Source organism: Dasypus novemcinctus, chromosome 3 (assembly GCF_030445035.2).
Source record: "Dasypus novemcinctus isolate mDasNov1 chromosome 3, mDasNov1.1.hap2, whole genome shotgun sequence".
Lineage (NCBI taxonomy): Eukaryota > Metazoa > Chordata > Mammalia > Cingulata > Dasypodidae > Dasypus > Dasypus novemcinctus.
In genome coordinates this window covers 7,253,936-7,395,344 of record NC_080675.1, presented here as the reverse complement: position 1 = coordinate 7,395,344, position 141,409 = coordinate 7,253,936, and the positions used below count along the sequence as shown (strand labels likewise).

At 55.2% G+C, this 141,409-nt stretch overlaps 1 protein-coding gene across 2 annotated transcripts; it reads right to left on the bottom strand.

Moving 5' to 3' along the window:
- Positions 1 to 49,103: 49,103 nt before the first annotated feature.
- Positions 49,104 to 138,717, bottom strand: BCL11B (BCL11 transcription factor B). 2 transcript variants are annotated; one of them, XM_004447691.4, is made up of 3 exons: positions 137,597 to 138,717; positions 124,538 to 124,909; positions 49,104 to 56,036 (listed from the first exon to the last, which is right to left on the bottom strand). In XM_004447691.4, the coding sequence occupies exons 1-3, from the start codon at positions 137,652 to 137,654 to the stop codon at positions 54,025 to 54,027; spliced, it is 2,442 nt and encodes an 813-aa protein (XP_004447748.1). In that variant the 5' UTR covers positions 137,655 to 138,717; the 3' UTR covers positions 49,104 to 54,024. The 2 variants fall into 2 exon arrangements, with proteins under 2 accessions (XP_004447748.1, XP_004447749.1); XM_004447692.4 differs by having other exon boundaries at positions 124,538 to 124,906.
- Between the last annotated feature and the right edge of the window lie 2,692 nt (positions 138,718 to 141,409).

The following is a 141,409-nucleotide window of genomic DNA, read 5'->3' as shown; positions in this document are numbered from 1 at the left end:
TCTATTCTCTGGGTCTATTCGCTGTGTGTTCTTCTTTGTCTGCTTCTGTTGTTGTCAGCGGCACGGGAATCTGTGTTTCTTTTTGTTGCGTCATCTTGCTGTGTCAGCTCTCCGTGTGGGTGGCACCATTCCTGGGCAGGCTGCACTTTCTTTCGCACTGGGCAGCTCTCCTTACAGGGCGCACTCGTGTGTGGGGCTCCCCTACGCGGGACACCCCTGCGTGGCAGGGCACTCCCTGCGCGCATCAGCACTGCACATGGGCCAGCTCCACACGGGTCAAGGAGGCCTGGGGTTTGAACCGCGGACCTCCTATGTGGTAGACGGACACCCTAACCACTGGGCCAAGTCCGCTTCCCTAAACCCAGCCTTTTGATACTCTCAATGTGAGTGGAGAGTTTTATAAACCTGGATCAGTTTCCCTTGGAAAATTTGCATCTTGTTCTGGGACTTCATTTTGGACTTCACTGTTAGACTTTGATGCTTCAGCTGAAACTTCCAATTTAGCAAACTGTCACCATTTTCTCTTGGTTGAAGAGTTTCTTTGGGAAAAAAAAAAAACTAGCTGATGAGAATGTTTTGACACTAACTGGGCAGACAGTTCTGCAAATTTTCCCAAGTTAAATAAAATATTACACTTTGGAGATGTGGACTGAACCGGAGCATCGAAAAAGCCCTTTGGTCTCCACCCTAGAAATACAGCCATCATTGAGTGGGTATCCAGAGTTGTGATGAGGTCCCCTTCTGTCCCCCTCATCCTGCCCACCTCCAAAATGGCTAAAATCGCCTTTCCAAGTCCCACAGCTCTTAAATTAGAGGAGCTGGGATTTGAACCCACAGTCGTGGGCTCCTAGTCCCTGGGCCAGGCCGTGGGGAGGCCAAGAAGGACAAATCATGGTCCTGGCTTGAAGAAGCCACGTTCTAGTAGCCATGACAGGCAAGGTCAGTGGCCACGAGATGGTGCAGTGCTGTCCCCAGGCCAGCCAGGATCCCCACGGCCACAGGCAGGAGACAAAGCCAGAGCCTGCCAGGCCCTTTCAGGGCCTTCCATCAGGGTGGGGGGGAGTACTTCCTAAGCTTGTCCGCCAGAGTCCCCTTAATGGCAGAGGGTGAAACTGGAGATCCAGGGGACATCGCCCAAAGTGGACCTTGACCCCTGGACAGTGCAGTCACCTCCCTCCAGTACAGGTGCTTGTTTTGCCTTGAAAAGCATGCTCTGGATCACCTACCCAGGAGCAAAACAACAGGGCCTCCGCGTGTCAGCTGCTCTCCGTCCAGATCTGCTTCTCTAGGCAAAGAACACAGGAGGAGCCCGTGAGGGGGGCTAAGCAGAGGAGTGACATAGTCACTGCTGTGCTTCAGAAAAGGCCGTTTTGGCCACTGCCTGTCCAGGGAGAGACTGAGGCCAGGATGATCAGTGAGGAAGCTATTGTCAGAGAAAATCGTTGTGAGAGCTGGAGGCTGGGCATGGCCAGGCAGAGTGGGGTGGGGGGGAGCCAACGAGCTGGAAGGCCTGGGAAATCCCTGGCACCAGTACGCTGCCCTGCTGCTTCCTTGCTGCTTGTCCACCAAATCCCAGCTCAGCCTCCACTTCCAGAGGCACCTTCAGGACTTCCATGACCAGAGCAGAGCCCCCAGGTGAAGACACTCGTGGTGCCATGTTCCTCTCTCTCTCAGCACTTACCAGAAAGGTATTCCACATTACTTTGTGGGATTCCTTGATGAAAGTCTCTTGCTCCCACTAGATGGTATGCTCCACTGACCGGTGGGTTGAAAGGTTGGCTGGTAGGTTGGTAGGTAGATTGGTTGATTGGTTGCTTTGTTGGTTGACAGGGGTTTGTGTGTACATTGATTGATAGGTAGAGTCATTGGTTGGTTGGTTGGCTGGTTGGTGAGTTGATTGATGGCCGTTGGTGGGTACATTAATTAATTGGTAGGTAGTTTGGTCGGTTGGTAGTCTGTTGTTAAGTTGGTTGGTTTGCTTTGAATCACCAACATTTAACAGTACCAGGTATAGAGCAAACCTGTAGTAAATATCTGTTGAGTGGTCCTCTCACATCCATATTATCTCATTGGATTCTTATACAACTCAGTGTACCAGGCAGTTTGACCACACAGCCTGTGGATGCAGCCAGACCAACCTGGGTTCAAGTCCAGCAGGTCAGGGGCAGAGCCAGGCCTGGAACCCAGGAGTCACTGGCACCCTGCTCCACCTCCCGGGCCACCCCAAGGCTGCTGGTACAGACCCAGACATCTGACCATCAGAGGTCTCCTACTTCTAAAGGATGAGAGGAAATCCTTGATGGCCAGGTCAAGAAAAATAAAATGAAAGAAAATAGCACGTAGCTCTTTATTCCCAACTGTCCGTTCTTGGGTTTCCTTAGTCTGTACTTTTGGTCCGCTGGTTTGGCGTAAGCGCATTACCCTCGTACCACTCTGCAAATTCAGTTAGCCGGCCTCCTCCCCATCTCACCACACACTGCTGCTCTGCCCAGCATGAGTCGCACGAGAAGACTATACAATTCAAGGGAGTGTGGCTCTATCCTTCACTTACCTCCTGCCACAAGGAGCTCCCTGCCATCCCCAGGAATGGGGGGCCCTGCCCCTCACCCACAGGGGACCATCCTGCTTGCAGTGAGCTCTATCCCTGCTCCTCCACCAACCAGCTGTATGGCCTGTGCACAAGACCTTCAGGGGATGACCCCAGAGTGGCCCACAGCCACTGGGGGGAGGATTTCTGGAAAATGTCCAGCCCAGAACTAGGCATGTGGCAATCCAAGAGCTGCACTGGCTTTACTCATGCTCCTCAAGGCCACAGCCATGCAGAGCTTGTGGACACAACCTGACTTGGAACTAGGGTCTTTGTAGATGTGATCATGTTAAGGGGAGGTGATACCAATCTGACGACTGGTGTCCTTATAAGAGGAGGGGTGTTTAGACACAGACACAGAGGCAGAGAGATTGGGTTGGCGCATCTGGAAGCAGATGAATGTCAAGGACTGCCGGCAATTGCCAGAAGCTGAGACCGAGGCATGGAGGGGTTCCCCCTCAGTCTGCAAAGGGAACCGACCCTGCCAGCACCTCAATACTGGACTTCCAGCCCCAGAACCACCAGAGAAAAAACCACCTTTGCTTTAAGCCGCCCGGTTTGTGGCATTTGTTAGGGCAGCGCTGGAAACGAGGACAATAGCAAGGACTTGTCAGGATCGACCTCACACCAGAGGTTCCTCCAAGCACTTCGCCTTCATTATCTTCTATAATCCTCGCAACCACCTGACGTGCTCGGCTCTAATGCCATATCCCTCCTTAGCAGATGGGAAAATAGAGACCCGAGGAATCGAGTTATTTGCCCAGGATCTGGCAGCCGGTGCAGGTAGGTGCAGGGCCTGGAACCGAGGCCCCTTCTGCCAGCCACCGCACTGGAAGCCCAGAAGAGAGGTCCCAGGCACGGGCTGTCATTATTGCCAGTGAGTCTGGTGGTCGTGGACTTGGTAGCCTCAGCCATGATTTGGTAGTCGAGTCTGAGCTTGAGGGTGGAGGTCAGGCTGCCTTCCCCCGGGCAGATGCGAGCTTCTCTCTTTGGTGCACTGCCCTGGAAGCCCGATGGACAAGTAAGAGGAAGAGAAACCTGAGCTCGCAAAACCCACCTTAAGAACACGGCTTCCCAGAGTGGAAACGATCAACAGAGACCTCCCAGGGGTGCACGAACGTCTGCGGCTGGCCCTGCCAAACCCCGCCACCCAGCAAGAGCCGAACGCACACACGCGGGCTGTTGTGACTTGCCCGCCCGTTTCCCTCCCCGCTGCCCCCATCGCAGGATAGGAAATTAATCCTTCACCCCTTCCTTCCCAGCACGCGGGCTGGAAAGGCCGTGGCTGCCCCAAGGAGGGGGGAATTTGCTCGTTCCAGCAGGTTCCAAGATAAACAGAAAGCTCCTGCCCGCCGCCTCCCAGGGCCTGTGAAAACCAGACATGCTTTCTCTTTTGCACTGTGTGTGGTTGCATATGGGTGTGTGTTAGTGTGTGTATGTTTGTGAGGATGTAAAGGTATATACGAGTGTGTGTGCATCTATGTGAGTGTGTGAGGGTGCACGTGGGTGTGTGTTAGTGTATGTGAGTGTGTGTGCACGTGTGTATGAGTGTAAAGGTATGTGTGACTGTGTGCATGCATGTGTGTGTGAGGGTGCCTCTGGCTGTGTCAGTGTAAAGGTATGCGTGTGTGCGAGGGTGTGAGGGTGGATGTGCATTAGTGCATGCGTGTAAAGGTGTGTGTGTGAGTGTGCATGCATGTGTGAATGTGAGGGTGCATGTGGCTGTGTCAGTGCGTGTTTGTGAGTGTGAAGGTATGCGTGAGCGTGGGACTGGGTGCACGCGTGTGAACGTGTGACGGTGCATGCAGGTGTGTGTTAGTGTGCGCATATCCGTGAGCGTGTGAAGGCGTGTGTGAGGTGTGAGTGTGGGGTCCCTGCTGTGCCGGGAGCCACCGGGACCAGCACCCCCTCCCGAGAACCGAGAACGGGGGGGGGGGGGGGGGGGGGGGGCCGCGCTGGGAAGAACTGCCCCTTGGAGAGCGAGCCGGGAAATTCCCTGTCCTCCCACCCCTTTCCACCCATTCCCAACCCCCCGGGGCAGGGAAGCCGGGGCCCCCCGCCCAGCAGTTTGGGGCTGAAGCTGGAATGTGAGGGGGAGACAGGAGGGCTCAGTTCTGCGCAGGGGGGGGTTCGGGGCGTGTGGCTGAAGGGGCCCCGGATAGCAGCCGGGAGGGCCGCGGCGCCGAGCGCCTCCACGGCTTGTCCCTGAGCCCCTGCCGCTCCTTTAGACAGGCGGCCCCGCTGCCCGAGGAGGGCCCGAGGGCCCGGGGCCGCCGCCTGCGCAGGGAGGGGACAGGAGGGGGGCAGGAGGGGCAGCAGGGGGGCAGCAGGGGGGCAGCAGGGAGGCAGCAGGGGGGCACCTCCGGCTTCCCCTCCCACGTGGGCGCGGTGCGCAGGGCGAGGGAGGCGGGGTTTGGGGTGAGAGCTGTCACCGGGGAGAGCTGGCTGAGCTCGGGGGCGGCCTCTGAAGGGCGTGCTCAGTGTCCCTCTGTCCTCCGAGCCGCCCTGGGGCTGGCTCCGCGGGCCCGTGCGCCCGACCCGAGGCCTGCCGGGGCCTGCAGCCTCCCGGAGGGGGCCCGGGCCAGGCCTGCTTCCTGGGGCCCGGCTCAGCTCTGGGGGTGCTCCTCTCCGCTCCTCCCCGGGAGGCTGCGAGCACCGCGCTGGGGCGCCCGAAGGGACCGCGCGGGCGAGCAGGGGTGGGCTCGGCCTTCCCTGGGGTCGGCCCTGCCCGTCGCCCCTGCTGCTGGGGTGGCTCCTCGCCTCCAGCCGACCCCGTTGCTTTTCGCCCCGCATCTCTCTCTCTCCCCCTCCCTCTGCCTCCCTCTCTCTCCCTCTCTTCATCTCTGTCTCTATCTCTCTCCCTCTCTCTCCCTTTTTCTCTTCCTCCCTCCCTCTCCCTCTCTCCCTCCCTCCCTCTCCCTCTTCTTCCTCCCTCCCTCTGTCTCCCTCCCTCTCCCTCTCTCCCTTTTTTCTCTCTCCCTCCCCCGTCCCCCTCCCCCTCCTCCCCGTCCCCGTCCCCCTCCCCCATCCCGGCCCCCCTCCCTCTTCCCCCTCCCCCTCCCCCTCTTGCCTGTCCCTCCCTCCCTCTCCTCAAGGCCTCTCTGTTCTGCTGGCCGTCTTCCCTCTCTCCCCGGTTGCTCTCAGTTTCCCTCTCTTGTTTTCCATTTGACTCTGTTTCTCCCTCAGCCTCTTCTCTACGTGATGTTTCACTTGCCCCAGCTCTTTGACGTAAGGTCTGTCATTGTGCCTCCCAGAGCCTCGGTCTCCTCCTCTGTGGTACGGAGGTGATGGAGGTGATGATTTCCGCCCCACAGCGCTCTCAGGAGGGTCCCAGGCCGTAGCTGGAGGGAAGTACTGAAGAAGCAGGGGGCGAGTAGGGGAGAGAGGGTGGCAGGCAGGGGGGAACAGGCCTGCTCTGGTGGCAGCCCCCTCTGCCCGCGCGACCCCTGGGCTCCGCCTCTCCAACAGCAAGGGCTCCCCTCGCTCCCCGCCCGTGGGGACCCCCCTAGGAAAGGACAACGCTGGGACCACCCCGCCCTCCAGCTGCCAGGAGAGAGCGCTCTAAAGAACTCCTTTGCCAGTGGGAGGAGACGCCCCTTTCTGATGACAAAATTGACAAAATTAAAGGAGAGTTCGTCAGCCCTCAGCGCGGGGGGGGGGGGGTGCAGGCTTCTGTGTTGCTGGGGGGAGGTGGGAGAAGGAACGAGCTTTCCACACGCTACCCCGCCCTCCAGCCGGGCGAGGCATAAAACACTAAGTCATTATGATGACCCTATTTTAATACATGAGTATCAGTAGTTCTTAAAATGAACCATACAAAGATGTTTTCTATTTTTTATTTTTTAAATCTTAATGTTGAACTTATTGTGTCAAGCTGGCCTACACGCAGAAAGACTGAGTAATTTGCCTAAGGACACACAGCTAATAAGAGAGTGGGATTCAAGCATATAAAATCATGAAACTGTGTAAAAAGCATATATGTAAGTATAAATTATATATATATATCATATTAATATATGCCAAGTATGGGTTTATGTATGTTATATATTAATAATGTATATTTGTATAAATTATATTAACTATATTGTATATTGTCATATATATAAATATATGATATTTAAAATATATAATAGCTGTATGTTTTATATATATGTATATGCATTTACTATATGATATAATACATTGATTTATTATATAAATAAGTTAATGTTGTTTTCTATATTCATATAGATATAAATATATGATGTATATGATTATTTAAATTCATGTATATACACATATAAATTTATATGTAAATATATAAAATATTAAAAGTACATCAGATTTGCATTTGAGACGTTATAGCCACATAAACTTCCTGTGTTGGGAAGTTGTGAGAAGTGTGCAGAGGCTGAAGGCTGCCTATCAGCCCGCTTAAAAGGGGAGCCTTGTCCAGGGAGGGAGGCCCAGTGACCTCTTTTTTTTTTTTAAAGATTTATTTTATTTATTTCTCTCCCCTTCTCCCCCATTGTCTACTCTCTGTGTCCATTCGCTGTGTATTCTGCTGTGTCCACTTGCATTATCAGGCAGTACCAGGAAACTGCATTTCTTTTTTCGGTGCATCATCTTGCTGCATCAGCTCTGTGTGTGAGGTGCCACTCCGGGGTGGGCTGCACTTTTTTCATGTGGGGCGGCTCTCCTTGTGGGGCACACTCCTTGTGCATAGGGCACCCTTACATGGGGGCACCCCTGAGTGGCAGGGCACTCCTTGCGCGTGGCAGCACTGTGCATGGGCCAGCTCACCACACAGGTCAGGAGACCCTGGGTATCGAACCCTGGACCCTCCATTTGGTAGGTGGATGCTCTATCAGTTGAGCCATGTCCACTCCCCCTCAGTGACCTCTTGACTCTCAGTCTTGATCACCAAGTGGCCAGAGAGGATCCAGGCTTGAGAGCCGCCTCCAATGGTGGGTGAGTCCATGCCCAGGGAGGGAGGAGAAGAGCAGCAGAGATGCCTGTGGGCAGCCAGGCGGACCTTCCACTTGCAGGGTCGGGGTGCCAGCACTGGGAACCCCAGCCAGTGTGGGTCTGGGCAGCCCCCTGGAGGAGGAACTTCAGGTGGGTGCCAGGACCAGGCCCTGTCTGTCACCATCACCTGCCTTACCGAACTCCTTGCTCAACACGACCAGAGCAAGGAATGAGTTCATTTTACCAAATCAGCTGGGAATGGGAGTTCCGTATATATAAACAGCACTGGCCTATGGTAGGCTCTGCTTGAGCACAGGACATGTGGGGAAAGAGGCTAAGAACTGCTGGTTCCTCATTTCCTGCCGTCTGACTTCCCAGGGGGAGTCGGGGTCAGAAAGATGAGGTTCAGATCCCAACCCTGCACTTCTGGCTGGCAAAGTTGGAATAAGTCAATGGTGCTGAGACTTACTTTCCCCCTCTGTAAAATGGGACTATAGTAGACCCACCTCATAGAAAGAGTTCAATGAAATGCCATGTATAAAGTGACTAGCACAGAGCCAGACTCCCTGCAGGTGTTCTGTGGGCATGAGCTGCAGGAATGTGTGAGAGGAGTGGGTGTATGTGGTCTGAAAATGGATTCGAAATCTGGGGATATGGGTCTAATCCTTGGCCCACCTATATCTGCCTGCCAGGGTCACATCAGCCAAGTCCTTCCACTTCTCTGGGCCTCACTTCTCCCAGAGATAGGAAGGCCTTGGACCTCAACATTTTCCACACACCACCTGCCTCAGAACAAGCTGGGACATCTTAGGATGAAAGAGGAATTTCTAGCTCTGGAGTCAGCATCTGGCAAAGACCAGTGAAGAAGGATGGTCCAATGATGGGCCCTAGATACTGATGACTATGCTTATGAGCTTGTGTGCTTGAAATTTCAACTAGGCCTAGAGCTGCAGGATGCCCAAGAGTTATCTCCTGAGAGCCTCCATGTTGCTCAAATGTGGCACTCTTTAAGCGAAACAAAGCATGTAAATGCATTACCCTTCCCTCCCCCACCCGCCAGCATGGGACATGAATCCTGGGGATGAGCCTCCCTGGTGCTGAGGGATTACTACCAAGCACCAGCTGGTAGTTTTCAATTCAAAGGCATTGAATAAAATGGGGAAACGGTAAAGACAAATGAGTTTATATGGCTAAGTGACTTCAAAGTGAGTCAGGAAGTCATCAGAGGGGTCACGCTTAATACATATTGCAGCAGAATCTCAGAGACAGCCAAAGTAGATACAACTCCAAGTAATGGTGCTCCTGAGGGCTACGGAGATACCCAGGTCTTACAGTCATGGCAGATGGCTCTGGAGTTCAGTGCCTTGCCAATGGGCCCTACTTTGGAATTTGCGCTCCTGGGTGTGATGTAGTTGGACTCAGATATTACCTTTCTACACATGCCTCTTCTGTCACTTTTACTGAACCTGTGGTTGGTGCTGGGATTGGTTTATGCCCAGGAGACTTGACTCTCTGGACTAACTGTGAGCCAGCTGGGCCCTGAGCCTCAGCAGAGTTACAACACCCACTTTCTGGTTCATTGGCCTTACCCACATAAGCTAATAGGGAGGTGGGGATGGTCAACACCAGGGAACCAAGAAAGTCTACAACTGCAAGCAGGAGAATTCCATCCATCAGCCATGTGGGCTCTAAGCCCCCTCTACTATAGAATTACTATGATTCTAGCAATGGAAGAAACTGTCTCACTAATATGGAGACAGTGGCCATGGGAGTTGCTGAGGGTAAGGAGAGGGAAGAAGAGGTGTGAAATTGGGGTATTTTCAGGATTTGGAGTTGTCCTGAATGATATTGCAGGGACAGATGCAGAACATTATATTTCCTGCCATAATTCACTGAATGGACTGAGAGAGAGTGTAAACTACAATGTAAATGATAATCCGTGCTGTGTAGCAGTGCTCCAAAATGTATTCATCAAATGCAATGAATGTGCCACACTGAGGAAAGAGTTTGATGATGTAGGAGGAGTGGGGCGGGGGGGAGTGGGATCCTCTTATATTTTTTAATGTAACGTTTTGTATGATCTATGTATCTTTAAAATAAATAAATAAAATCTATTAAAATTTTTTAAAATTGGTTAGTGCTAATAAAACAATAAGAAAAAAAAAGCAGCACAGAAGATTCTGGGAATCCCTGTTTGAAACTCATGGCACAAGTGCTGCCACATACAGAGATCAATTCTTTTATCCTTTTAACAACACAGAAAGGCAAGGGGCCTGGGGTTCATTCCCAATAAAGACAGGGAAACAGAGGCCCAGGGAGGCTATGTCACCCCAGGTGGTAGGGAACCCCATCCTCTTGTCTCCCAGCTAAGTATATGCCCTCCCCTCCTCTCACATCTCCTCAGAAAAGAGTTGATCAATAGCAGTAAGGCCACAACTCACACGCCTCTCTCTTCTCCAGCCACAGAGCCCAACTCCCAACTCCTTTCAGGTGGGTCAGCTCTTTACCCCACTCAGAACTTCCACGGCCATGGCCCTCACGCCACTCTTGGTGTTTCTGAGAGTGACAGAGGAAGATAGAGCCCCTGGACTGTGGGGGGTCTCCCTTCCTTTCCCAAAATCCTTACTCATTTTTGCAAGAAAGAGGCAGGCAGGGAGTCACAGTTGGGTGGGAGGTGGGGGAGGGCAAATTTGTTTTTGTTAACTTTTGTTTTTGTTTTTGTTTTTTTTTCCAGGGATGGCATGAAAGATGTGTGTGCCATGAAGTAACCCTCTGTCTTTTGTCCTCTCTCTGTCTCCTTCAAAAGCACTTCCTAATTTACAGGGCACTTGAATATGATCACGGCTCCATTTGCATGAGGAGTTCTTGGGAGGGAGAAAGGACTTGTCACATTTCTCCCCTCAAGAGTGTGTTCACACCAAGAACGAAGGAGATGCCAACAGTGGCCTTTGCCGTCACCAGAAATGGCAGCTGAGTTGGAGAATTTCTTCCAGTAGGCACATTTTTCCCTGTCTCCCTATGAACTGACTTCTCTCAAGGGAAAGTGGATCTCCCTGTCACCAGCGCAGACTCCCGCCCGCCCTCGATGCTCGGCACTGCAGCTTAAAACATGTCCTGTCTCTGCTACAGGTTTATGAGGCCCCGTTTCAAGGATGACAGTCTCCTCGCTGGTGAGAACAGGGGAGCCGAGACCGAGTGTTACAAAACAGACTACTTGGACGCAAGTCGGCCGGGGTGGGGACGGAGACCCACAGCCAAACTAGGATAGCATTTCCCAGGAGGAGCCACGTGATTTCAATCAGGAAAGGACACCCGGCTGCTAGCCACTCTGCCTCCCAACCACAGCCAGATGCATCCAGATGTCTACACAACATCCTGTCTCTCCCAGTGGCCATGACTCTCCCACAGTTAGCCTTTCCTTGCCCTGCAGGACACACCTGAAATATGCTCAGCCCTCACTGCTCTCCAAGGCCAGCCGTAATTGTTCAAACCAATCACACATGGGTGTAGTTTACAGAGCATTTTATTGCTCTCACATGAAGTGATTAAATGGCAGGGGCCTGAGCTACTCATGGCTGCTATTCCTGGGAGGACATACCAGGGTGTTACACAGGAAGTGGCATGGCCCTGTTTGTGCTCAGTGAGGGATGTGTTTCCAGATGGCACTTCCAGCAGGAAATCACATAAACGCCTCTTCCGGTCAACAGGAGCATATTCTAGTTAAGCAGGAAATCACTAACTGTCTCTTCATCTGACAAGTTTTTGGGTAGCAGGGCCCTTGGGTGCAAGAGGCAGGGAGCTGCAGCAGCCCTCGGTGCGTGCAGCCTTGGTCCTAAATGGCTGTTGTAGTCAAGGGCAAAGCAGAGATGACTCAGAAAGGAGGGTCTGGGAGGGTGAAGCTGAGGGTCAAGGGCAGATCCAGGCCACAGCTCAAGACCAAAGCCATAGGAGCTGAGCCAGATGGAGCCAGAGCTGTTCTTCCACCTGTCCTCGGACAGCCTTGCTTAATCCCCAGGTGATAGTGTCATCCACATACCTGGGCCCAGTGGCTCCTACCTGCTTCTAGAGTCACAAGTCGCACCTAACTGGACAAAGCCAGATGGGCAGATGCCCTCAGACAATTCCTGCTGAGTGACTCCACAGCTCACGTTGGTGTCCACTATTCCATTTTGCTTTCATGACTCCCGAAGGCAGTAGATTGGGGCAGGTGAAAGCTGGGGCATTGACCCCATTTCACCGATGAAAATGAGGCCCAGGGAGACGAAATAACTTGCCTTCTGTTATTTTACATCGATACATGTTTCAGAGTTTACCAGCTAATTAGCAAACACGGATTTGTTTATTCTAACAGCCCTGTGAAATAACAGCAGGTGTTATTTCCAATTGAGGAAACTTGGGCTTGTGGAGCTTAAGGAACTTGTCCATGGTCACACAACTGGTTGCTGACAGCGCTGCAGTTGGAAGGAAGAGGCCAACCCCTGAACCTGTGCACTTTACAACTGCGAGCCCCTCCCAGGAGCTGTTCTGCGTTTGCTTGGCCCTGTGCTTTGTCACGTGGGATCAGGTTTTGCCTCCCAGCTGTCCTTGGTGGTTCTGCGTGCCTCTTCTCCCCTATTAGGTGAAAGCACCTTGAGAACAGCAATGGCTGATGCTTCCCTCGTAGAATTGATGCTAGTGTGCCCTAAGTGTGCAGGAATACGTAATCCTCCCAGGGAGTCTCACTTTGTCACCTGGGGTGCCCATCTCTCTGCTCAGGTGGCACAGGTTGGGCTTCTAGGAAGCAGACTGTGACGGAGTTTGCTGGGCAGGTGCTTATTAAGGTGCTCCCTTAGTGTGGACACCTGGGGAAGGGAGGGGGAGAGAGCAGGGCTGCATGGACGTGCAAGTCAAGCTGCCAAGAGCCAGGTGAGAGCCCCGGCCAACCCCATGCTGCCACGTGGATCTAGAAGGGCCCTTCGGAGTTGTTCTGAGCTGGACCAAGGTGGCTGGGCCATTATCTCTCCTTGGTGATCAGTGCTCGGACGTGGGCTGCCCAGGCAGGAGGTGTGAGTAGGCAGGAAGCTCTGCAGTGAAGCCACCCCCAAAGGGGCTGAGAGTAGAAGCCGTCTGCTGACATCACACCCTCAGCAGAGTCACAAAGCCCTTCACCCAAGAGGGTCCGGGTGGTGGCACGTCATGCCATCCTCGCCCTGAGCGTCCAAGGCAGGGACCATGTCTCCAGAGGCCACAGCCCTCAGAAGCTCAACAGACACGGCTAAAGGCGACACAGGGCAAAGGTCGAATGGGTCTGGGTTGGAGTCCTGGCCTGGTTGCTGGTGGCCCTTGGGCAAGTCACTTACTGCCCTGAGCCTGCCTTTTCCCCTCCAGGAAGCAGAACTTAGAGTCCCCACCTCCTGATGTGGTTACGAGGGTCACCACAAAGGCCACTGGAAACCGCAGGTGCTTTAAAAACAGAGAAGGGCAGCCGGCAGGCGCTGGCTCGTACCCTAGGATACTTGCAGGGCTCGAAGGGCATCCGGTCGCCCCAGCTGCTTTCTCATCTGCTGACTCTTACCCAAAATGTCACCCCCAATTAGCTCCCAGCATAGGGCTTTGCGTCCTGCTAAACTAGGAATTCTGGCATCTCCATCTAGGCTGCCAGTCATTTCCTCCTGGTTTGAAAGCAGGGAGGTGGGCACCCCTGGGTGGCAGAGGCTGGAGGTGGTCACTGTGGAGGCAAACCCCGCCCTTCCCCCCATGGGACTTGGGGCCAGTCACCCCAGCTCTTGGGCCTCTCTTGTGGCCGACCTTGCCCGCCTCCCCAGGGTTTTGTGACCCCAGAGGAGATGACGAATGGGACCCTGCTTTGCGAGCACCGAGCTGTTGTGGGACTACAGAGGGGGATGCTGATGGTTCCTCTGAGGATCGCCTGCTGCCTTCCGCTTCGCCCAGACACAACCGGTCCCGGCTGGATGCGCTCCGAGCCGGGGTGCTTAGCTGTGAAACGGGACAGGCCGATGCTCGGCAGCCCCTGCAGCAAGTTCCCGGCTCCCTGCTTCTCGGCGCTCTCGGCCCTGGGCTGTTGGGGGATATTACAAGGGACAGAGTGGAGTGGGACAGAGCAGGGGCTTTGGAGTTCTTCAAACCTGGGTTCAAATCCAGAGCCCATCACTTACCAGATCAGCCTTGGACCTCCCCTCCCTTTTCCGTCCTAAGCCTTGGTTTCCTCATCTGTAAATAGGAATCATGTTGCCAAACGATGGCGAAGTCGTGAGGATTGGACATATTTTATTTATATAGGTGTATAAAAATAGGTCTATAATAGAGATTGCATAGTAGATATTATTATAGAAATATAGAAATACATATGCATATCTACATCTAGCACCGTGCGCCTGGCACAAGGCCAGTGCTTAGTAAAACAATGACAGGGGTGATTATGGAGACCACAGATGCCCCACATATGCACCAAGTCGTCACTGCAGGGGCGCTGCAGCCTTCCATCCAGGAGACAGTATTATTTTCCACTCTTCCAGCTGTGCAGAGGGCACTGGAAAGCGGACTCTCAGACGCCATGTTAAGAATTTTATGTTCACAAGCTAACCACTTCCCAGTCCTGCCTCGACTCCGTCCCTGCTGCTCAGGAAACGGTGTTTCGCCCACGGCATCCCCAGGCGCCACGCCGCGGCCTTGGCACCCACGGCAGGCAGGGGCAAGGAGCCGTGAGAGGGGCTCTCTCGCCGCTGCTCGCAGCGCGGCCCCCCGCCGGGCCGGGCGTGGGAACACAGCTGTGTCCTTTCTCCGCCTCGCCATCCCGGTTGCAGAACCCCCTGTCCACAGCTGGTCAGGAGCGGCTCGGCCCAGTGATGTCAGAGGCTCCTTCCTGCTCCAAAAGCGCCGAGTGCCCGCTGTGCCGGCCCAGCTCCCCAGGGGTCAGCTTCTAAACTGCAGTGGGCAGCCCAGGAAAAGGCGAGTTCCCGCAGCGTGGAGCCAGCCCTGTCCCCCCAGCAGAGGCACGGCCGGCTCTCCCACGCAGGCCTGTCGCTCCCCGCCCCAGCGTCTGGCTTCCGCCGCGGACCAAGCCTCATCTCCGTGCTCCTCGCTCCCCGCCTCTGTCTGCAGCTCCGTCCACCTGCCCGGGAGGGCCCCTGGGCTGGGTCAAGGGGCACGTGGCATGGGCCGGTGGAGCCGGGCCCCCAACCTGCGGGCAGCGGATGGCTTCAGAAGGGACGAGGTTCCCTACGTGCAACTGCGCCGCGGGCACTGTCCCGGGGGGCTTTAGTTGACTTCTCAAAGTGACCCCAAGTGTTCTGAGATAAGGCGCAAAACCAAAGCAGGAGAAGGGCACGGGGACAGAGCTGGAGGTTGGGGGCGTCCGCCAGTCCTTCCCCCGCTCAGTGCGATCTGTGGGGGCACGTGCTGGGCGCAGAGCTGAGCAGAATCTGTTCTTGTGACGCTTACGGCCTCTGAAGGGGGGCGAGTATCCATCAAAGGCATCCCAATAGCGACAAAATGGCGACCCGGCCGGAGAAGGCTTCCGGGGCAGTCCCAGAAGTGGGGAGCCTGCCGCGATGGCATTGAGGTGCCGGAGCTTGAAGACGGGGCAATGACGGGCTGCGGCCAAATCCAAAAGAGCCCGGGGCCGTCAACTTGGAGCCCAGCCTCGGAGAGTTTGGGGTGAGGAGAGGTCATCAAGAAGGCAGGGCAAGGCACCCTGTGGGGTCGGGTGAGGGGCTCCATTTGACAGATGAGAACACTGAGCCTGGAGAGCTTGAGCGCCTGGAGGTCACCCCAGTCCTGCCGCTGCCCATCACGGTCCAAAAAAGGACCCGTCACGCGCCCTGGAAATCTGCTCCTCCAGCCGAGTGTTGGGTCTCCTGGGAGGCAGGCTTGGTCCAGCAGGGTGCCAGGGCGGCTGCCCCGACAAAGGAAATCAGTGATGGGAGACGGGGGAGGAAGCGGGGGCCCCACCAGTGGCACCGCAGGACCCCCCTGGGGCTGGAGGGTGTCAGGAGCCACGGGAGCAGATTCCGTATCTCCAACCAGACCCTGCCCCCAAACAGCGGGACGGAAGAGCGAGGCCAAGGGAGAGCCAGCGGGCGGGGCTGGGGGCCGCGGCCAGGCCTCCGCGCTTTTTCCAGTGGACAGAGCCTGAAGCGCCACTTTTCTCATTCAGAAAATGGGGCCATGTCCGTCACCAAAGCATAGTCATTACCCGTTGGAGCGACAAGGTGCCCGCGCGCCACTCTCCCCACTGGAACGAGCAGTCCTTTATGATGTGGAGGGAGTAGATTGCTTTAAGTGTGACATATGTAAACAGCTGTGCTCTGCCAGGGTGCCCTTCAGAACCCATTTGAAATAAGCACCTATAGGGGAGGAGAACGGGCTCCCCAGAAAGGCCCCCGCGAGGGATTGAAGCCCAGGGGCCTGGAGGGGTGGGGTCTCCTCTCTCCTGACTCCTTCCTCGTTCTTATCACCCCTCCCCAATGCGCAAACCCTTAAGAGTCCATCCGCCCTCCTTCCTCTCTCCCCCTCCGTCCCTTCTTCCCATCTTGCCCTCCCTCACCTGGGCCATTGCCGGACTGACTGCTCCAACCCCACAGCCCTCCCAGCTCAACGCCCACCAGTGCCTGCCACCTGCCTTCAAGATCAAGGGCACTCGTGGCCCCACGGCTGCCGTCGGTACTGGTCGGTTCAGCACCCACCCACCTGCTTCCAAATCTCTAGCTCCGGCCTTCCCTGGCATCTCCACCAGACGGTCCACGGGTGTCTCAAGTTCAACAGGACAAGACCGAAATTGTCGCCTGAGCCCCACTCGTCTCAAACTGCCCCCTTCTCTCAGCCGTCCCGGTTCAATAAAGGGCCACCTCCCGCCAGCCCAGAACCACGTGTCAGGGCCAGCCAGGTCCTGCCCGATCCATGTCCTGAACTCCACGCCACACTTACACCCACCCCATCAGCCCTCAGCCAGGCTGGTGCCATCTCCCACCCTGACACCCTCCCACGCCGTCTTCCAGCCCCAAATTTACCCGCTCCTCCCCCAGGGCAATGCCAGCTACTGTTACAAACAAAAATCACAACCAAACTTCATTTCTCACTGAACTAACAGCTGCAAGTGCTCCTGGTTGTTGGCAGGAGCTTGCCCAGCAGGCGGGGACTTAGAAGCCCAAGAGCTCCTCCCGTCCTGTGCGGGGCCCACCCCGAGGTTTCGCAACCCTCCGCTTCAAGGCAGAGAGGAGAGGGAGAGCAAGGAAACTTCACTTCCTCAGAGCTCCAATTCTGTCCTCAGGGATGGAGGAATAAAATATGGCTTAGAATGGACTTACTGGTATTCTACTACAGACTTATTGTGACCCTAGCAATGGAAGAAATTGCATCATTGATGTGGAGACAGTGGCCATGGGAGTTGCTGAGGGCAGGGAGAGGGAGGAAGAGGTGTGATGGGGGGCATTTTCAGGACTTGGAGTTGTCCAGAACTTTGTTGCAGGGACAGATGCAGGACACTATATATCCTGCCATTACCCACTGAATGGACTGGGGGAGAGTGTAAACTACATAGTAAACTCTAATCCATGCTGTGCAGCAGTGCTCCAAAATGTACTCATCAAGTGCAATGAATGTGCCACATTAATGAAAGACGTTGTTGATGTGGGAAGGGTGTGAGGTGTGGGGAGTGGGGTATATGGGAACCTCTCATGTTTTTTATTGTAACATTTTGTGTGATTTTATGTATCTTTAAAAAATAATAATTAAAAAAAAGAAAAAAAAAGCCCCAATTTTACCCCCACCTCCCATTGGTGAGAGGTGGTCACATGGCTAGCCCCTGGGTGCAAGGGATTCTGGGAAATGTAGTCCTTCGATGTGCAGCCTCTTCCCAGTGCAAGGCCATCAGCGGGAGGGGGACCCCACCACCCTGCCACCTTCCTCTCCATCCAGCACACTGAGCCGGGAGCACTTTCTACTACACAGAACCTAAAGCATGGAATTCCCTGCGGGCAGTTCCCATCTGATTCAACACACACGGCCCCCCTAAAATGGGAGGCCAGGGGCGCCCCTGCCAGCCTGGTCCCCACTGAACTGCCCCACGTTTGACCTGTGCCTGTGTCCAGCAGAATGTGCCCGGTCTCCTCCTTCCCACACCTGTGCACCAGTCCGGGGCCAAGGTCCAGCCGGGCTCCGGTGCCCACCCCGTTGGAGCAGAGTGGCCAGGACCCCCGAGGTCAGGGTTCAGCCCGGCTCCGGTGCCCACCACTTTGGGGCAGAGCAGTCAGGGCCCTGGGGTCAGGATCCAGCCAGGCTCCGGTGCCCACCACATTGGGGCAGAGCGGCCAGGGTCCCGGGCGCCCAGTGAGAAGGGCCGGGATGGTCAGAATCTCGGAAATAACCACAAGAGAGTCCGAGGACCCCAGAAGGAACGGCAAAGCCCCCCAAAGATCACGGAAAATCCCCTTGGTCCCAATGAGACGAGGAGGCCGCGTGCAGGGATGAAGTGGCTGGGGGTGCAGGGGGGGCACCCCTGAACTCTCGGGCAGGGAGGGGCTGAAGGCGAAGCCCGCGGTGGGGAAGGGGTCGGCCCAGCGCTTGGCCCACCCGCTCCCCGGCTGCTGGGAATGGGAGTGTTACCTGGCAGTGACGCCCCAGGAGCAGGCCTTAGGCGGGGGCCCTGGACCCCGGCCGCAGCCCGCTCGCTCTGCGGAGACGCCGCGGTGGCCGGCTGAGGGCTGGCGTCTCCCCTGCCTCCCGCTGCTCCCGCCAGCCTGGAGGGGCAGCGGCAGCCCCTGCCCTCTGCAGATGGGGAACCACGTGCAGCAGGGGGCGGCGGCCAGGACGCCGGGTCTCTGAAGGGCCCCAAGCCCAGCACAGAGCTGGGGGTCCCGGGCCCCGGGCCCCAAGGCCGCCCTTCTGCCCTGTGCCGCGGGGCTTCTGGGCCTCCAAGGTCCATTCGCACCCGACCAGCCTCCACGCGCCCCCAAGGAGGGCACTGGAGCCGTGACCCCTCCAGCTCCTGCAATCCCAGACCTGTGTCAAGTCCTGGGGCCCCGAGAGGAGTGCCCACACTCCTGGGGCTTACTGGAGGAAGAGGCAGGGGCAGGGGGGACCTTTACTCAAAAGCCTAAAGGCCGGGCTCGAATGGAGTCAGACAGGACAGGCGTTCTAGCTGGAAGGGCCAGAAGGAGGGAGAAGCCCGGGGCGCCGGCCTGCAGGAGGCAGCATGCTGGGCATGGGGCAGGAAAGGGCTGGTGGTCGCAGGGGCTGAAGCAGGGGCGGGAGGCAGAGTCTGGGGGAGCAGAGGGCATCAGCGGGCCCCAGTTGGTGTCAAGCCTCCAGGGCAGGCAGGGAAGCCAGCTGCCTTCTCCCACGGACGGTGGCGCTTCGGCCAGGACAGTGACATGGTCACAACTAAGTCTGCGAAAGCTCCGTGACAGCCAGGGCTGCCGCTGGCCCCCGCGCTCCCAGCCCGCCTGGCGCCGAGCAGCCGCCAAGCCCCACCCCCTCAGGAAGCCGGCCCGGCTTGCTTGGAACAATCCCAAATCAATAATACATCTTAATCAAAGAGTAGCAAATCTTTAATTGAAACCAATCACAGAATTGCATTCTCCCCCCCTCCAAAGCACCACGGAGCTGTGCTTTTGATTAGGCAGACAGAAAACGGCATAATTTCCCACCCAGGCGCTCAACTCGGGGTCCCACCCAGGCCCCCTCCTTCTCTGCGCCACGGGATGCAGGAGATAAGCCTGGGGAGGTGGGGAGTACTGGGCTCACAGATGGGCCCAGGGCCCAGGGCTGGCTGTCGGTGTGGCTTGCCCTGTGTGGGCCCCAGGGCAGCCCCGGAGATGCTCCTGGTGGGTAGAATCTGTTCAAGGCACCTCCTTAGATGGTGGAGAGGCCTGGGCTGAAGGGCCACTTGGAGGAGGGGCTGTGTCACCTTAAGAGCCAAGGCTGGGTGCTACTTGTTTCTATTACCCAGTACCTGCCCAGTAGCTGGATGGATGGAGGGATGGAGGGATGGACAGATGGACAGATGATACCTGCAGAGGCTGGAGAGAACTGGGTGGAGGGATGGAGGGATGGAGAGAGGGTTGGTGGGAGGGATGGAGGGAGGGAGAGAGGGATAGATGGATGGGTAGATGGATGGATGGGTGGGTGGGTGGATGGATGATTGGATGGATGGATGGATGGATGGATGGATGGATGGATGGATGGATGAAGAGAGGGAGGGAGGGAGGGACAAATGAATGCCTGCAGAGATTGGAGGGGCCAGGATGGATGGAGAGAGGGATGGATGGAGGAATGGAGGGAGGGACGGACAAATACCTACAGAAGCTGGAGGGGCCAGGAAGGCTCTCCCTGAGGGATCCTGGGAGGTGCCTGGCGGCAGAGAGCTGGGAATCTGGCGGAGAGCCCACGATTCTAGGCCCTGTCTCTGGATCTCGGGGACCAGTCTCCTGCCTGCCCTTCCCCCTGTGCATCCGAGCCACCCACATTCCAGCTTTAAGCACCCTCCGTGCCATGGGACACCACTCCTTCCACTAGAGGTGAGTGGGTTGAGCCTGGCCATGCACTCTTTACTGGGGACCTCTGGGGGATCGCCGGAGGGACCCGCGCCCCGCCCAGGGCGGGCCACCACTCCTCCGCCCAGCGGGGAGCCCCTGGAGCCGGGCACCGGGTGCAGGAGGCCACGGTGTGCCACGTCCTGGGCCCCGCCTCTGGCTCTCCCGGGTGCCCCCACCCCAGGTCTCCTGCGCCTTGCCTCCGACGGCCCCCTCGCCCCGCCCTCTGCCTTGGGGTGTGCTGGAGGACTCCCCGAATCCACGAGCGCTGGCAGCACCAGCAGTCCTGGGTCTTGTCCCCCATCCGTAACAGGGGCCAGGCTGCCGGTCAAAGCGCCTGACCCCCGGCCCAGTGCTTGGCTCAGGGATGGGGACGTGAGGCAGGCACAGCCACGGAGGCTCGGCCACGAGGGCCGCGCGGAGGACGTGGCGTGGGGCGCCGGCAGCCTCGTGCCTGCTCTTACTCCTCCACGCCATCAACTTTTCCAGCCAGGCTGAAACACCTCCGATTCCTCTCCAGGGTGCCTCTCCTTTTACCTCTCTTCTCTTACTTAGCACACCCTGGGACCATGCAGGAAACTCCTCTTCGCCCCTGGATAAGCAGCCGCTTCTCCACAGGAACCGCCTCGCACCGCTCGCCATCCAGGCTCACGGTTCTGTCCCCGGGGCTTCCTCCTTCCAGGAGTGGCGCCCGCCCTGTCCACTGGCCTTGGGCCTCCCTTGCTGAACCCCTAGGCTGAGAGCCCCCTGCTCCAGGGGCTTCGTGAAAAGCGAGGCCCAGGAGGACAGGGAGGGCCCTTGCCCCACTGTCCCCGCTTCCCAAACCCAGAACCTGCCTGTGGCAGGAACTCAGCCTGTTACGCTGGGGAGATCCCGGATACGACAACGAGCTGCAGCTATTGCAACTAGAAGACAGCGGAAGCCAATCCCTTATCACAAAGATAAGGACTTGGAAGCTCCAGGTGACAAGGAGATTTGCCAAAGGCCACCCAGCGAGGAGTCAAACGCCAGTCTGAGGCCAAAGAGCCCAGTCCTTTCCCGTCACCCCAGCTGTCCCTTGGAATGGTGTTTGCAAAATGGCATTTTAGCCTCCGGCTTCAGAGAAACTCTTGATTTTATTTTTTTATTTTTTAGGGAACTAGGCAAATGTAAGAAAAGCATTGAGGATTGCATGTAAACAGACAGTCACCATTATATCTAAAAAAATTGTGACAGTCAATCTTTTATCATGAAAGTTAAGTGCATCTTGAAGAAATACTCATTTAAAAACACCTCATATTTAAGTATAAATATTTCAATGATGAAGGAAGAGAAAAGTGAAAAGGTGCACAATTGTAAAATTATGGCACGGACCTGGTTTAATCTTTACATATAACCATAAAAGGAATTGCTATAAGTAACACATACGGTGTATACAGAAACAACATGTACAATGCAAGATACATAAATGGGTGAACTATCTGAAAGGACCCTATAAGCACCACTTCATTTTTATTTTATCTTACTTTATTCTTACACACAAAAACGTCCCCTTAATCTTAATCTTAGGGACATTATAACCAGAGATGGTTGTGCTTCCCTCTTTGCTTTGGCAGCTAGGAAGCTCAGAGCCCAATTTCTAGCCAACATAAAGAATACACGGTAGCTTTTCATGAATTAACCTCACCCCTGTCTTCATCTTCTTTCTGTTTTTCTTTCTCTTCCTACCCTGACGTCCTCACTTTCTTTTCTCTTATTCTATTACATCCCTGTTGGGATAAGATACGGAATAAATAAACAGTGACACAGCAGCTATGGCAAGACTGCCCCTCCTGCTCCCGCTCCAGTGCTCTTCCCAGGGCTCCCCAGGATCTCCCTCGTCCCTTGCCTTCAAGAGCGTTACACTCATGGGGATTTTCACAGCAAGCCCTGGAGAGCTTTCCAAGGCTGCCTCACCCTCCTCATGTTATTTTTCCAAACTTCAGAGATGTCTCTGAAAACCCAATTTAATCTTTCCCCAGCTTATAGCACACGACACAAAAAAGCACAAGCCTCCCTCTCCATCCGTTTTGCTGCTTGTTCTGGGAGAACAAGAAGAGTTCAGGGAGAAAAGAGCAGAAGTCACCTCATTTCCATAAGAAGACACCAAGAATGGAACACGACTCGCAGAGGTCGCTGAGTCCTGACATGCACGTTCTGCTAAACAATTACCTGTTTTGTGCATTGTCGTAAACTCTGGCATCTTCCATAAAATGTCCAAATGTTGCCAAGGGTAGAACTGGACCTCGGGGCCCTATTTGCTGCCACGTTACAAGCTGGTAATTAACTCAGCTCAGAGGTCCCGCTCTTCCCGTGCCACCTTGAAGCGTTGCTGTCGACAGCCCTGCTTTCAGGAAACTTTCTCTGGGGTTTAAAATATATATACAGCCCCGATCTGACACTGGCTCCTGTGAGAAGGTGGGCGCGGAGGCGCGTGGCATGCTGGGGTGGGAGGGGGGAGCCCTGAAGGACTGTGACGGAGGACCAGGAGGAGAAGGCTGAGCAGGGCTGGCCCGGCGGGGAGGTCGGGCATTCCCTGAGGGAAGCAGCCTCTCGCTCTGTCCCAGCAGCCGCCCCTCCCCGTCCCTTCAGGCCTGGGAGGTAGGAGCTCAGCGCTGCTGCCAGCCCTGGGGTGAGTGTCCAGCCCTTGCTGGTTCCAGCTGGCTCTTCCATCCCCCTTGTGAGTGTGTCCCCTTTCCTGCCAGGACCCCAGTCTACACAGCCTGCAGCCCCGCGTCATCCACTCACCCAAGTGTGTCGGGCCACAGCACACCAGGCCTGGGTGGTTTCCTCAGTCCTCGTTAGGGTTCGGTGGCACGACGTCCCTGGTCCCTCCTCGTACGGGAAGGAAGCCGAGGCCTGGAAAGATGAAGGGGCAGGAGTGAGATGACACGGCCGAGGGATGGCAGAGCTGGGCTTCGAGCCCCGGCCTCGCCAGCCCCACCGCCTGGGCCCCCTCCACCGCACCTGCTTCTATTCGCCTGCAGGTGCACACATGCACACACACGCAGAGAGAACCTGGGTGTGAGGGGGTGTCAAGAAACCACGGAACCTCGGGAAGTGGACTTGGCCCAGTGGTTAGGGCGTCCGTCTACCACATGGGAGGTCCCTGGTTCACACCCCCGGCCTCCTTGACCCGTGTGGAGCTGGCCCATGCGCAGTGCTGATGCGCGCAAGGAGTGCCGTGCCACGCAGGGGTGTCCCCCGCGCAGGGGAGCCCCACACGCAAGGAGTGCGCCCCGTAAGGAGAGCCGCCCAGGGCGAAAGAAAGTGCAGCCTGCCCATGAGTGGCGCCGCCCACACGGAGAGCTGACACAACAAGATGACACAACAAAAAGAAACACAGATTCTGGTGCCACTGACAACAACAGAAGCAGACAAAGAAGAACACACAGCAAATAGACACAGAGAACAGACAACCAGGGCGGGGGGGGGAAGGGGAGAGAAATAAATTTTTTTAAAAAAGAATATATGAAGCTTCAAAAAAAAAAAAAAGAAACCACGGAACCTGCCCACCCCGAGAGAGGTAAGCGGCAGCCGCAGAGCCTGCAGCGGGTCCCAGGGTGCCGGGCACAGCCTGGCCAAGTAGAAGAGCGAGGCCGGCTCCACGGGGCGCTTTTGTTCTGAGCCGCGTTGGAGCCAAAGGCAGAAGAGAAGGTACTAGGGATCCTGCCTGTATTCAAAAGTTTGATATTTTATTCGTCATGGATTTTTTGCATTCACTTTATTTTTATAAAAAGTTAAAATTTAATAACATTTCTTAAAACACGTGGTGTTGAAATACTATTGATCTTAGTGTCTGGGCTCTTGGGCGTCTCCCTGCACTCGCAGGCCAGCGTGGAGTGCTGCAGGGCCGGGGAGCGGGGTTCCTAGAGAGGCCGTCCAAGCGCGCTCCTCCGAGAGCCCTCTGTGAACCCTTCACGGCTTTTTCGCCCTGAGGCCTGATGACAGGAGGGACGGAGACCGGGGAGAAGAGTGCTCCAGGAAGAGCGGCCAGCTAGGCCCTGGAGCCTTCTCCCGCACACGCCTCCTGTCAAAGTCTTGCCTGGCCTTCAAGCAACCGTAAACTCCCACCCCCCCAGGGGGCCTTTCTGGATAGCCCCGGATTTCTTTATTCAATCTCGTGCTTTTCATCAAAACCTGCTCCACAATCAGTTCAGCGTCTGCTACAGCCTGAAAGTTGAAGAGCTGGGAAAACAAGCCCTGCGTCATGTCCTGGGGGGACAGTGCCATGGAGAGGCGCTTCCTCCCTGTGGCCAAGGGGCGGTGCAGGGGTCACTGGCAGGGGGAGGCCCGGGAGAGCCCCAGCTGGGAATGAGGAGCCCGAAGCAACCAGCCGCAGCCAGCGGGGCACCTCCCCCAGCCCCCCAGCTCTGCGGCAGACCCCTCCACTCCCGGTGGCCAGGAAAGAGCAGCCCCCTCTTCTTTCCTGCCCAGTTTCATTCACCATTTCCAAGCACTGGGCTTGTGCCAGGCCCCGGTCCTGGAAATGCAGAGAGCCACTCTCAAGGGCTGCATGATGGAAGGGATGGCAGCAGCTCCCACGCCCGCTGGTCCCCGTGGAGCACACCCTCGCAGCCAGCGTGCCCTGAAGACTGGGGGTCCGACTGTTCGAAGGACGGAGGAGCGTCCTGGGAGGGCTTCAGCCCAGCTCCACAGGGTGGGCCAGGGGAGGGAAGACGGGAGGTGATGGCAGACATGTGGACCAGCCTGCGTCCGGCCTGAGTCAGGGTGGGCAGCGGGTGCTAAGAGGAAACCCTCAAAGAGCTTGTCCTCTAGGCTCTCCCTGGAGTTGGAGGGTGTATGAGTCAGCCAAAGGAATGCTGATGCAAATACGAGAACGCTGTTGACTTTTCTGAAGAGTATTTATTTGGGTCAGAAGTTTACAGTTACCAGGCCCTAAACAGTCCAAGTCAAGGGACCATAAGAGGTACTTTGCTACCAAATGTCTGTTTCTACGTGTCGACATAAGATGGCAGACGATGTCTGCGAGGGCTCAGCCTTCCTCCTTCCTTATAAGGCTCTGTGGTCCCAGCTTCTTCTGATCTCGGCTGTAGGCTGGCATAGGGCTACACTCTCCCCAGGGCTCATTCCTCTCCGCGCTCAGCTGCTCTGCTCTCTTTACCAGGTCAGCAGTAGACTCTCAGGCTCATCTCTCTTCCCAGGGCCGTGTCTATGGAGCACTCTCTCTTCCTGCATATCTGCTTCCGTGTTCTCCTTCTCCGTGTATCTACTTCCCTGTCTTTGATTGAGCATCTGTTTATATGGCCCACAGCTGTAGGCGGGGCTCAAACCAGGTGCCCAAATGATCAAATACAAGCCCTGCTCTTGATTAAATAGCACACACATGAAACCTCTGAATCTAATACCATCTAACATGCCAAAAGGAACAAGCCAGTTTACAAACACAACCCAATATCTGTTTTTGGAATTTATAAACAATATCAAACTGCTACCGAGGGACTAAGTCAGCAAGGACCTTGTACAGCCTCATTAACAAGTATGAGACAAGTGGGGTGCTGGACGGTGTGAGCTGGGCCCCAGGCCTGAGCGCGGCCAGGACAGTTAGGCCGGGGCTGGGTGAGAAGCCAGGTGGAGAAAGAGAGAAGAAAAGAGATGGGGGGAAGGAGGGGGAGGATTTTTTTGAAAGCATAACAGCTCCCAATTCTTTATTTTTTAAGAATCTTTTTATTTTTAACGTCTTGGAAGTACTAATCGTGTTTATAACCTTCTATCTTGCTTTGAAGAAACTTGACTAAGGCTCACTCACCCTTCCATCTGATTGTTGAATGAGGAGATTTTTGAGGGATGGTCACTTAATGTGAGTGGTCCTTACTGGGGGGGGGGGGGTAGGGATGCTAGGATTTATAGCCCTTAGGGTTTTTTCCCCCCTTTTGCTTTTAAGCTTGGTACTTTTATGGGTTGCTCAAAATTTCAAAATAATGACCCTCCATCATTATATAAGAAGGCAAAACTGGTGAGCTGCTTTTAAACGCATAGGAAATAATGAGTCAGTGAGGAGCATTTGTCCCTCTTCTCAGTCACGAGCCTGAGTGGGAGCTGAGGGTGCTGTCCCAGCATGGCCTTGACTCAGTCAATCCAGCCCACCTCTCCCCTCAAAATGGGTAAGTAGGTGGAGAGCGTTTATCTTCATCCGGCTCAGATGCAAACCTCGAAAAATGTCTTTATGAATTAATAATTTTTCAATACAGAAATCTATTTCTATCATATACTAGAGCTGTCTGCCTTGCTAGGATGTTTCTGGTCCATAGGAAAGAACACAAGAGAATTCATATTTCCTACTGGGCCACCAACAGTGCCCTGGCACCCAGAAGCTCCACCCCCAAAAATGGCCTTGTGACCTCCTGGAGGAGGTGATGCCCAAGGCCCCGTCTGCCCAGAAGTGTCAGGATTCTGCCCACTAGCAGGTGGAGAGGGGACTTAGAGATGAACTTGTGTCCAAGGTTAAGTCGAATAGAATGTCTGTGGCTTCCAAAAGTGAACAGAGAAGGATTGTGAAGCTACAATGGGTTCATCAGAAAAAAAACAAGGATGGATTGAGTGAGGTCTGCCATGGCTGTGAGAGGCACTGGGGCCGTGAGAAGGCTGGGAATTTCCCATCTCGTTCAAAGGCCCCAGACCCAGCACCTCAACCAAAACGTTAGTTATATTAATCTTTTCAGATAATTAACAGTTCCTGGAATTTGCAGAGTGGCATACTCTACCCTAGTTCTCTACCTTCCTTTTTTCCTGGGAACCCCTGAAATTCATTTTAGATGTTCTTTTCCTTAATTGGCTTTCAGCAAGCATAATTTATATACAATAAAATTCAGCCATTTTATCAATTTTAAGTGTACAATTAGTCTGAAAATGTATACAGTCATCTAACCATCATGATATTCATGATGTAGAACACTTCCATTTTCCCCCAAAATTCCCTTTTCAAAGTTAGTCCCCTCCGTTCATCTCCTGGTCCCTCATACCCACTTGTCTTCTCTCCACCATTAGAGTTTTGCCTTTTTAAGAATTTTATATAAATGAAAAGCAGTATGACATCTTCAGAGCCTGGCTTCTTTCACTTGACATAAGGCATTTGAGATTCACCCATGTCATTGCACATATGAGTAGTTCCTTACTTTTTATGGGCAACTCATATTCCATCATATGGATATACCAGTTTGCTTATCCATTCAACCACTGGTGGATGCTGAGGTTGCTTCCAAGATTTGGGGTTATTAAGAATAAATATGGGGAAAACATTTGGTTTGAACATGTTTTCATTTCTCTTTGGTAAAGACCTAGGAATGGAATTTCCCAGTAATAGTATCTTTAATTTTATAAGAAATTGCCAAAATGTTTTCCAAAGTAGATACACTATTTTGCATTCCCATCAGCAAGAGAGTCCCAGTTGTTCTGCATCCTTGCAAATACTTGACATTGTCAGTCTTTTTTAATTTCAGTAATTATAGTTAGGGTATAGTAGTATTTCACTGTGCTTTTAATTTGAGTTTCCTTAATGACTGATTGTGTTGATCATCTTTTCATGTTCTTTGACATTCAGGGATCTTCTTTGTGAACTGTTTGTTCAAATCTTTTGCCCTTATTTTTTTTAATCATACTGTTTTCCTTTTTATTATTGAGTTGTCAAAGCTCTTTTTATAATCTAGATACCAGTCATTTACTAAATAGGCATTCTGCAAATATTCTTCTCCCTATCTCCCATTTTCATTCTTAATGTGTCCTCTGAAGAGCAAACGTTTTAAATTTTGATAAGTCCACTGATTTGCTTTTTTGTTCATATATTTTGTGTTCTATTTTTTTAATCTGAAGATCTTTCTCCTAAATTTTCTTTAGCCGTTTTAATTTTTTGCTCTTATAATTAAGTCTATGATCCATTTTGATTTCATATTTTTTTAAGGATTTTTTTTTATTTATTTCTCTCTTCTGCCCCCCCCACCCCCCGTTGTCTGCTTTCTCTGTCCATTCACTGTGTGTTCTTCTGTATCTGCTTGTATTTTTGTCAGTGGAACCTGGAATCTGTGTCTCTTTTTGTTGTGTCATCTTGCTGCATCGGCTCTCCGTGTGTGCAGCGCCATTCCTGGGCAGGCTGGAATTTCTTTTGCACTGGGCAGCTCTCCTTATGGGGCACACTCCTTGTGCGTGGGGCTCCCTACGCGGGGGACACCCCTGCGTGGCAGGGACTCCTTCCGTGCATCAGCACTGCGCATGGGCCAGCTCCACACGGGTCAAGGAGGCCCAGGGTTTGAACCGTGGACCTCCCATGTGGTAGGTAGATGCCCTATCCATTGGGCCAAGTCTGCTTCCCTTGGGTTCATATTTTTGAGGTAGAAGATAAGGGGCAAGCTTCATATGGATATCCATATGTTCATCATTTAACAGCTTTGGGACCTTAGTCAAAAGTCAATTGAGGAGAGGATTATGGGGGGATGTACAGTAGGAAGCTCCAGGAATCGGTTCCTCCACCAAAACCGCAAATGAACTGACAGGAACTCTCTGAACAGGCCAATATGGAAATAGAGAACTTGAACAACACTATTAACCAATTAGATTATATCGAACAACCCAACCAACAGCAGAATACACATTCTACTCTCTATCCTGAAACATTTTCCAGGATAGACCACAGGTTGGGCCACAAATAAATTCTTAACAAATTTTAAAATATTAAAATTGTACAAATAATCTTCCCAGACCACAATGGAATAAAGCTAGAGATCAAATAACACAAGGAAGATTGAAAATTTTATAAATACATAGAAATTAAGCAACACACTATTAAACAGCTCCTGAGTCGAAGAAGAAATCAAAAGGGAAATTAGGAAATATCTTGAGACAAGTCAAAATGCAAGCACAATACACCAAATCTTATTGGATGCAGTGAAGGCAGTGCTCAGAGGGAAATTTATAGCTCTAAATGCCTGCATTAAAAAGAAGAAAGACAATCAATAACTGAACTTCACACCTAAAGAAAATGTAACAAGAAAAGTAAACTAACCCCAAAGTCAGAAGAAGGAAGGAAATAGTAAAGATTAGAGCCAAGAAAAATGAAATAGAGAATAAAAAACAATAGAAAGAATCAGTAAAACTGAAAGTTGGTATTTTGAAAATATAGATATAATTAACAAAACTTTAGTCAGACTGACAAAAGAAAAAGAGAGCAAAGGACACAAATAAACAAAATCAAGAACAAAATTGGGAATGTTACCACTGACCCTACAAAAACAAAAAGGATTTTAAGAGAGTACTATGATCAATTATATCCCAACCAATTATAAAACCAAGATAGTGGACAAATTCCTGGAAACATACAAATTATCCAAACTGATTCAAGAAGAAATAGAAAAACTCAACAGACCTAAAACCTATAATCCAGGACAGGATGTTTCGCTGAGAAATCCTACCAAACTTTTAAAGAAGATTTAACACCAGTCTTTCTCAAATGTTTTCCAAAAAATCAACGTTGTGATTATACTAAAAGTCATTGATTATCTACTTTGGATAGATTGTATGGTATATGAATATATCTCAATAAAACTGCTTGATAAATAAATAAATGTACAAGAATAGCTAGAAATAGCAAGGGAAATATAGAGATTTAGAGGTGAAGAATTTGCTTGTTTGTTAGTCCTTTTATTATTATTATTATTAAAATAATAAAATGCTCTAACAATGATTGAAGTGATGAATGCACAACTATGTGATTATACCAAATACCTCTGATTGTACACTTTTTTTTTTTTAAGATTTATTTGTTTATTTAATTCCCCCCCTCCCCCGGTTGTCTGTTCTCTGTGTCTATTTGCTGCGTCTTGTTTCTTTGTCCGCTTCTGTTGTCCCCAGCGGCACGGGAAGTGTGGGCGGCGCCATTCCTGGGCAGGCTGCACTTTCTTTTCAGCTGGGCGGCTCTCCTTATGGGTGCATTCCTTGCGCGTGGGGCTCCCCTACGCAGGGGGCACCCCTGCGTGGCAGGGCACTCCTTGCGCGCATCAGCACTGCGCATGGGCCAGCTCCACACGGATCAAGGAGGCCCGGGGCTTGAACCGCGGACCTCCCATGTGGTAGACGGACGCCCTAACCACTGGGCCAAGTCCGTTTCCCTCTGATTGTACACTTTGAATGAATTGTATGCTTTATTAATATGTATCAATAATATTGATTCATTTTTTTAAAAATAGAAGAGGAAGGATTACTTCCTAACCCATCCTATGAGGCCAGCATTATCCTGATACCAAAGCCAAATAAAGAGAGCACCAGAAAAGAAAATTACAGACCAATATCCCTTTTGAATATAAATGCAAAAATCCTCCACAAAACTCTGGAAGATCAAGGTCAACAGTCGATTAAAAGGATTATAACCATGACACCATGGCCAAGTGAGATTTATTCCAGGAATAAAAGGATGGCTCAATGTAAGAAAATTAATTGATATAACATACCACATTAAGAGAAAGAAGGGGAAAAACACATGGCCATCTCATGATGCAGAAAAAGCATCTGATAAAAAAGACTTTCTGATAAAAACTCAGAAAAACAGGAACTTTCTCAACAGATAAAGGGAATTTATGGAAACCTCACAGTTAATATCATACTCACTGATGAAAGATCAGGAACGAGACAAGGATGCCCATTGTCACCCCTGTTATTCAATATTGTACTGAAAGTTCTAGCCAGAGCTATTAAGCAAGACAAAGAAATTAAATGCATCCAAATAGGAAAGGAAAAAGTAGAATTATCCCTATTTACTGATGACATGATCTTATATTTAGAAAATCCCAAAGAATCCATAAGAAAGCTACTAGAACTAATAAACGAATTCAGGAAATGTTCAGGGTATCTGATAAACATGCAGAAGTTATCTGGGTTTATATCCACCAGTAGTGAACAATCTGAAAAAGAAATCAAGAGAACAATTCCATTTACAATGGCATCCAAAAGAATAAAATACTTTGGAATAAATTTTACCAAGGAAGCAAGAGACTTGTGCACTGAAAACTATAAAACATTGCTGAAAGAAATTAAAGGAGACCTAAATAATTGGAAAGACATGGGAGTTCATGGATTAGAAGACTTAATATTGTTAAGATGCCCGTACTGCCTAAAGTGGTCAGCAGATTCAATGCAATCCTCATCAAAATTCCAGCAGCCATTTTTGCAAGAACAGAAAAGCTGATACTCAAATTCTAGGAAACTATAAGGGACCCCAAATAGTCAAAACAATCTTTTAAAAGTAGTGCAAAGTTGAAGGACTCACACTTCCTGATTTCAAAACTTTCTACAAAGCTACAGTAATTATGCCAGTGTGGTACTGGCATAAGGCTAGGCATATAGACCAATGGAATAGAATTGAGAATCCAGAAATAAATCCACACATTTATGGGCAGTTGATTTTTAAACAATGGGGCCAAGGCCATTCAATGGGGAAAGAATAGTCTCTTCCGTTCATGGTGCTGGGACAACTGGAAATTCAAATGCAAAATGTGAACTCCTACCTCTTACCATGTACAAAAATTATTTATTTCAAAATGAAGAAACAACTTAAATATAAGAGCTAATACTATGAAACTCTTACAAGAAAACATAGGGAAATATCTTCAGGACCTTGTAGCTGGCAATGGATTTTGAGATTTTACATCAAAAGCATAAAGCAACAAAAGAAAAAATAGATAAAATGGACTTCATTGAAATTAAGAACTTTTGTGCATTGAAGGACATTATCAGAAGCAAAAAAAAGAAGAGGAAAAAAAGGGGGGCATTATCAAGAGAGTGAAGAGAAAACACAGAATAGGAAAAAATATTTGGAAACCATAAGGATTTAATTTCCAGAATATATAAAGAACACCTACAACTCAAAAACAAAAAGACAACCCAATTTAAAAATGGGCCAATGATTTGAATAAATCTTTCTCCAAAGATGTCCAAATGTCCAATAAGTATACGAAAAGATGTGCAATATCACTGGTTTTTTTAAAAATGCAAATTAAAACTACAAGATACCACTTCACATCTACTAGTATGGCTACTATTTCAAAAAACCTGGAAATAACAAGTGTTGGTGAGGTTGGGGAGAAATACAATCACTTACACATTGTTGGTGGCGATGTAGAATGGTGCAGTCACCAATAATTTGCTATTTCTTCAGAGAGTTAAACGTAGAATTACCATATGACCTGGCACTCGCACTTCCAGGTATAGACCTGAAAGAATTGAAAGCAGGGACTCACACATATATTTGTTCATTGCAACATTGTCACAATAGTCAAAAAGAGGAAGCAACCCAAGTGTCATCGACAGCTCAAAGGATAAACAAAATGTGATACATACATTCAATGGAATGTTATTCAGCCTTAAAAAATGAAGTGTTCAGTTGGTACTTCATTTGTTTGTTCTTTGCTTGATTTATGTGGAAATTTTTTAGCTATGCATGTAATTTCTTTACTAGATATAGGGCTATTCAGACAATCTACTTCTTCTTGAGTGAGCTTTAGTGGCTTGGGTCTTTCAGGGAATTTGTCCATTTCATTTTAGCTGTAGGATTTATTGGCATAAAGTTGTTTATAGTATTCTTTTATTATTATCTTACTATCTGTAGGCTATATAGTGATGTTAAATTTGGTGTTGTTGATTTTCTTTGTTGCTTTTCTGCTCTCTATTTCAATGCTTTCTATCCTTATCTCTATTATTCCTACTTTCTACTTATTTTGGTTTTAATTAACTCTCTATCTTCTACTTTCTTAAGATAGATGATTAGATCACTGATTCGTGATCTTTCTTCTTTTATAAAATACACATTTCATGCTATAAATTTCTCCTTAAGCTCTGATTAGCTGAAATTTTGATATGTTTCACTTACATTTTTATTCAGGTCAAAATATTTTCTAATTTTCCTTGTGATTTCTTCTTTCACATCAAGACGTGTATTGTTTAAATTTCAAAATATTTTCGGAATTTTCCAGATATATTTTTGTTATTGATGTCTAGTTGAATTCAAGATGGTCAGAAAGCATATTTGTATGATTTCTAACCACTTAAATGCATTATGCCTTGTCTTACAACCCAAAATATGGTCTGTATTGATAAATGTTCCTTGTGTTCTTAAAAAGAATGCATATTTGCTGTTCTTGATTGAAGTATTCTATCAAAGTCAATTAGGTTAAATTTGTTGATAGTGTTGGTTGGCAGTGAAATCTTCTATATATTCATTTTCTGTCTACTTGTTCTATCAAGTACTAAGAGAGGAGTATTAAAATCTTGAATTGCCATTGTGTATTTGTCTATTTTGATTTTCAGGTTTATTGGGTTTTGCTGAATGTAGTTTACAGATCTGTTATGAAGTGCATATGTGTTTAGGATTATCAAATCCTCTTTATGAATTGTTGCTGTGGGTATGCTGTTGTGGCTTATCATGGAACCTTTCATAGGTGGTTCGTAAATCTTTTATCTGAGGCCCACCTAGGCAGAGCAAATGATCTCGCAGTTCATTATACTACCCACTCCCCTTTTCCAAAGAAATTACTAAGAAAAAAGAAAGCTTGAAAAAAGAAAATTCTTGAATTTATTCTACAAATATATTTACCAATACAAGACTAGAAACTATTGACAACCATGTAAACTCAAGACCGCATTGATAATTCACTAATAACCAAGTGTCCTTCCCCCGTATCTAGGAAATTTCAATACTTTTCCCATGCACCTGGTCTCCAGAAATTTTGCAATATAGCCAAAAGTTGTGTGGAAGCCAGGCTTCCTAACAGAATGCTATTATGAAGTACTTAGTAAACTCTAAAAACACACAAAATTTGATTTATGAGAACCATCAGTCACACGTAACAACAGAAGTACACAGAATTGGATAAGATTGCAAAAGCTCTGGAATGTAAAATCTTGCCTACTGAAAGAAAGCAGGCCAGTAAGCCAAGCCCTTGATCTTCATGCTTGTACTTATGAACCTTATTCCTCTAATAATGAAACTAAGCTTAATTTTAATTAATGCCTAAGAATTATTTCTGGAAAACCTCATTGTTATTCATATGTGGCCTCTTTCTAAGCCAAACTCTACAAATAAACTCACTGCCTTCCCCTGCATTGTGGGACATGACTCCCAGGGATGAGCCACCCTGGCACCAAGGGATATTATGAAGCACTAATCAGAGATGCATTTGGAGAAAGTCCTTAATGAAAAAAGGGGAAATATTAAATAAAACAGTTTTTATGGCTAAGCGATTTCAAAGTAAGTTGGGAAGTCATTCTGGAAGTATGCTTATCAGGTCTCAGGCAGATTTCACAAACTGCCACTTTAAACAACACCTCAAACAAAACTGCTCCTGAGGGCACTGGGGATGTCTGGACACTACGGGCAAGGTACATAGCATAGCCTCATGAAATCAACACTTCCTCAGTGGGCCCTATTTGGAAATATATGAAAACTCATTTCCCCAATATACCATAGTTACCCTTATTTATAAATCCACTAATCATGATTCTTCTACTCCTTTTATTTGAACCTATTATTTTCAATGTACCTGTTAAATATATTTCTCAGAGACTTAAATCTTCAGATTGTTCATATGCTGGCTGAGCATGCAGGCAACTCCAACTCTCCAGTTCTTTGGGCTTGCCCTGGACGACCTACAAAACTATGACGATGGACAGGTCCCATCCCGAAACCAAGGAGTATCTTCACCTGCAAGCAGAACAATTCTTTCCTCTGCCAGATAATATCTACATCCCCTCTGAGCTTGAAGCAGTCAGAGCAGGCATCATCGCAATCCCTCAAGACTGAGGGATGAAGGAAAATAAGGGGGGAGTGTGACCAGGGACCAAAGCTGAGTTACGTAAGAGAAACTGCTTGTAGATTAAAATGCCAGAAAAGACTTTGCTTGCTATGAAGAACTTCTACGATTCTTTCTGCACTGATGAAGACACTGGTTGTACCCCTTTTCCCTTGAACAGCCAGGAAGCTCAGGGTCAAACATGCAAATCAAGCTTTCTAAATTATTAAGCAAACTTCTTCCTAGCCATCTCCTTTTGTATTCTTGTATTCTTGTGTGCATGTGTGTGCATGTGCTTGAAAAATAAATGCAGCAGCAGAACTGTCTGCGGGTCACTTCTGCTATGTCTACAATCCATGCATGCTAAATTCCCGGCCACCGCTTTCACTGCTGACGGTCCATCCTGCTTCTTTAAAGTATCTAAAAATGCTCTCACGTACAAGTCTAACGCTTTCAAGTCACTTCCCTGCTGCCCCTCCCAGCGTGGGGACCCAGCTGGGACTACAGATGAGGCCGGAGGAACAAGAAGCAGCCCCGGCAGCACCTTGTGGCGGTGGGACCGGCTGCCGGGGGAGGTTTTGTGAATTCTACACGAGCAGTTTCCAGGGCCTGGAGTCCCTGCGAACATGACATTGTAATCTCGGTTATGTTTTATTTATGGGGAGTGGTGCCGCAGCTAGGGTGTGTTAACAAACAAAGATGATTGCTTCTGAGCCGCTCTCTCGTCCTGAGGTAATTAAGACAAAGTAATGCACCGGTTGGGGCATTCGTGCTGTCGACAGCCCTCTCCCCAGGAAAGCGATCTGCAGAGCCCAGGACAGAAAGCGGGAACCCAGAGAAACAGGAACTAGCTTTATCGTTGGTTAAAGGTGCATCATTAAAAGGTACTGGCATAAATTATTCTTCCTTTAAAAAGAAAAAAATCCATATAACATTAAGAAAACTACGGAGTATAAAATGTCAGGGGCAGAGATGTGTGGATGTGCAGCTGTTAGCGAAGTGGGCCGGGGGCTCCCCGTGCATCTCGCATGGCATAAATTAAAGATATTGACTGCAAGCAAAACAGCATTTGCAATCAGCTCAATGTTGCAATGTGTTATACAGACCATTTGCTTTTAAAAAAATTAAAATATGAATCAAATTCGGATGACAAAGAAGTTCAACTTCTTGGGAAAAATCAAATACATCATCAAAAGGTCACAATTCATAGACAAATTGCTGTTAAAATTTATTACTTGTTTGCAAAATGTACTGTTGATCATTGGTAACTGCTAAATGCTTGGGCGCCTCTGACAAAAAATAAATAAATAAATAGCTCTGCATTCGTGGAGAGGGGGTGGTAGAAGATGAAAACGTATGTGAAAGGAGGACTGGGGAGCTCAGAATAAAGAAAAAAAGAGAGAAATAAGCACTGGCAAGGCGGAGTCATTATTTCTCCTTTGGAAACACTGAGATGACCAATAATTATAAACATGCCAAAGTCAGGGCATCTCAGTGGAGCCACCAAGGTTCGTGAGGCCCATGGGATGGCGTTGCAAGGGTCTGTCCAAAGCAGCCGACGGTCTGTGTGCCGGGCACTTGGACCTGCTTGCCCCCAGGCCTGTTTCCCTGGAGGACTCGGCACCCCCTGAAACAGGGAAGCTGCTGAGGTCAAATCTGTACCCCCAGTGCCCACAGAGCGCCCGGCCCACACAGAGCGTGGCGGGGAGCTCGGCATTTGCTCCTCAGCATCCCCTCCACCCTTTTGGCAGCGGTCAAGTTTTGGGAGAAATGACCCCTCTCTCTGTTCCAGTCCTAGGCTCCTTGCCAACCCAGCTTGGCTTAGAAAGCCAGAATTAAGTCAATTGGCAAATGGCGCTCTTCTGACCAAGGAACCCGTTTCGGGGCCATTGAGATGGAATTCTAGGGAAGGACATTTCTCATTCTTCTGTATCAGCTCCAGGAAACCAGCTCCCTCTGTCCTCTGGACTGTGTGGGTGAGGGTATAAGGGTCGGGAAGAGATGGGAATGGATCAGAAGGAGAAGGAACTTGGCAGACACGTGGGGTCCAGTCGTGGAGGGCTTGACTGTCGTGCTGAAGCCTTGGCAGCGTGCCTGCAAGTGGACATGTGCCCAGGCTCTGGCCAGCGGGTGTGAGCAAAAGTGATGCTCACCATGCCCAAGTATGGCCCGGGACAACCCCCTCATGTGGCCCTCTGTGTCTTCCATTGTCAATGGCTTAATGCAGTGGGTTCAGCGGAGACCCTGAGAACTCTCCCAGCAGTGCTCACCAAGAGAACAACCTGAGAGGGTGGAAATCTTCTATAGCCATCCAATGCAATAGCCACTCCACACGTGGGTAGTAAGCACTTGAAATGTGGCAAGTGCAACCACGGAGGTGAACATTTCATTTTATTTATTTTTAATTAATTTTAGTAGTGGCTAGCAGCTACCAATTTGGTAGCCCAGCTCTAGAAGATGGCAGCATCAGAAGATGGAAGGAGCCAGGGGTCCCTGCATCATCACGTACCCACCATTCACTTCATTGGACTGTGACAAGAGCAAGAAACCAACCTTCATTAGGTCAAGTCACTGGGATTTTGAGATTGTTTGTTACAGCAGCTAGCTTTAAATGCCCTGACTAATACCCTGGCGCGTATTACATGTTGCACTACATGCTCTGCAGACGATATCTTATTTAGTCATTTCAACATCTGGAGGAGGAGGTAGGTACTATTGTTGTCTACATTTTACAGATGAGGAGACTGAGGCACAGAGTGGTCCCACAGACAGCAAGAGGCCGAGTGGGATTCCAGCCCAGTTCAGTCCCTAGGCAGGGCCTCTCTGAAGCTAATACAGAGGGACCTATAAGGGAAGCTCTTGAGGAGCCCAGAAAGAAGTCAGTGGCTAGATGAGAGATGAACCCCCTGGAATTCTACAACCGAAGGGGGTCTCCAAGAAGATCCCATGACCAAAGAGGTGCCAAGCCTCCAGTGCTCTTGATTGCTGGCACCAACCCCTTCCCGCCCTGGGGCTGTGCCGGTGCTCGTGGGGGAAGAGTGGCTGACTCTCGGGGGGGGGGTCCCGCCAGGGCCACAGGTGGGTGCTCCTCCCACGATCATAGCCGGACGCCTCCTTGCCTGGCTCCTAAGACCTCCAGGACCCACTGTGTTAAAAGCCACAGGAACTGTGCCAGGACAAATGTGCCCATGGGTGAGAAAGGACAGTACAGACCAGACTGGGGTACAGGAGGCCAGAGATGGGGGGTGGGGGGACAATAGCCACAGGGTTGGGATGGGAAGAGGCAGGTGTGCCCAAAGGAGGGCACAGCACACCCAAAGATGTCCCTGCAGTGCTCCTGGGGACGAGAGAGTTCACCTGGGGATGCCGAGTGGCAGGAGAGGTGCCTTGGAGATTGCCGTCACTTTTTTACACTTATTTAATCACTTGCTATTAAGATATAGTTTACAGGGAAGTGGATGTGGCTCAACTGATAGAGTGTCCGCCTACCATACGGGAGGTCCAGGGTTCAAACACGGGCCTCCTGACCCATTTGATGAGCTGGCCCATGCGCAGTGCTGATGCGCTCAAGGAGTGCCGTGCCACGCAGAGGTGTCCCCCACCTAGGGGAGCCCCACGCACAAGGAGTGCACCCCGTAAGGAGAGCCACCCAGTGCAAAAAAAGTGCAGCCTGCCCAGGAGTGGGGCCGCACACACGGAGAGCTGACGCAGCAAGATGATGCCACAAAAAGAGACACAGATTCCCGGTGCTGCTGACAAGAATGCGAGCGGACACAGAAGAACACACAGTGAATGAACACAGAGAGCAGACAATGGGGGGGGGGGGGGGGAGAAAAATAAATCTTTAAAAAAAAAAGAAGATATAGTTTACATACAGCATCCCGTTCTGCTGCACGTCCTGGAAAGTAGCCTGTTCAGAGCCTTTCCTGCTGCACATCCTCTTCCATCCCCAAACCACCCTGTGGGGAGGTCTTGTTCGCCCCAACTGGCGGAGGAGGGCGCCGACTGCGAGAGCTGGAGGGCAAGGGCAGAAGAGACCCGAGGCCCGGCCCCGCTCGGCAGTGCCACCAGCTCACCGCCTTCCCAGCCTCCCCGGTCAGCCTCCTAGCACCAGGCCTCACGCAGCCCCTGCCAGGCCAGGACGCCCGCGCCGGCCAGGCCTGGGCAGGGCAAGGCGGGCTCTGGAGACCAGCATCCACCGGACCCGCACGGGGCTTCTGGAATGCAGCGCCCGCAGCCCCCACCCCAGGACCTCTCAGGGGTCCATGTCTAAAATGCAGATTCCAGGCCCATCCGCACAAGCACACACACACGGCCTCAGAGTCTCAAGGCTGGCAGCTGGGAATCTGCATTTCAATCAACACTGCCAATGCTTCTTCGACTCTTTCAGGCGTGGCAACTAGCAGCCTCCTAAGGTTTCCTGGTCCACACCTTCAGGGAGCTGCGGGGCTTTCTCCAGGGGCAGCTGGGCCCTCGGAGCCACCCAGGTGGGGCAGGAGCAGCCCGTGTGCGCGGAGGGGCTGACAGGGGCGTGAGCCTGGGGCCCAGCACAGAAGAGAGAGGAGAAACCAACAGGCAGGAAAGGAGAGGCCGAGAGGAGACAGGCGGAGGCGACTCAGAGACAGACGGGCGGACAGTGAGGGTGCAGTGCCAGGGCACGGCGGGGAGCTCGGGCGAGATCAGGAGGCAGGGGCCAGCCAGGCGGGCAGCGCCGCCCCGCCTGCAGGGCCTCCCAGCTCCTCCTGCGAGGCCTGGCGGGATCAGCGCCCTGCCCTGGGGGCTGCCACTCCCTCGCCGCCCAGCCGCCTGGAGGCGGCCAGGTACTCCGGGCCGGGCCAAGTGGAAATGACCGTGCCAGGCGAGGCTCCCCCGCGGGCACACGTGCTGCTGCAGGGCCAGCCGTGGCTGTGAGGCTCTCAGGTCCTCCACAGAGTATGGGTACAGGAGGGCTGGCAGCAGGGAGCCAAGAAGCTGGGTGCCAGGGGGTGGCATAGGGTGGGGCAGGGGCTTGCTGGGAACATGGACCACACTGGAAAAAGAAAGGGAAGGTTAATGGAATTGTGTTGTAGAGGGTGTCTACAGCTCTGTGGTGTAGAGACCCTTATGCCCATATCACAGATAAGGAACTGAGGCTGGATCGCTTAAAGAGCCCGGGCATTTAGCCGGTGAGAAGCAAAGCTGAGATTCCGCTCAGCCTTGGGTGTGTCCGTATACTTTCCACTGTGCTGAAGTTTCTAAGTTTATGAGAAGACAAAGAATAATATATGGGAAGCGAATCTGGCTCAATGGATAGGGCGTCCGCCTACCACATGGGAAGTCCGCGGTTCAAACCCTGGGCCTCCTTGACCCGTGTGGAGCTGGCCCATGCACAGTGCTGTGCCACACAGGGGTGTCCCCTGCATAGGGGAGCCCCACGCACAGAGTGCACCTTGTAAGGAGAGCCGCCCAGGGCAAAGAAAGTGCAGCCCGCCCAGGGGTGGCACCACACACACGGAGAGCTGACGCAGCAAGATGACGCAACTAAAAGAGACATAGATTCCGGGTCCCACTGACAAGGATACAAGTGGACACAGAAGAACACACACTGAACGGACACAGAGAGCAGACAACTGGGGGGGCGGGGAAAGAGAAATCATAAATAAAAAAAAAAGAACAGCATGTAAGATTTGTAAAAACAGTGCCATTTAGCAATACAAGGGTAATCGCAAGACCTTGTATTGCGATGGCCATAGACAGGGAGGTACAGACAGTAAGTGCAGCATGAGTCTGGAGGAGAGCAGAGGAGCATGCCCAGTGTCCTGGGATGGCTGCGTGCAGGTGAAAGGAGGTCCTGCTTTCACCTCCCCCTGCCATCTTCCACAGTATTGAGGAGGCTACAATAAGAGCACACGTACAAGAAGGCTGTCAACACAGGTCATCAAAAAGAGTATAGAAGAGGGAGCAGGTGTGGCTCAAGCAGTTAAGCACCCACCTTCCACATGGGAGGTCCCGGGTTCAGTTTCCCGTGCCTCCGGAAAAAACTAAAATGAACAAAAGCGAAACAAATGAGAAAACCAACGCAGGGAAGCTGATGTGGCTCAGTGGTTGAGCTCCAGCTTCCCACATAGCAGGTTCTGGGTCCAATCCCCAGCCCCCGATACCTAAAAATAAAGAAAGTATAGAAGAAGGAAAGTTTAAAAAAAAAAAATCATTTAAACTAATAGAGCTGCTGTAATTGAACTTTAAATTTAACACTAAGCTTCCTGGCAATCATGGCAAAAAGGGAAAATGTTTGTAATGTAACATTAAAAAAATAAATAAAGACAAAAAAAAAGAAGTAAGGTACAAAAAAAAAAAAAAGGAAGAAATCCCTGCTTGAAAACAAGCAAAAAAAAAGGGGGGGGGGGGAGGGAATGCAATAAGTTACATGATTCTAATACAAAATGGAACATATACTGATTTATCAAGGGAAACATTCATTTCCCAATGCTAAATCCTAGACAAGACTTTTTAGATGGATAAATTTTCACAAAAATAATTATATACATATACTCAAATATATCCTGAATACACACATGCACACACATCCAAACTCTCAAAAGACAGAAAATTGCTGAAAGCTAGAGAAATCAAGGCCAGAGTGGTGAGAAGTGATTTCACGGCTCTGGGTCTCAGACGCAGAAATGGGCCTCGGGCTGGGGTCCCCGTACCCACAGGAGTATCAGCCCAAGCTGAGCGCTTGGAATGGAGCCCCTTGCAGAAAGCCTGGATTTTGAAGAGCTGCTCCATAAGCCAAAAGCAGGACTGGGAAAGCTACACACACAAGGAAGCCGTGAAGAAGAGCCCTGCCTACCTGGGCCTCAGCTGGGGGAAAGACCCCGTGGGTGGGGGCCAAGGATGAGCGGCAACGCAATTTACACAGCCTTTTCCGCACCCCCGGGGGCCCTGGGCTCCCGTAGAAGCAGCCATGAAGGTGTTCTGAGGGGCCCTTTCACAACCAGGATTTATCAGACTACCCGCAGGAGAAAACTTCATGAAGATGAGCTCCCAACACCAAATCACAAGCCACCAAGGAATCCGATCCATGAGAGTCCTCAGAGGAAGGAAACACAAGAGAATGGCGGAACAAGCCGAGCAAGACTATAGAGCCATTGGGTTCCAAGGATGTCAACAGATGGCATCTTGATCAACTCTTTTGGTTATTTTCATCAGCCAATGATTGAGAGTACCGCTAGGGACAACAGTTCTGTTTGTAGTCCATCCTAGAAACAGGCAGCAAAGGCAGCTGGAAAATGACATTTAAGTGAGCCTTGTTTCAGGCGTTGGCGTGGGTGAAGCAACGCAAACGTGCCCTTCTGGTGCGGCCTTGTGAGGTTCTACCTGGATATGGGGTGGAACTTGAAGCTCAGACGGGACTGGACGGTCCCATGATGACTCTGCTGATTAACACGGCCAGACTCTGGTGAGAGCCTGCGCCCTGTTCCTCCTTCCAAAAGGGGACAGGCTTTCTTCCCAGTTAAGGTGTTCAGAATTTTCCAGAAGGTTGGTTCACCAGAAAAGCAGGCACATTTACAAATAGTAATTTACTCACACCTCACCCTAACCCTTTGGAGGAGGTACTAGCATCTCCATTTTTACAGATGAGGAAACTGAGGCACGACCAGGTTAAGGGATTGGCCTGAGGGCCACAGCTCATAAGTGGCAGAGCCATGCCACGAGCCCAGGCAGACCACCGAAGGCGCCTGGTGTTAGGAACAACCTTGCCCTGTCCTTGCCAACATGAACTCCTGGTGAAAGGGGTGTTTTAGCATTTAACTAGCAGGCAGGCGCCTCAGCTTCCTGAGCCAGAGAGAACTCGTGACCCGCTTAACCACCTGCGCCGTCACCCCGCAGGTTCCCCCAGGTGGGTCAATGGACGTTCTGTGGGTGGTCGGGCCAAGCACCCATCATCACTGATAGTTCTCCTTCCTGCAAACCCACACCAAATCCATCAGCAAGGCCACAGGTTCTTCTCCATTCCCAAAGGAGACCCCGAGCCGGCTCCTGAACCCCTCTCCCTCTTTCCTCCAAGTCCAAGCCACCTTCTCCCCCGCACCCCCAGGCCCCGCCTTGCCTCTTGCCTGACAGTCTGTCCTCCAGGTGGCAGCCAGAGGGGGCCTGCTGAAATGGCATCCCCGAACGACCACCATGAGCTTCTCCAGGTCTTTCTCTCCAGCACTTGTTCTAACTGGTATATGTGTGTGTGGTTGTCTTCCTAAGATCACACGTCTAAAACAGTCCTATCACGGGTTTATTTTAAAACCTAACGTTTCACTGGAAATAAACGACGAGCGTTATTTTTAGTCATCGTGTAATATTGCGTGGCGTGGATAAGCATCCCTTACTTATCTAAGCCCATGCTGATGCTAAGAGCATCCTTTTTATTTCCAGGGCTTGCTACTCTGAGTGCTTTATGTGAACATCGTTAGAGCTAAATCTTTGGCTGAATTACAACTTCCTTTGATGGTTTCGCAGAAGAGGAATTCTTTCAGAGATTAATCCGGGAAAACCGGATAGTACCTGCTGCTCTCAGTGCTGGGCTTTGGGAAGTGTGGGCGCCTCCAGACCGTCCAGTCCGCTGCTCCAGGAGGTGTCCTGTGGATCATGATTCACTACAACAAAAGGCTGTCGCGACATTTCCAAGAGCTTGTCTGGATGTGTTACTCACACAGATATTCCGGTTACAAAGGCAGTAGGAATAACTTCTGGAATTTAGAAAAGGGTCGAGTGCTACCTCTCTGACCACGCTTTCCCCTATGCACCTGCATCAGATGTACACACGTATACACATGTACTTGTAGCTCTGTCATTTGGGATCATAGCATGAGGACATTTTCTACGCTTTTAAAGCTTACCTTTTCCTCATATACGGTTTTCCTGTTACTACCAAAGTCTTCAATGCCCTGCTTTTTGGGGGATGTAAATATTCCCTAATGAATGAATGAATTCTTCACTCACTCACTTCTCTTTTGTTGAAAACTGAGGCTGCTTCCAAAATTTTGGCACCACATGTCTTTCACTGGCATTGTTTTCTCCTTGTGCATAATAAGCAGTGTGTCTAGTTTTCTTTTTTCCCTTTGGCTACCAAGAAGCTTCAAGTAAAACTTATCATTTAAGTGTAGCAATGGACAGCCTGCTTCTCTAGGCTATATTTTTACTTTGGTTTATATAATAGCTCTTACTCTTACCTTTTAATCTCTCTGGTTCTATGCTTTACTTCTTATTTATATTTTAGTATGCTTTCTATTGACCTACTCAAGGCTTTGAGTTGAGGTAGGATACAAATTATTAATCTAGTATTTAACTAATGAAATGCTGAAGTGACCCTCTACAGGAATATAGTGTTTCCTCTCTCTAGGAATCGCTGATTACTATGCTTAGTTCTGCTTTCTAGAATGACCTCACCAAATCCAATAGCCGGAACACTATTAGGGCCCGGGATACCCACTGCCCAGAGCCCTCCAAAGGGAAGAGGGCAATGTGGTTGAAACGCGATATGGGCAACAGAACTGAGCCTTCGATTACACCTTCACTTCCAAGGGGAAGGGCAGGGTCTGTCCGTGGGGAAGGGGTTGGGGGGTCTAGGGTGTCACCTGATATCTGACTCTTTCTCCTCCCTCCCTCCTTCTTCCCTCCCTCCCTTCCACTCACCAACTCTGTTCCTGCACAGTTTCTTCCACACTGCACAGTAGGACAAGGAGTAGAAGCTTCATGCCATCTCATTGGTAGAAGAGAGGAAGGAGAGCTGGGAAGAGGGAAAGAGGCACTGTCAGTGACCTTCGGGAGCTCCTTGCTCTTCCGGGAGGCCCGTCGAGCCTTTGGAAAATGCAACCTGCAGTGCATTTTGATCCAGAAAAGCCTTCTGTGGCTCATCTCCCCAGCAACACACCTGCATCCTGTCAATTCTTGGAATGTGGGCAGCAAGGGTAACCATCCACTTCCTCCAAACAGGATCCCTGGGTTCACATGCAAGGATGTGTCCTAAATTGGGCATTCCTTTTTTTTTTTTTTTTTACTATAATTCATTACTTTTAATACAAGGTTACATCAGAGGGGTCGTGCTTATGCACACCTCAGCAGGATCCCAGAGACAGCCAAAGTAGATACAATCCCAGGTACTGGTGCTCCTGAGGGCTACAGAGACACCCAGGTCCTATGGTCATGGCAGTTGACTCTGGAGTTCAGTGTCTTGTCAGTGGGCCCCACTTTGGAATTTGTGTTCCTGAGTGCAATGGAGTTGGACTCAGATGTGACCTCTCTACACAAGCCTCTTCTGTCACTTTTACTGAACCTGTGGTTGGCGCTGGGGTTGGTGTATACTCAGGAGACTTGAATCTCTGGACTGACTGTGTGCCAGCTGGACCCTGAGTCTCAGCAGAGTTGGAACTCCTACCCTCCAGTTCGTTGGACTTACCCAGGTCAGCTAACACGGAGGTGAAGAAGGTCAACCACCACACCAGGGAACCGAGAGTGCCTGCAACTCCAAGCAAGAGAATCGCATCCATCAACCATGTGGGATCTAAGCTCCCTCTCTATATAGAGGTGGAGTGGATATCTCCAAGCCAGAGTCCACAGGATGAAGGAATAAAATATGGACTAGAGCAGACTTACTGGTATTCTACTACAGAACTATTGTGACTAGTAATGGAAGAAACTGTAGCATTGATCTGGAGAAAGTGGCCACGGTAATTACTGAGAGCAGGGAGAGGAAAGAAGAGATGAGATGTGGGGGTATTTTCAGGACTTGGAGTTGTTCTAAATGATATTGTAAGGACAGATGCTGGACATTATACATCCTGCCACCACCCACTGAATGAACTGGGGGAGAGTGTGAACTATAATGTAAACTATTTTCCATGCGATGCAGCAGTGCTCCAAAATGTATTCACCAAAAGCAATGAATGTGCCACAGTGATGAAAGAGGTTGTTGATGTGGGAGGAGTGGGGGAGGAGGTATGTGGGAACCTCTTATATTTTTTAATGTAACATTTTTTATGACCTATGTACCTTTAAAAAAAAGACAATTCAATTTTTAAAATTAAAAATTTTAAAAAGCACATAAAAAAAAAGTTACAGAAATGCAGGTTTTATTTTCAATTAGGCCTGTGAGGAATAAGCTATAGTAATGGGAGACAATCTGGGCGGGGGGCAGGGTGCGATGGGGTGGAGACTGGTTTTCTCATCTGTAATGAAAGACATGAGCATTTCCTCCAGGCCCTTGTCCAATATACTGAACCCCGACAGCTCACTCGCTGCCTCCAACCTAAGCAGGAGTTATAATGGAGTATGAGCTATATCCTCAGGCCTGCTGTATTGGACGCTCAGTAGAAATTTCAGCCGAGTTCAGGGAATGAACGACTGAATAGATGGATGTCTCATTCTGCCCACTAAAATATAAAGCCCCAGCTTCCCTGCAGAGTCTATGATACAGCATCAGCCTTGGATAAACATCTATTAAATAAACAAACAGGTGGATGAGTAGTGGACAGATGGATGGAAGGAAGGATGGGTGGATGGATGGATGATGGCGGATGGATGGATAAGTGAACAGACAAGTGGATGGACAAATGGTCGGATGGATGATGGATGGATGAATGTGCTACAGTTTGGGGCTTGGGAAAGGATTCCGATGCTAGATAGGGTTGTGCTAGGTGACTTTTAAGTGTTCCAGCCAACTCTAGGATTTTGTTTCTCCGTGGCTTGGCTGTGTGTTTCCAACCTCCATGCATCTGCCCACTTCATACCCTCTGCGAGACATGCCACTTCTCCCTCACCTGTTGACATTTGCCTGGACGTCTTTTCAAGGAGCAGTGCAACTTCCTGAATCCTCCCTCTCTCTGGTGGATCTGTCACCTTTCCTCAGCATCTTTCACTGCCCAGATAAGCCTTCTGTTTCCTAATGTGTTTCTTGCGTTGAACAGGTTGCTCCTCGAGGGCAGAGACCAGGCGAGAGACCTGCCAAGGTGCCGAGGCCTGGCAGCTGGTTAATCTATGCTTTGAGAATTAAACTGAATGGCAAGACCAACCTGTTTGGGCTTCTTTAGAGTGTCCTAGGTGGTCTGTAACCAGAATGCTATAAAATTGTTTGAAGACTATGCAGGGCAGGCAATTAGTGACTCAGACTTCACCTGCACCCGAGAAACTCAGAATTTTCATCCTCCCTGGCTTGAAAGTTACATGAGCTTCGTTATATCTTTCCATCACATTAGCATTAAGAAAAAATTCTCTTCAGAGATTTATCTCTGAAGACAAAAAGGATGTTTTCTAGCTTTAATTGCTAGACCTACAACTCAAGAATGAGGTGCACAGCAGCCTGCTCTGGCTGCCTGAACTGTACCTGGGACTGATTGGAAATGGGAAGATGCTGTGACTTGTGAGGAAGCTGAAAACGCCAAGTCACAGTCAGCAGTGACGTGGGCTATTCTGCTCGCAAGAACCCGCAATCCTAACAGATGCTTGTCATCCAAACAGGGCACACTTCTAAGTTAACATGCCCATGAAATCTTGTTACTCTGTACGCGCTTGGCAGTCTCATCAGGGTCCACCTATTTTAAGGCAGAATGGGTCTTTCCACATCAGCATAACCCTCCAGTGTTATGGGGAAACTGAGGCCCAAAAAGGGCAAGGGACTAACTGAAGGTCACAGAACTTGGGTGGGCCTTTCCTTCGCCCCGCTCATAATCTCCAAACTTGGACTTCTTAGACAGGCCGAGCGTAGCACAGGCTGGAAGGGTGGCTCAGTTTTCGGGTACTCAGTCTAGCAGTTCGCCTGTCAGCCCTGAAACGGAGTTCCTCCCCCAGGTGAGTATATCTCTGCGTCTTCCAACCAGAAAGTAACGGAGCAATTCGGTTCTGGTACTCGTACAGCTTTCTGTGTGGGGAAGAAAACAAAAAGGCTTGAGCGCCTGGTAATGTTTTAAAGCCAGTTGGGGAAAGACTTGGAGCCCAGGGCTGATGGAAAAGAAGGGCAGTTCCTCTCTGGGAAGGCTAATCCGTAGGAAAGCAGAAGGGCAGGTCCTCTTCCCGAGGGTTCCAACACCATTTTTGGTGCTGGAGTTCCAAGCCCACTTCTTTCCCTCCAGGGGTTGGACGCGGCCTTGGGAGACTGGCGTCCTGCTGGGGGTGGAAAGGGGCCCTGGGGAGCAGGCTGCCTTTTCCTCAGAGCATCTCTGTGGGCAGAATCCAAAAGAGCACCTTACTAAGCGCTGCCCAGCGGTTTCACTTTTTGCCAAGTGTCTTTGCAAGATTCTCAGGCTGCCTAGCTTGGCACCCGGGCCTCGGTTAGTGCCCAGTGAGAGTTTGCAGAAAGGGGGTTGAATGCAACGTTCTGTATGGGAAATAGAGGCAGAGAATGGTCAGGAGCCCGGTGGGTCCTTGCTCCCTCCTCACTCAAGCGAAGAAAAACAGAAGGACCTCTGTGCTTCCGCGGCATAAACCGAAGAGCGCGCCGCCCGCCTGGCCCCCATCTCGTCCGCCGCTCAGGCCCGGGCACCGGGACGGGCCGAATCAAGCTAGAAGACCTTGCACCTGCTGCTTCCTGGCCTGTGACAGCAGCCTCCGGCCCTGCTGGCCTCTACGAGTGAGAAGGGACCGAAGCCCTCCTGTGCGACTTCGTCAACCAGCAGGAACGGCCGGAGAGGCCGTCTTGTCCAAGAACCTCAATTTTTAGATGGGAAAAGAGGGCATGTGTCCAAGGGCACAGAGCGAGTTCGGCCCTTGGGGCAGGGCCTCTGGCTTTCTCCTTTCTGACCCTTCGGTCGCGCCCTCCGACGGCTCATACTAGGCACTTGGGAAAGATGAGCGGAATTAAACTAGACGCCCCAGCCAAGGGCTCGTTCTAAACCATGGTATCTGAAACTCCACTGCATATGAAAATCACCCGGACCACTTTCCAAAACCCTGAGGCCTGGGTCCTACTTCTTGAGGGGCTGATGGGAATGGTTCCAGGTGTGGCCTGGACAAAGGGACTTGGGAAAGCTCCCAGGTGACTCCTCCCTCCAGCCTGGCTGAGGAGCGGTTGTTCTACCTCGCCCACTTCCCAGGGGCAAAGAGAACTACTCTTCCCTCGGGCCACAGTTTCCTCTCCTCCCAGATACGGAGGGAAGGGTTTGTTTGGGTCAGGGGGTAAAGGGCCCAAGAACTGCAACTCACCCTGCGAGGGAAGCTGTCCCTCCCCCACCCTTACGAGACACAGAAAAGGACAAGGTTTGGAGATCAAGTTAAATGTCCAATTTATTTTTATAACTTGAAACCAGAACAAACTTGGTTTTGAACAAGCGTACAAATGAAATGGCAGACACATGCTGAACTCAACATTGTGACATTAAGGGAAAAAAGAGGCCCAAAAATCTTGTACAGAGAATAAAAGGAACAATAAATATTTTACTAAGCCATATTGAAATGACCTCCTGTCATCTCAACACTTTATCCATAATAAAAAAAAGTGCCCGTTTCTTAAACAGAGCACAAATACCAAGCAATAATAAATAGTTCCAAACTTGTAGTAAAAGACAAAACCTCCAAGTAAACAACAAAAGCTCATACAATAAGTAATAGAAAAGGTAATAAAAATATTTTGCCTTGCCAGTACAAATGCAAACCACTGAAATCAATGCAACTTTGCTTTGCAGGGGTGAGATACAAAGAGCACCAAAATCACGGGGCAGCCTGTGGGGGACAGAACCTTCCACTGACTCTGCTTTCGGACTGGGATGAAAAGCCTGAGTTCCTTCCTTGCCACGTTTCGCTGAGAGTCCCTCAGTCTCCTCTCCCCTCGAAAGACTCTAACGGCAAGTGGCAGATTCCAATTTGGGGCAACTTGGAATAAAATCACGGCAGTGTGGAAACTGGCCGAGGCCGGCTGGGTCACCTGTGCTCTCGGGGCCTCTCTCAACTGGGTCCTCCGGCTTCAGTGTGGGATTTTTTTTTTTTTTAAACATGAAAGGGAAGCAAAATTCTCTTTTCTCTACAGTTGGCAGAGCCACAATCCTTGTGCTTTGGGACAGCTTAGTCCTGGCGTTCTGGTGACGTTAAGCCATTAAACGGCGGCTGGCTGGCTCTCGCGGCTACAGGATGGCCTCAGACAGTCTCCAGGGCCCTGGCAGTGCTTCCAGGTGACCAGCAGCCCCGGGGGCTCCGGGTCGAAGCAGGTGGGAAACGGGAGTGTCAGCTTTCTCCCCCACCCTCTCCCCCTTCTGTTTAACTTTGCAAAGGTAAGTGGCAAGGAGCAAAGAGCGTAGTAAACAGAAACACTCTCAGAAGAGAGCTTCCTGCATTTGGTAAAGAATTGCTCAAAAGGATACTCGGTTATACTTCCATAACCTGAAATAATGGTTGCTTATATTTCCTGAAATTAAAAATGGCTTCCTGATATAGGTATTTAAAAAAAAAAAAAAAAGAAAGGATTATCCCCTCATCCAAAAAACCACCACTGTATTATCTTAAAGCTACTTGGCTTTACAAAAAAAAAAAAAAAAAAGGAGGGGCATGGGAGAGGGAGAAAGAAAAGTAGTGAAGTGGAAATGGAAAGAGTGACTCAAGGACCAACAAAGCGGCTGGAGGATGGAGGGAAAATGCAGGGGAAGGAGAGAGAGAGGGAAATGGCAAGGCACCGAATTTCATCCCAGTCCCTCGGCATTCAGAAACGGATGGAATGTAGGTTTCGGAGAGAAAAGCAGCGAAGCAGGTAAGAAAGACAGGAGGCCACCACTCTCCGTGGAAGGAAGGGTCCTGGTCACGACGGGACAGGCCCCTGGCCTCCCTGCAAGCCCATCTGCACCGGTCTCAACGGCAGGCCGTTCCCCCCGCGCTGAGCTGACCCCCAGCTCCTCTGGCGCCACGTTTAACTGTTTTCTCGAGGACTGAAGCCAGCCCGGGTGCCTTCCTTCCTGCTCCCAAGGCAGGAGAGGGGGCAGCGGTGGCGGCCACGGCGGTGGTGGCCGAGGAGGCAGGTGCTCTCCCGCTCGCTCCCCTCCGCCACTCACAGCCACAGAAGGTCTCAGAGGCCGCGAGGAGCCGTGGGCTGTTACCAACCTCTTTACAAAAATGGATTTCCCACTCGACACGAAGAGAGAATCTCCCGCCCTGGTCTGCGGTGGCCACACCAGGGCGCCCGATGCGGGGTTTGGGGCCTTCGGGGCGAAGCCCCGCGCCAGCAGTCCTTCGTGTAAGCCAATTCCGATAAAAATATATACAACTAAAAGGATTTGTGAACCAAAGCATTTAACTACTTCCTTTTGTTTCTTTTCCTCAAAGGTTGTCAAACAACCCTTTTTCTCCTGTACAATAGGACTTAACATACAAATTTTTTTTTTTTTGCAATATTTTATCCTGCCAAATTAAAAAAATATATTATGGCAGCCTGTTTGTTTTTGTTTTTTTTTTTCTTTTTATTTCCAAATTCACTAACAAAAAGGTACATTAAATCCCTTTAAAAGGACAAGCTTACAGTTAAAAAATTACAAGCTCCAGTAAAAATACAGCAAGTGCCTACATCATATGAACCAACCAATATATCCATTCCAGAGGGGGGCAGGAAGAGAAAAATAAGTACAGGTCAGAAACGTGATTTTTTTTTTTTCTGCAAAGCAATAACAATATTAAGCACTTTTTTTTCTACATACTTTTTCTACATGGTGTAGCAATCCCCTTTTAATCCCCAAATACAAGTTTCTATACATTTTTTGAAATAAAAATTCAACACCCAAGGCAGAAAAAAATTTACTAAAACTCCGACTTTACAGTTACTGTGACAAGAACAAATTTATAGACCCACCATTTAAATTTTACTGCAACATTTTCAAGGAAAAGAAAAGGTTTTTTTTTTTTCTTGTTTTGTAAAATGCCCAGGCATTCTCGATTATTACAAATACTGGTCCACTTTTACAGTAATCAAGAAATTTTAATATATATAATATATACTAAAACCCCGTCACCAAAAGAAAACAATATACACGCAGCCACTGTGGCATTTTCGTATAACCTATTAAGCAAACTTTGAAAAAAAATGATCGCTCCAACACACATACACACAATTTATTTTACCCTTGTATGTATCCAATACTGTAAACGTATTTTTAAGACAGAGTGCACTAAATTTAACTTTAGAAAAAATTAGCCGTTGTTCCTGAATTGTTTGTTTTTTCATTCAACGATACCAACTTGTAACTTGTGTCACTTGAGTTTTAATTCAGCAGTAAATCACCTCCACTCCGTAACTAAGCAGCGTTGTCCCAAAAACAAAAGGGGCAATTCAGCTAATGGATGTCCAAAGTTGTGCTGGGTTTATGTCTTCGTGTGATTGGGTCTTATGGCATTTTCATGTCCTCTATCTTCAACCGAGATTTATTTATCTATCTATTTATCTATTTATTTATTTATTTAAAGTAAATGTGGCTTTGCTTGTTTGTTTCTAAAGAATGTACTTCTCTCGTTTTACTTTTTTAAAAAGTCTTTTCATTTCCAAAAAAAAAAAAAAAAGTTTTGCATTTGTCTCAAGAGACTCAAATAGGAAGATCAGTTTTCAAGGCACTCACATCAAATTGAATGGCAGTAGCAAAACTGTCCAAGAAATGATTATTTTTATTCCGTTCTTTATAGTGCCAGCGTTGTGAATGCCACGCTTAGCAACACCGACACTCAATCTCAGCGGTCCCTTAAGTTCAACCCACCTCTGGGCCAAAGAGAAGAACATGTTGCAATTTCTTGTTTAGAAGCCATTTAATTCAAATGCCAACAAAAGGGTTAAAGTGCGGGTCAACAGAATTCAAATGTCTAATATCTTAACAGCCCCATGTTTAGTACCTTCCAACCTAATGGGAGAGGGAAGAAGAAAAAAAAAAAAATGAAGTAACTGGGCACCTTCGGACCTCCGGATGGAACTCTTCCCCTGTTTTTCCAGTAAAAGAGAGCAGAAATTCACAAGCTTTTTTCCCCTTCCCCTACAATGTCATCAGCGTGTATTAAATGAGAGAGCTCTACCTTCCTCAATTCACCACTAGGGCATTTGTCTGCTTGAGAAACTACCAATTACTGCTCGTACCAACATACAACTTGGGGTTTATGCAGTGGGGGTGTTGAGAGTGGGGGGGGGAGAGAGAGAGAGAGAGAGAGAGAGAGAAAGAGAGAGAGAGCTGTCAAGCCAGAAGAAGCCTGAAAGAAACCACTGCTGGTTTCTTCCTTTCTGTTACTCTCCCCAAAAGCAGGACCCCCAGTCGCCCCCTTTCCTTTGGCCTACTCTCCAGCACACAGCCCAAGGAAAGGGCAGCATCTGCTGCTGGCAACACATAGTTTTAGAATGCTCTCCGGGCCATTTGTGGGGGGCTGGGGGGTGCCCTAGAGAGCTCCCTGCTTCCCTGGGGGTGCTCCTCCACCACCACTCACGCTCACGGGGTCAGTCGTGGACTCGTGAGGGTGGCCGCCCACACCGAAAAGGCATCAGGATGTCCTCACTGCTACATCTCCGTATTCCAATTCTGAAACAAAGTGCTACAACTTCAAAGATTGTGATCCGCTGCACATCCGCACCCCCTCCCCAACCCACCCCCTTAAAATGCATGCCACTTTTTGTCTCGGGACACCAGAAAAAGAAGGGGGAGAGAAAGGTCAACAACTTTAAAAGTCATTTAAGTGTTGGCTTCTTCGCAAGAAATTACACACGCTTAGCTTAAATTTCAGAAAAAGCAGCACCCCACCCCACCCTACCCCCAAATTATAATTTAAAAAGATATGCTTCCCCTCTACATTGCAAGTTATCTCAGGCTACTACTGGGTGTAAAAACAAACAAATCGAAGAAGGGATGGCTCCCCAACGAAATCTCTTAAAGGAACTCAAACAGAAAGAAGAAGAATAAAAAGTACCTGCACATGCCCCAGAAAATTACAAAACCCAATAAATACAGAAATTATTGCACAGTTAAAAGGCTCCACGCTTTTCTTTTACTGCCGGAATCAAGCCTCGGGTTTCCAGAGGACTTGGCGGCCGCGGGGCGGGGAGGGAGGGCCGCCTCCCCTGGGCCCCGGGGACGCGCGGGGTGGCAAGCGGCGGTGACACGGAGGCAAGGCAGGTGAGCGTCCTCTCGGCTGGCGGCGGCCCACGGGACAGCGGCGGAGCGGGGCGCCCGGGCCCGCGCGCGCCTTAGCTCCTCTCGGCCTGCTCGATTTTGACGTCGTTAGTCAGCAAGTGCTCGCCGTGCCACTTTTTCATGTGTTTCTCCAGGGTGCTGTAGACGCTGAAGGGCATCTGGCAGATGTCGCAGCGGTACACCTCCTTGCCGATCTGCCCGTGCGTCTTCATGTGGCGCGTGAGCTTGCTGCTCTGCGCGCACGCGTAGTTGCACAGCTCGCACTTGTAAGGCCGCTCGCCGGTGTGGCTCCGCCGGTGCACCGTCAGGTTGCTGCAGTTCTTGAACACCTTGCCGCAGTACTCGCACGTGTCGCTGCGGCGGCCCTCCTTGGAGCTGGGCCGCCCGGGGCCCGGGCCGCCCAGGTGCGGCGTGCTGCCCCCGCTGGCCGTGCCGCTGCGGCCCGACAGGCCGCCGTCCAGCAGGTCCCCGGGCGGCGTGGAGAAGCGCAGGCTGCCGTTCTCGGACGAGTGCTCGGACGAGGTGGCGAAGGGCGACTGGCGCGCGTCCGTGAAGCCCAGGAAGGGGTCCTTCATGAAGTGCCGCGACGCCGCGTAGCCCACCAGCCACTGCGAGTACACGTTCTCGGACGGGATGAGCGCGGCGGGCGGCAGCTCCAGGTCCTTCTCCACCTTGATGCGCTTGGCCGCGCTGTTGAGGCCGGGGCTGGGCAGCGGCGCGGGCTTGCGCGGGAAGAGGCCCGGGAAGGGCTCGGCGCCCGGCGCGAAGCCGCCGCGCCCGTTGACCGCGCCGCCCGCGCCCGCGTCGCCGCAGCCGCCCGCGTCGTCCTCGTCGCCCGCGTCGCCGCCCGCGCGCTTCAGGAAGGCGCCGCGCTTGGCCTTGTCGGGCAGCAGCTCGCCGTAGGGCGGCAGGGCGCCCAGGCCCACGTTCTCCATGACCTTGCCCAGCACCAGCGCCTTCTCGTCGGCCAGCGCCTTGGCGGCGCCCGCGCCCACGCCGCCGCCGTTCTCGCGGTTGCGGCTCAGCTCCGAGTCCATGCTGAAGCTCGACTCGGGCCGGCTCTCGTTCTCCAGCAGCAGCTCCTCCTCCTCCTCCTCCTCCTCCTCGTCCTCCTCCTCGGGCTCGTGACCCAGCGACGGGTCGCTCTCGTGGCGGAAGTCGCCGTCGGCCGCCTTGAGGCCCTCGGCGGCCAGCTCGCTGGTGCCGGGCTCGGGGGAGCTGGCGGCCGAGAGCCCGTCGTCGGAGCGGCCGGCCAGGGAGCCGGCCTTGTGCATGTGCGTCTTCATGTGGCGCTTGAGCTTGCTCGCCTGCGAGCACGCGTGGTCGCACAGCTGGCACTTGTAGGGCTTCTCGCCCGTGTGGCTGCGCCGGTGCACGATGAGATTGCTCTGGAACTTGAAGGTCTTGCCGCAGAACTCGCACGACTTGCTCTTGGCGGGCGGCTGCGGCGGCGGCGTGCCGCCGGGGGGCATGGGCGGCAGCGGCGGCGTGCTCAGGAACGGGGACTTGGGGCTGGGCTGGAAGGGGTTCAGGAGCCGGTGCATAGGGTTGCCGCGGCCCGGCGACACGGGCGGCGGCGTGGAGCTGTTGCCCGCCAGCTCGCGGAGCCTCCGCGAGAAGTCCATGGTGGGCGAGTCGATGGCCATGGGGTTCAGGCGCATGACTCGGTCAAAGGCACTGGGGTGCTGGGCGACGAGCCCCATCTCCTCGGCACTGAGGCGGTGCGGGTCCAGGTGGTGGCGCGGCGGCGGGCTGAAGAGCGGCGGCGTGCCGGGCAGGCGGCCCTCGCCGAAGCCCGGGTGCTCGCGCAGGAGGGGGCCCGTCATGCGCAGCAGGTTGAAGGGGTTGCTGTCGCCCAGGAAATTCATGAGCGGGGACTGCGCCACGGCCTCGGGCCCGAGCGGCGGCGGGATGGTGAGCCGCGGCGTGAGCGAGCTGCTGGCCGGGCCCGGCTCCAGGTAGATGCGGAAGCCGTGCGTGTTCTGCGCGTGCTGCAGCAGGAACCACGCGCTGGTGAAGGGCTGCTTGCATGTTGTGCAAATGTAGCTGGAAGGCTCGTCTTTACCTGGGGAGACACGGACAGAAAGGCAGAGAGAGAGCGTGAGATGCGGCGCGGGCGCGGGGCCCCGCGGGGCCACTGACCTGGAGGGGGCCCGGGCCGAGGCGCAAGGAGAGGCCACGGCGGCCCCGCGCGGCTGCACTTGGCGCGGGGAAGGGGGGCTGAAGACGTAGGCTGTGCGGGACGCCGCCCTGGGTGCCTGGGTGGCCAGCCTCAGGACCCGCGGCGGGGACCGACAGTCTGTAGGCCCTGTTTCCTCCCCTAATGAGGCTGGGGGTCCTTGCCCCATTCCCTCGGGCTAAATGCCATGCCTTTATGAGAATGTGGGGTTCCAGAGTAGATACTATGGAAGTGTTGGATCCTTTTGCTCAGAAGATTTGGGGCACATTTCGGCCATAGGAGGCTCTCTTCCCACACCCTTCCAGCTGGGACACGTGGACCCTTGCAAGAGGGTGCTAATTTGGGGTGGGGGTGGGGGTAAGGATGTTTAGCAGTGATACCTGGCCTCTGCCCCTGGGAAGCCAACAGCACCTCGCCACCCCCCAGTCGTGACATGCAAAAATGTCTTCCAGCACTACCAAACGTCCCCTGGGGCCTGCAGTTGAGAACCACTGAGTTAGACAATATTTGATTCAAGGAAGTTCTGCAGAAACACATCAAACTCCATTGCTTGCCAATGTATTTTTGTCCTTGTTGTATCGTCGTCCCCCTGCCCCAAGAGAAATGGCTGCGATACCTGGGCCAGGTTTGAGACTCTGGCTAATGGAAATTCTAGTGTTTCATACACCAGAGGCCCTGTGGAAACGCTCTAAAATTTAAAGGTGGATGTGTGAGAAGGGAAGAAAACTAACATATTTTGAAGACCTACGACTGTGTGATAAATGCTTCTTCCCCTATTCTCACATAAACCCCTAACCATGACGTGAAATCCAGCTTCCACAAAACCACAGGACACACACACACTCCTAAACGAGTACTCCCAAGTGTTCTGCCAAAACACTAAGCGAATTTCAGGATGAAGAGCAGCGAACAGAGATGCGTTAGAGAGGGGCTCTTGGTGATGTCCGCAGCAAATCGTGATGGACACTTGGTCGTACCGGCCAAAATGACCCAGTCCTCGTCCATCACTGGGCATGTTCAAAATGGAAGCTGAACCTTTCGTCCATTACCTGTCTTTTAGCTGCCTTGCTCCACCTGTGAGTGAAACTCGCCGTTCTCCCGCCAGGTCTGAATCCCTCCTAATGCTTTCCATACAAGGCAGGTATGGGCAGGCCCCGTCTCCTGTCATCACATTCGCTAGCCGGGGAGGGAAAGGGGAAAAAGGAACCTCATCTCAGACACGGGCCAAGACTTCACAGTCACAATCCTGAAAAGACCCTTTTGTGTCTTCAGACGTCCCCGTACCAGTGAGATTTTCTACTTTCAAGGTACGGTAGCCGCAAACTCCCTGGCGAAGCTACATGGGAGGATTAATTATCTAATGTCAGTGAGGTGATGTGGGGAGTGGCAAAAACAATCCCCGTAGCCCCAGCAGGGAGCCATTTTGTTTCCCGCCCAGAAATGATGTTTCTGGAGGGCTGTACCCTCAGCAGTGTTCACAGGCACGTACACCGTCATTTGAAAACCATCTTTTCTAACCAAGTGACTGAGGGGCCAAATGCCCTGAATTCAGTCCAAGAGCCTGAGCGCGGGGCGCGCGGGCCTCTGTCCTCAGTTCAGCTTGACAACTTCCAAGGGGCCGAGCCCTCCCCTCCCTGAGACAAAACAACATGTGCCCTGTCACCGAAGGAAGGGCTCCGTGTTGTCAGAGGGGGGCGGAGGCTCCCCAGGCCACAGAGCCACCCTGGAAACAAGGCATGCTTTACGAACCGGGTGTTCTGTGGGCATTACTTCACTCTCGACTCCTTTCTGTGTGTGTCTGTATGTGTGTGTGGGGTGGGTACGGTGGAAAGACAGGAAAAAAGAATTTAAGTTGAGCCTCGCCTCGCTTTTAAAACAGCGCAGGGAGAACTTCCGAGGCTGGAGGGTTTCCTTCTCCTAGGATGTCTGGGTACTTCCGTTCCCCATGCCCGTGCCCCTGAGGAGGCTTCTCCCCACCTCACAAACGCCAGGGAGGCCCTCCCAGGGCCGCGGGCGGCCATGCTTCTCCGCGCCTGAGGAAGCGACCAGGCGGTACCAACACGCCGGCCTCCCCTTCTCGACGCCAATCAGCCAAGAGAAAAAATCACCCCGCCTCTTGGGAGGTGACGGAGGGTGCACCATCTCCTCTCCTCAGCTTCTTAGTTAACGTATCTGTGGGGACAGAATGCTTCACCTCAGAGAGCCTCACACCAGAGCTGGCCAGAGGCCATATTTAGACTCCTCCTCAAATCTCTTTTCAGAGCAAGGCAGAATAAATAAGTAATAAATAAGAAGAAGATAAATAAAAGTTCCTTCCTTTCTGGCACAGCAGCTAATAACACGAATGAAGTGCTGCGTCCTAGGAGATCATAGATCTTCAAATTAAAGAGCACTGCTGTCCCCTTCACCTCGCTTCAGCCACTCTAATTAATCGAGTGATGGCACACAGCTGCTGCGATCCTTCATGTTCTCAAGTCTGACCACCTCCCTTCTCCCAATCTCCTCTGCATCATCTTCATTTTCTTGGTTATATTTTCAAAGCACTTCCTGTTTCTTATTCTGACTGCCATGCAGTTTCTAGAAAGTTCTCTTGCTGGTAAGGAATGGGCATAACAGAAGAAAATGCAGAACTCCTAGGCGGGCTGGGAATGAAGACTGCTCTACAGCTGAAATGGCCGATGGAAAAAAAAATTTTTAACTCTAAATGGCAGCTGCCGGGAAGCGTGTAGCTACACGTTCTAAAGAGCTCAGATGTTTCCACTTCTCGTTTAAGAAAAAAAAGAAGACACTACTAGAACTCTAACTTGGAGCGGCGTGGGCAGGAAGTTACCTGTCCCTAATTCACCATGAGGTGGGGAAGAGCTGTGTTTATTCATCAAGCCGGCCTGCGAGGCCCCTTTGCACACGACAGGGCTCGTGCCGGCTCTTTCTTTTCCAAGGCCCCTGAACTGCTCTGGTTGGAAAGCGTCTGTCTGCACAAAGGCAAGATTCACTGCAGGCGACGGCCCTCGCAGGATCTGACGGCTTCCGATGTTTTCTCAAATCTCCCAGCCCTCAGAGGCCCTTCCGAGACCACTCTCTTTCCAACCCACCTCCTTTTCTTTCTTTTTTTTTTTTAATTTTTAATAAAATGTTCATTTCCATATTATCCCTTCATGGTTCTCTCTTGCCTCGAAGTAGCCCTGAGCACTGGGGCTGCTCACTTTTAAGAACTGAACAATGTCAGAACGTCTTTGAAGAGCCACTTGGAACATTTTTCTGTTCTAAAACTCGCTAAATATTTTAAGCGTGCGGCCGGCAGTGGCGGACGGCTCGCTTTTAAAGGCAGCGGAAGACCCTGGGTGAGGGGCCTGCTTCGGACTTAGGGCTCGCCCGCTCTGCTCTTTTTGACAGCCTCGCTGTCATCCCCTGCTCGAACTCAGGGCCTTCAAGACACACCACACGCCCAGAGGGGGGCTGGCGGCTCGACCGCAGCACGGGGCGATGACACTGCCAGTGGCCCTGACAGCATCCACCTTCCCGCCGCGCTTCTACTGGCTGTGAAGGTGCCAAGTGACAGGTGGAGGCCGGGGTGATTCTCAAGTGATTTCCTCGGCGCCAGCAAACCTGGCCGAGAGGCCTGGAAGCGTCTGCTGACCCTGGCTCACTGAGCCACACTTGGCCCCTCCTAACCCTGGGACCGTGTCTTTCCTGGCTTCTTTCTTTCGTAGACATATTTAATATCAGCCGGCAGAAACCCACACTGGATGTAAAGAGAGCCCCTTAGTGTCCTCCTCGAGTGGAAACCCTCCCCGCCATGGCTCTGTCAGGGAGCGCCAGCAGCCATGTGGGGTCAGATCTCTGCCCCGGGCTTCCGCTTCCGGCAGGGGGAAAGCCGTCAGTCCCTTCCCCTCTTGAGCCCCCGTTTCCTCACCAGGGGAGCGGGAATAACGTACCGCTTCCCAAGGGGGCTGGGCCACCTGCGGGCGGTCAGGGAGGTGCACACACCCTGGAAATCGCACGCTGCCGCTCAGCGTCATGCTTGGGTTTTGTGGGTTTTGTTTTTATAATCCATCCAGGTCCCTGCCAATGGATGTTTTGGGGAGCCTCTCAGCGGAACTCTGGCAGTAATAAAACCCTGGAGGGATTCGGTGCAGCCGCCTAACCATTAGCGCTTCCAGGGCAGGAGAAACTTGCAAACTTTAAAGAAACGTCAACGTTCAGGAGCCAACAGGTAACTGGGGCAATGAAATGCTACCCTTGGCCTCTGCTATTAGATTTTTTTTTTAAGAGCATTTAAGTCATTGTCCCTCCTTATTATGCCGGTTTCTCTGAAATACCATTAAAGGCATCAGGGTTGTTCAATTAAAACAATTTTAAAAACACCTTTACTTGAATTATCTTCACAAAGAAAGGCCATAATTGAGAGCCCTCGTTTAACAGGTGCCGTCCTGAGGCCAAATAACACCAAATGGAATTCGTGCCTGGGAGAGACGAGCCCTGGGCTGACTTCTGTCCTGACCCCAGGAAGGCTGTGCTCCAGACACTGGGGGCGAAACTGAGTGCGCATGCTCAGATGCCCAAGTCCCTGGACCCTGGCCTTTCGGACCACTTGACGGTTTACAGAGCCCTTTGCAGTAGGTTTGACGTTTCCACGTGCATTAGTTCGTGCCATCAGAGGGAGGCCGGGTGACGACGGTATCCCACTGGCACACGCCGCCGCCAAAGCTCAGAGAAGCAAAGTCGCACATCCAGAAAGGGGCAGGGCCACGCCTCCCCCGGGGCTTCCAGAACCCCCAGCCCGGGCCCCGCGCCCGATCCCAGCAGCCGCCCGGCACACACAGCGCCAGCTGAGATTTATTGTTCTCTTTCAACATGTCGGGGCCCGCTTCCCAATGAAAACGGCCGGGGAAGAGGTTCTCATGCCGCCCTGTGCATGCCGGCCCAGCGCAGGGCCCCGGGGACCACTGCGCCCGGTCACGTCCACCAGCCATGCCCCTGCAGCAGCCAGCAGCGGAGACTTTTCACAGCGAGGGGGGCGTCTGCTGGGGACCCGGTGAGGGGTCACCAAGTGCCAAGGCAGCTGGACCCAGGAGCAGGAGGCCTTACGGGTCGGCCCCCGCTCCTCTCTCATGTCGGGGTGCCCAGCACCCACAGATCGGGCTGGACTCACAGGCCAGCCACCTCCAAGTCTATGACTGCGAACGATGCTGTCAGCACAGTTCCGAAATGAAAAGAATTGCCCCAGCACCCCTTACATCTGTCGACCCCTCAGTAGCTTAAAAACTGTCTCCCCTTTCGTAATCTCAAAAAGAACGCGTCGCTTGGCCACTTCTTTCCATCCCTACATGTCCCGAAGGCACTGTCAGGCCTTGGCTCTCTCGGAGAGGGGAGTAAGGAAAACTGCCACAGCAACAAACCCTTATGAAGTCTTGACCACCAGCCAAGCCCCGGCCTGAGAACAGACGTGAACGCCGGCTGCGCGCCCGACCCCTGCCCCCCAGGCTCCGCAGGCCTCTGTGGGGTGCTCTGACCAAAGCCACACAGCTTGAGAGTTACCCTGCCCCGACTGAAGCCCGGGTTGAGAGAGGGGAGCGTGTAGACTGGGGTCCCCAGAGCCAAGAGCCAGGATATGGGATGGGGAGAGCTACACGCACCACAAGATTTCACCTTTCGTGGCAGTCCAAGGGGTAACTCAAATGTCAAGATGTGTTGCTTTCGGCTAGAACCTCAGGGTACTTGTGCTGATTATCTCCACGAAAAGAAGAGCTGCAGTTTGTTGAGAAGAGAAAGTCTTTCAAAGCAAGTGGTACGCAGGAGGGGGACAGATGCTGGTGGGATGACAGTGGTATAATAATAATAATAACAAATGGCTACACCGGTGGCAACGTGCAGAGCCAGCCTAAGCCTACCATAGGCGGTACCCTGCCCCTCTGCCCATGCCTGGGGCAGGCATCACTAATCCATCCCTGCACACTCCCTCCAGAACCCGTACTCCAGACATCCACTACGCCAAGTGGACCATGCCCGGGAGCAGAAATCTCCTTGCCATCCTGGATTCCAGTGCACCTTGCCTGGCTAGCGGGAAATGAGAACAGCAGGGCCGAATAACCAGGCAGCACCACCTGGCCTGCAAAGAAGAGTGACCGCCCCTGCCTCTTCATGAACAGACAGGTGCAGGGGACTCTCCACCTGCCAGGTGTGCTGCTAGTCGACAGGGATACAGCTGACGCCGGGGGGCGAGGACAACAGGAAACCCCAACAACCCCTCAGTTGTTTAATGCAAGGTCTGAGCGCAGCTAGGGGGAAGCGCAGGTGCTGAGAGAGTGGACCAAGCTGGTCTGATCACTGCTGTGACTCCAGCACCCACCTCAGTGACCAAAGCCAGCCGTGCTTGAGAATTGTCAGTGGACTGGATTAAATGAGGCGTCCAAAGACCAGGAGGTTTCCAGGCCTTTCCGCCAGCACGAGCCTGGGCTCCTTCCCGAGTCACACTGGGGAGCCCGGCGGCTTTGGCCAAGTCACCAGACTTGGCGGAGCGTCCGTTTCCTCCTCAGTGGAGTGAGGACAAGACCCGCCTTCCTAGGGCCGTGGTGGGGACCCGGGCTCACCACTGCAGGGTGCCCGGCGGGGCCACACGCACAGAGGCTCCAGGAGCGCGGGAGGTGCCGGACCCGGGATGACACCGCAGATCCGCGCCCGCGCCCCGCGTCTTCCGGCCCCTCTGTTTGTTTTCCCATGGCTGGGCGTCGCTGAGGTCATCCCCACCCCGGACGGGGCATCGTCCCGTCGGCGCAGGTCCGTGTGAACCCGTCCCACTCGGCCAGGCGTGCTCTGTCCTCCACCCAGGCCGCCTCCGGGGCAGGGCTCAGCTCAGCACTCCCAACAAACGGCCTCTCTTCCCGGCACGCCTGGCAGAGGCCCCACCCAGCCCCCGCCCACGCCGGCCGCATTCCAGCCACCAGGGCACGCCGGCATCCCAGGTGACTCAGACAGAGCCAAGACGCTATGTCACTGCCACGGCCGCTGCCCACCTCCAAGCAGTCCTCCAGGGCGCGTGAGCGAGCCCCCTTGCACAATCACAGAGCTGGCCCGGGTGCGGTGCCCGGCCCTCCGGCCTTGGGTCTGGCCCAGTGGCTGTCCCCCGCACACAGACACTCCTTGTCTCTCACGGGCTGTGCACCTCCACCCCTTCGTACCCGGGCAGCTCGCCCTCCTGGCACGCCTGCCTGTCTTTCCTACATGCAGAACTTCGCCTTAGGTCCAGCGCAGATACAAACCCCCTCCGCACTCCCAATGCATTTGCTTAGACCAGCTTGACACTCATCACCAAACTGTGCTGTCATCATCAACCTTGACTTTGGTGTGTCCAATGTGCCTACAAGGACGTCACCTGTCAGGTGGATGCTCTGGAAAGTGGGTGTTCATCCAAGTTTTACAGACAAAGGAAACCGAGGCTCCGCAAAGCTGAGTGGCCTGGGCTCGTTTTGCCTGACCCAGGGCTGCCCCGTCCCACTGGGGCTGCGACCTCTGCCGGCAGGGTGACCGCAGCGTGGGGGGCGGCAAGTGCGGGAGATGGCTCGGCCTCACGGGGTGAGAGCGCCCTGCTCAGCGCTTGTATGACTTGCAACCCCCACGTACCCTGTCGGCGTCTCTGCATCGAAGTTCAACTCTGGCTTCACCTGCCCGGAGTTAACTCAGGCCGGCAAGAAAGTTCCTTGGACCTGGGTCCACATCCTTCACCGCAGTCTCAGACCAAACTCCCAACAAGGACAGTTGCCCCAGGACAGCCAGGTTTGCACAGAGGTGCGGGTGAACCATGCTATGGGCGAAGGAGGCATACCTGAGCAGTTGCTGAACACAAGGAAATCGCATCGTGTCCCACGGCTCTAGGGATAACCCTTTTTCACCACCCACCCGTCCACCCATCCTTCCACTCACCCACCATGTACAAGGGGCTAGGCACAGTAGGACCACCCACCAGCTCTGCCTCCTGCCCTCCAGGAGGCCCCAGGTGAGGCTCAGGGCATCAGCGCACAAGGCAAGGCAAGGCAACTTCAGGGTTCCTGGGGAGGAGGTGCGCAGGAAAAACTGCAGGAAGGGGATGCTCAGCCAGACAGAGGGAGAGCGGCAGACTTGGGGTGCAGGGGAGTCTGGGCTGCACAAGAGAAGGTGGTTTGGCTTGTTGCAGAAGGAAGCGCGCAAAGGGCAAAGGGGGATGCCAATGGAGAGCAAGTATTAGGCAGCAGAGTCCAGCAAGGGGCATTTCCGTTCCAGGTAGGTCCACTCTCGCCCGCACTCCCCGGCCAAACCCAGGGCCAAATATTAATGAAGGAGGTTCCCTGCTCTCGGGCATTCTTTCCCCCTCCCTGTAAAAAGCCAGGCAGAGCATTGGGACAACGGTCAAGCTCACGCTTCATCCGGCACCCTTGTAGCCAAAGGCCAAGGCGCCTTCTGCAGGTGATTGAGTCCTTGGCTCCTTCCTCTCTCGACAAACACACGAGGTGCCTGCTCTGATCCAGGCCCTGTGCTCAGCAGAAGGATGTAGAAAGGAGCACCTGTCCCCTAGCCCGCCGTCTGGGGTGAGGCTACTGATTCCACGAGTTCCTTGTAAGGGTTTGAGCCACTTGGGATGCTATTAGAGGGGTATGCTGCCTGGAGGATGACGTGATGGCCTGGGCAGATCAGGGAAGGCTTCTCGGGGGAGAAGACCCTGGAGCAAGGATAAAGGTCGGCCGTGCAGTGAAGGGGAAGAAAGGGCATCCCTGGCAGAGGAAAATGCATGCCCCCAGGTTCAAATCGGGAGAGAACTGGACATGGAACCGAAAAGGGAATTTGGGATTAGTCCCAGAAGGCTCTGAACCCATGCTAGACCCCTCTGCTGGATACAGCGCAAACTCCATTGCTGTAAACTCCATCACAGTAAAATCTTTCCTATTAAAAAAAGAATTTCAAACCCACACTCAAGACCGACTCAAATCAAGAAGGGTTCAGTACAACAAAATCTCTGTACAACAAAAGGACGTGGGAGACCCCCGTGTGGAGGGCTGCTTCCAACCAGAGCCACCCTTCCCAAACTGTGAGACCACGAAGGACAGAGAAGAGAAGTCAGGGAGGTGGAGAACTTGAAATTCCGTCCGCAAGGAGCACCAGCACGCAGGTGGCCTTGAACTCACCTCCGGCGCAGGAGCTGGTATTGCGGCATGCCTCTCACCTGAGTCCCCGGGCCTGTGAAGCCACCACGCTCAGAAGCGGGGTGCAAGGTGGGACAGGGAGACCGCTGCAGGTGCCGCGCCCCGGCGGCCCCCCGCAGGCTGTATCTGGTCCGCGGTCAGGCCAGCTGAGCGGCTCCAGGCCCCGCAACTCGCGGCCGGGTGAAATCAGCAGTGTTTGCTAGTGGCAAGCGCCAGAGACAGGGCGCACGGAGAGCTCCCCGACGTGACGCCTCATTTACGGCATTCTTGAAAAGCTACACGGAGAGCTCCCCGACGTGACGCCTCATTTACGGCATTCTTGAAAAGCTACAGGACATTTCTCAAGGTCCTCTTTGGAGGCTCTCCCTTTGCAGAGGGAGGCCCTCAAATCCACCGGAAATAGCGTCCATCTCCCCTGAAATAGATGAAGTGCATCCTCCGACTCCCTTGAACCTGACTTCGCTGGGCTTTCCTGAAAAGGGCCTACTGCCGGTGGGTTTGGGTGCCTTGACATCACCCTGTTTGGGTGGTCCGGCCCGCTCCTGTCTGCATTGCCCCACCAAACACAGACTCGTCTAAAAGGATTCGAGACCTCCAGGGAGGGGGATTTACCAGGGACCCTGCAGGGGCAGCATAAGCGCAAACCACCCTTATCACTGAATGGAAAAATAGTGAATTAGGCAGGAAGCGAGCAAGGAAAGCAAGGAGCCGGCTGCTTGGACGTGTGTGTGCATGCGCGTGCAAGAGAGCCCACGTGTGCGCCCACGATCTCACGCACGCGTCGTAACTGAGCCGGTGGAGGGCTTGCCTCGGCCGGCACAGGAAGTCGCCCTTCGCCACGGTTCACGGCCTCTCCACCCTGCCTGTCCTTAAATCCACAGAAACGGCCACATTCCACCCCAACAAGCGTCGCCAGGGCAGTAAATCTGGTTTTAATGGAATGTACGTTTAGCTCTGAGGCGCTGGCTGACGTTAGGAGAGCCTCGACGCCGAGTTATATAGGTTAGCTAATGCAAAGGGGACTCGTTACCCGCTCACTGCAAACAAGTAGTAATCTATGTATATTGTTCTGAGTGGCGTGATAGCAAAAGTGCTCGGGTCCGCCGGGATTGATAAAACATAAGAAAACAGCAGACATGCACTTGTAAATTTGTCTCATTTGTCTCTGAAGTTAAAGGTTATTCCCTTGTTCTGAATTTGTAATAAAAACATGCAGGCCCAAGGTTTGTGGGGAATGTTTGAATATTTAAATTGTGGCTAATGATAGGCAATTATAGGGTAAAAGCCGGACCTTAGAGCAGGGGTGGGCTGTCAGGATCACCAAGTGTTTCCTGCCCAAGCCTCTTTACCTCAAGTGCGTTATGCAAGCCTTGTTCCCCCAAGGATTTCGGGGGCAGGAGAGGTCAAGCCGGGCTGCGGTTTGCCTTTCCTTTCCTCATCTTTTCCTCTTTTTTTTTTTTCCAGTGGTGTTTTTTCTTAAATATGCATAAATCTCTCCCGCCAGGGGCTGAGCTGCAGCGACCTCCCTCAAGGGCGTCCTACCATCTCCCGGTCGTTCCCCAGCCGGTAGGTGCATCTCGGTTGCCACGGGAGACGAGCAGGGCGAGGTGAGTTTCCTCCGCCCGCAAACGGGGCGCCCTTCTCCCCAGGACTCTCCCTGGAGATGGGGGAGGCTGGCACGCTGTCCTGGCTGGACCACGCCCGGGCTGGCAGCGGGGCCCGAGCCGAGAGGGCCGCCCCGTCACGGCCGCCCGTCTGCTCAGGTTAACCAACTGCAGCCTTAGAATAACTCCAGCCAGCTTGTCACCAAGCACAAAAGTCATCAGCGAGTGAATGTTCTTTTCTGCACCACAATTAAGACGAATCAATACGACGTGCCACAAATGGTATTTTACTCTCAATAAGAACTCGAGCTGAGTTTATTCAGAATATTTTAGCGCTTCCCCGGGGGATTTGGGGCCGATGCAGATGGCAAATAAAGTACTCAGCCTAAGGCTACAGCACATTATGGTAATTCTAATGTCAGATGTACTTTAATATACAGCTCTATTTAATCACCCCATTATTTCACATTTCCATATGAAAAACCTGCGGCACTTCGGCAGCGCTTCGCCTCTGCTGCGGTGCCAGCGTCCCCTGCTCGCACGGCAGCCAGGGGAGCTGGTCAGCCAGCCGGCACGGCAGCACGGGCTCAAGCGCCCGGGTGCCTGGGTGCTCGGCCGATGTGCCCGGCGCAGTTAGGAAACGAGAGCATTCAGAGTTGGGCCCAGCACGGCAGGGGGCGTCAGGGGAAAGAGAAACCGAGCACCCCTGCCCCCTCCCCACACACCCAGGTCCGTGCAAAAGTGCAGGGATGTGCGTGCACACCCACGGGGGAGGGCGTCGGTCGGTGAGGGATTGCACCCGTGCCCCCAGCTCGGGCCCCGCCCCCAGCACCCTGGCTGGGTGGCTCCAGGGCTGCACAGGATGTGTTTCCGGCCTGTGGCCCACAGCGCTGGGCCAGCTGGTGCTCAGGGCACTACCCACCCACCCCAGGAGGCAGAGCAAAGGTGCAGGGGCGCCCAGGGGCAGGGAGAAAGGTCAGGGGTGAGGAGGCCACGCTGGTGACAAAGGAGGCTGCGGGAGAGGGCGAGGCGGCGTGGCGGTGGGGAGGGCAGGGGCTGGCGAGCTGCAGCCCAAACTGTCACAGGAGAACCCAAGGCCAAGAAGCCAGGCCCCAGCGACGGTGGCGTCCCGCGGATTCGGGGTGGCTCTAACTCCTCCGAGGCTGGCTCTGCCGGGGGAAGCAGGGTTCAGGGGGGCGGGGGTGGCAGGAAACTGCCTCGCTGCCACACGCGCGCTTGACCACAAGGCGCGCCAAGGAGGCCCAGTGCAAAACCCGCTGACCGCCCGATTCTAGGTTTCTCGAAAATGGGCTGCCGGGGGCTGAGATGACACGTGGCACCAGGCCCACTGGGTGCCCCCGGTGTGAGTCAACGTTTTAAGCCACAGCACATGGTTCTCGCCAACGGTTTGAACACAATGTCCACATGGGAGGGCCACCCCTGAGCAGGCTGGACCCAGTTCCTAGCAGTGGGGGACACGATCTGGGAGGAAAGGAGGGAGAGAAACGTCACAACTGAGGAAGTGCCTGAAACACTGGCAAATTCCTCCCCTTCTTCCACTCGCCAAGGAGACCCAAAACCGCCCGCCTCTAGCAGAGCTGTCGTAGATGCTCTCCGAGGGAACGTTCTGGCGGAAGAGCGGCTCAATTATTTGAAGGTGCTGGCCCCTGACCCACTGACGGCCTCACCTCTGGCAGGTACAGCCACGGGGGTCACTCAGCACTCCAACCCAGGCACCCACAGCACCTAAACCAGGGTGGCGCTGTGACTTATTTTTAAAGGGGTCAAAGTCAAGAGTGGGACTTCTTTCTCAACTTTCAGAGGCTTGACCTGAAACCTGAGAAATCTCCTCCAAGCCTTGTCCTTTGGACAGCGGGGGCCGGCGGCCAATTTGGAAAGGTGCACTGAGCCTGAGGTCACTGCCAGTGACCCTGCCAGTCTTGGGGACATTTGGCAAAGTGTGGAGACATTTTTGATTGTCACAATGGGGGGGAAGGGGGACTACTACTGGCACCTGGTGCCTGGAGAGAACCTTCTGAACAGCCCGCAAGCACTAGGCAGCCCCCACCACACAATGAGGCAGCAACCAGATTCAACAGCGTCGAGGCCGAGAACCCTCCAGCAGCCCCTTCAGCTGGAAGAGCAGTTTCCTGGTAGGTGCTGCAGCTGAATCTAGCAAAACAGACCAAAGAGAGAAGAGGGGGGCGTGGGGGAGAAAGCCAGGAGGCCAGGAGAGACAGAAAAGGCAGCGAGGCGGCCTGCCGCATGATTGACTTTTGACGATAAGCAAACTTGTGGAACCCCAGGCCGTTTCATCATGACAGAAAGCACTGGAATTCCAGAGCTGCCTGGCACAGAGAATCCTGGGGCTCCCAGGAGCTCTGTGCCTCGTAAAGAGAAATGCCAGCCCGAGCGAGCAGAGGGGCAGGGGCACCAGATGTGTCTACACCCCCGCCCCACCCTCAGGCGCGGTGCCTTGCTTTCCAGAACTTGGCCACCAAGGCTGGGATGTCAGGGGCTGCCCTAGATTCAGCGGTTCAGCTCTGAGCCCTGCACCGGCGGCTGCAGGAGATGAAAACCCAAATATACTTCCTGAAGCCAGAGATAAAAATACGATTTCTGCTGCGTGCATGCCGTTCTTTCGCGCTGCAGCCACACTTACGCAAAGGGGGAGGGGACGGCGAGAAGAGAGGGAGGGGCGCAGGAGGGTGACCAGGCAAGTTAGAATTTAAAAAAAAAAAAGGAAAAGAAAACATGATCTAGAGCGATTACATAAAAAGTACAATTAAGGAACGCTCAGAATCCCGAGGCCTTCGAGAACGCGCTGCCTCCGGAATATTTTTAGAACAATCACTGGAGTGATTCTTCTTAGTTGTAGAAACACTCCAAATCAGAAAGTCAATTTTTCCTCTATTTGCAGAAGTGAGCTGGCTCCGCTGGACAGAGAGTGTGTGTTTTGCTTGGCGGCTGTTCATAATGCGTCTTGGCAGCGTTTCCTTGGACGGCAAGCTGAACCTGGCCTTCGCTTACAGTAGCACTTTCGTTTTAAGCGCTCTAGCCACGCTTCCCTAATAACAGCCTGGGAACTGCAAAACCCCCCGTAAGCCCAGCCCTTTAACTGGGGAACAGAGCAGGGCTTCCGCCCTCCACAAGCGGCATTGTAAACTGGCTGGTGCTTTCAATAAAAAAAAAAAAACGTGGCTCTCTTTAAAGGGCGGAAATAAAAACGACACAGCAGGTTCCATTCCCGGGACAGGAGCGTGCCACCTTGCACCTCGCCCCCCGCCCCCCACACGCACCGAGGCCCAGCCCTGGCGGGCTTCTTTGACCCTCTCAGCTACAAGGGGTGTCCAGACCCGCTGGCATTTGGAGGCGAGGGGCCCAGGAGCCCATGGGGACTGGTTCTTTGAACCTGGCATGAAATCAGTCAACTCAACTCTGAGCCCCACTATCCTCACCATAAATGGAGAAAATAAAACCCATTATGAGGATGACGAGAAGATTCGAGGGGACGCACAGAGAGGACTTTGCACCTGGTCGGGGCTCAATGGAGGAAGTTACTTAGTGGCAGAGCGTGATGTGAATGATGAATGAGTGAATGGATGACTGCAGGAATGAATGAGTGAAAGATGGATGGGTTAGGAAATGGGCCCACCCTCTCTCCATCCCTGCATCTGTGGCCAGGGACCACCCTCCCCATCAGGCCCAGGACAGGGGGTCGTCACGACGTCCAGGTACAATTTCCCCCCCTCCCCGGCGTGGAGAAATGTCGTTATTCCAGCCTCTTAGAACTGGCTCGTCACCACTGTCTCTACTTCACACGTTCCTCTTTCTTTCTCTCTGTGTTGTTTACAAAGGTTTCATTATGTTTTCAACTAATCAGAAAGGCCCCGCTAATACACAATTAACATGTGATTATAAAAAAAATTAAAATAGCTTCCAGAAGAAGGAAATGTAATTAAGTAGAGAATGCTTTTCAATAAGTGCTCGCTTTAACCCATTGTCAGAACACAGTTTACTGTTCGTCCACAATGCCTGGAACAGATGCCAAGGGCAGAATGTTAAAAGCAAGTTTAAAAAAAAAAAAAAAGGACATTATTTTCCGGGGGAAATAATAACCATCAGCTCAGCACAACATTCTAGAGAACTCAGATTCTGGCTGCAGAGGGGCAACCTCCCCCTACTTCTTACCATTCTTTTCTGTAAAAATGTTTCCCTTAAAATAACAAAGGATTAAACCCAAATCTAAGATAATAAAACTCAGCGTAACTAAGTGAAGAAACACACAGCCACGCAAATGCCGCCGCTGCACGGAAGTTCTCGGCCAGCCCGTGGGATGGGTTTGATAGGGCCACTTTTTTTTTGACCCAGCCAGTGATAATTTGGCTTCAAACCATTTCTGGCCGAACTTCAGAGTGGATCTGTCTTTCAAGCCCCAGATCTAAAACAGACTTTTAGTGCCCCCTTGAAGATGCAAGCGGACACATCGCAAGGATTTTGTTCTCCTTCCTCCTTTCCCACGCCACCCCACACGGATTCCTTACCCAGCCGTTTTGCTGGACCGTGGCTGGTCATGGCGGGGCAGGCCACGCGGCCCAGAGCACACTGCAGGGTCAGGGATGGCCTGAGGACGCGGGAATTCTGGGGGCCACGCGCACGTCCCGCTCACCAAGCTCACCCAATTCTCCCAAATGTAGTGGAGCAGAGGCAAAGCGGAGGCCCCGAGCTGAAAGGCAGTGCTGCCCGCCGGCTGGGCGGACACTCTTAACCCAGACGGTCCCCTGCGGTGGTGGAGCGACAGCAGGTGCGCGGCCAGCATCCCGCTTCCACCACGCGGGTGTGGCAGGTCCGGAGGGACGGGCGGCTGGGCAGGCCCCGCCGTGGTGACGCGGCAGCACGGCCGGCCTCAGGCCTCGGGTCACTGAGAACTCCTGGGCAAGGGACTCCGCACCAAGGGCTTCCGTGGCCGGCCACGGTCACGGGGAACGCAGAGGCGCTGGGACCCAGGCCGGGGGGATCTGACGCGAGAGCCCGTCTTTTGAACCACAAGCCGACGGCCTGCGACGACGGCCGCGGCCACGGGAAGCTGACAAGCGTCCAAGGCCCAGCACGGGCCTGAGCCGACGGAGGCCGGGGAGCGAGGCACGGCGGCCCAGGGCCACCGAAGTTAGGGGCGCAAGGGCACGAGCCGGGCCAGGCCAGCAGGGCCCAATAGGCCTCGCTCTTTCCTCCAGGGTGGTCCCGTCACAGAGCCCCCAGGGCACAGGTGGGGAACTGAGGCTGCCCGGCGCGGAGGAAGGATCTGCCAGGGTCGTACAGGTCAAGGGTGAGGCTGATTCGGGGACACGGGTCTTTGGCCTCCTGTTCCGCCGGCCCCTGCCCTCGGGGAACCTTGGTGGAGTGAGCCGATTTCCCGGCCTGGGCTTGCACCCACTCGTCAGACCCACCACGGGCACCAACGTGGCCAGTCCACCTTGACTGGGGGCTCTTTCTGGAGGACAAGGAAGAACAGGCACCAAGGGCCCCCCAATGTTCTCCACGTCTCCCCTGTGGGCTCCCCAGTACCCGTTTCACAGATAAGCCAAGCAGAATGAGGAAGGCAAATGGCATGCCACTCCCAGACCATCCCAGTGCGTCTTCATGAACTCTTACGAGATCGGCTGCCTCAGTTTCCAGATATGGAAACCAAGGCCCAGAGAGGTTAAGCCATCTGCCTGAGGCCACTCAGTTAGAACCCATCCAAGCCTCAACAAGGTCTGACTCTGTCTGGCTTCAGAGGCAACACTCTTAGCTATTATGGTTCCCGGGTCTTCCCAACAAGGTCCAGCCCGCACTGGGCTTCTGTCCCTATGCTGGCACCCCTCCATCCCAGCTCGAGCAGAATAACTTAGTCAAGCTGCCCCAACTGCACCGTGTTGTCCTAAATGCTCCTTTACTTGTACTCAGACGCTGCTGACACGCTCAGGTTAGGAAACTTGTCTTGCTCATTATTATACCTCCAGGCCACTCAGAATCAAATTTTAAGAGCTTCCCGTGTGATAGCCTCCCTGGCCCTGTGGACGACAGGCCCCTAGTCCCTTTCATGCCTCTATCCCTTCGCCACGCAGCACGGCCTGGCACGTAGTAGGTGCTCAGCCAACACCTGCCGAGCTGAACTGAAAGGCCTTCCGGCCGCAGCCCTGCAGAGTGGTTAAAATTCTGCAGCCGGCGCCTGCCCTGTGCGGCGCATGGTGCAGCAGGAACTGACAATCCTTCCTAGATAAATATCTGGAAAGAAGTCGGGAAACAATTAAAACTAGAAGCTAATAAATGATGAAGAAGCCCATGAGCCAAGTCCTGGCCCAATTCCCAGTCTTCATTCATGCATCAAAAAAACCCCGGCGGTCCGGGGCTTCGAGAGGGCAGCTGGGCAGTGGGGCTGGCCGGCGAAACGTAAACGAGAACCAGATACGATCGGACATCCTCACCGCATTCCCCACGCAGACGCTATCTGCCGACCCGTCCTCTGCACCTCCCCAGCCGAGCACCCTTCTCGGGGACACGTGACAGCATCTTGTTACCAGGCAACCAGGCGGAGGAAAGGTTCCAAAGTTCCTCCACATGAGCGGGGACGGCTGCCTGCGCCCACGGGGCCACCAGAGGTGATGCCGGGATCCCCTCTTCTGGGCCTTCAAAAACTGGGGGTTGGGACCCCAGCAATTTCTCTCCATTGTCCCCCACGGGAAGACTTCAAATGCGCCGGCATTCTCCCCTTCCCCTCCCAGGCGGGTTTTGCTGGGAGACATCCTCCAGCCAACGGCCACGGTCAAGGCTGGCCAGCATCGGGCCTCCCGTGAAGGGTCCCAGGCCAAAGCCCTTTCCAGAAAGGCCCTGGCACTGCAGGGGCTCCCCCTCCTCGCCCGCCTTCCATCTGCAGCTGTTCCGACAGGTGCACCCAAGATCCCAGAGAGCCCGAGTCTCGGGTCAGCTGCGCTTGGGGAAATACCTGCCTCCCGCCGGAGAGATTTCCCTTGACCCGTGCGATAGGGATCCTGGGGTTCTCGGCCAACGGAACGAAGTTCAGTGTTCAGTGAGTGTGTGCACCCATCTGAAAAGAAGGGTCTGAAAACTCAAAATGCTTTCTGAAGCTATATCAGACATCTCAAACCCAAGTTCTTTGAAAGGAGCACCCAGCAGAGGCCACGTGCTTTCCCATCCAAGGTGGCATTCGCTCCTGCCCCGTCAGGGGGCTGATCATGGAAATGCTGAGGCTGGGGGCAAGAAGGAGCCTTACCCAGGGCCTACTAAGTGCTGAGAGGTGGGTCTGAAGATTCTGCATGTGTGATCCCAAGAGATGCATCCTAATTTTTGGTGGGCGAAGGGACTTAAGTCCTAAGAAGGGAAATGGTGGCCCAAAACACAGAGCCAGAGGCCAAATGCACGTCCTCTCGCGCCCCCCACCTGCACCCTTTTACGCTGCACGACAGAGCCTTCCATCTGGAGCCCGACCCGTTTGGAGCACTGTTTAGGGATTGCAAGGGCCACGGGGGTCAGAGGATGCCACTTTCTAAGATGGCGACAGCAAGTGAGTGAGACGAGGGTCACGGGTGGGCCAGGCACTGCCCTGGGGACTCAGGCACCCCTGCCTCTCTCTTGCCAGCCAGCTGAAGTCAGGCTGCAGAGCAGGAGCCAGAGGCTCGGCATGCGGGGCAGGCCTGCCATTTTTTTCTCTTTTTCTCCAATATCCAGTATCCATCAATAAAGAAAACGAGTGACGTTGGAAAATGGAAAATGGGAAAGAGAGTATTTTTTTTCACCAGGCAAGCCTCCGGGCTGTTCCCTGGGGGTATCAGAGGGTGAGTGAGGGGCACCCAGGGAGGAAACGAAGACCTTGTATGTGTGGGGGGGTTCACCAGCGTAGCTAATAAGCTTCTTCTGACACCACCAAGACACGCACCCCCACGCCGGCTCTTGCCGCCTGCGTGAAGGAACAGGATTCCTTCTAACTTCTCTCTCTGAATGGAAATGGCAACAGAGACCCAGCTCTAGCTGGGGTGGAGGAAACGCAAAGATGGTGGCCATCGACTCAACAGCACGGCGCAAGGGGGACCGTCTTCCCCCAAGGCCCCCTCCTGCACACCACCCCCAGCCCCAGGAGCGGGCCTGGGCCCTTGCCGAGCCCCTGCCTCTCAATTTGGAGCCATCAACAGGGTACTGAAGTGATACCCGTAAAAAGACGAGGCCTAGCAAATGCACAGGGACACTCCGCGGGGGTGGGAAACGCCATCCATCAAGCAGGGCTGACGGAGCGTTTTAGCTCCATTCCCCCTGCTACAGCGAAGGGCTGAATGGTTTTCTGGGAAGTGGAAGGAGGAGCTAATGAAACCACATGCTTGGCGGAGGCTGATGCCCGGCTAGAAACTTCTCTCTTCCATCCGCACAAGGCAGTGGAACTTTGTAAATCCACATTACGGTGTTCTCAGAATTTAAAGGAACAGTTTCTTCTTGGAGAACATTTTAACAGAAGGCAATGATAAACCACCAAAGCACCTGCCGTTCAAGTTTTGACATTTCCTTTCAGTCTCTTCCCTGTGGATGGACCCAGACACTATACATACATACATCCACCAATTGGGCTCCAACTGTATACAGTTTTGAGCTGGGTTCTTCTCACTTGCTATTCCGGTGCGAGCATTTTCCATATCACTGAAAATGCCAGGAAGCTGGTATTTTGCATTGCTGTGGCATGCCCCTTTCCACGGGCGTGGCACTGTCCATTTAACCATTTTCCTGTTGGAATCGACTCGTTTCCAATTTTCCACTCTTTTAAGGGGCAAGCCCAGGTTTCCACGCACAGCTCCAGCTGAGCCTCAGGAAAGCATCAGACCAGTCCAATTCTTGGCTCGAAGGATACCGAGGCTTGCTCTGTGCTCCCAGCTTGCCCCCCCACCCTCCAAAGCCTGCGTCTTTTCACTCACCCAACAGGGCCTGGCAAAACCTGCCTGACCCCACCCTTGCTCAACACGTCAAGAAAACTTTCCATCTGATCATAATTTTGGAAAAACCTTCCCCCGCTGGCCTGGCAGGCATGCAGCAGCCCCGTTCAGCCAGCGCTGACCACACCGTTCGCGTCTCAGCACAGCTGTCTCCCGCAGGCACCCCGGAAGCACGCCCAGCACCGGCGACGCGCCAGCGCGCCTGACTCAGAGGCCCGGCCGCGGGCGCCCTCGCCGCGGCCCGACGCCTCGCACGGGGCCACTGTCCACAAACCATCATTTTTTAAAAAACAAACAGAAAGAGCACGTCGCCCGATACTTCCACGCGATACTTGTCCGCTTCCTGAAAACGCGAGATAATGAATAAAAATGTTCATTACGGAATTATTCGCTTTCCTCCCTGATTCACGTCCTGGTAATTACCGTGACCAGCCTAATAAAAACTGCTACAAACCGAAGGTCAACTGGCAGTTAGAAGTGTTCATTTTCATTTCAATGTATTCATCTCTGGCTCCTAATGGCCTCATTTTCTCCCATGCTCCTTAATAAATACCACTGAATTACAGGTTAAATAGCTAAATTAAATTATTGCAATTACGGCGTGCAGAGCCCTGAATCTGGGTTTACCTTTCCCAGTTCAATTAGAGGGAAAGTTTCAACAGCCGCGGAATTCTGATTGCCATCGATATTCTCAACGGCCGAGGGTCCGCGCGGGCGCCCAGATATTTGGGGAGGGTCCCCCGCCCCCCTTCTTGTTTCTGTGGGGCTGAGCAGAGTGCTCTCGACTGAGACAAAAATCACACAATCAAAAGTGGCTTCTGGAAAGCGACCGCAAGGCATAATTGATTCTCTTCAACGGAGAAGGGAGAAGGCCCGGCAGGGCGCTGGCTCAAGGCGCCCGGCGTGCGCACCCAAGCACAACCCCGTCTTCCAAAGGGGAACCGGACGTGTCCATAAATCCGGAGCCTCCCTCTTCCATGCCACCGGCCCACAATTATTTTACCAATCCACATTAAAGGACTTCCTCATTATTTAAATATATTAGAACGCTTGTTGCTATTGCCTCGCCACAGGATTAATTACCCAACATCCCTTCTAAGACAGAGTGTCTTAATAATACAGAGTGCCTGGGAAGGGAGAGGGAAGGCAAGAAAAAGCCCTCGCCGGTTCTGCTTCCCCAAATCCCAAGATGTGAGAGTCGATTTCTTGTGAAAGAGCTCCCCCTGACTTCTCTACTCCTCCGCTTCTAAAGGCTCCGCGTTCCACCACGGACTGGGACTCCCGGAAAAAAAAGCAAGCCATGCACACACGGCACCCCCCAGGCCCGCCTGCCAGTATTTGGAAATCCCGGGGTGCTGCAGGGCCTGGGTCGGGGAGGGGAAGCCCACCTCCTCCCTGGCACCGAATCCTGGGCAGACCTGGAAGGAGGGCCAAGGGCAGGGGAGAGAGGCCGGGTGGGGACCCCATTCGGAACCTCCTCCCACAAAGCCCAAGGGCCAGCGTCAGTGCCAAGGGCGCCCACGGCCGCACAGGGCGAGCACGACTCCGCGCGCTCAGGGCCCGGCTTCTGGAAGCTCTCCCACTGCCCCAAGGCCAGCAGGGTCCGGGCGGGGGCCCCGGGAAGCCCCTCTGCCCTGTGCCGTGGGTGAAACCGGAGGCTGTGTGTGGGCCACGTGAGCCACCCCTCCGGCCAGGGTCAAGGCCAGGGCTCGGAGCCCCCTGCACATGCCCCTTCCAGGCCCTGAGCCCCAGCCCTCCCCCGCCCCCTGCCCCGAGGACGCGGCTGGCACGGCCGTCCCTGGGGTCGACCAGAATGCAGAGCCCCGGGCAGGAGCCTCCGGCGGGCAGGGCCTGCGTGTGGCTCGCCTCCGGGACACGCACATGCACACGCAGTGGCCCACGGTCTGGCGACGGGGAGCCCGGCCCATCCAGGCTCGCTGTCCCGGGCAGCCCTCGGAGCCTGTCCTCCCAGCCCAGCCTGTGCGGGTCCAGGGAACCGGACCCTGCCAGACCCCGCCTGGCGAGGAGGAGCCGGGGCATCAGAGCTGGCCAGGAAGTGGACGGGCATCACCCCACTCTCCAGGCCCCCAGCATTTTCCTTCTGCATGATCCAAGCCCCGGAACACTCGTCTCCCTCAGGAAGTGGCCAGCAGCCGGTGCAGACATCCCTACGGAGAAAAAGCAGCCCGTGCCAGGGGTTTCGAGCCCCGGCCTCCAAACCCAGGTCCATTTAGAAGAATGTCGGGGAAAACCTTGACCATCACCTTGCTTCTGCCTGGGCAGTAGTTGAAAAGCTGCCACACCCCATTAGCGCTTCAAGTCCTTTTTGTAAAGGGAACAGGCGAGGGGGGGAGGGGGGGAAGGGGGTCAGGGCAGCCCTGCATGCACTGGGCATGCTCACAGCTACACCCTCGTTGGTGGCCCCGAGACCCTGGAGAGAATGCTGTCGTCATCGTCACCACCACTGTCGTCGTCCTGGCCTGCTCCCTCCCAGCTTATGGGGAGGACCTTAAGGCTCAGAGAGGGCAAGTGATTTACCCAGGCTCACAGAGCAGGAGCTCCCAGTCTCCCATTCCAGGGACTGTCCCCCAGCCTGCCCCCCACACCCATCCTGGCCGGCCTCCTCGGCCCTCCCCCTGCACTGTGTCCCCGGCACCCCGACACTGGGCCTCCGGGTTCCGGAAGAGTCCTGCTCCGTCCCACCTCCAGGCCACGGCGCTGGCCTGCCTCTGCCCTGCAGGGGCTCTTCAGGTCCCAGCTCGGCCCCCTCCCAGAGCTCCCAGCCTCCCCTCGCCCCGGCGCATCGCCCCGTCCCATCTCCCTCTTGGGGTGGCCTCCAAGCCCTTCGTCCCTGTTTCCCTCCCACGCCGCCAAGGCAGGGCAAGTGGACAGCAGTGACCACACACACAGTGTCATCTCAGGGGCCCAGAGGCTCTCGGCTCTCGTGAACACTCGGTGTCGGCGGGAGCCCTGAAGGGCCTCTTTCCCGACGGCTACACCCCAGGAGGAGAGCAGACACTCCCCAGGATTGCGCCAAGTCCACCTGGGCTTGGCTCAGAGAAGGAGCCGGGCAGCCACTTGTCATCGGCTGACAACAGCCCTGGGAGCAGAAGGGGAAAGCCCAGGCCCGGCAAGAAGAGAGCAACGAGGCCCCTCTGGAAGCCGCGTGCCCCAACCGGGGGGAGCCGGGGCCTGGCAGGGCCGGCAGGGGCAGCGGTGGCCCCCCCAAGGCGCTCGCCCTCTGGGAGCCCAGGGGAGACGAGCCAGGCCGGCTCTCGGACACCGGAGCCCACGTCCGATGACCCTGATGGTTGGAGAGCAATGGAAGTGTGTGTCGGACATGCCGCCCAGGGCTGGCAGGGACGGGGTCGGCCTGGCAGGCCCAGAGCCGGGGCGGGACAGCTCCTGCGTCCCTCCGTCCCTGAGTCTGGGCCTGTGGTCCAAGAGGGATTCAGGCCAGATGACCCCCACCCTCCAATTCAAACCTCCCCACAAGCACTCCAGGGCAGGGCCGTGGGGGCACAGCTATTTCCACGAAGATTCGCCCGGGTGGTCTCGCCCCCTCTCCACCCACCGACACCCGCAGCGCAGGCTGGCAGGGTCCACGGCGGCTCCTCCTCGGAGCCCTGGGCGCCCAGCGCACGCCGGCCCCTCCCACGCACAATCTGAATCAACCCTCCGGGTACCGAGTGAGGGAGCACAGAGAGGGAAACCGAGGCTGGGAGTGGACAGGACCCTTCCCTGGCCAGGGCAGGCGGACAGCAGGCGCCCCGCGGCCCCACACGGCCCGGCTCTCAACTCTCACCAAACAGCGGCTCCCCGCCCCGCTAGGTTTGCACTGGCACCCACCTCCGTCGGGGTCTGAACGGGGCGCGCGTGGCAGATACTTCCACGAGGAAAAGCCCTTACTTGACCGCCGAGGTCGTTTAAGCAGCAGGGACGCCGACGTGCGTGCCTGAGACGAATGCACGCTGCCTGCTGCCTGCACAGCTCCCGGGTCTTACAGGGGAGCTCGAGGAGGGCCCACGAGAGAAAAGAGGCGCAAGTGCTGTGGACGAGGTCGGGAGGAGAAGGGGTGGGCTGTGGATGTGTTAATTCGCTGAGCAAGCATTTCCTGAGCACCTCTTGTGTGCCAGGCTCTGGCCTAAGCCCTGAGAGGCCTGGCAAAGGTCCCTGCCCGCAAGGAGCACATTCATTCATTCACTCACTCATTCATTCATTCACTCACTCGTTCTGCACGTGAGTCTTCCGTGCCTGGCTCTGTGCTGGGCCCAATGGATGCAGCTGGGATGGGAGACACGCACACCCGAGAGCACGGCCGCGGCGCAGCACAGCGGGGTCTTCAGCACGAGCCGTGCAGGGGGGCGTGCGGCACAGAGGGGGCCCGTGGGTCCCAGGACCCGGGAAAGCCCTGAGCGGGCGCTGAGCCTCTCAACCCTCACCTTGGAGCCGACGGCACTGTAGGGAGGTCTGCGGTGCCCCCCCCCCCACGCAGTGTCGTTCCCCAAGTCCTGCCCAAGGCTGTTGCAGATGGACAGGTCTTCTCTTCGCGAGGCTCCCACCGCCCCTGCCCCACCCGGCTCGGCCCAGACCCCAAAGCGGGGACCCTCTGGGACTGGCTCCGCCCAGGCTAGGTCTTGGAAGGAAAAGGCTGCGCCAGGCAGTGATGACAGGAGCTGGGCACGTGCAGGGCAGCCACGGGGTGGGGGCCACGGGGGCGATGCCTGAGCGGGGGAGGGGCCCCGGCGAGGTCCGGGGTCGGCTCGGAGTCCATCAGAGAGCCCCCGACCCCCACCGCGTCCCCTCAAAGGTCTTCCCTTTGTGAAGCACGTTGGTGACAGGGGTGGAGAGAGCCTTGACGGCAGGGGCCTCCACGCCTCTCAGGAGGGGGGCCACAGGGCCGGAGCTGCTTTCCCACGGAGGCTTGAGGCTCACGTACAGAAGCCCCAAGCCAAGGCTCACGGGGTCCAGCCCAGAGCCAGCGGCCCCTGACCAGATCCCGTCTCCAGGGGTAAAGCCGGGGGAGGGCCGGGGACGCAGGGGCAGAGGGCCACACCTCCACGCACCTCCATGTCAGGTGGGCTCAGGTGAGAGGACGGGGCCTTTTCTGAGTGATAATGTCAGGGGGACCTGTCCATGCGCTCCTCAGAATTCCTCATCTCAGGGGCCACTAGTCACAGGCCACCTGCTGTTGTCAATAAAGTTTTATTGGAACACAGCCACACCCATTCGGTTAGCTATTGCCGGGGGCTGCTCTTGCCTCCCAACAGCAGAGTCAGGAAGTTGGATCAGCGACCGACTGATCACGGGGTCCACAGACCTTAGACTATTCATCATCGGGCCCTTTATCTTAGATAAAGGCCCCGCCTTGTCTAAAGAACCCTAACACAAAGTCTTCCAGGTTTCAGGGTGATGCAAAAAGCTCTCTGTCCTGAACCAGTACTCTTTCCTTCATAAGCTAATAAGAACACACCATGTTTCCCTTCTTAGTAAGGCTGCCAGGAAGCTCAGAGCTACATTCTGTGCTCTGCTGCAGTGAGGGTTTCTGGGACAACCTTTTCCATCCCTGGATTCATGATTCTCTTGCTTTCGCCATTGTTTTGATGCTTCTGTTACTGACTTACTTAAAGCAAGAGACTTCGCATTCCTTTTATTTTATTTTACTTTTTTAGGAGGTACCAGAGATTGAACCTGGGACCTCATACATGGGAAGCAGGTGCTCAAACCACTGAGCTACATCTGCTCCCGTCACGGTCCTTTTTTTAAGGACGTAGTTAAGGTGCTCTTTCTCTTTCTAAGCAAAAAGAAAAAGAGAATGTGGAAAGGACGGCTGCAACCATCAGCCCGTGCAGCTCCCACTCTCGGAATTCGCCTGGGAAGAGCCAGCCCCCGTTCCTTCCTTTCTACCCTAAACTCCCTCCAGCCAAGTCTCTAGCCTGGGAGGTCCCAGGCGAAGCTGGGCCAGCGCGGGGCACTCACTCCCGTCACTTCCAGGGTCCTTCCCGCTTCTGGTGGCAGCAGGGCTCATCCACCCAGCAGACCGCCACCGACCCCTCCACGGTGCCAAGGCCTGTGCTGGGCACAGGTGCCCAGGGACAGACGCACAGGCACCGTCTGTGCCCCGAGGCCCTCACGTTTCAGGGGAAGCACAGGAGGATGGCGCAGTCGGCTCGGGCCAGTGCTGTGGGCACAGCTCCAGGAGACGTGGCAGAGCACTGCCTCGGGAGAGTCAGCAGGAGCCCCGCAGCTGCCCAAGGGCCCAGGGGCCAAAGGGCACCGAGTGCCTGCAAGTCGCCAGGGCAGCCTCCCGACAGCAACCCACCCAGCCTGGGCGGCGGGAGCTCTGGCCTAGCAGCCCCCGCAGCTCCCCTGGAAATGAGCCACCCACCCGCTGGGAGACCCCGAGCGAGTTTCCGGGGCTCCGGGGTCTCGGCTCCAGCCTATCACCATCACGGCTGGGATGGCCAAGAGGGCTGAAGTTGGCAGGACCCCCTGCCGGGCCCAGAGGAGGCCTTGACGAACAGAAGTGCTGGCAGGGAGCAGCCCGGCGGGGCGAGTGGCAGCGGGCAAGTGGCCCTGGGTGATGGCTGCAGAGGGTCCCCGCAGCCGGGAATGCTGCCGTGAGGACTTTCCTCCCTGGCTACCTGAGAGCCCCGGACGTGTGACAGCAAGGGGTGGCAGTCCTAGTCCTCGTCACTCTGGAGCCGAGTTTGAGGTGGGACCGGGCGGCTCAGGCTCACTGTCCCCTCCCCCCTGGAGAAGAGCCCAGGGCCGCCGGGCAGTCAGGCCGGCTGGCTGGGCCTCGGCAGCTCAGGCTCTGCAGAGACCAGTACCGGTGTGGACAGGGTCTCGGGGCAGCAGTGCCCACTGACCTCGGGTTATGCCCTTGGAGTTTGTTAGGCAGGTGGTAAGCTCTAACAGGTACCCCTGACGCGCGGGAGGCGTCCCAGGCGAAGCCTTGCTCTGCAGGCGACAGCTGCCCGCGGCAGGGGCACGCGCGGGGCTGGGTTTAGTAAGAGGATAGGGGATGCTCAGGTTCGCTTGCGCTTGCGACGTCACGATTCGGGCGAATAGCACGTGCTCAGGGGAGACCCCCTCCCCGGCCCCCTCCATCCCGGTCAGGGAGGCCGAGCCCCTTTCCCAGAATTCGGCCAGGCCCCCTGTGGGAGCCGTTCCTGCCTGTCGCGGCCCTCGGCACCCCGAGGGTCACAGCGAAGGTGCGTCCCCCTCTCGGTCCCATCACCCCCCCACCAGCAGACAGCAGGCCCCGTAGGTGGGCCAGGCACGGTGCTGACCCCAGGGACACCTCCCTGCACGGGCCGCCCGGGAAGCCAGCGCCAAGAGGAGGCAACCCCTTCACGAGCAAGGAGGAGGCCCGTTTAGGTCTCAGCAGAGGAAAGGGGGCCCTGGAAGCTCAGACGCTGCGCTCGGCCACTTCACAGCCGTGGGGTTTTCCGTGAGGGCCTGGCCCCTTCCGAGCCTCGGTTTCCTCACCTGTGAGGTGGGAGCGGCCACCGCGCCCCACAGGGCTATGGCGAGGACACACGGGGGGGATGGGGAGAGGACAGCTCTGCAGGCAGCCACCCGGGGGGCTCCCACCCCGCCCGTCAGCTCACGCTCCTACGGGACGGACCCCGACCTCCCCTGCTTGGTGATGAAAACACTGGCGTCTACTGACATCAGCGGAGAATTCTCCGGTGAGAGGAGAGCAGGCCACAGCCCTGGGGTGGAATCCCACGGGGACCGCGAGGCCATGTGATGGAACAAGCGGCGTCCCGGGCCAGAGCGCCGCTGCCAGGCCAGGGCCAGGGCCATGCCCTCCCGGGGCTGCGAGCAACAGCAGCTCCCAGGGACACCGGGGTCAGTCACGGGGACAGGCGCGTGCCCGAGCCACTCGCCGCAATCACCCTTGAAGGCTCACAGCCACCCCGGAGCGCCCGAGAGGGCACGCACCCTGGCCCCCCGGGGAGGGAGAACCTCGCCCCCGAGCGGAACGAGGACCGGGCAGGACCCAAAGGGCCCAGCTGGGGTAACAGACGAGGGTCTTGGGGTTGGACACAAGGCCCACCACCCTCTCTGCCCGCCGCTGGGTCTCTGACCTGATACCGGGGCCCCACCCCTGCCCCTGGATCTGCAAAACCGCGCAGACGCTCCAGGAGAGAGAGTCTAGCCCCTGCCAGGGCAGCCTTTGTTGTTCAACTGCAACAGCAAGCCCAGCTCATTTCCCTCGGTGGTCCAACGACCAGCAAAGACCCAAGAGCCCCAGAGGGCCTCCTTCAAGGGCAGCTCCCCTCACTCCCTTCCCACGGAGGAAAAATCACCCAGGGACAGAAAGTCTCAACTCTTGGGCCAACGTGATCCACTAACGGTGACGGCCTCGCAGGGCTGGGGCCCACATGGAAGAGGTGCTGGGATCAGCTAGTGATGTCTGCCACGGGTGCCAGAGGGAGGCAGAGAGGCACATGTGCCATGCATGCCCCTGACCCTGGAACACCTCTGAATGACAGCAGCCTGTTCTTTCCAGGACAGACAGACACCAGGCAGACCAAGGATCAGAGCAAGAAGAGTGGTTTGGGAGATGCCCAAACGAATAACCAAAACCAGGACAGGGGAGGAAGGAGAGCCACCTGGGATTCCCACAAATCTGCCAACAGTCAGTGCAAGGCCACAGGTTTTCTCAGTCCATTCACCGCAGAGATGTTTACCAAGAAGGGTTCCTCCAGGGAGCAATGACAGAATAGATCTCTCCGCTCAGCTAGCCACCTCCTCGCGCCAGCCCTTTGTTCTGGATCTGAAACACTCTCCCAAAAGGAACCAAGAGCTTGTGGCTTGGGACCAAGAAACTGACTTCCCGGGTGGAGGCCACGCGAGGCTCCTCGCCGCTCAGGCGTGCAGCTCCACCTGAGGGAAGAGAGACATGGCCCAGCAAAACCAGGAAGCCGGCTCAGGGCAGGGAACACCAGGGGACAGGGCTTCCACCAGAGGACAAGGACGTTCCCTGGAGCCAGCAGGACGTAGGTGTGTGCTGCAGCCCCTCGGAGCCGCATGCACTGGTCTAACGGGGGTCTAGCCTGATCTACACTGGTCTAGCCTGGGGTCTCTGCACCTAGGACAGAAAGAATAGAGTCCAGGCCTCACGGTCACTCCCCCTGCCCCCCCCGCAAGCTGCGCACCTGCCTCGGCCCATGTCACCTGGGAGAACACGCTCACCCCTCTGCCTCCAATGACAATGACCATGACAATAAAAGCAGGAAGAGACCCCCACTGGGGCAGGCTGCTGAGCGCCGGGCACTCTCCTGCCCAGGTAATACCGCAATCTCCTATGGGCAGGCCCAAAACGGAGCCTCAAAGAGGTTGAAGGCCACGGTCACCCAGCTAGGAAGAGGCCGAGCCGGGTCAGGCCCAGGCAAGCCAACTCCAGCGTAAACGCTCTGCCCTCCCAGCTCGGCCTTGGAAGCACCTTCAGGGCAGTGGGACTGTGCACCCTCTCGGGGCCGGGAGAGTCCCCGGGAGAGCGAGGCCGGGGCCCTCAGACCCACGGGCGCCGCGGCTGGACTTCTGCCTTGCTCAGGGCAGGGCCGCGCACGCGGGGATGGTTTCAGCCTCCAGCCGTGCACCGCCCGCTGCCCCGTCTCCCTGCACAAAGCTTCCCCGACACCTGGCCACAGAGCCTGCCACTTCCAGCGGAGGGTGGAAGCACCGCTGCGGCACACAAATGCACATACCCCCGCATGCACGCAAGGACACGTGCACACAGATGCACACCCACAAACGCGCACAGGCAGGCACGCACACATGCAGATGTGCACCCGTGCACACACCCCGCACAGAACATGCACAAACACACGGCACATCCCCGCACACACGTGAACGTGCACACACGTGCACAGGCACATACCTGTGCGGGCTCGTGTGCGCACATGCACACGGACACAGGTGCACACTCACACACAGCTGCGTGTGCTCACATGACACATACGCCTGCACACCCTCACACAGGTGCAGGTGGACACACCCAGGCACGCGCCCTCACACATGCACACACACACACACAAACGCATGTACGTGCACACACACCTGTGCACGCCTCCTCTGGACACATGAATCCGTGGTCCTCAGCCCCCAGGCTGTGCAGAGACGGGGCTCCCCAGCTCTCACCCTTTCCCACCCAGAGGGTCACATCAAACTTCCCCACCCTCGGCCGTCTCCCACAGCTAGTTCCTTCCCTCTAAATGCTCGTTTATTTTATGGGAAATTTAATGAGTAAACAAATACAACTTTTCAAGCCTGTGTTTCTCATCATCTACATAGTCTTCTCCTTATTACCCATAAAAAGAGGAAACTTCAACTTAATACAAGTTAATGAACTTGAACCCCTGACCACACCCCTACCCCAAACTCAGAAACCAACTTTCTATCAGATTCTAAACCCAAAAGCCTTCTCCCATCCCTCGTCCTCAACGTCAACGCATGCTAACCCTCCCCACACTTCATCACCCATCCTTCCAAGAGATGCCGCAAATCCAAGGGCACTCAGTTCCTGCTCCAAGGATTGACCTGAATAGCAGGCAAGCTGGAGCATCTTGCCAAATCAAGAGAAGCAAAAGCAAACTGGACGAAAGAAAAAAAGCTAACTTTCCAAAACTCAAGTGGTGCACCCAAAGCCAAAGCACCAGAAGCTCGGGTTGGTGTGTCAGCTGCGTTCTGCAGCCTGGAGCCCCATATATATATATATATATATATATATATTTTTTTTTTTGCACATGCAAACCTGCAGTGTCCTCTGGGCTCCAGCAGGCAGTGGACATACAGGACGCCAGTGCTCACGGACCGTCTCGGCCTAGGGCCGCACGCCACCCTCTGGGGCTCCCGTTCTGCTGGCCTCGTGGCACGTGCTCACAGTATCCTGGGGCAGGCCCATGGCCTGGGCATCTGGGGACGAGCGAGAGCCAGGCCAGCCTGTCCTCGCAGGCCAGTCAGGAGACAGGCAGGTAGCTCCGAGGCACGGCGCCCGTGCTCGGGTTTACGGTGGGGAGCCCGGGTACCCGTGAAGGCGGACAGAGGCCACACTGACATTGGCTCCAGGGTCAGGAGACACTTCCTGGAGAACATGCCCCCCTCCCCTGCCCCGGGACCTGAGTCTGGAGCCAAGTCTGCCACCTTGAGGGTCCCAGGACACTGTCCACAGAGGGTGGCTGAGCCCACAGCCCCAGTCCCTCTGCGCGCCCCAGCCTCCCCGACCTGCCCGGCCACTTCCCCCCAAAACTGGGTGCGAGGGCTTCGGACCCAGTGGTGGCTCCCGGGCTGCCCCTAACCCTCGCGCTCCCGGCCTGGGCCCCTGGGGGCCATCTCAGGCCCCTGCCCAAGCTGTAACCCGCCAAATCAGCAGGCCCATTTCCTTGAGGGAACCAAACCTAACCTGTCTCCATGTCCACTTGCACGGGAAACCCACCCCCTCAGGGCCGGGAGGGACCCCTCCATCTGCCTGCAATTCCCACGCGCAGACAGACAGGGAGCCTTTTCAACTGGACATTAATCATCCGCAGCAATTAGATCCCAGAGACCTCTGGGGGTGTCCGATCAGCACCCCCCCCCCCAGCATAAAGAAGCCTCAGGCGCTCAGCAGAGCGGCCAGCGCATGACAGGCCCCGGGACGGAGGCTGCACCCCGCAGGGAGGCATAGGACGGCCACGCTGCAGCCACACTGAGGGCTGCGGATTGTGCAGCAACAAGGTATAATTGAAGGGATTAGCGTGAATGCAATATTTCCCTTCCAAAAATTCGAGGAACGCCGCAACGCCGCTCCTCTGGCCGTATGACTCATGTTTTTAATAGAGGAACTTAATTTTCACTTCGGGGGAATTGGGGCTCCCCGAAACATTGTCTAAGAAACACCCATTTCCCTCCATGGACACCAGTAAGCATCACCACGCCGAGAATAAAAGGAGGTCCCCTCGGGGCTGCCCCTCGTCTCGCAGGGGCGCCCCCTCCGTTGGCTAGGACAGGACACGGGGTCCTAAGGGGAAAGAAAGCTGGGGTCTGATGAGGCCCGGGCGGCAGTGCCAGACCTACCCTGGAGGACGTGTGCAATGTGGCACGGGGACCCCAGGAGCTACCACGGCAGGGTCCGTGGGGGGTCGGGGGGCAGAAGGGCACACAGGCTGACACCATCTCCTGACCACAGTGGGCTCCAGATGGCTCAGCTCACGGCGCCTGTCAGAGAGGGCGGCCCCTGCATCCCGACACGCCACCGGTGATCCTCCCCCAGCACAGCTGGCAAGGGGGTACTGGTCCCGGGAAAAGGAGCACCAACATTGGCGCCTCCCCTCCCATGGGGTCAGGACTCAGACCCAAGGGAGCAGCAGGGCTCAGGGCTCTGGAGTCAGATCTACCTGTGGAGGGTATCGCGGAAGCGCCAAGCGTCTGTCCCTCCCCAGGTTCCCGCCCAGCGCACCCGCACCCACACCCCCGCCCTGGCCTCCCAGGGGCTCCCCAGCCCGCCACACACCCCCGTCTGGATCCCAACGAGTTTCCCATAAAAACTGAACCCAGGATGAGCGCCTGGGGCTGCAGACTTCTTGCAAGCGGCCACACCTGGCAAGACCCCGGTTCACGATGCTTTGCCTTCCCAGCCGTCCCTTACGTTCGCGGGGTCCACAGCAGGTCCCTGGTTCCGATTTGCCTCTAGCTGATGGGTGTTTCCAAAGACGGGGAATAGTGGCGGCCAAGAAGCCAGGGCCGGCTGGAGGTGCTGGCACGAGGTCCCAGCATCACGCACGGAGGACCAGGAAGGTGAGAATTTCCCATCAAGCATCACGGGATGGAGGATGCTCCAGGGATACCTTGGGCTTCCGTCACTGCCATTCAGGCAGCGCCGTCACCTGCACGGCCACAGCGGGACGTCCCTCCTGAGATGCCGTTACCACTCGCCAAGGCCTCGCGGGGCCCACGGGGCCCGGGGGGATGCCCACCGCTCCCCAGCCCCCGCCCCGCAATTCAGAACAGACATCCAGGTTCCCCCTTCCCCTCTCCTCCCCACCCCTGCTCCGGCCAGGGGAGAGGCTCCAATTTAAAAGTCGCAGATAATGTCACCCACCGTTCGTCCAAATGTGTCACTAACATCCCATTAGACTATAATTATTTTTTAATTAAAACTAAGAAAACTGGCATGCCTGTGCCGACTTTATGCATCTGTTATGGGTTAAAATAGCTTTTAAAAAATGTTTCGGAGACCGCAGTCTATTGTGGCCGCGGCCTCTGCCAAGGAAAACGCAAGCTTGCTTATTTTCTCCGTGGGGCGCAGCAGCGCCTGTGTGCGCCGGAACGGAATCGGCTGGCCGTGAAAAGAATTCTAAATAAAACACAAACATGGAATTTGGCAACGCCACAGAAGCAAGCTTAAGACTAATTCCAGCATGCGGACGGCTCTCGCATAGCGAGTCTGGCTCCAGCATAAATGAAACCAGGCACTGTAAAATACCAAGGAAAGCTGGAGTTTGGACTTAAAGGGACAGGACGCTGATTCCAGGTATAGAGGCCGACCAAGGTGGCTCGCGCCGGCTCCATAAATCCGCAGGTCATTAGCTGTCTGCTTCCAGCCAATCCCTCCTTAAAGAGATGTGGATTAAGGGAGGGAGAAGGCGAGAGAACAACAAATGAAAACCATCACTTTGCTTGACTTGACTTTTAGTGCAGCGGTTTTGGAAATACTGGGTTCATTATCACCATTAGAAAAGAAAAACTACCTGAGACCTCAGGCACACTCAGACCCAAAAGGGAGGAGAGGAAACAAGGCACAGGGGCCAAGAGATGGGCAGTGATAATGCTGCCAAAGGGGCGGAAACGGCTCCCGGGACCCAGGGATGTCCGAGGCGGGCGGGCAGAGAAACGGGAAAAAGCCGTGTGGGCACTGGCCATTCCATGCCCCCTGCCTCAGTCCCTGGGTCCAGCTATGTAAGGTCAGATCATGTCACAGTGAGAGGTGCTAACGCAGAATAAAACAACTAAGGGCTCTGAGTGCCTCAGTTTCCCCCTCTATAAAATAGGGCTCCCTCACAAAGTCGGGGCAAGCGGCGTTTAAGATGATGCCCATTATAAGCATGGAGGACCGTGCCCCTTGATTATTTCTACCATCCTGCCAACTTGGCACCATCCTCTTTCTACAGATGAAGGAACCAAGGCTCAGAGGCTAGGTCACCTGCCCAAGGTCAAAGAGCTGGTAAGCATCGGTGCAGGGACCTGAAGCCAAGCCGGCGCTCTCCCGGCATACTCTCCCCCGGGGTGGGTCGGGATTGTGACCTGGGCTCTCTGTGAAGTGGGGTGGGGAGGGGGCGCGGTCGCCCCAGAAAGTACTAGAAGAAAGAGGTCCCAGCAGGCCTCAGTGATGAAACCTAGACGGTGCCCACCACAGCCCAGAAGGATGGCCAAGTTCAGGCAGGAAAAACCATCAAAACGCTTTCACCATAAACACCGAGCACCAGGCAGGGGTGGGAGGGACCGCTCTGTGCCGATGCCCCCCCTTCCTGGCCTGCACACACACACACACACACACACACGCTCAGGGCTTTTTATGACAGGGTCGGTGCCAGGCCCACGGACCCTGGCAGAGGCAACGGGAAAAACCAGGGAGAAAATTACATGAGGCAATGTTTGGCCCCAAATGAAAAAGCCATGGAATGTTTTCCCCAGTTATGTCTTCCAGGTCTGCTCAGCCCCGAACGTCCAGGCTGGACCTGAGCCAGGCCCACCTCTGGTCGCAGACACACTTGGCAAAACGGGACCGAGGCCGGGGCTCGTGACCCCCCAGACCCCCCACCCGCCCCTCCCCGCGGGCCTCTGCTGCCCACGTCGGGGACGGCGTGCTGCGGTGGGCTCCGCGCTCGAGGCTCTTCCTGAAAAGATGCACAATGTCTTAGAAGATGCAGACTAAAAATACCCCTGGCTTCTGAGAGCCAGCTTACAAAAATAATTATATTTTCTTTTTAAAAAGAGAAAGAGAGAGAGATTAGAGGCAAGTATTTTTAGCTCCTATTCAACGCTGTCAATGTTTTCTCTTATAAGGTTCACCCCTCCACACTACGTTGACCTGGTCAGCGCCGGGCCTCGGGAGGGGTAGACTCCTGCACACGGTGAGGATCTGAGACCTGGCAGAAGGCGCCAGGCATTGGAGATGCGCCCGTCAGACACCAGCTCCACACTCAGCCCGGCACACGCTGGGGGGCGGGGGGGGGCTCACACGTGCCTGGCCCCGCCCCAGGTGTCAGGAACTCAAGGAGACGACAGGCCAACGTGGGGCCCCTACTTAGGGGCACTCCAATCCACCAAGGGCGGCCCCTAAAACAATCCTATCCCAGTCCCCATCCCACGGGGAGACAATCCAACGGCAACACCGGGAAGGGGCAGCTCCGGGACGCTTCCCCTTCCCAACTTCCAACTCAGCCAGGTCAGGCCGACGGTCCCCAAAGGGAGATCCCGAAAGGCTCAAGAGGGGTGGGGCGTGCCTGAGGACACCCAGCTGAGTTCTAACTTGCTCCCAGGTGCTCCGACTCAAAATGCAGGCTCTTTCCGCTAAACCACGCTCAGGACACAGCGGAAAAGACAGTGGAAATGGCCCATTCCCAGAATGTTCCTCCCCAAACTCTCAAACAAGTGAAATGTTTCACTGACGGCTAAACCCAGCTGTCCTAGGGGTCAAGAGAACTGGGGCTGTAGACCCCCAAGGCAAAGTACTCAAGGAGGTGGCCCAGGACGGAAGGTCCAAGCAGCAGGCCTGGGGACAGGCAGAGCTGGGGTCCAGTTAGCAGATGGCCTGAGCCACCCCCGAGATGCCGTTTCCTTAGTCATTAAACCCGACCATCATGTCCCGACACTGTGGTGAGAAGTGGTGGAAGTGACGTGACCAAGCCAGAGGGTCACAGTGGGTCCTCAACAAATCAAGAATAAAACGAGGCGCTTGTTAATAAAACACAAGGAAACCCGAGCGAAGGGGTCCAAGGAAGAAAGAACTGGTTACATACAAGTCAGAGAGCAGGCATGGGTGCCTGATGCACAGCGCCCATCAACCACTCCTCGCCCTGGCAATTTAAAAAGCCCCCGATCGTGGAAAGTTTCCAGCTGCCCCCATTTCTGCAGGGAGGACCCCCATTCTTGCTTCAAGACATCCCGAAACATCATAAAATGCCGGCATTTTTATCATCCTGGGCTTCCCCGTGGCAGCTCCTCTCCCTTCCCTGGTCCTACCCACACCTGCCAGGTAGAAGGCAGGGGTGGGAGGGCCAGCCTGAGAAGCGGGGCCTGCACTTGGGGCGGCCAGGGTTCCAATCCCACCTCTGCTCTCCACCGGCTGGGCAACTGCGGGCAAGTCAAGTCACCTCTCTGGTCTCAGCATCCTCCCCGGTCTACGATGGAAGAAGAGGGGACCTTCCTGACATGACAGGGGATGCGCAGAAATAGTGGCTTAACCGTGACCTGGCGGCCCATCGCCAGGGTAAAGAGGGCCCCCGCGGGAGAGTCAGTGCTTCCACTGCCACTGCCCACACACTGTGGCCAGAGGCCACCCGCCAGCTCTCGGTCACTCCCTCCGTCCAGCAAGGGGCCCGGGGAGAGGACAGGGCCCCAGCTCCCTGAGACATGAGTCTGGGCTGCAGAACACCCACAGGGAGAGACCGCTCCACCACCGAGGGCTCCTTCCCACCGCTTTTCGGATTAACTCGGCCAGCCTTGATTATGTTTGGATAAACTGTATTTCATGGTTTAGACTATTTGGATATGATTATGCAATGTGTGCAGCATACAGACCCTCCACCCCTCTCCAGCCCACTGCTCTGAAAAGTCAAATGAGTATGTGTCATCGCCCGCCCCCCCATCAAAAAACAGAGAGAACTGAAGGTTTAGGAACCACGGACCCTTGAGTGAAGAGAAGTGGATTCTACAGGACCAAGTACGAAAACCAAGGGTTAACCAACAACCTTCTGTGTTCTCTACTTTCTCTCGCAGACCTCTTTCGAGTTTTGACCTTCCACCACCATTTCCTTAGCACCGGTTGCGGCCGGGCCCCACCCCCACCCCCGGTACCTGGAGAGACAGACACACAGACACGTGCTGGAAGTCAACCTGGTGAGGGCTAAGTGGGCCGCAGCTGCAAGTGCCTGCCTCCCGAGCAGCACAGAAACCCAATCTGAGGGCGCCGAATCTTTCCCACGCCCTTGCCCTCTTCCTCATTGGCAGAGCTCCCCTCTTCTGTCCGAGGGTCAGTAACCACTCAGTGCCCCGGGGCTGGCCAGGGCCGAAGGAGTTCTCAGCTGTGACCCCTCCTGGAGGAGGCCCACCTCTACACCATCACTCCCAGGGCCTGGAGAAAGCCTCGCCCCACCCCTCACCTTCCCCAGCACCAAACCTCTGGGGCCCCCCAACTCCCATCGGCTGAGGCCATCTGCTCTTCTGCAGTAGGGAAAGGCCTCATGGGGCAATGAAGACTGCCCACGGGGCACCCCCGCCCACGACAAGCTCCTGCAGGAAGGACCCCAGGGGCCGCCCTCACTTCTGGACCCCCATGATGCGCCCAGAGTGAGGCTGGAGCGCAGGGAAGGAAGAAGCACCTTGGGGTCCTCCCAGGGCGGTGCTTGAGTTTGCTCCCATTTCCACCTCTGTCGCCCATGTCCACGTGGCCCCTAAAGCCTGGCAAGAAGCCAGAGGGAGAAGTCAGGGGCTTCGAGACCGGCCAGACGCGAGTCCACCACTTGTATGCTGTGCAACCCTAGGCAGGTTAACTCACCTCTCTGAACCGCAGAGGCCTGGGGGCATCACGAGGATGGAATGCGTAAGCTAAGGGGATGCAAGGTGCCTAGGATGGTGCTGGCGCATAGTAGGCGCTTTGGAAAGCAGCAGCAAATCGTGGGAGTGGTAATGGCGGCGGGCCTTCCCGCGCTCTTGCGTGCACTCAGGAAAGCGCCCCGGCCGGAAGGCGGGAAGCTCTGGGGTGCTTCCAAGGAGGCGGCAGCCAAGGCTTCGTCAGAACTCGGGGTACACAGGCCACGATCCTGAAGAGCTCGCTCCTACCCGTCCCCCACACTTGCCTTTTCCCTCCAGTTCCCCAACCAAGAGGGTGGGCTGTCCCGCTGGAGAGGACGGTTAGTACGCCCATTCTACAGGTGAAGAAACCGAGGCGAGGAGAGAGGCAGTGCCCGGGGTGGCACATTCACACGTAGGCAGCTGGAGAGGCCTCGCCCACGCGCCCTGAGAACAGGGAGCGGCACGGCCCACCTCCGGAGCCCCCCACCATGCCTGCAGCTTTTCCACCAATCCTTATCCAGCAGGACAATTAATTTCAAGCCCCTAGAAGAGACGGGATGGCTGGGGCTCAATTCACAAGCCCAGAAAGGCTCAGAACCCAGGACAGGCGGGGGCCACCAGGACGGCGCGGCACAACCGAGGCTCCGAGAGCGTCGACGCGGTCTCCCCCACGCGAAGGCTCTATCTGCTGGCAGATCTAATCGCACGTTTCACGAAGGGCCTGGTGGGAATGCAGAAACCAATTTTTAAGTGGCTTGGGGTGGATGATGAATTTTCCTCTCGTATTTTCAAGATGAACTCAAGAGGGGTAGCAAGAGCTGGCAGGGGGGGCCCAGAGGGCCGGGTTCCAGGCAGCGCCGCCACCCACGTCTTGGGGCCTCTTCCCCACGCTGTGCCTCGGTCTCCCCATCTATAAAATGAAGAGGTTGGGCTGGGCGATCTCTCAGGACCCCCGACCTTGGATTGTTCAAGATTCACTGAAGCCTCCGGGTTGCCGGAGGTGAACCCATTTCGGGACCATTTTCTCCGCTTGGAGGGGCACCCAGCTCCTCAGCTTTCGGATTCCCTTTCAGCGTGTGGCCACCCCGCTTTGAGATCTCATGCCGGTGGCCAGGGCTGGTTCTCCACATCCACTAACTGCTTTAAAGCGCTGCATCCAGCGCCGCATTAAAAATTAATTACACATGCTATTTTATTGCTAGCGCATAATGTAACGAGCACCAGCTGTGCTAAACAGCCAAACTCCTTTTTAAGACAGCTATAAAAAAAAAAAAAAAAAGGAAGAAAGAAAGAAAGAAAGAAACAGCACTTCCAAATGCCTCTCCTGTCAGAGCAGAAAAACAGCAACATCTTGTACAGATTTGAACAGAATTCTTTGATTTAGCTCTGCCTTCAGAACGTCTGAAGGGCCGGCCTCGCAGAGTGAAATGGAATCTGGCGAGGCTGCAGCAGTCTCCGCGCCGGGACGTGGCTGGGACCCCTTTCATCTAAGGATGGTCAAGCTGGTAGGTGCCCCCACCCCCCTCGGAGAGGAAGGCAGCCCTTCTCTCCCCCTCTGCCCCGTTCCCCTGCCGCCTTGGGCCCTGGGTGCTGGAGGAGATGTGACTTTCCTGGAGTTCACCAAAGCCCTGCCACCTCCCACCACCTCCCACCACCTCCCACCACCTCCACCTCCCCTGCCCCGGAGAATCAGCTTCCTCATCCTGGGGCCAGCCCTCCCTCCTGGGCTTCTCCCGGCACTTCCTCCTTCCTCCAGTTACGGAAGGAGGTGTCCAGCTTCTAAAGGACTCCGTCCGGGGCAGCCTCTGCAGGGACATGGGCCCCAGGGGGCAGGCGGACACCCAGGAAGAGCCGAAGTGCTGCTGGGCTGCTAAGCCGGGACCACCGGCCCCTTTGGGGCTGCAGGCATCGCAAGGCCTGCAGATGACTCTTGAAATTGTTCAGAATTCCCCTCCAAGTCCTTTTTCTGCAGTGAGCCAAGCCCCATAAACACTGGGACCTGATTGGCCCAGGAAACGCCTGACTTTGCACAGAGACCCCAAGGGCATGTTTCCTAACCGCCCCTCTGGTGGGGTCCCATCCACAGGACGCACACCCCCCCCACACGCACGCACACTCACTCACGTGCACCCCATACTCACGCTCCCTCCAGAGTCTCAACGGAGGCCCTGCCGCCCCGTGGGGGGGGGCGCCTCTGACACCCCCCTGCGCCAGACTCGAGGCGGCGCGTCGCCGGGGGAGCACGGTGGTTTGGGCTGGATGGCCGGGCCATCCCCTGCGCATGGCTGCCTGGCCTCCCATTGATCCTCCGGTGTTAATCAAACCCAGTCCAGAATGAAGCTGCAGCTTCTTGTTCTGGTACGAAATGTGCAAAGCACAGGCCATATCATTAACATAAAACTTTGAGAAACAAGGCCACTTTCCAGACAGACTGCATTAATTGCATCAAGCTTGCACGGCAAGGGTGGTCTAATCCACCGCATTCCATTGGATGGCTTATGGAGGCGACACCGAACCAACACTGGGATATAACTGAAGGAGGGGGAAACGGCAGATTCTACCGTTAAACCTACTATTTACTTACAGGTATTCTTTTATCTTTATTGTCCCTTTAGCCCATGCCAAGAAAGCCCCGACCAGTTAACACAGCAAGCACAATTTCAGTAGAAGAGTAAATTGAATTTAACTTTACAAGGCGGCCCCGTGATTTCAGCGTCTAACTAATGACTGCAACCGGCTCCCTCGATTACACCCTGACACTTCCACTTCCCGGGCTGGGATCCTGGGTGTTCTCGCATGACCGTGACCTTCACCAAGGGCACGTGTGACTCACGGGAGTGGATGACCATTTGCGGCTTTTAAATCCGCGGGGACAGTTTCTCAGCTCCCCTCCCGCCCCTTGAGGCTGGTCCAGGAGCTGCCGGGAGGAGTGCCTTTGAGAAGGGAAGGAAGATTCTCCAGCACGCAGGATGCACGGAGCAGTGAACGGTGGGGGAAGCCACTCTGCTCCCGCGTGAATCGTCCGCGGGACTCACGCAGGAGAAGGCATTGTTCTCAGCACCTGGGCATATGACCTCACTCCATCCTCACAGCCGCCCATCAGAGTATATGCTGCAATGACGCCCGTTGTCGAGATGGGGAAACTGAGGAATGGAGAGGAAAGATGACTTGTCCGAGGCCACAGAGCTGGCCTGACACGTCTGATGGCGCCTCGCGGGCACAGAAGCCTCATCACAGGGAAGGTTTGGGGGAAAAGGAAGCCCAATGGTTTTCCATCTGTTCTCCAAACAGCCCCCCCTCCTGCCCAGCCTGCCCTGGGAATCCTAGCCCCCCCGACGGCCCAGTTCAATCAATCACAGCAGCGCCTTGCTGATCTGTTTCAGGGAACAACTTCATTTGCAATGTTTCTCTATACACCTCAACAGAAGGAGAAACTGAGGCGCAGCGAGGGCAAGCGACTGGACGGCTGGAATCAAGCCCAGGCCCACATCCAGGCCCCTGGGCCCCATCGCCTCTTTGCCAGGGCCATTCTGTGGAATTTCTCAGGAAAGAAATTCAAGTCTCCGGGAACACCGGGCCTGAGAGCCCCGCATGATTTCAAGAGAACGAAACAGAAATGGGGGCCCTCAGTCCCTTCTCCCCACCGCGACCACCCAGCAGAAGATGGTCCAGGGGGTCCAGGGTCCTCCAGAGGCAGGGCTGTTTGGGAACGCTGCCAGGCAGGACGTACACAAAGACACATACCTGTGCGACTTTCTCCCCCATAAAACCACATCCTTCTATAAATAACTGCGAACGCGTTCACGGCATGCAATTAACCTGTGTGAGACACGTTTACACTGGCTTTTCTGTATTAATTTGAAGAGATAGGTTCAATGCATCCTGATCCGAAAAGGGACAAAACAAAGTAAGGACGGCGGCCCCTTTCCATCTTTACAGCAGACTGCCTCTCCCTAACAGAGGTTACTGGGAATTTAATGACTCCATTCCAACTACTAATTAAACAGCCACTAAAAACACTTAAGCAAACAGCCCAGTGCCAGTGAGAGAAACCACAAAGGGACAAAAAAGCCCTGGAAGAGACGATTTCCAGGTATTGAAATTGACCGGGAGATGTGGCCGCACAACCTGGCGCAGTTCAACAAACACCTGGCAAGGCAAGGGCAGGGACCCCAGGCCCGGACCCCAGGCCCAATTCGGCCTCTGCACAGTGCTGACAAAGCCGGTGCCCGTGAGCCGGCTCCGAGTGCAGGAAGGAAGGGCTGGACGAATGCGCAGATGGGCGCCGCGAGTCCGCCAGCTCTCGCCTGTGCGCAAAGGCCCACTGCCGCGCCCCAGAGGCTCCGTGGGAATCGTGGCACAGCGTGGCTGACTACGGGGGCAGCGTTTCCTCGGCACCAAAGCCATGGAGACCTCCCCTGAATTAAGCGGAGGTAGCGTGGCTCAGCAGGAAGCAACGGCAAATCCCACTTCTGCAGCCTTGGTCCAGCTCCCTCTCGGCACTGCCCGGGGACGCCCAAGGCGCACAGTAGGTAGGTACTCGGTTTTCCCAGCTGACCCTTATCCACCTGGGCAGCCCCTAAGCAGAGCCCCATCAACACAGGGTTAAGCACTGCCCTGGGCGCGCCTCTGCCAGGGAGATCGCGTTTCGCTGCAGAAGTTGAACAGAAGTTGACCGAGTCCAGTCAAACATGCAGGCTGATCTCTGATAGCCCTCCCAGGTGGCTGCAGGGCTTGCAGCACTCATTACCGGAAGCTCTTCAAGCAGAGCAGGCACCCAGGCCCAGCAGGCCCCTCCAGCAAGTGGGGTGTTCTATAGAGCCAGGATGGGTGCCCCAAAAAGTCTGGGGACCAGGGCAGCCAGGGGCAGAGAGCCAGATTCTTTGCAACTCCTCCCCTGTCCTGGCGATTAAGCCTTTGCTCTGTGCATTCAAGGCACAAGCCCAGTAAAAGCCAGAATTCCCCTTTGAAGCCAGATCGTGTGATGTCACTGTCAGCACGGGGGACAGGGAGGTGAAGGCTAGGGGGACCCCATAGCAGCAGGCCCAGAGGGCTCTCCACCCGGAGCAGGGGCTGCCCGCGGCCTTCTGCAGAGCTCCAACAGGGGCCATCCCTCAGGAACAGCTTCATTTGGGGAAGGTGAGTCAGCCGGAATGAAAAACAAAAACCTGCCCCATAAAAATAGTTTTCCTTTCATGACTCAAGTCAGGAGAAAGCAGGTAGCGTGATGGGGCACGGGCAAATCAAATCTGGAGCCACCCGCCCCTTCCCTGGCCTCCTGCCCCCTGTGCTTCTGTTTCATTTTTGCTAACGCCACGGAAACCAGGCCACGGGGAGCTCACCACGTGTCCGTGTCAGCTTCCGGGGCGGGGGGGAGGGGGGCAGTGGGTTAGGATGAAGGCCTCCAGGGGCTTGGAAGCACAGCCCTCGGGCCCCCCCGAGTTCCCTGGGACCCCCAGGCTAGAGCGGAAGGTTGGGGGAGACAAGGCGTCAGAGGCCACCTGGGCCAGATGGGCTCATCTGCACGATAGGCAGTCACCCACTTCCCAGGGGAATGGGGAGGGGTCAGGGCAAAACCAGACGGGCAGGTCTGGCCCAGAACACCCCAGGCGTGCACCCGCTCCTGCTGCCGAGCCCCAGCCACGCAGCTCCCCCGCTCCCCAATGTTTCACCTCTCCTGTGGCCAGAGCTAAAAGCCTCCTTTGGACTTTTCTCCCCCTCCAAGTTAATGGGCAACATATTCTCCCAAAGAGAAACTCAGAACTTTGGATGACTCCCAGCCTTGTACTCAGGCAACCAAGGGACCTTCCCGCAGGCGTGGCTGAGGGGAGGAGGGGCCGGGGGCATGGCAGTGAGAGCAGAAGACCGTTAAGAGTCAGCCAACCCAGCTTTAGCTGATCAGCCCAAAGAGAAGAAATTTGGAGGCCGGGAGGATGCATTCTGGGAGTAAGACTCTCAGAAGGGGCAGGGTGAGGGTGGGGGGTTCCCCACTGGGGGACATGGGGACTCTGGCTTGCAGTTCTGCTGACATCGCCCACCACTCCCTGGGCGCCACCCCCCCCCAAGCACCTCGGGGGGCTTGGGTCCCCACCTTGCCCCAGCCCACCAGGGAGGGGAACAGTGCCAGCTCTGCCCAGGGCACGAAGTCGCAGCAGCGGCGCTGACCCCCACCGTCCCTGCGAGCCCGCCCCCCTCCGCGGCGTCGTCTGTTACCTGACAACTGACACTGGCATCCAAAGGGGGCCGGAGCCTCCGTCTGACCCTCACCCTGAGGCCCGTGGCCCGAGGCCGGGCGTGCACCGCAGCACGGCAGGGAAAAGCAGGGCGGAAGGGAGCCCAGCGCGCGCAGAGGCGGCGTGATCACGGATGTGTGAGGGTGGGAGGAGGCAGCTATGGGGGCCGTCGCTGGCAGCTGGGCAGGCCTGCACGGCCCTGGAGAGAAAACAATAGAAAAGACTGGTCAGTGGGGCCCTGGACTGCACGAGGAGCACGGGGTGGCGGGGCGGGGCTCGGGGGGCGGGGGGGCCTGCAGGCCACCCTTCCAGGCACCCGGGGCCCAGGGCAGGGAAAGGGGCAAAGGAGGTAGGCAGGGTGACCAGGGCAGGGAAGGGGAGTCCTAGTTCCCAGCTGCCAGGTCGGGCTGTCTTAGGGCCAGGACCCCCATGCTGGGGTAGGGGGGACCCTAGAGCAGGAGGGCGGGCCGAGTAAAGGCAGTCAAGGTCCCCATTCCCAGAAAGGACCCCGAGCCGTCTGGATTGGGCCCACCCCCCTCTTGGGTAGCCGAGCCACCACCGTTGGCTCTGGCCGGGTGGGCTGCTGCCCTCGGATACGGCATGTCCACCTGAGCGCCTGGGGCACCCTGCCTGGCCAGCTACCAACCCTCGCACCACCTCGAGGGCCCCGAGCGCCGAGCATACCGCCCCACTCCACCGATGCCCTCCAGAGGCTTGGCAGCCCCTCCCCCCAGGAGCATCCCGGCACCGCCCAGCGCCCCTCTTTTTATTTTTTATTTATTTATTTTTTTCCCAGCGCCCCTCTTGACGTCCGGGCCCCCCCTCGGGCCACCTCGCCAGGTCTGACCACGACGCACGTGGGGCCGAGGGCCTGCCCACCCCCGCCGGGCCCGTGGCTCACCTCGGCTGCCCAGCAAGGCCTGCATTTGATTTGGCCGTTTATCTTCAACGGCTAAGAGACCACCAGGGCAAAACATTTGTGTGAAGCCCTTGCCAAAACCACAAGTGAAGAAGCCCAAATTCCCTGGGTAAATAATCGAGCCGGGAAGCATCAGAGACGAGGAACAACAGCAAGGGGCCGGGCAGCTTGCCCCTGGGCCCGCCTGGGGAGGGCAGCCGGCCGGCAGGCTCCAGGCCCCATTTGGCCAGGGACGCAGGGTCTGCCCAGTCCACGGTCCCCCGCCTGGGGCCCCCCAGCCCGGTCAGGGGCCCTGCAAGCCCACCACGTGCAGGAGACCTCGATCGATCTTCCCGATGTGCCCTCGGGGCCGAGCCGAGGCCCCCTGCCCGGGCGTGGAAGCCAAGGACGTGGCTGCAGCCCTGCAGACCCCAGCAGCTAGCCCCACCCAGCCCCGGCTCTCTCCCGGGGCCCCTCTGCCTCCACACGCGTGTGCCCTAGGATGGGGGCAGAAGGGCGCCCAAGAAGCCCGGGCCTGGAGCTTCGAGTGCCCCACCCAGAGGCCAAGGCTAACACTGCTCAGGCCCCTGGGGGCCAAGGAAGACCCCAGACCCAGCTGGGCCCAGGACACGAGAGCATTCCCAGCCACAGACGTGCAGGCCCCCAAGGAAGGCCTGCGCCCGGGGCCAGGGGTGCTGGACCCGGCCAGACCTTGCGTGAACTCCCAGCTGGCCCCCTGGAGTCCGGCCCTGTCCACACCCACCTCGCAGCCCACCCCGGCCTGGCCTCCAACCACAGAGAGCGTGGGACCCTGAGCTACTGCGGGGGGTCTGGGGGTCGAGTGCCCACCACTGAGGAGCCATGGCTTCATCTTCACAACCACGGGGCTCGGCAGGGGGAAACTGAGGCTCAGAGAGGGAAGGCACTTGGCCGGGGGTGATGGGTCTGGGATTTGAACCCAGTCTGCTCTCCAAAGCACAGATATTTTCTGCTTCCCTCTCGGGCTGCACTGGGTGAAGTGACCAGGGCCCCCGGGGGTCCTGAGGGGAGGGGTCAGGTGGGGGGGTGCCAGAGGCTGCGAAAGGACAGACCGGGCTCCAGCCCTCCTGCTCTGGGAGAGGCCTCGACACAGCCGCCACCAGGGACCCTAACTGGGAAAGCCCAAAGAGCACCGCGGGGGCCTGGGACGGTTTTTTCCAAGCACCAAGGAGTTGGGACTGTCTCCATGGGAGGAAGGATGACCAAGGAGCGGCTGAAGACACTGTCCGGCCACACCCTTCTCCTTCGGGAAGGGTCAGGCTTAGGCCAGGGCCCTAACAGCCAATTAGATCCCCCATCCGGTGCCAGGGGGGGCCAGGCCGCCCCTGGAGGGGCTTCCAAAGACCTCCTTGTGAGCTGCCCTCAAGGCTGCTCCACCAGCCCCAGAGCCAGTTCACCGGACCCGGGTGGGAGAGACCGCAGCAAGCACAGGGGGCTACAAGCCCCAAGCCACGCCAGCTCTCGGGGGGCTCTCGGAGGACCTCTGTCCTAGAGGAGGCTCCCCTGGGAAAGCCTGACTCCAAGCTCCACCCAAAGGCAGAGCTCCAGGAACCCTCTTCTGAAGCTACTGCAGAAGCCGGTGATGAGAGAAGCCAGATTCACTCGAAAGGTCACAGGCTTATGATCCCACTTGCGTGAAAATCCATAGAAAGCAGACACGGGGTTCCCAGGCGGTGAGGGGGGGAGTGGGGAGTGACGGCTCAGTGGGTCTCTTGAGTCTTTTGGGGGTGAGGAAAATGTCCTGGAATTACAGAGTGGTGATGGTTGCCCAACATCACGGATTTCCTAGGAACCTAGAATATTCAGCGGAATATTCTACTTAAATAGAGCGGGTCCGACCCCAACCTGAAAATACATTAATTAAAATAAAAACACCATGGGTGGGGCCTCCACACCTGTCCGGGTCTCCTCCCACCCCTCGCCCTCCTCGTGGAAAGGGTGGTTTGCCTTTACATCCAGAACGGTGAGATCCGGGGACCGATGACTGTGCCCGACAAGCCAGGGGGAGGCCAGGAGCACCCAGGAGCAAGAGGCACCGGCGCCAACAGCCCCTCGCCGGCCTGCAGGGGCAGTCACGGGGAGCGGTCGCCACCACCCGCTTATTTTTAATTCTGGAACTTTCCCTCCTCCCTATTGGTCCTCCCCACCGCATCAGAGACAGAGGGAGGTGCCTGGTAGACTAGGGCACCCTACGAAGCCCTGCACGGCATTCTTTAAAAAACATGTTTTCTTTTGAGGTCTCCGCCAGTTTCCCTCTGGAATTCCAAAGACGCACACACGCCAAGGTACGTGCAGAGTGAGGCCATCTCAACTCCATGTGGGGTCCAGGTGGTTCGAAAATAAAACCCCGGCTGGCTGGATGTCCTCTATGTAAGTTCGTTTTAATTCGAGAAGGAGAAATAAAGAATACATCTATTGTCTCATTTAAGCCCGGCAAGCTTCCTATGAGGTGGGTGTTAGGCTCTCCCTTTCTCAGATGGGGAAACTGAGGCTCAGAAGGGCTAGAGACTTGACCAGGACTAGGCAGCTTGCAGGGGTCACAGAGCCCAGGTTCTCAATCCATGCCGCGTACAGAGGTGAGGCACCAAAAACCGCCATAATAACCCAACCAAAAGCCAGTCATCAATGAGACCCCTCGAGGGTCTGCCCTGAGCGTTCCAGAAGCTCCGTGACCTGCCTCCCCTGCAGCAGGACCTTAGGGCAGCCCACTGCCAAGGGGGTGGCCATGAAAACGTGTCTGGAAAGCCCTCAGCCTGGATTTGGGGAACAAACCTCCAGCCTGGATTTGGGGGAACGCAAGTGTTTCCCACCGGTGAATTCTCCCAGCCTCCCCTCCCAAATGGGAGGATTACTAATTTGGCATTCCTAGCAAGAGAGAAAGAGAGAGAGAGAGAGAGAGGGAGAGGGGGAAAAAGAGAGAGAGGCTGGAAGTCACTGTGCAGGAGATGTATATTTTTCTCCCTACTGGTGCTTTTCAATTGATACATTTTTTAAGCCGAGAACTCCTACCGATAGTGCAAAAATGAGTCATAGATCAAGGAAGGAGACAGAGTAGGAGCCAGCACACACATGAGTGAGGGACCCTGGCTCGGAAACCTGACAGGCCCCGCGCCCCCTCCCCCCAAGCCAAGACATTAATTCTCACAAGTCGGAGAAAATTACTATGCATGAATGCAAAAAGCATGATCAGGAGTAATTAACATGGCTTCATATGCAAATTTTATTAATGCAGAAGTACAAAGTCATTATGCAAATGAAACTTACGTCAACTCTCTTGACAAATATTCATCTCTGAGGCTCAAGTTTCTCCCTTTTATTTATTTAATTTTTTTCCCTTCCCCTTTTTTCCCTGTGGTTTTTTTTGGGGGGAGGGGAGAGGGAGAGGTTGGGGGAGGCAGACGAGAAGGGGAGGTGGCGGCGGTGGCCGCGGCGGCGGCAAGCCACGAGGACTGTTTGACAAGTTTGCAAAGTTGTTTCTCAACCAGAGAAATTTATTCTTGCATTGTTGATTTTTTTTTTTTTTTTTTTGGTTGTTGGCAGGTACAAGACAGCTCATAGGAGAAGGGGGGGAAGAAAAAAAAAAGCGCTGGGCAGCAGGCAGCCAATCAAAACGCCAGAGCCCGTAATGAGGGCGATTGATGGCTGTTTGGCTTTTACTGCAGGGTAATGAACTAGAATCCAGTCTGGGGTGGGGAGGGGGGAGATATGAATATTCATGAGCCTGTGCTCCTGCCTTTGATGATTAAAGAAATTTTTAATATTCAAATAAGCGCTTGCCAAGTGATTAACAAAGAACAAGCACGCGGAAATATGGAAATGGAGCCGGGAAGACTGGAGAGGCGCGCAGCCCGGCCCCGGAGCTCGCAACCGGGAGAGGCAGATAACCCGGCGCGGACGCGGGCAAATAAAAACATTTCTTTCCGATCGGTTCAATATTTTGCCAGCTACTCTGTTTTCAGGACGCCAAAACGCTCTGTGTTCAGAGAGGGGGAGCGAGGACGCGGGCTCGCGGAGGCCAACGCGCGCCTCCCGCGCGGGGGCCCGTGCTCTCCCGCCTCCGCCCACCCCGACGGGACAGCAGGACTCTTTCCGGTTTGCCGCCGCGCGACCGAGGTGAGGACAGCTGGGACTGGAAGGCCCACAGGCCTGGAGGTGGGGGCCGGCGGTCTCCAGGCGGCCTCGTCTGCGCATCCTTGATGGGCGAGGGGAGGAGGGGCGCATTTGTGGCTTCCCGGGTGGGCCAGGGGCCGGAGCCCGGGGCACCGCGAAGCCGCGTGGCGGGGGGCTTGATTCTTGGGGTACCAACCTGGCAAGCCCCCACATCATCCGGGCTTTCTCTCAACCCTGAGCACACAAAGAAGAGGGGGGACAAGAAGAGCAGGGGGCGGGTCTTGGAAGGTTGAAAGGCCTTGGGCCTTCAGCTTGGGCCCAGCTGGGGGCGGGGGGAGGGAGGGGTCCTGGTCAAAAACCACGGGGACCGGCCACCCCCGAGGAAAACTGCCAGCCGCCAGGCTGTCTGCCGAGGCCACGCGCTCATATTTGAACAGCTCCGCCACGGGCTCACAGTGAAGCACCTAATAACAGTATTAGCTGGTAAAACAATCCTGCAGTTAAAATACATCTAATTAGCAGCCAGTGACATCCATTTTGGCAATTTCCTATTTGAAAGAAGTGGAGTGCTACCTTCATCGAGACAGGCACTGAGTACTCACCCACAAGACCTACCCTTCACATCATTTGTCTCTTTCCCTCTCTCCCTTTTGGGGGGGGGGAGGGGGGAGAAGTGAAGGAGGGAGGAGCAGCTGATCTACAGCAGGAGTGGAGGATTCTAGCTTGCTTCTCTGTGGCTGTTTCAGAGCTACAGAGCTCCTGGAGGAGGCTCAAAAAATAACATTCCCTCACTCCACAGGTATTATTGCATTTTCTTTTCCCAGTTGTGAATGACCAAGGTCTGGGGACTGAACCTTATTTTTCATCTGATCTTTAAACACCAGCCTGAGCTGACCCAGAGCTGCGTGGGGGTCCCCTCCCGGCTCACTGCACCTAGAAATGCTAGCTGGGCATCTGGGCCCCTCAAGGCCCACTGCAGGTGCTTCGTCCGAGCGCCCAGTCACCATCACAGGACTCCAGGTCCCTGGCCACAACGGGCTCTGGCCTGGGGGCGTACGTGGACTTGACCTTTAGAGCAAGAGCCACGTGAAGGGAAAGTGAGCTTGCAGAAGGGTTTTCACAGCTGTGTTTAAAGAGCTCCTTTGGGGTCACCGCAGGGAAGGCGTAAAAGTGCAGTTCAAATCCACGTCTGGCCTTTACAGGGGCTTCCCTGCTGAAAGACGGCAGCCCGACCCCACAGCTGGGGAGGGTCTGGAAGGCCAGGCTGGGAGGGGGCAGCAGGAAGGGGCAGGTAGACTGGCGCCTCCCCCTCAACATGCACCACTGCTCCTCTCTGGCCCTGAAGCCGTTTCCCGAAGTGACCACCCAGGACCCGCACTGGCCGCCCCCCGGCCTGTGCGGACTCCAGGGCCCCTTCCGACACCCGCCGAGACAAGGCCTGGCTCCGGAAGGCGGCCAGGGGCACAGGCCTGCTGCACCCCGGGCCTGCTGCCCTCCTCCCCCCGCGCCCCCTCCTCCTACACTCCTGAAAAACGGCACCATGATTCACCACTTAGACTATTTTTGCTCCCCAACATGCCGCACATTTAACGCAGCCCAGCAAAGAGTGACGAGGGGCAAAGGAACGACCCTGCCCCCCGACACCACCGTCCTTCCCCAGGGCTTGGGGGGGGTCCTCCCCAGCAGCTGCCTCTTCATCTGGAAGCAGGCACCCTTCGCCAGGTCCAGCAGCACCTGCTTCCACGGCCACCCACCCAAATTTCCTCGGGACGGGAACGTCTAAGGTACCCAGGGGGCAGCCCACACACACACTCTTTTCTGAGCCCTGAGCCAAGGAACGGTGAAGTCACATTACAAACTCCCAACTCCTTCCAAAAGGCCCTGAGAGGTGGCGGAATTTCAGACACTGCTGGGGAGGAAGGGGCTATGGCCATTTCCTTGGAGCCACTAGGGTTCAAGTGCAGAAGGCCATCGGCAGCCCACGCCCGGCCAGCCCAGCCCTCATGCGGGGGTCTGCAGGGGAAACGCACAGCTTGGACTCTTTCCTTTTGGTCATCTCCTGGGTAAAACCCGGGAGCTATCTGGACTGCTGGAATGCAAATAAACCACAAGCACTTGTCCCCCAGCCCTGCAGGCCTCTGCGTCATGGCTTCAGGACACAGGGGAGAAGCAACGGCGGCTCTGGGGTGACACGACAGGCAGCGTCCACCACACCAGGTCCCCGATCCTGGAATGGACAGGCCTGGGGGCAACAGAAGGTGAAAGCGCGTGCTCTGCTAGTTAGAAGAACGTGTGTGTGCACACATATTCGAGAGCGTTACAGAGATGCACGCACACCGAGCAGCAGCACGGACAGGTTAAAATGTCTGCAGGCTTCGGACTGAGTCTGAGAGACCAGGCACAAACAGTGCCTCTGAATCTCACCAGCCAAAACAGCTAGCAACACCTAGCAAGAATCTCCCCCACTGCCCCCAACCTGGGCCTTCTGATCCGAAGGAACTGGATCGCTGCTGCAAGCCTGAGCCGTTTCTGCCCTCAAACTCGACTCCCGGAAGTTCCCTAGTAAATTTATCTCAGGTCGCATCGGGTACCACAAACAGTAGCCTACACGTATCTGGCCAAGCAACACCGGATGGAAGTGGAGCCTGCAAGCTAAGGTTAAAAAAAAATAAAAGCGGGACAATCATCCTGATCCCAAGCATAAAGAGCGTGGGATGTTTTCCTGATGGGACTTAGGATCAGAGCCCACGAGGAGATCAGAGCCCACAAGGAGATGGGCCAGGCCTCCCTTAGACATTTCCCGGGTTATTTAGAGCTGGGGGTGGGATCCAGTCTGGAGAGAAGTCCCATGTCACGTGACAGACCTCCACACTGGGCGCTTCCAGGGAGTTTTAAGAAACCAGGGACTCATTTTTCGTTCCCCCAAGCATCCCCTGTGCCGACACCCCAGGAACGACCTGGAAATGCTGAATCTTGGCGCTCGTTAAAAACCTGATCCTCTATAGAACATGTTTAAAAACTGGTAAGTTCAGGAAGTTGTTGTGGTTCGAAGGTCCCACAAACCCCAAGGCTGGCTCCTGCTCAACGGCCATGCGCAAGAGAATGCGATGGAAGAAAGAAGGGCGAAGGAGGAACTGCGAGAATACCAGAGAATTAAGAAAGAAAACAAGACAGTGCGGCCAGTTAAAAAGCAAGGAGAGCGCCGGGGAAGGAGGCTTTTGCGATGACTCAAACCGGGAGAAGCCAGAGAAAGGAACAAAAATTCCAGGTGCAGCTAGAGCTGGAGTTGAGCAACTCCAATGTCACCAACCTTTTTAAGGCCAGACCATAAAATTCTACCTGGGCAGGAAGGGAACTGCCATCACCAAGATCGGCTGGAGTGTCTAGTTTGAGAAGGAGTAGAAAATAAACTCGGTCGCAAGAAGGTTTTTTTTTAAAAATCCGATTTTTAAAAAGAGGGCCCTGCTGTAATTTGTTGTTTGTGGTTATTATAGTTGCATTTATCAGCGAGTGATATTCAATGAATCTCTACTGTTGTCATAAAAAATCCAGCTCTTCTCTGGATCTTGTTGTAGATGGAGCCTTTTTTCCTTCTTCCTTTTCTTTCATTTCTTTTCACCTTTTTCTAGTGGACATATAAAAAACATGGAGGGCCAATGCTTCGGCATCACCTAAGAATAAAATCTTGCCATGCCCTCTTTATGTTTCTAAGCCAAGATCGAAATGTCACTGACTAAATAAAAATTGAGCAGGCCTGTAATTACCTTCGACAAAGTAGTTCCTTTACCCGAGTTTTCCGTAGGTAAACGGCATTTAATACACATATCGTGGGCCTTCTTTTCAGTCCAGCTAGCATTTGATGGCTAAAATCACAAGTCTTCCTCTAAGGGAGCAGCTCTGACAGCCACTCTCTCAGTTTTCTGACGTGAAATGCCTTCCCAGCTTCTAAAACGCCAGTGGTGGCTTCCAGTGTGTGCACAACAAAATTTGTCAAAATTAACACTTTGCGGGATTAATTTAATAAAAATTGTTCACACATTAACACCAGTAACACTGCTCCTTACGATTCAGTCCAGCCCGGCGCCCGGCGCCGCTGTAACAGAGGTTTACGTTCAGCGGAGGTTTATACCGCTATTTAATGTAATTAAAGAAACCGGCAGCGCCGGCCTCCATGGAAATATCATTTCTATTGCAGAGTATTCCCATTAGAAAATGGGGGAAATCGTAGCCCCGCTGACTTTGATTTTGTTGTAATTTTCTCCCCTTGGCTTTCTCGGAAACAGAGCTGTCGTGGCCGGGCCTCGCTCGGATTGAATGCCCCGGAGAAGCCTTGCAAAGATTCCCCGACTCGCAGAGCCGAGCCTCTCCACAGGGGCGCGGGGCCCGGGCTTCCCGGCCCCTCCCTTGTGACTGCAAGTGTGCAGAACTCAGGATCCGCGGCTGAGATCCCGCTGCGATTGCCCGGGAAATTCTCCGCCCCGCACACGGCACCCCGGATGCCCGCCCCGTAAGGAAACCCCAGACCAACGTCGCCCAGAACGACGCGGAAGGCAGGTCCCGCAGGCCGTTCCTCTAGAGAAAAACAAGCCAGGGTAAGGCCACCAGGAGTCCACCGAGCTCCAGACCCAGATTCGGCCTAGCACCTGACGTCACCTCAGGAAGAAAGTCCAGGCCTCAGACACGAAACAAACACAAAACCAAAAAGAAAAAGGAAAAAAAAAAAAAAAAAAATCTTTGCACCACATCCTCCAAAATGGCAGAAGAAATCAGGTCTCGGGACTGAAATGAAGGGAGCCTGACTCAGCTCTCCCAGCCCCAAAGCTGCCTCTTCGCGTCCGACCGCCTCCCGCCCCTGGAGCTGCCAAGTGCAAACAAAAATGAGACCTGTCTCTAAACCTGGCCGCTCGCTGCGTGTTCCTGGGTTGGAGGGGCGACTGGTTTCTTTTTTTTTTCCCCCTAAGTGCATTTTAATACCCTCATTCTACATCCTAATTTCTTTGAAAAAAACATCAGTGTCACTAAAAAAACGTCACTCTGTTTTGCAATCCAGCAGCTTTCTTGGCAGCGAGAACGGCTGGCATTATCCCCTCATTTGACAAAACTACTATTTCTGGGCATGTGCTCAAAAACAGGTAGGAAGCGAATGCTGAGAAATAAGGAAGTAAAAACAGCCAACAGATTTTTCACTACCAAGAACGCCAAGCGTAAACATGATTTATTTAGCTCCGTTTAACGTGTCTTTCCCCCACTCAACTATGAGCCCGCTTGAGTCTAAGGAGAGGGGGACTAGCAGGGGACGAGCAAAGGGATGCAGGGACGACAGGGGAGAGAAAGGAAGGGGCGTGCAGCTCTGGACGGGTGCTTCCTAAATCGTTCGGTTTGAAGGGTTTTTTTAGGAGAAAAAGAATCTTCTGCCCCCAAAATATACACACGTGTCAGAGGAAGGCAGCAGTAATCGGCTGGCTAATTAAGGAGCTGCCACTAACAAAAGATGGAAGACCCAGCACATACAAACAATATTTACATGGGTGCTGCGTGATTTTGTCACCTGCCTCCCCCTTCCTTTTTTTTTGCAAGCATGTGGGCTGGGTACAGGGACAGACACCCCCCCTCCCCAGTCCAGAGGGTGAGCTTCCAAGTCCAGAACCTGGGGCTGGGAGGGGGGTAGCACTGCCTTCCCTGCCCACCACTGCATGCCCACGTGGAATTTACTTAGATCTGTATTCAATTAAGGAGCAGCAGACAGCCCTGGCTCCGTGCCTGCATCAACGCAGACGGGGTAGCTGCCGTGCCTCCCCCTCGCCCCGGCACCGATGCCAAGGAACAGGGGCTCTATCAAGTTCCCCCTGAGGAAGCGAGAGGTGCCGGGCTCTCCCATCCCACACCCCAAACTCCAGCCCGAGATCCTGGCCGTGCCAGGGCGAGCAAACCAAATATATCAAGAAAGCAGCTTTATTTCCCAACGAGTGAGACCAGACCGGAGGTTTCTGGCCGTGCCAGAGGTTGGTCTTATTTAAAAACCCAAGTCAGGCCATTCAGCCTCTGCTGGGAACAGAAACCAGGGCTTTGCAAAAGAAAAACGACGACAGAAATGTATGGCGGAGCCTCAACAGGACATTCGAGGCCGCGTTTCCCTCGTGAAGGTGCCATTTCAGAGCAGCCAGCTGTGTGTTCCGCAAGCACAAATGCTAATTTCTATGAGCTTCCAGAGGCGGTGGCAAAGGGAAAACGAGCATTTCCTTACCAGTCTGCAGTGCATTCCTCCCTCACCTGCACCCACCAAGACCGTGCACTTAAAGGCTGCCTGCTGTATGCACTCCTCCCCAGTGCCCATGCCCGGTGCCTCTTTCCCGGGCCAGCAGCCCAATGTCAAGGAGAGAAGCCTCTCTGTGTCCTGAGGTCAAGGCAGCAGCCAGGCTGCTCAGAACGCCTGAGGATTTACAGTCCCTTGACAGGCTCCTGACAATTATAAGGGGTCCGGTGGGGAGAGGAAAACCCCTAAAATGAATGGGGGGGGGCAGTATTTCCCATCAGTGTTAGGTTACTGAGTTGAAAATCCAAGTCCTCCCCCATAAACCTGAGATGTGTAATTCTTCCTCCTTGCCTTAAATATGGCATGTGATACAGGAAAGCTATTTGATCCCTTTTTGCCTTTGCAAATGAATCACCCAGCGGACTGAACAGTAACAGTCTATCTACACTCCAGGATATCTTGGAAATCAGCAATTGCTTCACTCCTACCTACTGATTTGTTTTCCTATCTGGATGGTGACAGAAAGTAAACAATTGGATGTCCCCATTTTATAGATGAAGAAACTAAGAGATTAACTGATTTGCCCGGGGCTGTTTGGGAAGCAAATACAGTTGAGAGAAAGGTGCACCCCTGCTCGCCAATATCTCCATCTGCTGCCTTCATTCTAAAGTGGCCCCTGAACGTTCCAGCAACAACAAATATTTATCCAGCGTCTAACCAGGACTCAGGTGCTGCTCTGGAAGGTTCCACTTGTGAAAAAAAAAAATTGACCTAAGAAAATCTAGAATCTCAAAGTAATAAAATTGAAGATGCTGAACAGCACCTCAGAAGAAGGCTTCCCCAGGATTCTTTGGCTACCAATTCTGCTGGCATTTCAGGAGGATCCAGCTGACAATCCCCCCCCCCCCACACACACACACACACACTTCTGAGCAAATCTCTCACACGTTCCTCCTGAACAAAGCAAGGCAAGTCCACCTGTGCCCTGCAGTCACATCCCAGGGCTCAGAAAACCCTTGGCAAAGCAGCCTCTCCAGCAAGGAAAGACATGTGCCCCCTGGAGTGGGGGCCCTGAGGGGAGAGCAGCGGGGCTCCCCTCACAGCGGATCCTGGACAAGAATCTCACGCCACCCAGCCCCAAGCCTGAACCTGAGTCAAGAGGGAGGAATCATGCGTAATTTTTATCACTGTCGTGTAGTCAAAATAAAGAAACCAGAGACGAGAAGTTGGCCTCCTCCTGGGTGCAAGTAAGTCGGCCAAGCACACGTTTACCTTTCTTTCCAGCAAAACGCAAACAATTACCCCTCCCCCTCCACCTTGCCTCCAAAAATCCTCCAGTGTACATCTCTCTAAATGAACTGCAAAGACCTAGGATGGGGCCCTTTAAACACACACACACAATTACTGTTTCATCTTTCTTTCTGTAAAGGAATTTGGTAACATAAATATTAATCAAACACAAGAATCTGGCTTTTCGTCTCAGACCATTACGAGCCCCGGATCGTGATCTCTGCTCGGATTTACAGATATTCAAAAGGCAGATTCAATCTTGTTAGAACTGTTAGAAATGGACGTCCGAGAGTCAGCGAGCAAGTTCAGGCAGATATGAAAACTTTCCTGTCCAAGACTGGCAACAGCTTTTGAGTTTCCAAGTGTTGAAATTGTTACCTGTTCGTAGGCCTTTCAAAAAAATAAACTGGCAAATATCTTCAGAGTCTTCCACCAGCAAAGCAGCTACCCAAAGTCCGGGTTAGCTAAATCTAGAGTTCGTTTTGTTTTTTTTAAGAGCAACTCTTACTCAAAACGCCACGAAGTCATTGTTTACTAAATAGATTGGCCCTGAAAGCATAGAATGCGTAAGACACTATTTCTGGTCCAAATCATAAACACACACTTTTTAAACCACCTTGACTCTTATAGCAAACCTTTTCTGCTTGGTTCTATTTCTGAATAATAGAAAATAGAGACATGGTTCAACCCTAGGCTGGAAAAGCTGTCATAGTGAAGGTAAACTTTTAATCTTCTATAGGCAAACAGCATACATTTTTATTTCCTAAGTAACAGCTTTGGGAAAATGTTTGAACAAGAAATTAAGAGCTTTGGGGTGGATACGTTGTGCACCCAGCTTTGCTGGGTCTTGAAGGGCCTGTTTGAGTGCTTTAAACAATTCCAAGCCAATTTTTAACCAGCAAAAATAGAGACTCCTAGCAAGGTGACCAATTGCATACAAATTGTCTTTGGGGAGGTACTGTAAGATAAGCAAGGGGGAGGGGGAGTGACATTAATTCCCTGTAATTCCACCAGGGCTTTTTGTCACACTCTTGTGGAGGGCTCTACTCCCACACAATCGGGAAAACACTTTTGTCCCTGAGTGTTTTTAAATTTCAGCCCCAGGATTTCCCTTCAGTAAAGCAGGCTCCTACTGCCCCGGAAAAAAAAAAAAAAAGGTTCCAAAGAAAATTGCTTTTGGACAGGACCGTTTCCCCTGGATGGGACACAAAAAGCACAAGGAAACTCTTTGAGGCACGCCTTCCATTTGGGCCTCACTCTGGCGGCCAAGGTGGGCTGAAGAGGGTGGTACGATCCTTCGGAGAGCGCCGGCGGCGGGCGGAGGGGCCCCCCTGGGCGCCCCCAGGACCCGGGACAAACACTGGGCATGGAATGCTGCCCGCGCGCGCTGCGGCTCCGGGGAGGGGGCGGGTGGCAGGAAGGTTTGAGGGGTCCTGAAATGCAATTCCCCACTTCTGGGATCGTCTGCAGGGAGTTCCCGGGCGCGCGCCCCAGGCCTGGGGAGGGGGCGGGGGGAAGGGCGCAGGAGGGGGAGGGGCGGCCCCGCGCGCACAAAGGGGCCCCTGGCCGGCTGGCTCCCCGCCCTTGACCTTGGGTCTCCGCCTCCATCCATCTCCGCCGGCAGCCTGGGAAGGGGGCTGGCCCCAGGCCAGGGGCGAGCTCGCCCCGGCGGCTGCAGGGCGGGGGGCCGCTGGCGCGGGAAAGGGCTCGGAAGAAAGGTTCAAGGGCTGCAGGGTATCCGAGGAAACCTGCATTCCAAGTCCCCCGGCTCCTCGGGTGTCGGGTCCGAGAGGCTCCGATTCGCTGCACGCCCCCCTCCCACAGAAGCCAAAGTGGCAGGGCTGCACGGAGGAAGCCCCCTCCCCGCGGTTTCCCCCTCGGACTTGCCTACCCCCCCGCCTTCCCCGGCCCCGGGCCGAGAGGGGGAGGGGCGCTGGCAGGGGAGGAAGAAAGGAGCGCGCCTTCCCGGCGAGGCCAGACGCGGGCAGGGTCAGCTGCGCCCTGCGCCCGCCCCTCGCCGCCCAGCTCGGGCAGCTGGCCCATTAAGCCCCCGAATTATGCATGGGCTGGGCGCCCCCCTCGGCTGTCCCCGCCCCAGGTCAACCCAATCAACGAGCGCGGCGGGCCTGGGTCGGAGGAGAGCAGGAAGGAGGTGGTCGCCGGTCGTCCAGCCGCGCGCCCTGGGCACAGGCTGCAGAGGCCGCAGCCGGACCGCAGGCCGCCGGCAGACAGGGGCCTGGGCGCGCCTGGAAGGCCCGGGGCGGGAGCCGGACGGCCCGCGAGTGCAGGGGAGACCCCCGCGCAATCGCCAACTTGCTCCAGCGTCCGCGGGATGCCGGATGCGGGGTCCGGGGGATGCAGGCCGTAGCCCCCGCCCGCCTGGGGCAAGGCAATGGCGTGCCGGGCCTGGCGGCGAACGGGGGCCTTAGGGGACCCCAACCTTGGATTACCCCCCGGGGGGGCGGGGCGACTTGCTGGGAGGGACACTGTCAGGGGGAGGAGAGGCTGTGAGAGCCCCGAGACTCCGGTGGGAAGTGGGGGCGGTGGCGCGGGAAAACGCAGGAGAGAGACGTCTTGCAAGTTGCAAACGTCGGAGAAACGGGGAAATTGCGTGGGGGGTGAGGCAGGTGGCGCCTCGTTTCCTGGGAGCGGGGAGAGGAGGTTTAGTCGCAGAGTTGGGAGGCTTTTGACCCCCCGCCCCCACCCCCGCAAGCAGTGCTAGAACGCACCAATGACCCAGGCCCAAAGCGCCCCATCCCGCGTCCCCACGAAACGGCCGTTTTCGCGCACCCCCGCAGCGCTGTCCGGACACCGGAGTGTAGACCTCGTTTGCCGCCCTGTGCCCGTCTGTTTCTGGAAACGAGTTCTGTCTCTCGCCTTCTCTCCAAAGCAAAGGCCAGGTCAGGGAAATTGCACGCTGCTTTTTCCCAGCGAGTGAAGTGGCCCCATTTGCAGGGAAAGTTTTACAAGCCAGTGATGTCAACGGCGCAGGCAGAAGACCGCATTGTTTAGTCTTCTTAATTGGCTGGCTCTGAGCGGCAGGTGGGAGGGGAAAGGACCCACTGTACTGGGGGAGGTTGGCTCTGCCCCGGCCACCAACCCCAACCCTCTGAGCCAGATGCAGGGCGGGGGAGTGGCCACCAAAGGCTTGTCTGTCTTTTCCTTAAGGAGCAGGAAGAATGGAGACCATTGCTGGACAGGCAGTCCCCCAGCCCAAGGGAGGACCCCTAGACTCCCTGGCTGCGGCCACGACTCCCCAAAAGGCACGTCTGCCCTGAAAAAGACTGAACAAAGCTTTCTCCTCTCTCTTCTCTCAAGGATCCCGTCGCTGCCTAAAGTCAGGTAGGTTATCGTGCTTCCTGGACACTGCTGGGGTGGACAGATGTGCCCGCTGGCCCTCCATCGCTCAGCACAGACGTGCCGGGGTCGGGGGCCGCCGACGCACACACCTGCTGTGCTGAGCCTTGGGGGCTGGAGTTACCGAAGACTAAATGCACACCTGCACCTGAGCCACGGAAGGACACCGCCCCTGGGCCCCGCGGCCGACAGCCCGACCGGCCACTGCTCTGGCTTGGGGAGAGCTGGCCGTGCTGGGCTGCTGGGGTCCACCCCACTCTCGGCCTGTGCCTCTGATAACTGCCTTTCTCCCCTCCATGCCAGAAGTGCGGGGTTCTGCCTTTCACCGCCAACAAAAGGACCTCGAGTGGCCATTTTTCCACTCAAGGCATCTCAGGTCCCAGTTTCCACGCGGGTTGGCCCTTTTCCCAGGTCAGCTGAACATCAAGCAGCTCCACCTCGCTCCCTGCCCACCCCCCCGACCCCTGCTACCCAGCACTCAGCTCGGCTGCCTGCTTCGGCCATCCCAGGGGCCTCCCGATAAAATCTGCTCCTGGGCAGGAGGGGCCGAAGGAAAGCCACTTCAAAAAAATCCAATGAAGCCTCGCCTTCCACAGGAAGGGGAATCCAAAGCCTTCCCCTCCTCTGGGTCCAGCGCGGGGCAGGGAGGGGGGGCCCCAAGGCCCCAGGCTCTGCTCTTGGAAGTCCAGCCCACGCTCCCACCCTGCCTCCTGGGGACTCCAACTCCCCACCGGTCACCGGCCGACACCTAGCGATACCTGAGCCAGGTGTGGGCCCAGGGATTGTGGGCCCTAGGTTAATTTCACGCAGGGGTGCCTTCTTCACCAAAAAAGACAAAACCAGGCACAGGCCTGGGAGAGGGCAGGGGCCTGGGTAAGGCCTGAGGCTTGAACTCCTCTAACCTGGCAAGAAATTCCACCCGATTCTCCCAGACACATCTTCACAGCTCAGAGCAGAAAGAGGCCCTGTGGATCCTTGGGTACAACAGTTTTCCCTTTTAGCCACTATTTTTTCAAAGAAAACACACTTGTTCAGCCTAAGATGAAAAATTCAGAGGAGCCGGAACTACTGAGCAGGACGGAAGTTTAGTCGGAAAGCCGGAGCCCCCAGGCTCGGCCCCCCAGCCCCCCACGACCCCTGCCTAAATCGCACCAGGCTCTTTGAGGCTGCTGGAAACTGCCAGGGAGGAGCAGGACCGGCTCAAGGTCACACAGCGAGGCCACCACCGGGCAAGGAGGCCCGCCCAGCTCGCACGTCCGAGTCCCCGGAAGGCGGACGTCCACCCACCTATTCCGACCCAACGGGGTGGGGTCGCAGGGCCAGAGGGCAGTCCCCCCGTGGAGCGCGGGTGTGTGCGTGCGGGGCCCACTGCCCCTGCTCTTTTGCCCACTTCAGCCCCCAGGTCCAGGGTCTCTAGGCACGCATCCCAGTCACCCCCAGGAGAGCCACAAGACCCTCTGGGACATGGGGTCCCAGCAGGTGTGACCCAGAGGAGACACAGCATGCTTCCCTGTCCTGTCCCGTCCAGACCGGAAGTCAGGAAGCCTGGTTTCCGGACACCGACTCCGTGTCCTAGCACATGTGGCCATGGCCAGGCTCACGACCACTGTCTGACTCCGTTTCCTCATCTTTAATAGTGGATTTACTGCATTCCTAGGTGGAGACGATGGATGGGCACGTGGGAGGAAACCGAAGAGGAGCACAACTGCAGAGGCTGAGACCCTGGGCCTCCCACTCCCTGGCTGTGTGACCTTGGGCAAGTGACTGCGCATCTCTGCGCTGCAGTTTCCTCTTCCATGAAGAGGGGGTGACACTAGCAGCTGCCTCGTAGGTTTGTTCTGTGGCTGCTATCAGTTAGTGTTTGTAAAGCGCTCAGACGATGGCTGGCACACAGTAAGCTCCAAGGAGCTTTGTGAAACTAAAAATCCAAATATGAAAATCATCTTTTTTTTTCACTCAGTTAAAAAAACGAGCCCAGGGGTGCTGGGGTGACCGCCAGGGCTGCCTTAGTTACATAGCCCCCCGAGGCAGAGCCCACTCCTCACGTTCCAGAGCTGGTAGCGCTGCACCAGCCAGGCACAGGAGCAAGCAACAACCAAAAGCTGTCAAATGCCTAATAAAAAAAACTTAAGTCAACTGCTAAATATTTACTGTCAAATAAAAAAACCTAATAATAATAATAACTGAGGCTGAATGCTAGTTAAGTTCCCCCTCGGGAGCCCGGCTGCCTTTTCTTCTTACTCTCTTGTTTTCCTTCCTCTCTCCTGAACTGCTGCTGATGGTAGGGGATCCCCGATGGAAAGGAGCAACAAAAAGCACCCAAACTCTAGGAAGGAAAAAAGCGCATCCTTTAGCTGGCCAGTATTTCCTCCCCTAACCTTCTATAACCTTCACCAGCACCTTCAGTGCCAAAGCCTCGTCGTGGCTGGCACTTGCCCTCTGCGAAGGTCTGCCCCTTTGGCACAGGGCCTTCAGGGGGAGGCCAGCAGGGCAGGCGTTACTGGCCCCCGTTCTGCGGGGGCGGAAGACAGGGCTGGGCAAGGTGACGTGGCCTGCTCAAGCCGCAGGGCTGGGCAGCCTGGTGGGGCAGGAGGGTAGCTGTCCCGACTCGAGGTGACTAAGTCAGCTCAGGTCTGGCGTCAGCGCTGCCAGGAACCAGCCCTGGAAGGCCGGGCAAGGCGCAGGCCGGGTGAACACGGGCGGGCTGGCGCCGAGGCCTTCCAGCCGGGCCCCTACGGTGGCTCTGGGTGGTGGTAATAACAACAGCTAAGGATCCACGAGGACCCGGTCTGCACACACGTTTCTCTAAAGCGAACCTGAAAGAGAAAGATTACCTCCATTTCACAGAAAACTAAGCCTAGGAGGGAAGCATTGGACGAGCAGACAGCCAGTAACTGGCCAAACCAAAACCCCAGCCCAGCTCCATCGGAGCTCACGTGTAAGGAAGACAAGCATATGAAGATGCTGCAGGCCATGGGGCAAGGCTCCCGGGGGCCTGACCGCACCTGGTATGGGCTTCACACAGCACCTCGGACGGGGCCCGGGGTACTGCCTGCCCTTCGAAGGCTCTGTGAGCAGCGAGTCAGGTAGAATGCCTCTCTCTAACAGCCTCCATGCCCCTCCGCGCACCAAGGATGCCAGGCAGACCCAGGTCCGACTCAGCTTTGCTGTGTGACCTTGGGTGAATCCCGTAACCTCTCTGAGCCCCAACTCCAAAGTCAAGTTAGAAATATCTATTTCAGTGCTGAAGGAGTCACTGGGCCAACCCCTGAGAAGCAGCTAGCCCAGTGCCAAGTACCAGGTGGGCCCCCTCCTTCCCACCACCTGCCATTCCCCGCCCCCCCCCCCGGGCTCTGAGGTCAGGCCTGCAACACTAGGTCCCCCCTGCCACATTCCTCAGTGCAGGCACAACTAATAATTAGCTGTCACGAGTTAATAATAATAAAAAAAGATAATCCATGCCACCACGCACATGGATTTAACTCATCATGATTTGGAGGGAAAATAACTCTATCAAATGCATGTGTGGTTTTTTTTTAAGACAACCTGCAAATGGAGTTTATCTCCAGTTTCCAGCCCAGGCGAGTTATTTCTCTCACTGGTCAAACTACTTTTTCTAATTTTTTCACATTTATTTTTAAAAGCCCAAAATGAACATTCTCAGAGCAAGACTTAAAGCCTCCAGCAGAAGGGAAACCCTTTTCTGCAACACGTCTTGCTCAGCAATGGGTCACCGGAACCCCAAACAAATCCCTGTCTGTGCCCAGCCAGCTCCACAAAGCCCCACGCACACCCTGCCTGGGCTCCGGATTGAGACGGTCCAGCAGGCAGGCAGCCCAGCACCGCCTGCCCTCTCGGAGCCCAGGGGCTCGGCCACCGCCTCTCACCGTTGCTTGTCCCCTGTGCTTCTCCAGTGGGGATCCGGGAGCAAACCCACAGCAGGCAGCGCTGGCTGCTCCTTCCCCTCGGAACTTCACTTGGAGGTGGACGCACCTCCTGTGATCAAGACCCCTCCCTTCGGCGGCTATGAAACGGGAATTCTAGGGAGGCATTTGGAGGAAATAGCTAAGAGAGCTATCCAAGGTTAAGTTTAATAAGTCTGATTAAGGAAAGCAAGCACCACGTGAGGCCAGGCGGGTCCATGCCTCCCAGGGCCTTGCTTTCTAGAAGCTTCCACCTCTCGGTGGTCTACCTCTGGCCAGACACTGTGCCAGGTGGGTGCTTCATGCCCCCAGGCTCATTCCATCTCCAGCATAACCTCGAAAGCTGGGTGCACACAAGGAAACTGAGGCCCAGCCACGTGACGTGGCCTAGATGGCCACAGCCCAGGCAGATGGACGCCAAAGCCCCACTCCTTCAGCACCCCCAACCCTTCCCCAGGTCGAACAGCTCTCAGAGAGCTGTCCCCATTGCACCGCCATGTAACCCCACCACGGGGAGCAGTGGTTCTGATGGTGGAGGTCCCCCACCCTACTGGAACCTTCGCGCCAACCAAACGGTAGAACCCGAGTCCAAGGAGATCCTACACCAGGGAGGCAAAGACCCCGTAGGGGCAAGAGAGGGGACCCCTCTTCCCACACACCTCCCCCGTGCCCGGCACGCATTATTTCTTAGATTAGTATTAAGTCCACTCGCAGAGGAGAAACGGGCCGAGGTGGTCAAGGGACGCGCCCAAGGCTCGCAGGCAGCCGGGCGTGGACGTGGGCCTGGGCCGTGTCCGGCCCCACGCACAGCCGCCCCAAACCCCGGCCACGTCCACACTCCCTGCTCAGCGGGGCCCAGCCCAGATCACACCACATCACAAGCCCAGGACCCCCTCTCGTCTCCCCTTCCGGGGTCTTAGGAGTAGGCGCCGGTCCCCCTTGGGTGGAGGGGTGCTCCATCAGCTCCTCAGCAGCGGCAGGGAGAGGGAAGGGACCCCAAGACATGTAAAGAGCTTCCGTGGGGACGTATATCAGAGGCAGAGGCAGACTCCAAAGCCCGGCCACCAACCAGGAGCCCACCCGCTGTCCCAGACGGGCGGCCACGGACTAGGCCCCCACCCACTGTCCCCAATGGGTGGCCACGGACCAGGCCCCCACCCACTGTCCCCAATGGGTGGCCACGGACCAGGGCTCCACCCGCTGTCCCCAATGGGCAGCCATGGACGAAGACCCCACCCACTGTCCCCAATGGGTGGCCACGGACCAGGCCCCCACCCACTGTCCCCAATGGGTGGCCACGGACCAGGGCTCCACCCGCTGTCCCCAATGGGTGGCCATGGACGAAGATCCCACCCACTGTCCCCAATGGGTGGCCATGGACCAGGCCCCACCCACTGTCCCAGACGGGCGGCCACAGACCAGGCCCCTACCCGATGTCCCCAATGGGTGGCCACAGACCAGGACACCACCTGCTGTCTCCAGATGCGTGGCCACGGACCAGGCCCCCACTCACTGTCCCAGGTGGGCGGCCACGGACCAGGCCCCCACTCACTGTCCCCCATGGGCGGCCACGGACCAGGCCCCCACCCGCTGTCCCCAGTGGGCGGCCACAGACCTCCACCGCCCATAACAGGTGCTCCGGGAGCAGGGCCTGAGCCTTGCACTGCACACATCAAGGGCAAGGCTGATACCAGCGGACACAGCAGCCACGTCCCCCAGGTGGAACCGAGCAGTGTGTACACCCCCCGCTGACCCTCTCCCACCCCTGGGAACTCGGTCACCTCCTGCACCAGGCGGGGAGGCCTGGCTTGAGAGGGGGGCAGCGGGGGTTTGGTTGCGGAAAGAGGAAATGAACGAATGAATGAGTGCAGGCACGCCAGGAAGCAAAGCTTCAGAGACTCCTCCCTCCGCTCTCCTACTCTTCTAGCGTTTAAAGAAAGAATAGGAACTACTCCTTTTACACCGTCTCCAAAATGCCTGTCCCCAGGGAAGGGCTGACCCAGGGCCCACGCCCCAGTGAGACCTAGGACAAAACTCCAGGGCTCGCCTCACCCTGGGAAGGCCCGGAGGGGGAAAGAGACCAGGCCAACGCTCCCATCCACCTGCAGAGCCCCTGCTTCTAGACTGGAAGCCGCTGGCAGCGAGGAAAGGCCAGGCCCCAAGTGGACAGCAGGCGAGCGGCCGACTCAGGGAAGACGACACCCTCACGGCCACCACGGGACCCGCACCTCGGACTGCACAGCCACGGCCGGAGGCAGAGCCAAGAAGGAACCGACACCCGCTCCCCAGCCACCGGCCAGGGCCAGCGGAGCCCTGGGGTACGGGCAGCAGCTGTGTGGCTTTCCTGCGAGCCCTAGGCCCCCTCTTAAAATATAAAGACTCAATTATCTTTGAGCAGCTTGCTTTACACATGAATTGACACATTTATTTTACAATAAATAACTGAAAGTTATCTGTGTCTCCTTTCCTGTTAATCTACACAGAGAAATAATAAACAGGACTTGTCTACAAAAATGCAACTCCTGCAGTCCTTAGAATTCAATTAAGCTAAAATAATTAATGCTCCCACCATATTAAATTACTTTCTACATTTGAGCCATTGAAGTTTCATTCTTTCATCTCTCCTTTTTATTAAATAATTTCTTAAAAAGGGGGTGCCGAAGTAGGGAGGGAAAAAGGAAAAAGGGGGACTGGAAAGGAAAAGCAAGATGCACTGTTAGAATGGAATGGTCGTCTTCGGCTGACACAGCATGTAGGCTGTTTTGTGCCTTTGATTAAAATAACATTTTAAATGCTTTGAACAAACATCTCTCTTTAGACTTCTAAAGGATTATTTTACATATTTCTTCTAGAATGAAGAAATCCGTTCGTCCTGTGGCTGAACAGAAAGGCCAAGAATATCTTTTGTCACACATAAAATAAAAATACTGTAGACCGCTGCCGTATTACAACTCGAAAAGGGGGGTGGGGGAGAAAAGACAAGGACAAAGCCGCCCCGGAGATTAACTTCGCCTTTTATGAAATCATATGTAGTCGCTTTCTTAAACGAACCGACCCTCGACGATCTGCAGCCCCTCATTGGGAAAAGCCTCCAGTGGGAAAGAAGAAGGCCCTTCCACTGCAGCGCAGACGGGGGGCCCGAGCCCCTCGCGAGAAGCCGCCCCTGAAAGGCTGGGGGGTGGGTTTCGGGGCCGCCGTCCCTGGGAAGACCATCTCAGCATCAGGCAAAGAAAAGATGGGGGGGCGCGGCCCAGACACAGGAGCCAGCACGTTTCTCACCCCCCGGGCCTAGCCGAGGAAGCACTTGGCAAAGCGGTGTCCACTTAGGCCTGTGGCCAGCTCCCGCCGGGCGTTATTTCTCAGTCAAGGCCCGTGGTTCCAGCCCAGGCCCCGCAGGGTCTCCACGCGTGCGGGGTCTCATCAGTCCCATTTCACAGGTGAGCACAGCGAGGCCCAGGGCCACCCAGCTGCATGGAGCAGAGCTGGACTTGCTGCGATACCCTCGGCGGACCGCCACCAGGGCGACGGGGGTCCCTGCTGGGAGTGGGATGCCCAGGCCACACCGGGCACACCCCTCTGGGAGAACCAGAAGCCTCAGTCCTGCCAGCGCTCTTGCTAGCCTCTGTGATAGAAACGCAGTGGAGCTCCGCCCACCAATCCCCCCCCCCAGGCCACCCACTCGCATGTTCCAGAGCCGGCGGGACTCCTGGGGGAAGGGCAACGTCCACAGAGCATCCACGGAGCCCCTACGCCTTCAATCCTCGCACCACTCCTGCTGGTACTGGCGCACACACTCCACAGACCGATGGGGAACCTGAGGCTCAGAACCGCCCAGCGGCTTGCCCAAAGTCAAGCAACAGGATTCGAACTCCAACCTGCAGGAACGCCGCTGCCCCGCCTTGCTCCAGGACAGGTTGCCGCTTCCAGCGGAACACAGGCCCTTCTCCCCTGGGCCTCCTGGGCTCACAAGTTCACACCAGGAGCAAACCTGGGAGTCACCACTGGTTTGCAGAGAGTAGTGACTCCCTGGAGGAGAGCGGGACTGACTGCAAACTGCATGGGAGCTGACCCAGAGCAGGGAGGCAAGCCCACACCTGGGGCAGACAGGCCTCTGCACCTGTTCTGCAGGCGGTGAAACCAGCTGACAAGTGGTCAGCTGAGTGGGCAGACCAAAGAGCACATCCCACCCACCCCCACTGCCGCAGTGTTCCGGCAAGTTCCCACTGGACCCACCTTCAGGATCAGGCAAGGTCGAAGAGACCTCTGAGATCAGCGGCCCTAACACCTCTTTTTACAAATGGGGAAACTGAGGCCTGAGAGAGGCAGGGGGAGGAAACGCGCGCTCGCATTCACGAGCGCCTGCCAGGTACCCGCCCACGCAGGCAGGTCTCATAGGCTCCATTTCACCCACGAGGAAACTCGACCGCCGACATGTGAAGTGCACGTTGGAAGCCAACCGCCCGGCTCCAGCGTCACCAGAAAGAGGGGGCCGGCCAGACGCCCCAACTTCCACCCTGTGCTCGGCTGCTCTGGACCCGGCCCAGAGAGAGACCCTCACCAGAAGCAGAGCAGCGTGGGGCCAGGCGGGCTTCCCTGAGCCCCAGGCCCATCTCCCCCGGAGCGTTACCCGGGTGGGAGACCCCAGCCGGGGGGGCCCTCCCGGCACCGAGCCCCTCAGGCAGAGGGCGAGCCCTCCCCCCCTCAGAGCGGCGAGGGGCGCAGGCGGGCGCCGCGGTCCGTACCTGCCATGTTCTCCTGCTTGGGGCAGATGCCTTTCGTGGGCGAGAGCAGGCGGTCATCTTCGTCGGGGGTGACCTGGATGCCAATCTCCACCGGCTCCGACACCCTCCTGAGCTCGGAGCGCGAGGGCGGCGGCGGGCTGCCCTTGTCCAGGCCCTTCTCGTAGCAGGCGCCCAGGCTGCCGCCACAGTGCTTCTTCTTGTGCTCTATAAAAACCAGGATGTCCCCCAGGGGGAAGTTCATCTGACACTGTCCGCAGGTGAGCAGGTCAGGGTCAGGGCCACCCACCATGAGCCCCAGGCCGCTCGGCTCCTCTATCTCCAGGCCCTCATCTTCGTCCTCCAGGCTGGCGGCCTCCACATGGTCAGCCTCTGCTGGAGACAGAAAGGGGAGGGGGGAGGGCAGAGAAGACAGAGATGGGCTTAGGCAGTCACAGGCTCCGGCCCCGACCCCTCCCCACCACCGGCAGCTGGCGGCCGGGGGCTCGCCGGGTCCTTTCCCGGGGCCCCTGCAGGTGGGTCCCGCTGAGGCTCCCGGGGGGCCGTGGCAGACATCGTGCTCACCTGACTACCTCCTAGCTTACTTCCTGCCGGGCTCCCCCAGCACAGCGGACACACACATTCCCCTGCACACACGACCTGGCCCCACAAAAGACGTGGGCCCGCCTGCCGACGGGGTCAGCCAGAGATTCCCTGGATCTTCGCTGCAGATGAGAATCACGTGGGGAGCTTGGAAAAATCCTGATGCCCGGGGCCACGGCCCGGACCAGTTCCACTGGGGTCCGAACATCAGTCTGTTTCTTTTTTTTTTTTTAAGACTCCCCAGGCCAGTGGGTAGCCTGGGCCCGGCTAGCTCCTACACTTGGCTGCCCTCCCTGCCTGTCCGCTCTCCATTCACAGAATTCCGACTCACATTCTGGTACCTGAGAGCTGGCCGCACACCAAACAAGAGAAAAACCCAGCCGGGTGTCAGAGAAGGAAGCCCACACGTTCAGAAAGCAACAAGTGGGTTTGGCTGGAAAACATATTGAAGGAAAAACCAGTGCAGGGCAAGAGGGGCTGAGAGACACCTTACAGAAAGGGACACCGCCACTACCCAGGACAGCCAGTTTCTGGGCAGATTTCCCTTCCTTTGTTGACCTCCAGACACTCATCAACTCCCCACTTTTTGTTGGTTGATTTTATTTTCACTCCCACAAAAAGGAGGCAAAAAAAATTCTCCAAAAGCATTTCTTGGCAGATCACAAAGCACACTTCCAAAGAGCTGGGTATTTTGTATTTCCTTAGAGCGGATACATGTCCTTTCCTTTTATTTTATTTTGCTTTTTGGTAAGGGCATAGGACCCAAATATTCTGAAGCTAAGAAATGCCTCAAAAAGGCAGCAAAGCCCTTGGGGAAAAACTGGAAGACTCTGCAGTCAAGAATATCATCAGCAGTAGTGGACAGTGAGGTCTCCTATCCCCTCGTGGTCGGAGCAAATTCAGGGTGGAATTCGTCAAGAGCAGAGGTCAGCCATCACACAGAAGGCGTGAGGGGCAGGGTCTTAGGAGAAGCACAGGTGGGCAGGCTAGAGGCCTGGAAGCCGAGGAGGCAGGTGCATTTTAAGTTGTATGGTATTTCGTGAAGGATAATAAAAATCCCAGAAAAACAAGGAAAAGGAATGGAAAGGAGGAAAACACAGCGAAGTTATTGACAGGCCAGAGCCAAGGAAGACATAATATAAGAAAAATTCTGCAGGACCTTGCATTCTACATAGAACACTGTTCTGTATTTCCTGAGCACGAGCTTCCAGGCCTGGGAGGGCCGCTGTGTAAAACTGAATACAGAATGCGTGATAACAGGGCGTATCACGCGCACATACGAACTTCTGTGACTGGAGGTGGATGCACAGGTACCCCCAAGACGGGAAATTACCACTTGAGATCCTGCCCGGCGTTATTTTTTTAAACAGCAGACAGAGCCTTCAATGAATTAAATGTAGAAATGCGTTAGAAATGTGGCAGGACAAAAATATCCCGCAGATGAGGAAATCCTAAATCTGTTGTCTGCATCTCTCTAACAAAAAGAAGCTACAAGGTTCTCCGAAAAGCCCATCCCAGAAACCATTAATTACACTTGAAAAAGAAATCGGAGTTTACTTAAAGAAGAGTTTGAAGACAATACTACATAATTAATTTACCAATTTATTTTATGAAAAGATGCCTTGCTAGGGTGGAAATATAATCACAGCCCTCGCACTGAGCAGTGGCTCTAAGGGGAGACTGGATTCCTGAGAACCGTTTGTCAGAATGTAAAAGGTAATTATTCGGGCCTCTTTTCCCTTCAAACGGTCTAACATTGAGCAATACTGTTTATATTGAAAAGCTCGCACCTTTAATTACCAATTACATGTACATAATTTCAGAGCCAAAGGAGAGGGCTGTGAAAACAATTCTTTAGAAATATAAGGATGCATTGTGCGCCATTTCTAGAGAATGAGCTCTAATAAATAGGAGGAGGATGTCAAAATATTGTTTTGTTTAAGAAAAAAGGCACAAAGGAAATGAACTGAAAAAAAAAAAAAAAGGACAAAATGAAATGGAGAATCCCAATGAAACGAGGGGCAAATTCCATGGTAGGCCGGCGGAGGGTGCAGGTAAGTTACCTGGGACGGTTTTCAAAGCCTCCTGAGCAGGCCCAGCCAACTGCATTTGAGAAGAAACTAACAACAGCATGCCTCCACCTTCCCACCCTGCTCCCCTGTCTGAGGGTGAGGAGGTGTTGGCTGTTGTTGGGTTTTTTGGTTTGCTTTTAATTTAATTTTTGGGTCTTATTTATTTTTTGTTCTGTTTTGTGTCTCATTAACTTTTTCAGCCACATCCACTCTCCTGGGTTAGAAGCTCGGAAGCATGAATATCTCCTCTCTCCTCCCTGCTAGGAGGTCTACAGCTACGTAATTTCAAATGCATTTTCTAATTCAAAAGAAACACAGACTAATTTAAAAATTAGCAAAGTTCACAGACGCCTTCTCGCAAGCACCCCCTCTCCCCACCCGCTTTTGCCAAGGCCTCTGTACCAGCACTTTTTTTTTTTTTGGTAACATCTGGTATTCTTTCCTTTTTTTGGCAGTCTCTGCCTTTTCGCTCTCCTCCCGCCGCAAGCCCTCGTGAGCCACAGTAATTGAGTTTGAAAGTATCCAAAGCCGGTTGCTGTGCTGCAGTCGGGCTCCCGCGTCGCCAAGTCCCCACGCGCCAGCGCTCCCGGGGGGGTGGCCGCGCGGGCTCCCCTGCTCAGGCCCTGAACTCTGCGCCCCCCCCCACCCCCAGGCCGGGGAGCCCTCTCGCTGCACCTCGACAAAAAGCGCCTTTTCCTCCCACTTTCAGCCCTGAAAGTAAAACCCCCACAGGTGACAGAGCGGGGTGGCAACCCCACGGAATGGGGACACCTCCAGGCTGGGGGGCACCGAGCCCCGCCCCGCCGCGGGCCCCACTCCCAGGGAAGGGGGCGCCGTCCTCCCAGGCGTTCGGGCCACGGAACCCCCCCCCCCCCAGAACCCCAGCCCTGGTGGGCCTCTGGGGCCGCGCGGGAGGGCCGGGCGCGCAGGCCGAGGCCTCCCGAGACACCTCCCAAGCCAGCTGTGGTTTCACTTCCGCTGGCAGACGGATAGGGCGTGGGGGCCGGGCGTGTGCTCGCGCACACGCGTGTGTCCCTTCTCTGAACTGTGTCAAGAACGGACGACAGCGAAGGAGGCAGCTACGCTCGGCCCAGGTTCCCCCCCCCCGCCCGGGGCCCTCCCGAGCCGGGCCCGGCCGTGGCCACCGGGAGCCCCCGCAGCCCCCAGGCCCCGGCCGCCACAGGCAGGGGGCTCCGAACCGCCCACCCCCCCACCCCGGGGACGAGAAGGCACCAGGCGACGGCAGAGCCCGATGAAAACAAACGCGGCCTTTGGGATCCCCAGGCCTGGTGCTACCTCGTCCTGCAAGCCTAGGCCTAGCACACCGCCGGGCGGCGGGGAGGCTTTCCACTGAGGTGGTTTGTTTGGACTTTTCGCGAAAAGCTCCCCAAGTGCCGGGCAGCCCTGCAAAACACTGCTGTTCTCCCTACAGCACGAGCCGCGCGAAGGCGAGCCATTGCTAAGACGTTTGGCTTCTTGGGGGGGGGGGGGGGGGGACGAAGGATGCAAGCAGGAGACGGGGCTCAAACGTCAGGATCAGAGGGTCCGCCGTGGGTTCCGGAACGTTAAACCCTAAAGCGCAAGGACATCTATTTACACACACGCTCAGAGTCAAGTTTTCTTTTACAACAAAACCACATTTTATTTACAAGACTGGGCCTCCTCCCAGCTGGTAAACGCGTTCAGAAGCAATGAAATCAGGGTTCACAAATAATAATGGCCAGCATTGTTAAGTGGAGGGGGAAGCGCTCCATCCTAAAACAAACTCCCCGGTGCCTCGGCTTGGCTGTGAAGGAATTCGGGGCCGAAGACAGAAATGGAAGGAAATTGTTAACCCTGGCCCAGCCGATCCGACAGGCCCCTGGGGCAGCTGCAGGGGGCTTACGCGGTCTTACCTGCCCAGCAATTCCCGCCACCCACCCTGGTACATCTCGAGCAACCGCCCCTGCACCTGCCCTGAGGGAATTCTAGCCAAGGGGGCCTGCCGCCTGCGGTCCCCAGAGCACGCCCAGTCACTTTTCCCCTTTGCCCTGCTTTGATTCAAATCCAAATCTCTTTCATGGCGAAGCCACAGTCCACACACAATAATGACTGTTTCGGGGCGGGGAGGGGCCCGGAGTGGGGGAAGGGGTGCCGGGATCTTAAAATCAAGTGCCACCAGCATCCCGGCGGCCACGGTCGTGTGCTCTCGTATTTACAAGCCCCACGCAGCATCCATCCACAGAGCTCAGCACCCGACCAGGCTTTCCACCTGCTTGCTACGAACGCGGCGCCTTGGTCAGCGGGCCCACTGTACGGAGAAGTGGGGGGCCCTGCCCGTCTCCTCTCGAGCCCTCAGGGGGTGGGGGGCTGGGACCCCAGCCGGCAGGGAGGCACCCCAGCACGCCCTCTCAGCGGAGCACAACACTTTCTGAGCTGCCATCCATTTTTAATTTATTGGATCCAAGAGAAAATAACAACCGTGGGGAGGAGAGGGGGAAAGGGGGAAGGGATGGGTGGGGGGAGGAAGGAATCAGGTCTTCGTGGAGAAGACAATCCGTGGCTCGGATGATGCTCAAAGGCATGACAAGAGATGTCATGACGTTCTCCCAACGCAGGGTACCAAAGAGCAGAGGAGGGGACGGAGCCAAGAGGGCGCGCCGGCCCGGCCAGGCCGGCCTCGGAGGCTCTGCGCACGTGGAGGCCAGAGCCCAGCAAGAGACGTCGGGGCGCTGCAGTCCGCGGCCGGCCAGGCCTGCTGCTCCCGCCGGGCAGCCGGGAGGGCACGGCCACGAGGGCGTCCGGTGCCGGTGGCGTCGCAGGACGGCTCCGCCCGGCGCCCGGCCTCTCAGCAGCTCGGAGGAGACCAGGCTTGGCCAGGCCGCCCACCGCCCCATGGAGGCCCTGTCCGCTCCAGGGCCTGGCCGCCCGAGGACACAACGTCCACCGTTTCCGGCATCCGGGCAGAAGACAGAGGGAAGGCCACGGGTCCAACACCGAGTACCCCTGTGGGTTTCCGGCCAACGAAAACCGCCAGGAGCTCAGCTGCCTCGGCCAGGGGGGCCCGGTGTGGGCGCAGCCTGCAGGCCAGGAAGGTGGAGAGTCCTGTCCAGCCGTGAAGGGATTTTCTGGTACAGCAGGACCCTCGGCTCACACAGGCCTCATCGATAAACTCCAGAAGGGAAAGTCTGATGTGGGGGGCGGTGAGTTAGGGAGAAGCACCCTGGCACAGATGGTCCTACAAAACCCACCCTGGCTTCAGGATGCAGGAAAATATCCTTGCTCTCCAGTCGTGGGCCAGCACCTCCTCTAGCGCAGCATCCCCCCCCCCCAAAAAAAAAAAAAAACAGAGCGCAGAGGTCTCACAAATTCAAGGGCAGAAAAGAGGACACGTGCACAAGGAAAACAGCAGTCAGGTGTCTTCACAGACCCTGTCCAGGCTGAAAGGTTGTCAGAAGAAGCCAAGGCCGTGTGAGACCAAAGCCTGGACGCAGTGACCTTTGTTCTGATAAATAAAACAGTTACTTAAAAAATAAAAACGACCGCTACAGGAATTCTTCCAGACACCTTCAGCAGATTCTAGAAAACTGCAAACACCTTAAATCCTCAGAAACCAAACAGGGCTCATGATGACGTGATACAAAAGCATTCTGTGTGGCCAAATGATGAGACTGATTTTATTTAAAAACACGATTTTTCAAAGACGCTAAGTGGGAGAAAAGAAGGCTCTTCCTTCCAAGCCTTTAGCTGGAGGGGTTCAAATCCTTGGAGGCTTGTCAGCAAAACAGCAAGGGCAAGGATTGCTTTCAACATCTCATTTCCAAGGTAAAGCTTTAAACATGACCCCATTATTACTATTACTATTTTAATTCTTAGCAGCGCATCCTTCTCGGAGGCACATGTGCATCACAGGAATATTGGCATTCTCCTTCCCCGAGTCATTTTTGGCTGTCATTTTAGTCCAGAACTCATTAGAAGGTCTCACAAATGTATTTGTATTTAAGCAGTTCAGTGGAAGGGGGTCATAAACAAAAGTAAAACAGGATTTTCTTTTTTAAACTCGGAAGTTACTTACTTTTGTGTGGTCTGAGATTTCATTACAGTGAAATAGCTTGGACTGGCTAATCCAGCACCCAAGCAAATGATCTGCCGCCGTAGAAAAAAAGGAGAGTGAGTTTCTCCCATTTAAGCAACTGCACAAAAGACTCGCACATGTCAAAACGCCGTGCAAAAGTCCCTGCGAATGTGGCACCATTAATCAAACCTCGATCTGGTGTCACTTACCAGGAAAAAACGAGGCTGTCCCCACCCCCCACCCCCCACCCCGCACTGGCTCTGCCCCTCCCTAGGCTGCCATGTGCCCCCAAAGAGCCTGCTCGGGGAAGCTGCCTTGGGAAAACCTGGTGCTCGAGAGAGTCAACAAGCAGGCTCTTCTTGGAGAGGTGGGGGAATGGGGGCACAACACGTGAGCAGATCTCCCCGACATCCTGAGACCCGAAGGTGGCTTCACGGGAGCAGTGAGCCGAGGTGCAGGGACGGCGGAGCACAAGAGACCCCAGACCCACGGCGGGGGAGTGGGGGGGGGTGGGGAGTCAACAGAGTGCCACAGAGTGACAGATGACTCTGACATCCTTTCCCGGCATTCTTCTGTGCCCCCTCCCCACGAAAAATATCTGTGTGTCGACAGCTAACACCATGTTCAGAGAAGGGCGCCCCGGTGGGATCACGACCTTGACCAAAAGGTCATTTACTCTCCCCCACTCGTCCGTGTCCACCGTTAAACCCGAAGGCCAAAGTCCTTGCAGCGTCTCAGCCAGAGGTGGGGCTGGATGAGCCCATCTGGACGGCTGCCAGGAGCCCCAGGAGGCCAAGCCGTCGGTCCCCAAAGGACAAGAGGCTGCCCCCCAACTCTCCCCTCCCCACCTAGGAATTTTTCCCCATGCATTCACGGTCCTCTCTGTCATCTGTGTTGAGTTAACAGCTGGTGAAACCCCTCCGAGTTCCAAGGCAAAGGGTTTCTAAATTGAGTATTTTTTAACGCCTTTCCGCAGACCAGAGGCCACTGCCCGGCCCGGGGCTGCGAGGCGACGGTGGGTCTTCATCCCGGACTTGTCACATGAGCTTGCTGCAGCTATGTGCTCCTCACCACGGGCTCGACGCAAACGTTCAATGAAGTAGAGAAATCATCAGATAAATTGCTGGCCCTCTGTACTCAAGAGTGAAGGCTCTTTCTCCAGCTGATGACAGCGCTAGGCTTTTGTCTGACCTAATTTATTTCACTTTCAAGTTAGAAGAAAGCACCCTTTCCTGTCACAGGGCAACCTCTCCTGCCAGACACTGAAATCGAGCGTAAGGCTGTGCTGTGCTGGCTGCAGATTTCTTGGACTTGGAAAAGCGGACATTATAGATCCAGAAATCCACGCTATTTCCCACCACGAAATGACAGGGTCAGGGGAGAAAGCGTCTCCCTAAAAGTCACCCATTTGGGGTGAAAGGTTTTAGAAACACTGTGCTTGGCACACCTACACTCCTTCCAAAGAAAGTTTCACGCATGGAGCCGGCATTTCCTATCTTTGGGGAATGGGACTACTTCCCTTCGCATGGTGGGAACATTATCTAACAAATGGGATTGAGAATCCAAGTGTTATAAAATCTGAGCTAAAAGGATTTCCATTCATCGGTGCTTGTCGGCTGGGCCTGTGACATGCAACACAGAAATGGAAAGAGACTTTATCACCAAAATGACGATCGCTCTTCACGGACCCCCGAGCCCCATCATGACTGCTTTAGCAGCAGACCGGAATTTTCAGAAATTCAAGAACCACAGAGGAGCCGAGAGCAAACACACCCATTCAAAACTAATCATGTCACCCGCTGAAAGAAAAAAGAAAGAAAAGAGGCCAGATCCGCCCGATGTGGGCTTGTAAATCAATGGCGAGGGCTTGCAAATAGATTTCTCAAACTTATCATCTCATTTTGTCCTCCACGAATCTCTGCAGGAAAATCAATATTACAACTTCACACTTAAGACATTTTGCAGCAACGTAAACTGCCGCGGCGGCGGCTGGAAGCCGGTGCCCAGCCCACGGCAGCGCCGGCATGACACGGGCACCGGGCTCCCCCTAGCGGCCGCGGCGGCGCCAGGCCGGCCTCGGCGTCTAGGCTTGCCATCCACCAAAAGCCAATGCAACTGAAAGTTTATTTTGGAAAGTATTTTTATCACAACAAGCAACAGAGAAGGCAAAGCAATCGAAATGGGAGATGAAAGGGGGAAAGAGAAGGCTGGTGCAGGCCTTGTTCTGAGCTGAGAGACAGTGCCGGGAGTGAAATTCTGAGAAGGCGCTAGAAACTGGTGGGTGCTACAGAGGAAAATATCCGCTGCTCGGCACGGCTGCATCTCACCTGAGACAGAATTCTAATTATTGTGCGCCCGAAGTTGGTCTTCCTTGCCTGCAAGTAACATGCATGTAGTCCTGCAGTGACCAGCCAAGTGACCCACCCAAAACCATCCCAACCATCTAACCCCAGCCTCCCTGGCTATTTCTACCGCCCGTTCCAGGACTTGGGAAATGACTGGTTTTATGTTACAAAATCTTTTGAAGGCCAGACAAAAATCGCCATGGCCAAAACACAGAGCAGAGAGCAACCTCCCCGTGTCAAAAAAAAGAAATATACATACGTACATAATATATGAGAGAGGAAAAAGATACCCTTTAAAAAATATTAGGGGTTGTTAAAATATGCTCAGAGCTGTTTTCTTTCAGGTGTGAATTACAAATGAATAAATTCAGCCTGGCATAACACCTTTGATGCACACGTCTTTATTCTCCCGTGGAATCGGAGCAGCTGACTTATATCACACTTCTAATGATATGGGGTTCCCTTCTGTGCAAAAGGGCGACAAACTTCATCCCCCAACCAGCCACCAAAAAAAAAAAAAAAAGGCCCACACCTATGAAATTTATCTGCGACCCTGTTTTGAAAGATACGTGGACAACTGGAGATAGACTGTACCCTGGGGAATTAAAATAATTATGAGCACAGCCACCTTCAAAACATACAGCTAGAGCAAAACCTAATTTAAAAGCCAGCCGTGGAATCAACACAGTTAGCCTAACTTCCGGAGTCAAATCTTGAGTCTCTGGTTGTTTTGCAAAATCACGAATTCATATGGAAAATTAGTAATCTTCCAAGGAAACCTGTTGGTGGGTCCTTGGGAAAAAAAATCATCTTAATTGGGGTTATGTAATTTACCATGGGCATCTTATTTTCTTCAGAAAGCAAAAGCTTTTTCATTCATTTCAGTACATTTGCCTTTGCCCTGGTCCTTGTGGCACAGACATTTACGGACTGGTCAGTTAATGCCCCTTTCCCTCCCCTCTCCATTTTCGTCACTGTGTTGTTTTGTGTTTGTTTTCATTAAGAGCTGTGCCTGTCCTTCGGTTTTAAAAGCTGTATCCATCTGGATCAAACATTTTTGAAATAAACCAGAAGCCCAGGTTTTGCATCCCCAGCCGTCTCCCACACTCTTTTATACCTCTCCCCTCTTCTGCCCGGCCCTGTCTGTAAATTTCACTCGTTCCTAATGGAGCTCTTCCCTGCCTAGCCCCCCAGACAAAGCTCATCGAGGCCATTTGTGTTCTCTTCTTGTCTCCCAGTGCATCCGTATCCTTAGTTCCAGCATCCCCGAAAGAACCTGAGGCTGCTTCTCCAAAAGGCCTGGGAGCTGACACCCAACTGATGAAGACATAGCACGTTTTAGGTGGTCTCATTCGCATTTAAAATCTCAGCAACGGACCCCAGGTGGGGGCTGTGGCAGCGCCCATTTTGCCAGCCAGGGCAACAGAGCACAAGGTAGCAGGAATGGGAATCTGAAATTCCCATCAGTTGTCGGGAAAGCTCTTCCCCAGACCGTGTAGTCTAAAAGTGCACCCCATCCCTGCCTCTTCTGCCTGGGATGGGGAGGTGAACACAGGACAGGGAGAAAAGGCAGCTGCTTTTTGATAATAAATAGCCTGGTCTGAGAACTGGTTGGACTACTCTCCCTGCTTAGCCACCTGCACACGCCAAGGTTCCCAGGACCCCTGGAAGGCGACGAGATTTCCTTGACCCCCTTCGTCTCCTTCCCTTTTCCTCCCCACCTCCCTCCTCGCCCTCTCGGCCACTGTTGCTGCCTCGGGTGGCTGTCCCCAGGTCTGAGACAGGCTGAGAAGCACGAAATCAATAAAGGATGGACCCTGGTGCACCAGCCACCCCTGGCCACACGGCCAGGCCGCAGCTAGCCCCCCTGGCCAGGGCTCTCTCCTGGTGTCCCAGGAATGCCAAGAGAGGAGCGAGCAAACGCCGAGCAAACCTACCTGCTTCTTCCCCCCTTACACACAACTGCAAACGCGCCCGGCTCCGGAGGCTGCTGCCAGCCTAGCGGTGCACCCCCAACAATTCCCCCCTCGCCGACCCTCCCCCCACTTCCCCCTCCTCAAAAAAAGGACCCTTGCATTTATACAGAGGCTAACGTGGGGGGCAAATTGCCTCCTGGAGAAATTAGGCGTCTGCAAGTATAGACGTTTTAACAACCACCCCACCATCTAAAAGGGGGGGTGGCAGAATAAGCGACTGCTGCGGCTGGCTAAAGGAACGAAATGTCAGCTGGCGAAAAGGACCTTGATCAAAACAGGCTCGAATCGAGTGGCAAAACATTTTGTGTTAAATGCAACCAGTCAAGTCTTCTTTGATGTTACAATGGCGAAAAATAAAAGTCTGCCTTGCCTCCCTCCCAAGTCATCCCTCTCCCAAAGCGAGTTCCACTTTTATATCTAAGCCCCCCCCAAAAAAAATAATAAATCCCCCAATTCTTACTAATGTATCTGCTGTAACAAAGGAGAGAAGGCGAACGGCAAATGCTCCGAGCAGATGGCTCCAATGCCGGGTTTTCAGGGGAGGGGAGAACCCCTTTATATATTTATTTATTTATTTAAATTTTTTAAAATATAACATAAATATTCGGCTCTCGGCCGCCCCGCAGCCAGTCCTCGGCGGCGGCGGAGCGCGCAGCCCTCTCCAGCACCGCGCGGGCAAGCCGGGCCCCAGCCCGGGCGAGGTGCGCGGAGGCTTTGCGGGAACACGACCTGCCCGCGGTCTCGGTGGCACCCAGAGGATGTTTTATTTCTCGAGCAATAAGAGAAAGAAAGGGGACAAAAAAAAAAAAAAAAAAAGCCACGGCGGCCCAGGCACCGCGAGAGAAAGAAGGACGGCGAGGAGGCGTTCGCTCGCGGCCAAGCAGCGGCCCCGCGGGCGGCGGCGGCGGGCGGGGAGCGCGGCGAGCCTCCCTGCCCCCGGCCACGGTGCGGGGCCCGGGCGGGCTCGGCGGCAGAGCCGGCACCTGGCCCGCCCGCGCGGGCTTTCGGCCCTTCGGTAAAGGAGCCGAAGCGGGGCGTGGGAGACGGCCGCGTCTCTGCCCCGCCGCCCGACTTGGCCCGCCCCGCCACTTGCGGGAAATCCAGCCGCTTTCCACCGGTGGATCTCCACCCGACCTGCCGTGTTTATTTAGGTGGGAAGAGGAAAGCTGCCGCGCTGGGAGGATGGAGGAGAGCGTGCTGGGTCTCTCTTTTTTTTTTTTTTTTTTTTTTTTTACTATTTTACAAGCGCATCCCTCTCTTCCCACTCCTAGCTGACAACCTCCCCCCCCCCCCCAGCCCCAATCTCCCCACCTTTTTTGGAATAGGGGGAAAGAAGACAAGATCATCCCTGGAGACAGACGGAGGTGGGGAAATGGGGGGGGGGGGTGCTGGAGCCCGGCAAACAGCCGCGCAGCTGGATTCTTTTGCAAATCGAGCGAGGCGGGGAGGAGAAAAAGCGGCGGCGGCACCCGAGGACCCGCGTGGCCGGCGCCCTGCCGGGCCGGGCGCAGCGACCTGGGACCGGGAGCGCTCGGCCGCCCCTCGCCTGGCGGCTCCCCCGGGCCGCGGCGCACCCCGCTCGCCTCCGCCCGCGCCGTCAGCACGGACCCACGCGCTCGCCAACTTTTCCCCACTTCCCGGCTCCCCCCTCCCCCTCCGCTCCCCCAGCCCCCTCCCCCTCCTCTCCAAACCCCGCCACCAGCGCCGCCGCCGCCACACACGCCGCTCGGAGGGGCGAGCGGCCAGCTGGGCTCGGCGCGCACACACCCCGCCGCCTCCAGCCTGCGCGCCCCCTCCCCGGCCCGGAGCCCGCTCCGGGGGCCCCCGAGCCCGGGCTGCAAAGAAACTTTCCTCGGGGAACGCGGGCTCGGCCGTCCCCCACCCTGCTCCGGGCCGCCGCCGCCTGTGCGGGCCCGCGGCGGCCGCTCCAGCGCCCGGCGCGGCCCGGCCCGCCTGCGCCCGGCTCGGTGTCCCCAGCCCCGGGCGCCCGGAGCCCCATCCTCCGGCCCCTCGCGCGCACGCCGCACACTTACGGGTGATGAGCTCCCTCTGGGACAAGTGCTGCGGGTTGCCCTGTTTGCGGCGGGACATTGCCCCGGCATCTATTCTGGCATCGCCCGGAGAGCTGCACTGGTGGGGGGCGCCGGGGGAGGGGGTTCCAGCCGCCGCCGCTGCCGCCGCCGCGCCTCCTCCTCTGCCCGGGTTGGTGTTGTGTTTTGTTGCTGTTGTTGTTGTTTGTGTGTTTTTTTTGCCCTTCCTCTCTTGCCCTCTCTTCCTCCTTTTTTTCTTCTTCTTTATTTTTGATCTGTCTTCTCTACTGCTTTTTGTTTTGCTTGCAAAAAAAGAAAAACAGAAGAAAAAACAAAAACCTCTCGGTTTCAAATAGAAGAGGCGAAAAAAAAAAAAAAAGAAAAGAAAAACTGCTGTTGCTTGCCGCCGGCTGCCTGGTTTCTTTACAAAAATATTCTTTTGAAGGAAAAAAAAAATCTCTTACACTTCTTCAAACTGCTTGGCCTCTTGGACTTCCAAATGTCTTCTTAAACTTAAACCGGATTTCGCACCGGCTCCTGACACTTTCTTTCAGTGTCTGGTAGGTGGAAGCGCACTTCTACCAAGAGGGGGGGGGAGGAGAAAAAAATTGCAAAGAAATAAAAAAAGAGAGAGAGAGAAGAAAAAGGGGAAGAAAAAAAAAGCAAAGAAAACTTGGGGACTTGTCTTGTACCCCCTCACCCCGCCCCCTCAAAAAACCCAAAGCAATGGCAAACTGCCCCGGTTCGGCTGCTTCTGGGTTTTCTGCGGGCTGCCTGTTTTTTTCTCGGAGACTGGCCCTTCTGAGGCTCTGGGGGGGACTGCAGGAGCGGCTCCTTCCCAGTTCACCTGGCAGGCTGGCGCCGGCCGGAGGGGCTGCGGTCCCCGCGAGCGCTCCCCAGCGCTCCCCTGGCGCCGCGGCCCGGGGGGGAGCGGGGCTGAGGGGCGGCTCGCCCAGCGCGCCGGGGTCGGAGCGGGCGCGGACTGGGAGCTATAGATTGCAACGTGAAGATGGCGGAGTCCGGCTTCTCTGGGAGCTCTCGGTCTCTCTATGGCTGGGGCTGCCTCTGTACAATGGGATAAAATTCAAGTTCAAGTGCGGACGTGACGTTTAATCTGCACTAGAGACAAAAAGACCCAGAGAGTCGGAGCACTGGGGGCGACTAGCGGTGGCTTTTTAACATTGTACCCTGCAAGAGAACAAGAAAGCACACACACACACACACACACATACACTCTCTCCCGCGCGCGCGCGCGCACACACACACTCGCCCGTGCGCACACCCGCAGCCCGGCCGGCCACACGTGCAAACCGCGTTTTTGTGCGCGTCTCTTCTGGTGCACGGGAGGCGCAAGGCCCGAGGAGGCGGGGAGGTGGGGAGAAGGTGGGCAAGATATTTTTAAATAAAAGAAAATCCCTCTTTCTCCCTCCTCCCCTTCTGGGAGCAGGACCCAAGAGAAGGGGGGCGGGGTGTTGGGTGCGTGGAGTAAATCGGGTCAGTGCACGTCCCCACCACCCGAAAGCTCATGTGGACTTGGACTTGGGGGAAGCGGGTGCTGCGGACGAGGGCTGGAGGCTGGAGGAGATGGCCAATTGCTTCACCTCCCCGGGAACGTGGCCGGTTTGCTTCACTTTTGTTTTATTGGGGAGTCGGGGTTAAACTTCCAGAAAGTGCTTCCTTTTTAAAAATCTACTGTTACTGACTCTGAGAGAAAGGTGGACAAAATAAAAGACACAAAACGGGGAGAACTGGGAGCACATGGGGGCGGGGGGGGGGGCGCGTGAGATCTTGTTGGAGTCCCATTCCAGAAGGAATGTTCTTTGCCCTCCCTCCACTCCACCCCGTTGGAATCAACTCCCCGGATTCAAACACGGCCCCACCCCTTAGCGCCAGGGTCTGTGGGAAGCGTAGGAATGGGGGGCCAGGGGTGCTCCGCGTGAGAAAGGGACTTGGACGTGCTCATCCAGGAGCAGTGGGGCTGGAGCTCGGCAGATTCGCGGGTGAGCCACCCCTCGGATCCGCTGCCTCCCGTCCCCTGACGATTACTGCCACCTGGAAGGGACCCTCACGCCAGGGCCCCTCGCTGCCGGGCAGGCCTTGCAATCGCCCGCAGACCGGGGAGGACACAGCTGCCTTGTCAGCCGTTTGATCTCCAGCCGGCGAGGCCAAGAGGAGCTGCGGGGACGTGTCGGGGACGAGGCCTGGCCGCCGTCTCCGCGCGCCGGCCCCCCCCCGCCCCCGCCCCGCCCTTCCCCGGGCCGCGGCCCAGTCTGCCCAGTTGATGACCGGCCTCCCGGGCTGCGCGCGCCACGAGGCTGAACCCGTCTCCCTTCCCGGGGTTTCTCGGGTTTGGGCCCGCGAGGTGGCCGGGGCGGGTCGGGGCCTGGCTCGAGGCGAGCCCCGCTGCACCCACCCCACCTCTCCCGGGCCGGGCCCTAGCGGCCTCACCGCAGCCAAGCAGCGGCACCGTGACGCCTCCCGGCGCGCCGTCTCCCTCGGGGCCTGTTCCTCGAGGGGCGCAGGGAGTTTTTGTTCGCTCCCAAGGTCCTGGGTGGGGCCGTGGCACCAACAGCTAAACAGCGCACGGTGCCCAAGGACCACGACAGGAGCGTCCTGCCCACCCTCTCCCCCAAATCACGACAATAAAATACGCCCCAGCGTGCGGTTCTGCGGACAGTGGCTGCGGGGCCCAAGGAGGCCCAGACTCGAGGAAGCGGCGGAGCGGGGCTCGCACCTCCCCGCTGGGCTGCACGTCGCTGCCCACCAACCCCCTCCACGTGGTCCGAAGTCCAGACGCGTCTCCCTCTCCTCCCACCCTGACCCACCGCGAAAATCTTTCCCTGAAAGTGGCCTAAGTGAGAAGGGGAAAAAAACGAAACTCACACGCACCTTTCATACAGTTCCTAAAACCACAAACCGGTCATCCGACTCGCCCAGACTCCTAAGTTGTGAGGTCAACTAGCCCGCTCTTTCTGGGAAGCGGCAGGCTGGAGCCCAGAGAGGGCCAGCGCCGGGCCCAAGGTCACACAGCACGTCGGAGGCGGGTCTGGACTCAAATCCCCGCGGCCCCGCGCCGCCTGCTGTCCGGGGCCCGGAATCCCGACACGCTCCCCTCGCCCTCAGGGAGTAGAGATGGCCGAGGCGCGGGACCCGGAGTGTGGCTGGGGGGGCGGGGGCACCGCCTCAACAAAGGGGGCCCGTCCGCGGGCGGCGCCGGGGCGCTCGGGGCCGCAGGCTGCAGCGGGCCGCCGGGAGCGCGGCGGGGTCCGGGCCGGGGGCACCTCCGCCCCACCCCACCGCCGCAGGAAGTGGCGGGTCGGGGGGCGGCGCGGGCCCCCGAGCGCCCGGGGGACACGTCTTCATTGGCCCCGCGCTGCCCCGACGGCGGGAAGAGGGGCGCGCGGGCGCAGGCCGGCCACGCGGCGCGCCCCACCTCGCGGCGGCCGGCGACGCGGCCCGGCCCCGCGCGGGCCCCGGCGCCCTCCTCGGCGGCTCCCGGGAGGCGGCCGAGCGCCGGCGGCGGGCGCTCCCCGCGGCCGCTGCAGGCTCCGCCCTCTCCCTCTGCCCGTCTGGCACGGGCCTCGTCAGCGCCGAGAGCTGCTCAAGTCTGGTCTCACAGCTCCCCCTTTAGTCGCGCCGCGCACCCTGTCTCGCGTTCCAAGCCCGATCAATAGCCGCCTCTCGGCCGACCTTGACCTCGCCCGCGCCCGCGCCCGGCGGGAGGCAGCTGGCCCACGCCCACGTCTCCCCCGGCTCTCCCGCGGCTCCGCGGGCTGGGGGCGGCGGGGGTCGGGGCGGGGGCCGAGCTCAGCCCAC

Bases quoted from the DNA above. Each gene is read 5' to 3' on its own strand.
- BCL11B (XM_004447691.4), bottom strand. From the start codon at position 137,654: ATGTCCCGCCGCAAACAGGGCAACCCGCAGCACTTGTCCCAGAGGGAG. The intron at 124,910-137,596 runs GTAAGTGTGCGG...TTCTGTCTCCAG, and splicing joins CCAGAGGGAGCTCATCACCC to CAGAGGCTGACCATGTGGAG. The intron at 56,037-124,537 runs GTACGGACCGCG...GTGTCTCCCCAG, and splicing joins CAAGCAGGAGAACATGGCAG to GTAAAGACGAGCCTTCCAGC.